The 140,189-nt window shown below is 49.1% G+C and overlaps 7 protein-coding genes, 3 long non-coding RNA genes and 1 pseudogene across 11 annotated transcripts in view; 5 read left to right on the top strand and 6 right to left on the bottom strand.

The window, feature by feature from the left end:
- Positions 1-693, bottom strand: part of ADRA2B (adrenoceptor alpha 2B) — a 3,662-nt gene extending 2,969 nt beyond the window's left edge. The window contains exon 1 of the mRNA XM_014553200.2: positions 1-693. This exon is cut by the window's left edge and continues 2,969 nt beyond it. Coding sequence (XP_014408686.1) covers positions 1-241 — 241 coding nt within the window. The 5' untranslated portion in view covers positions 242-693.
- A 2,248-nt stretch (positions 694-2,941) lies between these two features.
- Positions 2,942-6,035, top strand: LOC116660349. Its single transcript, XR_004315786.1, has 2 exons — positions 2,942-3,061; positions 5,056-6,035. It is a non-coding gene; the product is annotated as an uncharacterized LOC116660349 (long non-coding RNA).
- A 980-nt stretch (positions 6,036-7,015) lies between these two features.
- ASTL (astacin like metalloendopeptidase) lies at positions 7,016-20,088 on the bottom strand. The gene is given in 10 exon segments (XM_032469552.1): positions 7,016-7,284; positions 7,287-7,508; positions 12,014-12,168; positions 12,261-12,342; positions 14,911-15,092; positions 15,817-15,934; positions 16,384-16,474; positions 17,689-17,750; positions 19,404-19,529; positions 19,796-20,088. Coding segments are annotated over 10 exon segments (1,500 nt in total). The 5' UTR covers positions 19,989-20,088.
- A 2,852-nt stretch (positions 20,089-22,940) lies between these two features.
- DUSP2 (dual specificity phosphatase 2) lies at positions 22,941-25,362 on the bottom strand. The gene is made up of 4 exons (XM_032469531.1): positions 24,838-25,362; positions 24,603-24,724; positions 23,949-24,168; positions 22,941-23,831 (listed from the first exon to the last, which is right to left on the bottom strand). The coding sequence occupies exons 1-4, from the start codon at positions 25,223-25,225 to the stop codon at positions 23,617-23,619; spliced, it is 945 nt and encodes a 314-aa protein (XP_032325422.1). The 5' UTR covers positions 25,226-25,362; the 3' UTR covers positions 22,941-23,616.
- Positions 25,363-49,816: 24,454 nt separating this feature from the next.
- LOC102507051 lies at positions 49,817-50,516 on the top strand (annotated as a pseudogene).
- A 1,538-nt stretch (positions 50,517-52,054) lies between these two features.
- Positions 52,055-71,672, bottom strand: STARD7 (StAR related lipid transfer domain containing 7). The gene is made up of 8 exons (XM_006177628.3): positions 71,347-71,672; positions 62,313-62,521; positions 61,927-61,976; positions 60,547-60,657; positions 60,384-60,466; positions 59,845-59,944; positions 54,641-54,725; positions 52,055-53,830 (listed from the first exon to the last, which is right to left on the bottom strand). Exons 1-8 carry the CDS (start codon positions 71,670-71,672, stop codon positions 53,646-53,648), a joined length of 1,149 nt encoding a protein of 382 aa, XP_006177690.2. The 3' UTR covers positions 52,055-53,645.
- Positions 71,673-72,358: 686 nt separating this feature from the next.
- On the top strand, positions 72,359-78,510 carry LOC116660347. Its single transcript, XR_004315784.1, has 3 exons — positions 72,359-72,899; positions 73,213-73,302; positions 77,056-78,510. It is a non-coding gene; the product is annotated as an uncharacterized LOC116660347 (long non-coding RNA).
- A 4,744-nt stretch (positions 78,511-83,254) lies between these two features.
- Positions 83,255-95,140, bottom strand: TMEM127 (transmembrane protein 127). Of its 2 annotated transcripts, none has more exons than XM_032469532.1 (4): positions 94,984-95,140; positions 94,245-94,619; positions 86,418-86,582; positions 83,255-85,702 (listed from the first exon to the last, which is right to left on the bottom strand). In XM_032469532.1, the coding sequence occupies exons 2-4, from the start codon at positions 94,486-94,488 to the stop codon at positions 85,395-85,397; spliced, it is 717 nt and encodes a 238-aa protein (XP_032325423.1). In that variant the 5' UTR covers positions 94,489-94,619; positions 94,984-95,140; the 3' UTR covers positions 83,255-85,394. The 2 variants fall into 2 exon arrangements, with proteins under 2 accessions (XP_032325423.1, XP_014408664.2); XM_014553178.2 differs by having other exon boundaries at positions 94,245-94,562.
- A 131-nt stretch (positions 95,141-95,271) lies between these two features.
- On the top strand, positions 95,272-101,040 carry CIAO1 (cytosolic iron-sulfur assembly component 1). Its single transcript, XM_006177626.3, has 7 exons — positions 95,272-95,558; positions 96,029-96,177; positions 96,337-96,448; positions 96,553-96,641; positions 96,881-97,082; positions 97,740-97,827; positions 98,665-101,040. The coding sequence occupies exons 1-7, from the start codon at positions 95,420-95,422 to the stop codon at positions 98,903-98,905; spliced, it is 1,020 nt and encodes a 339-aa protein (XP_006177688.1). The 5' UTR covers positions 95,272-95,419; the 3' UTR covers positions 98,906-101,040.
- Positions 101,041-101,438: 398 nt separating this feature from the next.
- SNRNP200 (small nuclear ribonucleoprotein U5 subunit 200) lies at positions 101,439-127,238 on the bottom strand. The gene is made up of 45 exons (XM_006177625.3): positions 127,063-127,238; positions 126,415-126,578; positions 124,719-124,890; positions 123,845-124,037; positions 123,284-123,339; positions 121,851-121,949; positions 121,293-121,445; positions 121,089-121,188; positions 120,779-120,915; positions 120,133-120,216; positions 119,864-120,037; positions 119,257-119,394; positions 118,870-119,025; positions 118,122-118,292; positions 116,811-117,004; positions 116,408-116,531; positions 115,250-115,399; positions 114,898-115,008; positions 114,215-114,346; positions 113,857-114,045; positions 113,300-113,497; positions 112,752-112,904; positions 112,557-112,637; positions 112,192-112,275; positions 111,436-111,542; positions 111,049-111,167; positions 110,597-110,751; positions 110,295-110,484; positions 109,972-110,145; positions 108,854-109,014; positions 108,337-108,564; positions 107,797-107,988; positions 107,539-107,717; positions 107,194-107,345; positions 106,229-106,337; positions 105,575-105,683; positions 104,905-105,094; positions 104,645-104,809; positions 104,293-104,414; positions 103,876-104,019; positions 103,599-103,775; positions 103,164-103,324; positions 102,988-103,069; positions 101,946-102,038; positions 101,439-101,848 (listed from the first exon to the last, which is right to left on the bottom strand). Exons 1-45 carry the CDS (start codon positions 127,105-127,107, stop codon positions 101,705-101,707), a joined length of 6,411 nt encoding a protein of 2,136 aa, XP_006177687.1. The 5' UTR covers positions 127,108-127,238; the 3' UTR covers positions 101,439-101,704.
- On the top strand, positions 115,715-135,926 carry LOC116660348. Its single transcript, XR_004315785.1, has 4 exons — positions 115,715-116,280; positions 125,255-125,261; positions 126,652-126,654; positions 135,916-135,926. It is a non-coding gene; the product is annotated as an uncharacterized LOC116660348 (long non-coding RNA).
- The last annotated feature ends 4,263 nt before the right edge of the window (positions 135,927-140,189 follow it).

Here is a 140,189-nt window from a genome sequence, read left to right as displayed (position 1 = left end):
GGAAGTACCAGTAGCCCAGCAGCTCGTTGGCCAGCGAGAAAGGGATGATGAGCGTGGCCACCAGGATGTCGGCGGCGGCCAGCGACACTAGGAACAGGTTCTGCGGGGCGCGCAGCGAGCGACTTGTCAGCACAGCCAAGATAACCAGCGCGTTGCCGAAGATGGTGAAGAGGATGAGGAAGGTGATGACCGCCGCGATTGCCGCAGTGGCCTGCACGGAGTAGGGCTCCTGGTGGTCCATGGCGGGGCCGGACTCGGCCAGAGGGGGCGCTGCTCTCCCTGCGCGTGCACAGCCGGTGACAGCGCTGTCCCACCCAAGTCGGCTAGACGAGGGGATCGCCTCCCTGGCTGCGCTGAAGGTGCTGGAGCCCCATGGTCAGGCCGAAAGGGGCCAGGAGGTCGAGGGACGCCCGAGGCTGGCCACTGCCCTTCTACATCCTCTTGCACCGGCGCCCAGCGTCACTGCCGTCTGTCCCGGAGAAGTTTTCCAAGTTGTCCCGCTGCCGTCCCCACCCCGCCGGGAACCGGGGGAAAGTTGCGCCCTGCCGCCGCGAGGCTGCTGAACGCGGGCCCCGGACAGCCGGGCAGGGGGCGCGACGCCGGTTCTCCGAGAAGGCGCGGAGGCCGAGGGCGCCCGCTCCGCTCCGCTGGCTCTAGCCCGGAGCCGCGCCTGCAGGCAGCCCGCCGCGGCAGGGGAGTGGGGAGCAGAGCGAGCTCGGCTGGAGGAGGGAGGAGACTGGAGGCGGGAGCAGGAGGAGGGCAGGGAGGCGGGGCGGGCGGTCCGACCCAGGGTGGGTGGAAGGTGTGCCTCTCTTGGGGAACGGGCGGACCGCAGCCTCCCCGCGCCCCCAGCCTCCGCCTTGGCGCCCTCCGCCCTTTTCCTCCCGGCCTCCGCACTGGGCAGGTCAGAGGGGCCCGGCTTCTGGTGTCTTCCGGACCCGGGGTAGGAGGCTGGCAGAAGTGGCAGGGTCGGTGCACGCGGGGAGCTGGGACGCGGCGCTGGCGGGTCCGCGGGCACCGAAGCGGGACGTCTCTCCTGCGGACTGCGGGCCTGGGGCTGAGCCCTTGGGGCTGAGCCCTCGGGTCTGAGACAGTGGGCGCGAGCAGATCTCTCCTGCCGCCCAAAAGCCCCAAAGACAGCGTGAGTGGGTGTGTTGGGGCGCCAGAGCATAATAAACCACACCCCCTACCCAGCGCCCGAGAGGAAAGAAGCCAAGTGGAGGGCGTGGGGTGAGCGGGAGATAGCTCCGAACCCCTTCCCCAAATGCTTTCCCGCCCCGACTGGACTCCGTCGGGCCTGCGGAGTCCTAGGAGGCGCGCGTGTCCAGGTGGCGAGCGCCCCCTGCCGCCGCCGCCTGCGTGCCGAGCTCGTCCGCAGCCCTCCGGAGACCCGCATCCTCGCCGCGTCCTGGTGGCGCTGAGAAGGTTCCCAAGCCCGCGGGCGCAAGCGAGTGCTCAGAGCCTGGATTGACGACTTCAGCTTTCCTGTTTCTCCTGCAGCTGCCTCAGTTTCCTCCATTAAGGGCAAAGAGGTAAGAAAACAACTGGCTTGGACTCAAATCTCAGCAATAACTGGGACTCAGGCAAGTGGGGGTGGACCCCTTGCAGACTCCAAATTCACGACAAATAGGAAGAGGATGTCCCCTGATGCAGAGCAAGGAGACCTAGTAGGGGTCAAGGGCGGGGTCTTTTTGACACAGCTCAGATTAAATGTAGGTCTGAGGAACAGCTTGGAAGGGAGGAGCTTCCTTGTCTGTGTAGTGACCCCCTTCCCTGCTCCAACCCTGCTGACTCCCCACCACCACCACCACCACCACACACGGTGCACACTCCTCTTGGAGTGGCTAAGGAAAGAATAGTTGGGGTAAGAAAACATTTCCAGTTAAGCACACACTCCACCCTGACTCCATTCTGGCCTCAAAGAGCCGCGGAGACCGGGTGCTCTGCAGCACATTCACTTTACCCATGCTCCCTGATAGCTGCTGCCTCAAGTACCGGCCTGGGCAGCCTCCAGGGGTCTTTTTTCATCATTTCCAGAGCCCCTAATGCTATAACCCAAACCTAGACCCAGGCCTCACATTTCTATCCCACAGCTCTGCATGTCATCTTCTGTATAATAAGCATCAATCCACTTCTGAAAGTAGGGCTCCTCCAAATGACCTGGCCCTGAGCCAGTGTGCCTGCTCCATCTTCACAGGAGCCGGGAATGTGATCTCAAGGTGCCCACAATGTCTCACCCCTACCCAGGCTCAGACAGGTTGTACCCCAGACCTCCCCCAGCCACGTGGCAGGACTGACAGGGTTCCTCCTCCATTCTAGGCTGGCCCTGCCTCTTGCCAGCCTACCCAGCTCTTCTGTTAAGTGTGAGTACCCACAGGCTGGTGGGGTGGGTAGTACTTAGGCTAGGTTTGGAGAGGCAGCCAGCCTCCCTGGCCCCCTCCAGAGACAGGTTTCATGGCTGCATCCCTCCACTCACTAGGCTGGGCTGGGCAGGGCCTGGGCCCACAGTTGCCAGGGGTGGAGAGATCTCAGTAACCCCTTCCCTGAGGAAGGACAAAGAGGTGGCCATTGGAGCCAGGGAAGCAGCCACTTATGTAAGTTCCTGCCTGCGCCTCCCTGTCCCAGGAGCTAAAGAATCTTAGCACCCTGGTGGCCCAAATGGGCTTTGTTTTGGGTTTTTTTCTTTAACTGAGGTACTGGGGATTGAACCCAGGACCTCATGCATGCTAATCATGTGCTCTACCACTGAGCTGTACCCCCACTTCACCCCACAATGGGCTTTGAGAAGGACTACTTTTCACCCTCTCCAGCCATACTCAGGCTGGGGGCCAGTGGGCATCTCCCCAGACCCTGCAACCAGCAGTAGCGCTTTGTCTCCTGGCCCGCTTTCCCTGACAGGCCAGCGCTCCAGGACTCCGTGGGCACTGAGGCCAGGGCTGCTTATACCCACCCAGCCACATCTTCCCCAGCCTGCAAGTCCGCACTGATTCTCACCTGAGCCTTCCCTCAAGGGGCAGCTCTGGATCTACCCATCACTGGGCCCTGCTGGGCAGCAGCCTAGGTGAGGACAGCCAGAGAGTACAGGCACCAAGAGGCTCAGCCACTTCCCAGGCTCTGTGTCGCCTGCTGTCCCGCCTCCCAGCCCCACCCTGCAGCTGGCTCTCTGGGCTGTAGAGGCTGTTACATAACTCAATTCCTGCTCACTCCTGCTCTCTGCCATCTCCATCCCCCGCCACCTACCTTCCCAAGCTGCCTGCTCCACTGAGCCCTGCATGAATCAGAGCCTCAGGCCATAGCAGGGCTTCCTTCGTCCCTTCCCAAACTAGATCAGACCTTCCATCGTCATCCCACTGCACCAGGGCGGGCAGAGTTCAGTCCCAGACCTACAGCCAGCCAGTAGCAGCAGCCGCCGCCAGGAGCACTCCCAGCCACAAGTGGTGGCAGGGGGAGGCAGTGACAGGCACTAGCCCGCCATCCAGGCCACTCCAGGCTACGTGTTGGTCCCCTGGACTTGACCTGGGCTCCAACGTCTCCAGTCCTTTCCAGGGGCTGTTTGCTCTGCCAGAAACACGCTCCTCACCCTTCCGTGCTTGGTGGCCCGCACTCTCTCAAGGTCCGCTTACTGTTCACCACCGTTTAGGCAGAAAACGGTACCCTGCACTTCCTCAGTGACACTTTCATGCTCAGAGCACTGTCCCGAGACGGTGTCCGATGAGTTTGTTGCACCACCCACTCCATCAGCACAGACATCCCTTCTCTGTCCCCAGTACCTGGCCAAGAGTGTTGAAAGGTGAGGGGTAATGGGGGCAGGCATCAGCGGATGACATACATGTGAGCTTTACTTAGACAAGTGGTGCCGAAAAGGAGGTGACCCCTAGGGAGGTCCTTGGGGAAAAGGTGACCTAGTACCGTATTTTCCGAAGAAAGGGGAGACAATTGTCCCATCCCCGGCTGTGAGAGCACAGCACTGCAAGAGATGGGACATCTTCAGTGAAGGCCATGGAGACACTTCTCCTGGCCCAAAAGGGGAGGCTGGCCCCAGTTCCTCCTGGGCCAGGGCCCCAGGAGCTCGAGGCGCTGCCCTCCCTACCCTGATGGCCCATGGGGACGATCCCCAACCGGCTTCACCCCCAAGCTTTCCCCAGAAGCCCCGGCCTTTCAAATCCCAGGGACCCTTACCCCAGACCACCCTGCATGACCCAACCTCCCCACCTTCCCGGACCCTTCAGTTGTGCCCCTGTGTTGTGAGTCAGTCATCCTCTCTCCCCACATCACGACTCACCTGACAAAACCCCAACCCTGGTCAAACCTAAATCATCCACCTGCCTTTGACCAAGCGGTTGCTTTTTCCGGAGCACAACACTCACTGCATCGACTGGCCTCGCTTTAAATTCATGACCACAAGTCTCCAGACTTTCTTTGTGGGCTCACTTCCCCATGCTTCACAGTCAGCCTGCTTCTCCCGCTCCTCTCCCTGCCCGCCCCCTCCGGCCCACCCCGTCTCCTCGAGCTGTGACTCTGCCTCATACTTAAGAGAAAATGGAAGCCATCCAGTACTCATCCCCAACAAGCACCTGCGTCTGAGCTGCATCTCCGCTCACAGGGCAAGCCATCTGCGTGTGCCCTGGACCCCATACCCTCTCATGTCCCTCAGGACGCTGCTCCTTCAGTTACCCCATCTCCGGGTGTCACTCCTCCCACCCTAAGGGCCAGCCCCTCCTTAGGAAGCCTTCCATGCCCCCTGCAGCTGCCAGCCACCCTCTGGCTTGTTTGCCTGGTCACTGTCTCTAATCCCTCACATTCTCCCCTTTACCCTCAGTAGGGTGTCTGCATCCCACCCTCCACTGAATCTACGCCTGGTGGGTCACTCATGACTCCACTACCAAGTGTCCTCCTCTGACTCAATTTCTCAGCAGCATTTTATATGACAGACCGCTCCCTTCCTGTTGGACACTCCGCAGGGTCCCTCCTCACAGGCCACTCCTTCTCAGTTTTTCCTTCTCCCAAACTCTAAATCAGTGATCCTCACTGAGAGTGATTTTTGCTCCTTCCCAGGGATGTTTGGCAATGTTTGGGGACATTTTTGACTGTCACCATGGGAGGAAGATGCTACTGACATCTACCGGGTAGAGGCCAAAGGTGCTACCCAACACCTTACAAGGCCCGGGACAGCCACCCTCAGTGAAGACGCATCAGACACAAAACGCTAATAAGGCTGAGATGGAGAAACCGTGCACAGAATGGTGCAACCCTGGTTCAGTCCTGGGGTCCCTTTTCTTCTTCACCTGAACGCTTCTTGGGTAATTAAGTCTAGCCCCTGGCACCCACCTGGCTCTACAAAGTACATCTCCTGCCCTGAACTTCAGGCTCGTGCAGCCCACACGCTCCCTGACTCAACCATTTGATGTCTAATAGCCTCAGACTTAAACACACCCATTTTCCCTGAACTGTGCATGCCTCTCCCCTCAGTTCTCAATGTTAAGTGGTGCCCTCACTCCCCACATCCTGTTGCAAGTGTGGTTGCCTCAACCTCCAAAAACAGTCCCAAAGCACCCGGCTATGCCCCTTTCCACGACACCCACTCTCACTTGTACAATTGTAGTGGCTTCCAACTCTTCTTCCTGATTCCAATTCATTTTCCAGGGAGCATCTGTAATGACTTTTTATGTTTTAAACCCAGTCTTCTCACATCCCTTCTTAGAAACTTCCAGCACCTGCTCCCTGTTGCTCTTGGAATAAAACCATCACTCTCTGGCTGACCAGGTCCTGTCTGTATCCCCACTCATTTCATCTCCCCACTCACACTGGCCTGACACACCTTGCTCCTTTCTGCCTCAGGGCCTTTGCACTGGCTGCTCTTTCTCCAGATGTTCCCAGGGTTGCACCCTCCTGCCATTCAGGTCTCAGTCGAAATGCCAACAACCTGTAGAGATGCTCCCTCTCCCCCATCACTTACCAATCCCAGATGCTTTCTTTGTTTACTGTCCATCCCAATCCCCATCCTTGAATAAAAATAAACCCCATGAAAATAGAAACCCTGCCTTGCTCCTCTTGTTATTCCCAGTGCCTATAACAGACCCTGCCTGGCACCAAATTCAATACATGTGTAAGCATTAGACGCCTGCAGCAAGTATCCAACTTTATTTCTGCCTTCTCCCAAAACATCTGAGGCACCTGGCCCCACAGGGACAGGGCACATGCTTCTGCTCACATCCCCATCGCAAGCCAGCCACAAGAACAGTACCGCTGGAGGGTTCCTGGCCCGCTCACTGGCATTCCTGGAATTCCTTTGTTCTTGGAACAGCCCTCGCCAGGGAGGCCAGGAGCTGAAGGAGTGGAGCTCGGCTGAAGAAGACAAGCAGGGTGACCGCCATGTCCCTTTGCACCTTCCAGGGCCCCCTCTGACCAAGACCCTGGGGCGGGGGACACCGAGGGGGCAGCGGGTAGAGACAAGGTCCCTGGAAACTGATGCAGGGTGGACAGCAGCTTTGGTTCCTGACTTCAGGGCCCTTTCATTCTTGCCAAGTTTCTTGCCCACATTCCTGGAGGGCCCCCATCTCTTCATCTCCTTGTGCAACACAGAAGGAAGTTGGATTCTGAAAGTCTGGCGAGCTGGGCTGGAGGCTACGGCTGCAGAACCACGTTCCCAGCACAGACATGAAGAATGGAGGCTGCTCCCAGGGTCCCCGCCAGGGGTCGCTCCCACCCCCAGGCAGTACTGTTAGTCCAGTGCTGGAGGGGCTGGGCCTCAGCTGCAGGAGGCCTTGTTCCCTGTCCCTGGAGAAGTCTTTTCTCCCGTTCCCAGAGCCCCCCACCCCCCAACCCCGGGGCTGAGGCAGCAGTTGAGAGCAGGCAGAGTTAGACATGCCCCTAGAGGCCTGCCTTCCTCTGACAGACCTAGGGGGCCCGGCTGTCCCCAGGGACAGGAAGGGGCAGGGAGAGAGGCTGGTCTGGGTCTCAGGCAGGGCAGCCAGAGTGGGGCTGCAGACGGAGTGCTGCCCAGAGGGACCAAGGCTTACACGGGCTGGCTCTTCTGGGCAGAGGATGCCATCCCTGCCTGGGGACAGAAGCCACAGTCTTGACCTCCAGGTGTCCTTACAAAGTGACTTGCAGGTGCACGGGCTCCTGGTAGAGCTGGGCTTCCCAGAACAGCCTGGATGGGTACAAGCTGGTCTTCTTCTAGAGATGGGGCTGGGGGGACAGCTGGCACTTGGGCCTGCCAGGACTGCTCCAGAAGGGTGCTAGGAACACCCACTCCAGGCCTTGACCTTAGGGAGGCAGCTGGGGGTTGGGTAGCTTTGCAGAAGCCTCCACCCCAAAATTCCTCAGAGCAGGGGACTTCCACACACGTGGGCTCTCTTCCGGCCCTGTGGCAACATGCTGGCCTTCAGCCCCAAAGTCTCTGGGGTCAGGGCTCCTGGATTCTACCAAAAGTGCCTTCAGAAGCTGCTGCAGGTATGGTCTGGAGGCAGGAGTGGGGCTCCTCCCATTGCTGTGGGCCTGGAACCCTAGAGCAGGAAAGACAGGTTATGTCCCAGAATCACAGAAGGACAGTGTGTGGCAGCTGTAAGAGCCAGAGCCATCGTCAGCTTTATGCAGTGACATAGAACTTGCTCTCCTGATCCGAGAACCCGTCATGCCCCTGCCATGCTACTTACTGCACACTACCTTCAAGACCCCAGTTCCCAACTCTCCCTTAGAGACAACGACCACAGGGCCATCCCAGTCCCTTCCCACTCGGCCCCAGAGGTCACCGTCAGACAGTCAGGCCACTCGGATCTTCTATGACCTTCCACCCACACCCCTGGCCTCTCTGGTGGTCAACCTCCTGATCTCGAATGGCAGCCCTTGCCATCCAACCCCCCCGGGGCTGCTCTGTGCACAGCAACACGTCACCTCTCCCCTGTATCCGGAGCCTCTTCCAGAGCTTGCCCTACACCTGCTGCTACATTCAAACCCAGGGCATCAGCAGGACACACACTTGAGTGCTGTCAGGCCCATGCAATCAGTGGGATGGGGCCGGCTGTCTCTCCCCTGCCACTCCTGGACCGTGGCTGGCTGCCACCAACTACTTTGTAAGACTTTGTTTCAGGCCCAAGGTATCTGGCCGGCCAGCCCCACCCCTCAGTTCTGCTCTGATCCCCACCACTCCTGCCCACGCATCAGAGGCTTCCTGATGAATCCAATCTTCCATCTGCTGACACTGACCGATCTGAGCTGACACACTTCAACCAGTCACTCTTCTCCACAGACCACTCTCTGCCCAGACCCCCAGAAAACACCTCCTATGAAATCTCAGTCCCAGCAGCCCACCCTCTGATGGCTGCCTCCTTTACTGCCGGCTCACAGCGTCACCATCCTTCAGCACCACTGAGCCCACAAGCCCCATCTTCTTGCTCCACAGCCTCCTCACTTCCAAACCATTCTCCTTACCTGGCTTGGGCTCCACAGCCCTTGTTGCAGTCACTGTATTGGAGACATTCTCAGGCACCTCCCCCTCTGTCCTAACTGCCTACAAAACCCCAGTCCTGGAGGACCAGGTCACTAACCTACACCACGCCTCCACCCAGCTGCCCAGCACCACCCAGAGCCCTGCCGTGTATCTCTAAGAGGTTTCCTCTCCTGCTCTCCACTCAGCAGCTTCATACCTTTTCCTTCATGCCCATTCCTTTTCCCCAGCCTCTTGGTCAGAGAACTCACCTTATTATGTCAGAGCTGTGGACTGAAGTCCCCTCATCTGCATATCTCAAGATCCACATGCAAATTTGGATGTGTTCCTGTCTTCTTCCTTCCCATTGGGTCCAAGGAAACTCCTCAGCTCCTCCCCAAATGTTCTAGATATTCTTCCTCTGCCCCCTGAATCCATTTCTGCTTCTCCATTGGGTCATTATTTCAATATCCAAACATGCTTGTGGGTCCACCATCTTGGTAAACTTTCCATTGACCTATGACCCCTCCTAGCTTCCTCAATTCTATTCCTCATGCTAGTCAAACCTCTCCAGTGGTTACCCACAAAGCTCTTGCCACATCTCCTATTCTGTAATTTTTAAAAGGGTATGGAATACTTGATGTTATATATGGGAAAGAATAGTCTAAGAAACGGTGCGAGAGCTGGATAGTCACATGCCAGAAACACAGGATTACATCTACATGACCTTGAGTTAGGCAAAGCCTTCTTAGATGTGACACCAAAAGCAGTGATAAAACAGGTAAGTTGGACATCACATCAAAACTGAAAATGTTTGCATTCAGAGGACATCAAGAAAGTTAACCCTATAAAATGTGAGAGACTGTTTCTAAATTATGTATCTGATAAGGGACACGTATCTAGAATGTTTAAAGAATTCCTGCAACTCACCAGTAGAAAGACAGTCCAGTTGAAAAATGGGCAAAGGATTTGAACAGACATTTTTCCAAAGAAGATATACAGATGGCCAATAAACAAAGAGATGTTCAAAGTCATTAGGGGAATACAAGTCAAAACTACAATGAGATCCACTTCACACCTACTTAGGTTGGTTATAATCCAAAGAATAGGTTGGCAAGGGTGTAGAGAGATTGGAACCTTCATACGTTGCTGGTGGGAATGAAAAATAATGCAGCCAATTTGGAAAACAATTTTGCAATTAAATATAGAGTTACCAAAGGACCCAGAAATTCCACTCCTAAGTATATACCTAAAGGAAGAAGAAAATATGCATCTAAATAAAATCTTACACATTAATGTCTATAGTACCGTTATTCAAAATAGCCAACAAGTAGAAATAACCCAAATATCTTTCAACTGATAAATGGATAAACAAAAATGATATATTGTTGGACAACAAAAATGAAGGGTGGCTGACCCTTGAACAACACGGGTTTGAACTGCATGGGTCCACTTATACGTGGATTCTTTTCAATAAAGTTGTTCATAGTACTCCATGGTTGGTTGAATCCATGGATGTGGAGGGCTGACTATTAAGTTATAGGCGAAGTTGACTGCACAGAGGGTCAGCACCTCTAACGTTCATGTTGCTCAGGGGCCAGCTGCACTGATCCCTGCTACAACATAGATGAACCTTGAAAACATTATGCCATGTGAGAAAAGCCAGTCACAAAAGATCACATATTGTATGATCCATTCATATGAGATGTCCAGAGTAGGCAAATCTAGAGAGACAGAGTGTAGATTAGTGATTGCAACTCTAATGTATGTTAGAGTCAGGGGTACACAGATGCAGCAAGACCCGGGAGTAGGATTCTGGGTCATGGGACAAACACACTTCAACTTTCCAAGACGTCAAATTGTTTTCCAAAGTGCTTACAGCAATTTATACTCCTATCAGCAAAGTATGAGTGTTATCATTTTTCATATTCTTACTAGTATTTGGTATTATCTGGCTTTTAAATTTTTACCAATTTAGGGTATATAAAATGGTCTTTATTTGCATTTCCTGGTCTTTATTTGCATATCCTTGATTACTAATAAGGTTCAATGTCTTTCTCATTTGGTTTCTTCTGTGAATTGCTTGTTAAGTCTTTTGCCCATTTTTCTCCTTTGTGGTTTGTCTTTTTCTTATGAAGGTGTAAAAGTTCTTTATATAACTTTGAAAACAATTACGTTACAAAAATTCTCTTCTGATCTGTATCTTGTATTTTCACTCTTATTTAATAAATAGTATTTATGATTAATGTAGTTGGATTTATTAATCTTTCCAGTTTTATGGTTTATGTTGTCTTATTTAAGAAATCCTACCTATTCCAAGGTCATGATGATGTTTTACTATATTTTCTTCTAGAAGTTTTAAAGTTTCTATTTATGTGTAAGTCTTACATACATCTGGAATTTCTGTGCATAAGTTAGGAATTTTTTAAATGGGTAACTAGTTGTTTTAGAGTCATTTAATGTCTAGTCTATTCTTTCCCAGACATCAGTGTCCCCTTGTCAAGTTTCTGCTTCTGAGTAGGATATCTGATTCCTGGATTCTGTTCTGTTTCAGTGGGTAACTATCTACCCTTGTAGCAACACTGTATGTTTATACAGAGACATTTAGTATACTGTACATTTTATGTACATATTAATATATGCATTTACACCCTATACATGTATATAGAGACATTTTATAATCTGTGTAACTTCATATCTGCTAGGGCAGTCCCTCCACTTTTTTCTTCAGGAGTGTCTTGGCTATTTAGTATTATGCATTTCATGTTTTTAACGTTAATGTTAGTCACCTTGTCAAGATCTTCAAATGCGTTGGGGTTTTCAGTGGGAATTTACTGAGTCTGTAGATCAGTAGAGAATTATTTTTGCATTGTGTTCCTTTTAATCGGATACACCTCTATACATTTAAGTATTCTTAAATGATTTTAATAGTTAATTTTTTATAGAGCTTCTGTTCTTTTTATAGAGGTTTTTATACAACCTCTGTCAGATTTATTCCTTAGGACTACGATCTTCGCTATAATAATGGTATCTTTAAGAATTCTGTTTTCTAACCTTTAATATACAGAAATACAACTGATTTTTATATATTGATTGTATTTACCTTTAAAAATTCTTATTAGTTCTAGTAATCTGTTTATAGAGTTTTTTTTACTTTCAGTGTAGAATCATCATCTATGGATAGTGACAGTTTTTGTTTCCTTCCCATTCCTCAGGCTTGGCTTTTTTTCTTGTCAGACCACAATGTCTAGGACTTTCACTGCAATGTTGACTAGATGGGACAGCAGTGGAAAAAGCTTGTCTTGGACTTGATTTTAAAGTTTTGACATTAAAAATGATTTTTGCTCTGGGTTTTTGGTAGATAGAGGTCACTTTCTTAACCGATTTCTATTTGCTAACAGTTTTTATAATTGTGAGTGGTAACTTTTTTTCAAATGCTTTTCCTGCGTCTCTTGTGGCGAGCCCCTGATCCCGCCCTGCTCACCTCTGCAGCCTCATCTCTCACCTACTCCACCCTCGCTAACACCACCTCAACACAGGAAACTTCTTCTGGTTCCTCAAATCCCTCTGGCCCTTGTCACTCACCTTTCCCACGGGGGTCTTGGCCACTCGAGCTGCAGTCATAAAACCGGACGACCCGTGTGATGTCAGAGGTGCTCAGGTTCCATCGCTGGCCAATGTGGGCGCTGGGGGCCCAGAGCGGCGTGATGGTGGGCAGCCCGCGCCGGCTGAAGGCGAGCCTGGAACCCAGCAGGCAGGGCCTGAGTCCAGACAACAGCAGGGGCTGGCAGGGCTGTGCCGAGGGAAGAGAGCAAGGAAGGGGGGTCCTCACCTCCCATAGTGCATCACGGACGAGTAGTCATAGGGCACCAGCATGTTGCTGCTCAGAGATTTGATGAAATTGATTTCAAAACCTGAAAAAAAAAAAAAATCCTTGGTGATGGGAGAAGAGGGCGTAGGGAGGAAGCAAAAGTGATAGGGGATTTCTGGGAACTTATAACCTACCTGAGCTGAGGGGGTCCAAGACTACAGCCAAATGTGCATCTCCCCACCCCCAGTACTGATCCCTGACCCCCATCTCCTTGGTGCCCTGGGAAGGTTCCAGACCTGCACCAGCTGACAAGCAAGCACAGAGACTCGGTGGCTGGCCCGCCATCACTTCCTACAACTTCTCTCCACCTCTCTCTCCTCTCCAGCTCACCTTATGTGAGGCTATCTTTGTAGGAACTACAGCTTCCAAAGTCACATGCTGCTCAGAGCATCCTGGATGCCCCCTACCCGCAAGATGATGCGCCTACTCCCCAGCCCAGCTGTAGAAAACCTGCGAGCCCATCGTCTGTGGTGAGGACATCCCACTCCCAGCAGCAAACCCACCTGCTCTTCCTGCCTCGGGCCAGCAGCACCCGCCCCCCAGGTGTGGAGTCCAGCCCTTCCCCACCGGCCAGAGCACCTGCTGCTCCTTGTCACTTGGGTCCTCCAGGACTGGGAGGGACAAGATTCCCTCCCACGATTTCTCCCCTGCCCTTCACAGTGAGCCTCTGAAAGGACAGCTGAGTCCTCGGTCTCTGCTCCCTCAAACCCCAGGCCCAGCCAGCCACCTGCACACCCACCCATGGTCCCCAGCAGCCTCCTCATCACTGCAATGGCATCCCTACCCCTTTATAGCCCATCACCTGCTTAAAATACCTGCCCAGTCAGAGTGCTTCTTTCTTCCTATTAAAGACCTTCAGGTTAAACATAATTTTGACTAGGAAACATATTCATTTGGTTCAAAAATGAAATGTTAAAGATACATCATCTCCCATTCCATCCCCCTTCTGAGTTCCCACCCCCACAGTTAATTACTTTATTTTGAATATTTTAGCAGTTTGTTCTAAACATATTAACTAAATACAAATGTTTCCATTTTTCCTCATTCTTAAGCAATTTTTTCCATTAGGGTAGCTGGTTTTAACCTGTTTTATTGTTAAAAAAAAAAAACAACAAAACAGCTTTTCCATTTATTTGGTGCTATTTGTTTTCCAACTCAAGTTTCTGCTTTTACCTTCACTAATTCCCTCCTGCTTTCATTTATTTTTTCTTAACTTAGATTGAAATGCTTAATTGGGTTCCTATTTTTATTGACATAAGTATCTATGTCTGCACATTTCCCCCAGCATTGCTTTAGCTGTGAACCGCTGGGTTCTAATGTGTTGTCATGCTTTAAGAATCCTTGTAATTTCTTTAACTCCACAGCTAAAAGAAAAGTTGGTTGTTTTTTAAAATTTCCAAGTGGGAAAGTTTTTTGTTTTGATTTGTTATTAGTTTCTGCTTTTTACGTCATTATCAAAACATTTGTATTAACTCTGCTTTTTGAAATTTAAAGTTTATGGCTGTCATAAGTTTTTATAGGTATTCCGTGAGCACCTTAAAGGATTATGGTCTATTTTCAGGACATGGTGTCACTATGCCCCCTCTTCTCTTCCCTAGACTAACCTCTAATTTCAGTCTCCATCCTGCATCCCACGGAAAGGTGCTACCCATCTGCCCCCACGGCATCCCACTCTTGGGGTGGTGGCGTCTGTGCATGCCGGTCTCTCTGGGGCACTCTCCCCAACCATTTCACCTGGCAAACCCCCACAGCAGCAGCAGCAGCGGAGGTGCTCACACCAGAAGCCCTCCACCTACAGGAAGCTTTCCGACTCCTCCCACTCTATTCCCTTGTCCCTGAACCAAACTCCTTACGGACCTCCTTCTGCTTCCTTCCTTCATGAAGCCATTGTCACTGCTCCTCTCACCTCCACATCAGGCTGTCCCTGCCCCCTACCCCACCAAGGGCAGGGTGCCACCATTACAGGAGTCAGATCCCCAGCACACAGCTGGTGCTCCCTGGCACCCAGTGCAGTGGCCCACTCCCCAGACCAGCCTCAGCTTTCCCACTGCCACCTCTTAGGACATGGTCTCCTGTTCTTTCTGTCCCGTGTGCCCATCAGCACCCATCTCACAGTCACTGCATCGCTACAGCACTGCCCTCAGCTCCTGTGTCTGGCACTTGGCACACGCAGCCCACTACCTCCAGGGCTTCTGTCTCGGCTCAGCACCCCCAGCTGAGCACAGCCCCTTCCCCGACCCCACACAGCAGTGTCTGGCACGTGAGGGACTTCTGGATGGGTACACAACGAGCAAGAGTCCTAAGACCATCAACTCCATCCTCAGAAAACTGCAGTGTCAGGGAAAGGAAGGGAAGGGAGACACAAAGCAAATTGATGCCCTAGCTCAGGGTGACTGTGGGTGGGCAGCGAAGGCTCAGGGCCCAGAGCAGTAGCTTCTGGACCACTGTCCAGGTCTCAGAGGGAAGCAGGAACCCCACCTTTCCCATGGGAGACAGGCAGCTAGTGGGGAAGATGGACAACCTCTTGCAGTAGCCAGGCAAATCCTCAGGCCTGGCACGTGCCTGCGCCCTCTCCCCTCCAGGACACCCACCCCGGCCTGACCTGGCTCACCTGGGAGGATCTCGTTCCAATTCACGCGGATGTAGCGGTCCCGGTCAGCCCGCGAATGCTCATGCCAGAAGCCCAGCACGTGCATGAGCTCATGCAGGACGATGCCCCGGCCCCTCTGGAGACAGCTGGGTGCCAGGGATACCACCTGCATCCCTCCACTGCGTCCTATGCTAGAGAAGCACCTGCAGGGCCGTGAGAGCGCTGGGTGGGCACCAGCCCAGAGGGTCAGCAGACCTGGGCCCCTTGCCCCTCCTCCCAAGACCAGGGACAATGAGCACCACAGGGAGGCCCCATCCCAACTCCAGTCCTGGGCTTGCTGTTCCCCAGTCTCTTCACTGCCTGGCCTTCTGTGAAGAGGGTGTACTGGAGCCCCACTTCCAGCCTGTGCTGCAAGGAGTTGGTGGGAAGTAATACTAACGTGGATGGCGGAAGCAGCTTGTTACCTGAACATCCCCATGTGGGGAGCCCGGAGTCAACGCTCTCACGTTCTCTTAGGCCCTTCACAAGCTAAGAAATCAGCATTACCATCACCCCCATTTCAGAGACAAGGCAGGAGGGGCTCGGAAGTTAAGGGACTTGCCAGAGTCCCCTGGCTCCTGCACCGGGAACCGGGATTGGAGGCCAGGTCTGTCCCATAAAACCTGCACCCATTCCCCACGCCACATCTCCTGGGAGATGGAGATGAGGGTTCTGTAAAGGAGGGTCAGGTACCTCCTCTCCTCCACTCTCTGCCCTGAGTATTTATAGGTCCAGCTCAGATGGGCCAGGGGTCTCTGGGACCAAGGAGGACAGGCCCAGACATTTAGACAATGGCTTCGTTAATTCCAGGCTGAACTCAAGACGGCTGAGGCGCTCAGCCTGCATGTGCTCATGTACACACTCACACACACACCCAGCAGCACTTACCCAGACATGGGGACGATGGAAATGAAGTCCCTCTGGCCCTCGTAGGGGACAAACCTGATGCACGTGAAGCGTTCAAACTCAGCAAATGCCTCCAGGATGACTTGGCGGCTGGGCTTATCTGGAGGAGACATCCTGGCTCGAGCCCCAGCCAAGCCCCCAGCCCTCATGGACCCTTGGAAGTCTGTACTCGGGCAGGAAACCAAGCTTCAGATCGCTCTCCCAAAATGAAATGTCAGGTAAGGGCATCATAGTGTTGGGAGAAGAAAGCAGGACTCCAGACAAACCCTGGCTGTGTGACCTTGAGCAGCAGGTCACTGTCCTCCGGACCATTTGGTCTCAAAATGGATCAGACAGTCCCTACGTGTACCTTCTCCATCAGCTCCTCCAGGATCGCAACCTCCCAGCTCAGGAGGCCCTCAGGAGTAGAGAGGGCTTGTGGGTGATGGTGGTGGAGGGGTGAGGGGATGCACGGAAAGAGGGCAAAAAAGCCCAGGTTGCGTGTGGAGCGAGGGCTGGTGCAGGGAAGAAGGCCCTCAGCTCCTGGGTCGGGAGTGTGGGCTCACTCACCATACTTGCTGGAGAGCAGGAAGGGGATCTCCACGATGCCCGCACTCTTGGGCCACTTGTCGTTGGTGGCCGAGAACAGCCGGAAGGGACTCTGAGGAGAGAGGGCAGCTCAGGGACCCAGGCCAGCCAAGCTTCCAGCCCCTAAAGGTGCCCCACCTCAGGCCACAGGAGCCCTAAGGATGTGAGAAGCAGGCCCAGGTACAGAGGGTGGCTGGTCATTAGCAATAGGATGGCAGCGAGGGAAGTCAGCGGGCCCGCTCTGGGAGTTACCATGCACAGCACAACCCTTTCTCATAGGTGATACAGAACTTGCAACTTCTATCAAGCAGATACACAAGACAAAACATTCATCCCTGAAGAGGCTGGCTAGGATTCCCGGCACCCCAAGAGGCCCAATGCAGAAGGGAAGCCCCACCAGAAGCCCCACTCCACCTCTCCTGGAGCGTGGCAGCCGGCCAAGCTCCCCAGCATGTGCATGGGGGAGGAAGATGGGGATACGGTCCTCTCCTGGCCTTGGCAACTCCTTTATTCTTCTGCCAACAAAACCTTTTGAAGCATAGGCTTCACAGCACCCTAGCATGTCCTGCCCCACTGGCTACCAAAGGTCTTACTGGATTCTGCTTTTACCCTGACACTCACTGGCTAATGGGGACCAGGGGCCTTGCCCTGCCCCAGGGCTGGCCTTTGGCTCTCCAGCCCGGCCTCACGCTGCACCATCAGTGGGCAGCCTCCAAAGTGGTACAGCAGTCTTGTTCTCGCCAGGTCACTGTCCTGTTGACGAGCCCCCTGCCATCTCCAGCCTCCTAAAAGATGGCACTGCCAGTCACCCTGATTCCCATCTAGCCTTCTCCCTTTCTAACTCCACCTCTCACCCCGAGCCAGGATGGTTCCTGCATTACTCCTTGTTCTGTGTTCCCCGACCATCACTACCAACCCCGATGTTTACCACAAACACCTCCCTATGGCCCCACTGGCCACTCTGCCAACCTGTGCTCATCTCTTCCTTTGTCCCAGCACTTCCTCAGCACCTCCCCCAGGCAGGGTAACAAGCTGGAATTTGAAGTTTCAAACCCCCTCCTACAGGAAGACCTCCTAGGCTGACTGCTACCACCATCACCATTAGGCTGGCTCATTTCTAACAGGACATTCACTCTGACTCTTGCAAGAAGAGGTATCTATCAAGTTGTGAGTAACAAAGATGGATGGACCCCTCCCACGTCACACTCATGACACCAAAGGGTGGGCTCAAAGGCCTCTGACACTACCTGTGAGGTTATTTACACCCGTGTGCACACTCACACTCACCGGCCGGAGGATGTCCCCCTCGAGGAGAAAGCTGTTCTCTGGAGCTTCCTCTGGGATGAGCCCTGGGAAGGGAGGGCAGGGGGGAAGTGCGCGGGCCCACGTCTCCCAGAACATGCTCTAGGACAGGCCCAGCAGAGGCCTCGGCTGCCAGGCCAATGAACCCCAGGGTCTGTCCTTCCTCGGACTCTGGAGCTAGAGCTCCCCTGGGCACTGAGGCTGTGTGAGTCCCACTCCACAAGTGTGCATGACACTTCTCAGCCTGCTCAGACAGGGCACTTCCCCCACAACCCATATAGTCCAGTCCCGCTCCTGCCTCCTGTGTTTGAGGCCCTCTGCTCTCAGGAAGCTGCCTCCATCCTCCACTCCAGCCTAAGCCACACTTCTCAGAACATGCGCTGGGCTCTCCTGTCCCACCTCCCCCCCTACCCACCTGTGTCATTCTCTGGACTCTTACAGTGGCAAATGACACAAACTCTAGCCCGCACCGCCAGGGGAGGGCAAGCCCTGACTCTTGCGGGCCCCCATCTCCCTCCCCTCTGACCCCTTCTCCCCTCTCCCCCTCCCCCCAGCTTCTTCTCCTTCCACCCTCGTTTTCTGCCACAGCTGGCAACCCTCTCCTCAGCCCCACGAGGGATTTTAGAAGAGTGCCTGGCATCTCGAGGAGCACTTATGCTGGGTTCCCTAGAAGTGGACCCTGAGCCTGGGGTGGGGGGTGGCCACGTGCAGGTGATTCCTGGCGGGAGCCGGGAGAGCTAGGGGGCTCTGGGGAGGCTCTGGGCTCAGCTGGGGTGCAGCCTCAGCCTGGCCCCATGGGAGCTCAGGACCCCACATGGCACTGCAGGCTTGTCCCTCCCTGAGGCAAGGGGCCAGACCCACGTCCGGTATGAGTCACTCTGGCTGGGCCGCCCTGGGCAGAGGACGGAGTAGCTTCCCAGCTGCGAGGTACCAGCAGCCAACATTGCCAGCAGCTGAGGGTGGTGTGTGCCTCCCGGTCAAGGGCAGCACGACCATTCACACACTAGGCTCGCGGGTAGTTGGCTACCGGCAGCCCGAGGTGACATTGCTCTCCACGGCAGCTGAAGAGCAATGCCAGGGAAGCCTCAGATGGGTCTGAGATGGCCAGAACCAGACCCAGTGACCAAAAGGTGACTCACTGCCCTGCTCACAGAGGAAGAGGGGGTGGAACCCATGTGGCTACCGCACCAGGCAGATTCCCATTCACCCAGCACTTCAGCTCCCACATCTGAACGCCAATGTCTGTTTCTACCAGCTTTGTCCCGGGATGTCTACAAGTTCTCCCTCTTCAGCCGAAATCCCCAGACCGGGAGGCCTGAGACTCACGCTTCCTTGCCTCTGGACCCCCAGCGCCTCAACCTGCAGGTCATCCTGCACCAGGTGACGGGCAGGCTTCCAAACCACCACTAATGACTCCGCTCAACACCAGATGTGGGGAGCCCCACGCTTTTACCGGCCATTTTTTAAAAGCCACTGCTCTTCCCACTTCTTATAAAAAAAAAAACCACCCAGTAGAGAAGATACAGAAAGAAAAAAGACTTAAGAAGTTGCCCATAGAAGTACTCCTCCCTAGACCCACTGAGTGAGCTGGCATGATTCCTCCCAGCTTTTCCTACTTGTCTGAACGTCCAGCACGGTCTTCACACATTACATGGACAGCATCATACCCCTCACCCCACGAGAAGACACAGTGCCCTCACCTTGGTTAATCGCAGGGATGTCCTTGTCCCAGGATGACTGGGTTTCCTCAGGGGTGAGGCCTTCTGACAATCTGGTCTCACAGGCTCCTGGGCAGCCAGAGGCTGAGGGTGCTCCTAGGATCAAACCTGGCCCAGACACGGGTGCAAACACACGATGGCCAAAGTGCCCCCAATGGTGAGTCAGGAGGACAGGACACGGGGTGGGGTGGGTGTCAGGTGTCAGATCGAAAGACCCAGCCCCCTTACAAAGGTTGGCTTCCAGGAAGGAGTCCTGGGAGTCTGGCTGGCCTCCCCTTCAGCGCTCCCTTAGCAGGACCAAGACTGGGTTCCAAAAGGCAGCCTCCCAAAAAATGAGGACGGAGGAAGGCAGGAAGGTAAGGCAACCTGCTTACCTGGCAAAAAAAGCAGAGCCAGCACCCAAGGCCAGAGGCCCCCCCTGTCCATTCTGCTGGTATTGGGCTCTGCTGGCCCCGCAGCCAGGAGGGGCATGAACTCCCGCGAGACAAGGCCGCCGAATTGCAGGCTTAGGACCAACCCCCACACCTCCTTAAATAGCAGCTTCTCCAGCCCCCACCTGCATCCCATCCCCAACCAGCTCCACCTGCTCCCACCTGCCCCAACCAACTCCACGTGCAGCCCTGCCCGCCCTACCTGTGCCCCACCCCCAGCCCAGCCCAGCCCAGCCCGAGCCTTCTGGACCCTGGTCAGATCCTTCCTGGCCTGGCTGAAGTGGGTGAGAGGGCAGGGAGAAGCAGGGCACAAGGCACTGTGGCAAAGGGGTGGGGGTCCCAGTTGGGAATGTGCCGTTCTCAGATCTCCTCCTACCACCAGGGGGCAGAGAAACATCGCAGAAGGGTGACAGGTGCTGAGAGGAACTTCATCCCCCATCCCCCTTTCTTGCCCCTGCTGTGTGCCCAGATGAACTGCCTGAGACCCTGAGGCGCCCCCCGTCTAACTGTGGAAGGAGGAAAAAGTCACTACGTTTTTATAAGCCTTTCTCATACACATATGGGAACGTGGGCAATCACAAGGGCAGGAATCAGTGAAAACTCACAAACTGAACATGGGGTGTCACCAGCGTCCCCAGAGAAGCCTGCCAGGTGGAAAAGGGGAACTTCTGGATACCTAGACCCTCACACAGACGCTGCCCCTGTCACCCCCATATCAGCTGTGCAAAATCGGCATTCATCCCCATTTCACAGATTCAGAAACTTAATCGCCTTACCCATACTCCTCCTCTGTACCCCTTGGTCTCTCAAGAGGCCCCTCATCAGAGCTTGGTCACCAAGGGGCCCACCTGGGTTTGAATCCTGGAGGTGCAGGATTTGGGGATGCGCCCGCACCAATGCCCTGTATACAGGGCCAAGGTCACTCAGCATCCTGCAGTGCCGGGAACCCAGCGTTTCTTTAAAAAGATAGGAGTTAGAATCATAGGGAGAACATGACGAAGACAGATGCCCCAGCTACCCAGGTGGGGTGTTAACATCTGTAAGGATGGATGGAGCTGAGCTGCTTCAGATGAGTGCAATGTGGAATAATCACCATAATAATCACCCTGCTTGGGTAGAGAAACAGAGTCTAACTAAGGGAGGAGGGTATATCTCAAGTGGTAGAGCGAGTGCTTAACATACACAAGGTCCTGGGTTCAATCCCAAGCACCTCCTCTAAAAATAAATAAATAAACCTAATTACCTCCCCCCACCAAAAAAAAACAAGGAAAAGAAAGAAATGCAGTTTGTCTTGAGGACATTATGCCAAGTGAAATAGGCCAATCCCCGCAGAATAGTGTATGATTCCACTTACATGGGATCTCTGGGGTAGTCAGATTCAGAGACAGACGGTAGAGTGGTGGTCGCCAGGAGCTGCAGGAGAGGGAAATGGGGAGCTGTTGTTTAATGGGGACAGAGTGTCAGTTTCCCAAGATGGAAAAGTTCTGGAGACCGGCTGCACAACAATGTGATTGAACACGCTTAACATTACTGAGGTGCACACATAAAGGTAGCAAAGATGAGAAAAACTTTTAAAAATACAAAAAAGAAAAACCAAAAAACAAAATCTTAAAAAGAAAAAATAGTAAAGGTGGTATATTTTGTTACATTTTTTTAACCACAATTTTTAAAATTTTAATAAATTAAAAGGAAGGAAGAGAAAGAAATGCAGTTTGTTGGAAAGATGAACTTAAAAAATGCGGGTGGGGAGGGGTAGGGTGGGGTGGGGTGGGGTGGGGTGGGGTGAGGCTGAAATAGGAAGGGATGGGGCAGGGGTGGGGAGGGGCCGCAGCCACCAGGCCTGCTGTGTGTGAGAAGGAGCGAGGGGGCAGGAAGGCCCGCACAACTCAGGGCCTCAGATGCCCCCCACCCACCCCGAGCTGGGCGTCCAACAGAAGCCCTGATAGCAACCCCAGCTCTGTGCCTCACCCTCCCCCAGAGCAGAGGGAACAGGGCACAGCAGGGCAGACTTCACCCCTCATTCAGCCCCATGGAGCCAGTGCCCACCTGCGCCCAACTCCAGGCACAGGGCTGAGCAGACCACAGACCCTGCCCTCACGAGGGTCCAGGCTGGTTGAGGTGCACAGCTGCACACCTGAAAACCCTGGCTCCTGGGGCTGTCAGTAGTTAACGTTTCCTGGGCATCTACTATGCGCAGGTGCTGGGCTAAGCCTTGACTTGTTTTAAGTCTCGCTACCACCCTAAGAGGTGGGGGCTGATGATAAAACCTCATTTACAGACCAGGAAACTGAGATCGAGCAAGGTTAAGTCAAAGTGGCCCCCTGGCAAACTCCACTACCCGTACACTCAGGTGTACCCTGCCGGGCACTCAGAGTGCCCAAGTAAGAGACAGCATTCCGCAGGGATGACCCCTGGCACTGAGTTTGGAAGGACAAAATACAGTTAGCCAGATGACACTGCTCCTGGCCGGGAGCGTCAGAGTGAAGACTGAAGCAGGACCGGCTCTGGCAGGGCTGCCCTCAGTGGTCTCAGCGCCCTCTGCTACTGGCTGGGGCTGGGCCTGTGCCTCAGGTCTCCCCAGACAGCATCGTCCTGTGCCAGGCACACAGCTCCAGAGAGCCACACCCACCCACCCATGGGCACACGCACAGACACACGCAGGTATGTAGGAACACGTGTGTGTGCAGACCAAGAGCAGACACCAACACCCACAGGAACAGCCACAGACGGTCACGCACGCACACACGCACATCCACATGCTCCAAAAAGGAAGCTGGACCTTCTGACCAGGGCAGTGCTGGGTCCAGCTCTGAATGGTAGACACAGTCTTCTCCCTCCGGGACCAAAGCCATTTACTGGAATAAGGCTGGAGCCAGTCTCCCAGAAACCACTGCTTTCAGCTCTGGATTCAGAAGGCTGCCTGGGAAGGGACACCCGCATGGGGACCAGGGCCAGGAGAGGAAGTCACCCCTGCACTTCCCTCCTTCCATCTCCCAGACCCGGCCACCCAAGGGAATGTGAGGTCTGATGAAAAAACAGCTTTTGAGCACATTCCTAGGCACTGACTTGAGATCAGACACTTGACAAATTCTTTTTAAACAAAACAATATTTTATTGACACATCCTCAATGTTCCGTATAAATATAAAGTGCTAAGTTTCCAACCCCCGCCCACAGGGCTGGGAGGAAGTGGGGGAGGGAGTGTTAAATGTCAGTTGAACACAAATAACTTTCCAGCGCCAACAAAGGCGTGAAACACTTGCGCACACACACAAACAAGAGGTCCGGACACAGCATCCACATCACTTCCCCAAGCCCCTAGCACAGGGCTCAGGCTCCAGGCCCCGGGGTGGACCACTCCCCAGACAGGGCTCCTGGTTGTCACAGCTTGTTCCTTGGAGCCCTCAGGCTGCCAAGGGCTCCAACATGGAGGTGGGGCCAACGAGAGTCCCTGAGTGTAGAGTCCAGTTAGCTTCTGCCAGAGGACAGGGTCGCAGGGCACAAATGTCCCCCATTCTCCTTCTGAAATGAGGACTGAGGGTAAGCCCTCAAACTCCTAAGCAGAAGAGCACCAGGTGAGAAAGTCCAGCATCTCTGCATTCCCAGCGCCCCCATCTGGGGGCTTTTCAAACTCCAAGGAAGGGATCGCTCTCCCTGAGATGAGGGGGACAGTGGGGGACTGGGACCCCAGCTGCCCCCAGTCCGCCACGCCCAGGAATCAGGCAGTGCCTCAGCCCTGGGGGGCCAGCATGGTGGGGCCCAGCTTCAGTGACACAGCACTTGCGTCTCAAACTGTAGCAGCTGCCCCATGAAACTGAAGTTGGGGGAGATGACTCCCCGGCGTTGCTTAACAAAGTCGAAGGCCTCGTCCAGCCGCACGCGGCGGCTCTGTATCAGGTACGCGAGGCAGATGGTGGCAGAGCGCGAGATGCCCGCCTGGCAGTGCACCAGCACCCGGCCTCCGCTGTTCTTCACCGAGTCTGCAAGGGCAGTAGGGGAGAGTGAGTCAGGCGGGAAGGTGGGCAGGGAGGAGACAGGTGCCTCAGCCTCGTCCCCTGGGGCCCCACCAGGTCCTGGGACTGAGGCCCGCCTCTTACCGATGAAGCCGATGGCCTCCTGGAACCAGGCACTGATCTCCACCATCTGGTTGTCCTCCACCGGGATGCTCTTGTAGCGCAACAGGCCCTCAAAGTGGTTGGGGCAGCTGGCCGAGACGTTGAGGACGGCTGTGATGCCGCAAGCCCGAAGGCCCTGCAGGTCGGATGAGTGGCTGCAGCTGCCCAGGAACAGATAGGGCAAGATCTCCACGGGGCCACCCTGGAGGCAGAGAGGAAGGGGCGGTGGTGAGGTCTCGTCCCAGGCCTGGAGGGCCTGAGCACCAAGGGGCAGGGGTGTGATGGACTGGCCCCGGAAAGAGGAGCCCTTAGCCAGTCCTGAGCAGGGATCAGACTCGGGAATATGGGGACACAAGGGGACACGCAGAGACACTCACACACACACGTCCTCCTCAAGCCCCAAAATATGTGGCTCACAGGACACAGACCCACAAAAGCACACATGAGCAACCCCTGACAGGCACACACAAAGGTGTGCTCTGCCATTTGGGGATGGACACACACACACACACACACACACACGAGTGTGGATATGGACATCCTGCATCCACAAACGGCAGGCTCTTTCCCCAGAGGTGCCTACCCTGCATGGTGGGGTCAGCGGGACAATGACAAGGAGCCCTGATCTCAACTCACCTGGTCATACAAGGGAGCCCTGGGGTCGGAGCAGCTGTTTTCGGCCCCAGTAGACGGCATCGCTGGGACGGGGGACTCAGAGCACAGATCGGGGCAGCAAGCCTGGAAGCGATCGAAGCCTCCTGCAGAGAGGGCCAGGGCACGGTTAACCGGGAGGGCCCGGCTGGGGTCGGGGACAGGGCGGCAGCGGGCGGGGGAACGCGGGCGGGGGGTCGCCAGCGGGGCCGGCGCTCACCTGGCAAGAAGCACACGGCGGTGGGCCCGGCGCGGGTCTCGTGCAGCAGCGCGGCGAGCAGCGCGTGGGCCGGGCCGTCGGGCGGGAGCTCGGCCACCGAGGCGCTGCCCTCGTCCAGCACCACAGCCCTCGCCAGCTCCCCGCGGGCCAGGCGCGCCCGCAGCGCGCGGTCGGGCAGCAGGCAGGCGAGGGCGGCGGCGGGGGGGCCGCGCGCGCGGCGCCGCAGCAGCGCGTTCCAGGGCACCGGCCGCGCAGCGCGCACGTGGCGGCGGCAGAAGGCCAGGAAGGGGCGGCAGTCGAGCAGCAGCGTGCGCTCGGCCTCCCGCGGCTCCCGCAGCAGCGCGCCCAGCGCCGTGCAGTCCAGCTCGCGCGCCGCCTCCAGCCCCATGTCGGCCAGCCTCGGGGCAGCCTCCTCTCCCGCTCTTCCTCTCCTTCCCCTTCTCCCCGCTCTTCTTCCTCTCCTTCCCCCTCTCCCCGCGCACGCCCCGGGACCTCGCGGCGGCCGCGCTGACCGAGCTGTCTGCTGGGCTCTCCCCAGCGCGGGGGCTTAAGTACCCGTGGGCCGGCCTCCCGGGTCACCATACAAGGGCAGAGCAGGAAGGCGCCGACGCCGGCGCCGGCGCCGCCCCCGCGGCCTCGCGCGTGGCGCAGGCTGGGCGGCCCGGGACTGGGGCCGGCTCGGGGGAGGGGTGCGCTGGGAGAGGAAGCTGGGGGCCAGCTTTGCAGGCAAGGTGTTTGCCCAAACGCCTCCCTCCCACTTTTGCCCCCCAGGGCCTCTTCCCAGTGCTCCCACCCTATGACCTGCTCCAGGCTGCTCGGTGCTTGGGAACTCAGCTTCTCAGAAGCACATTCCCATCTCCGGAGACCTCGGGGACACTGGTGCCCCTCGGCCTGCTGCCTCTTCCTATTCCCTTTCCTTCCCAGGACTTCCTCCCCCCTCGGAATCTTTTACAACAAGAGTTGACATGTGAGCTGCCACGGATGATTTCCACACTGGAGGATGGGGAGCCGTGCTTTTCTCTTTTACTTAGAGAGCCTGGGCAGGAGGGACTTTATTTCCCCACTCCCTCCCCCGTTTCATGGCTGAGACCAGCAATGGGGTTTTGCAGCAGCCCAGTGGCCAAGCTAGCCCAGAACATAGTCCTGAGCCCAAGACCCTGGACATTGGCACAGCGGGTTGGGGGAAGCAGGGGCCTGTGATGACTTCCAGTTAGTAGTAGGGCAAGTCTTCTTCCCCTGGAGCCCAGGGAAACCCCAGGGGCCCAGGGTGAAGCACTTCCCCAACTCACAGGCCTGCTCTGAAGGGGAACTCTGCTGACGTTGCTGGGCTCTCCCTGCGGCCTTGTGGGAATTTCAGGAGCCTCACCGAGGGGAAGAGGGAAAAGAACTGCTACAAGCTGCCTCCCGGGCCGCCACTTTGCCCCCTCGCCAAGCCCTCCCTGGCCTGGGGCAGGCCCCCTGGACAGCAGGGACCCAGGACTGGACTTGAGACACTGATGAGCAGCAGTAAGACTGGGGCGCTAGGGAGTCCACATCCCTTCTGCCCGCCCCCACCCCAGCCGCCAGCCCTGGGGCGGATGTGGTGAGCTCCAGGTGTGCGTGGGGGGTCTGGGCCCCTGGGCTGGAGCGAAAAAATATTGGCAGCTGAACTGCGAAGCAGAGACGTTCAGGTGTGTGGGGACAGTACCCTGGAGTGGGAGCTGCCCCCGCTCCCACCCTAGCTGCATGGAATTTCAGAGCCCAAACCCCTAGGCCCTCAACCCCCTGAGTGTACAACCCTGTGCCCTTTGTAAGACCCTTCCAGCCGTGCTGCAGACTCCTATGTCCAGACCGTCTTGGAGGACTACAGCTAGGACCTGTTGTGGACCCCCAAGCCCTCCACTTGGCTGGTAAACTCTGAATTCCTCCCAGTTGTGTGCTGATGTGTCTCTGTGTGTTGGAGCATCATCTGTTTTGCAATGCTGGAGGCAGCGCTTGTAGCTTGTGTGTGCTTCGGGGCATCCCTCTGGAGAGAGAAGCCTCAAGGACTCCAAAGATTCCTGGGGCCAGGTCACCTTCTCAGGCCTCAGTGTCCCCACTTTTAAGATGGGAGTTTATAATAAACCAGCTGCTCAGCCACACTTGTTCCAAGGCTCTGAGGCTGTGCCACTGCCTGGACACCTGCAGGGTTCCATCCCTCCTTCCTAGGCCAGTCTGGAGGCTGATGTGGCCAAGCCCACAACAGAGCCAAGGAGTCTGGGCCACAGATCCCAGCGGCTGATAACGGGCCCTTATCCTTGGCATCAGCCCGGCAAATGACTTAATGGCTGACTCCAGGGGCAAATTACAGAGCACGCAAAAGGATAGTCAAGTCCAGTCTTGCTGACCCGTGGGGCTGGCGTCACCTCCTCTGCTGGGAGCCACAGGCTTCCAGCTCCAAGGGGAGGAGCAGACAGGACTGGCCAGCTGGGATCCTGGCTCAGAAGTGAAAATCAACTCAGCAGTGTGGGGGCTCCAGTCTGTTCCCGTCCTAGGGAGAGCAGCCTGCACCTTGCCGGGAAGACCCCCATGGGAGAGGGAGTGTACTGATGAAGGTTTGTGCTAGTGGCGCTCTGGCCAGGACCAGTGATTTCTGCCCGAGCTGGCTCCATGTATGTCCCCCACTCAATGCCACTTGCTTTGGGGCTGTCCCCTTTTCAGCTCTGGAGCCCAGGCTCAAGGAGGCCTGACTTAACCATGAAGGACGGGCTCCCCTTGGCCTCGTTCCCCTATTCCCAAACTAGGGAAACCCCCACCCCCATAACTGGGCGAAAGCCTGGGCTCGGGGTAAGAGAAGAGGGGGAAGAGGACAGAACCCACGTCCCACCCCCACTTCTGCTCTGACTAAAGATCCCCTCACCCTTGGTGAGTCATGACCCGGGATGTCTCTCCCCCTCTCCACCTCCTCAAGGACCACTGGTCCCCGCAGGGCTCTGGACACGTGGGTGGAGAACAGTGTAAGGAGGGGTCTGGGTTACACTGGATGCCCCACAGGCTGCAAGTCCTAGAGGGCAGACCCCGTGCATCCTCACTAGATGTAAGGAGAGGGCGTCGGGTGGGGGGAGGGGAGGCGTGGCCATACTCGGAGGTGTTGCAAATTTTTGTTTTCCTGGACTGGCTGTTACAGAGCAGACAATGAAGTAAGATCGAGGCTCAGCTTTTTTTTTTTTTTTTTTGTAATTAAAATACCTAACTGGAACAAATGATGATTGTGTCATTCTTGTTTGTAACCATCTATTTTGACGGCTGTTTACATGTCACTGGCCTCCTGCCTTTGGGATTCCGGGTCTTTCCCTGCCCCGCCAGCCCAGCCACCCAGCCCATGCCCCCCCCTCCCCACCTCGGGTAAGCAGCTTCTCTTCCACAGGCACTCAAAGCTCTGTGCTGATGTGGCCTTGCGTTGTGCTGTTTTCCCTCCTCCTCCCAAACCCACACCCAAAGCAGATGCCCCGAGGGAGAGAGGAAGAAATGAATGGTGTGACTATGACCCTTAGGCCAGGGCAGGTATGAAGGTGAGAGTGACGAGTGACAACCACCCCCAGCCCGCCTGAGCAGTGAGTCAGGGTGACGTCAGGTTTCCTGTGCCAGGTCTCAGCCAAGGCGGCGCGGTGGCCACCCCCACAGGCTCCCGCCAGACGGGGACAGTGACTCCCCGCTCTGCCAAGATGGCCCTATCCAGCCAGCGGGGAAGGTGGAGTCGAGGAGGGCAGGGAGGAGAGAGTCCCTTCGGGTAGCCAGCCCTCCACAAGACAGACTCAGAAGTGGCCCACGCATGGCCGAAGGGGCTGGCGTCTGTCCCCATGTGTGTCCCGACACTTGGGCAGCCTTGCTGAGGACGGTCACCCAGACACAAGGGACACATCAAGAAGAAAGTCTCCATCTGGGGCTGATGTGGCTTTCATGGCTCTCGAATATTGCTTTTCCGCCTTTTAGCAAAGGCTCTGCACCTTCTCAGAGCATCCACAACCTGGCCACACGTTCCTTTCTGTATTTATTTATTTATTTACCAGGCCCCTCATTCAAAAAATATATGTTGAGTACCTACTGCGTGCCAGGTACTGTTCTGGGTGCTGGAGATACACAGTAAATCACCTCGGAGAGCTGACCTCATTGTTAGCATAATATTAATTTCTGTGATTATGTTTTATGTTTTGTTCATGGCAAGTGATACTAGTTATTCACCAAGAGTAACGATATGGTTTCCTTTTAAAATAAATTTTAGGTTTGTAAAATCTGAGCTGAATAGTACAGATGGTACCTAAAGATGTTTTTAAAAAAAAAAAAGTGTGAAGCAGGTAGCAGACACTGGAGTCTTTGCCCGGGAGAGGATCCCTGCCGCTCCTCCTAGCTTTGGCACGATGCCCTTCTGTGGGGTTCAGTTCTCCTCCTGCCATGGTCTCCCATCAAGAGAGGAGCATGAGGCATGGAGGTGATGAGAGAAGGCTGTGGGCCGAAGGAAGGGGGTCTAGGAGAGCCAAACTCATTGCCAAGGCCAGAGCCAGCTCCACTGCTTGGGGTCCCTTCCTGCTCTGTGGGCATGTCCATCAAGGGGACCTGGGTTTGGCTGCATCCCTGGATGTGCCTGGGCTTGGAGCCAGAGGAGACCCCCCTCAGTCTCTTCCCATGCCACACACCCACTCCCAGCACACTCTTGGCCCCCAACCCATGGCCACCACAGTGATTAAACAGGTCCCATTCCCACCTGTTGACCAGAGGTACCCTTGGCTTGGGCCCAGGTAGCCAAGGGGAGAGGAAGTTACTAAGGAAAGGCTCTGTCACTAATAGTAACAGTTGGGCAAGAGGTGACGGATTCTCAGAAATGTGACCGCACTGCGGTCACAGGGTCTGTGACAAGAGGACTCCCAGGGCTCCCCCGCAGGAAGAGCTGGGTACAGTGTGAGGGGTGGCAAGAGGACTTCGAGGCTCAGAGGAGCCAGAGACTACTCCTCCCCACTTTGTCACCCCTGGCACCTTTACCACCATCAAAGACCAGGCTGGGCCACTATCCTGAAGACCAGTAATACCAGGAATATGAAGGCAATGTCATCAGGTTGCCTTGGCTCAAACACAGCTGGGCTGCTTCCTCGCTGTGTGTCCTTGGACAAGTGATTTAACCTCTCTGTGCCCTCATTAAAAAATAGCGATTACTAGCGCTGTGCTAGGTGTCTTCGAGGCATTACTGCATCTCAGCTTCAGGGCTTGGGGTTGGCATCACTACCCTCACTTTGCAGATAGGGAAACTGAGGCCCAAAGTGGTTAGGATGCTGAACCAAGGCTGCACAGCCTGAAAATGGGAGCTCTGGGATTGGAACCAGGGCTTCAGCCACTAGACTGCCCTGCTTCTGGGCCCACTTGTGTCCTGTATCACCCCCTCGCCAGCACACAGCTCCTGCCAGGCCTCATCTCTCTCCATAATGACAACTACACAACTAACCCTGATTGATGCTTGCCCTGTGCCTGGCCCTATTCTAAGACCTTGCAGGAATTACTGCATTTAAACCACAAAGAGCCCTGAGGGGTGGGAAAGATTGGTACCCCAGATGCAAATGAGGGAACCAAGGCATCGAGAGGCTAACTAACTTACTCAGCTGTCATGGTTAGCAGGTGGTAGAAACAGAGTTTGAACTCTGGAAGCCGGCTCCCCACCCCACCTGCCCAGGCTCTCCCCATCCATCTCCCACCCTCACCCAAAGCCCTCCTATCTCTCTGCTGGGCTCTGGCCACACATGCCATGATCTTGGAGGACCCTGCTATTTTTAGGGTTATCGGTGCTGTCTCCTCGGCTCAGCTACAGACCCCTTGGGGACGCACAAGGCGCAGGGCATGGAGAAGCACAGGGCCCAGCTCACAGTGGGAGCCTGAGGATGCATCTCTGTAGATGTGGTGCCTTGTCTCTGTGCCCCCAGCTAGCTCTCAAGCAGAAAGTTGGTTACTGGGGAAGTTGAAAACCCACAACCTTGGACAGAAGTCAGTGTCAGGATGGGACCTGCCTGGTCCCTCCCCCCACCCTGCCCCCGCTCCATGGCGGAAGAGATGCCCTGGGGTCCTCCTAGCAGAGGATGGTTCCAGAGAGTAAACACACCAGCATGTGAATGGAAGAGCCCCTTGTAACGTGTGCAGGGATTTAGATGTCCCGAGTTCCAGGGCGGGCTCTGCCAGCACAGCTCAGAGGTCCTGGGCTCGCTGATGCCACGGGATTCCCTCCTGTCCCAGCACTCATGCACCCACCGGGGATTTGGAGAGCCAGGCTCCGATCTGGGTGTTGGGGCTGCACCACAAGCAGGACTGATAAACTTCCTGCCCTCGTGGGGCTGACCTTCCAGCGAGGAGATAGAAACTAGTAAAAATTTACAGTGAGATGTTGGGGAGGGGGACGAGGGGAGGAGAGAAATAGGTGAGGAAGATGAAGAGGTACAAACTTCCAGTTGCAAAATACGTGACTCATGGGTATGAAGTGTACAGCGTGGGAACATAGTCAATAATTATGTAATATCTTCGGATGGTGACAGAGTATCTAGACTTATTATGGTGATTGTTTTGAAATGCTTAGAAACATGGAGTCACTATGTTGTGTAAAAGGAACTAGCACGTGTTGTGGTTTAATTATATTTCCGAAACAAACAAACTCATAGAAAAATAGATCAGATTTATGGTTACCAGAATTGGGGGGCTGGAGGGACTGGATGAAGGCAGTCAAAACGTACAAACTTCCAGTTGTAAGACAAGTAAGTACAAGGGATGTAATGTACAACATGGTAACTGTAATTAATGCTACTGCATGTTGTATAAGAACATGGTTAATAGGAAGTCCTGAGTTCTTATCACAAAGAAAAAAATAGATTTTTTTTCTGTTTCTTTAATTTTGTATCTGTAGGAGATGATGGATGTTCACTAAGCTTAACACGGTCATCATTTCAGGGTGGATGTAAGTCAGATGATGATGCGGTCCACCCTAAACTTACACAGGGCTGTATGTCAGGTATATCGCTATAAAACTTGAAGGAAAAAATAAGATCATGTCATCCAAGGGTGGGTGCTGTGGATGACGCCCCAGAGGGGAATGAGACCGAGGGGGAAGCCTCCAGGAGGAGTGGCCTTGGAGCTGTAACTTGAGGGATGAGAACGGGCCAGCCAGGGAGGAGGCAGGGAAGCGCAATACCAGCCAACAATCGGAGGTGGCGCGGGGGTGAGGGGTGCTGGTGGGGGCAAGGACAAAGGCCCTGCAGGAACAAGCTGGCAGGCCCCCAGAATTACTGGGCGGGCGACTGGAGAGTCAGAGTTCCAGCAGTCTTACAGCCAGTTCCTATTGGGTCTGGTCGGCCTGAGTAGATCTGATTTGATTAAAAGGACAATGAGATTTGTTGGAGGATTTTAATTAAGGGGAGCCACCCACCTGATTGACACCAGAACAGCCCCTCCGGCTGTAGGTGGAGAATGGCTCATGGCTGCAGGGAGATCAAGGGATGGTGACTGGACCTGGGGTTGCAGTGAACGCAGTGGGGCAGATCCAGGATCAGGTGTGGGGAGAACAGATAGGAATTGTGGATGGAGCAGGGGAGGAGGGCTCCTGGGTTTGGGCTAAGCAGGGCGGGTGGGCAGGCTGACTAAGAGAATGAGGAAGCCTGAGCCTTCTTCCCCTCCTTCCTGATCCCCGGGCTCGCCTGGGCACGTGCGCCATGGGACAGGGGACTCCGGGACCAGGGAGGGATGCCAGCTGCTGCGTGTGGTCCCCCCACTCCAGGGCTCACTTTTACAACCAGGAGAAGGACACCTGTGCAGGCACAGGACAGAGAAGAGAGGTTCTGGGGGGCTGAGGAGCGGCCTGGGGGCCAAGGCTGAGGTTGTACAGCACAGATGGCTGGGGGTGGATGCCAGAGAGGAAGTGCCTTCCGAGGATTAGGGAGGATTAGGGCCTCAAATCGGATTATGCTACCCTTGAAGATGACAGCTTCTGAAAAAGCTGAAGCCATCATTGCTCAGAGAGTCGCCCTGGACCCCCACACCCACAAGCGCACATACACGTGCACACAGACACTCACACACCTGCCCTCACTGGCACACACAGTGTCACACGTCATCAAACATGATCAAACCCAAGCCCCTTCCCATCACCTATGGACCCTTGCTCATGCCACTGGGATGTGGCCTCCCCAGCTCCAGGACAACCCACAGAAACCCCTCCATGAGCAGTCCCGCCCCAGTGGCCCCAGGGGCCAGTCCACAGACCTGCAGGCCCAGCCCTGGCTCCGGGACCCACTGCACTGTCTCACGGACACCCACCTGCCTGTGCAGCCCACAAACCTTCACACCTGACCACCTGTCCTGAGACCTGTCCCTGCCCAGCAGCGCCCCACTCCCGTTTAACTTGGATACAAGTCCCCAAATCCATTTCTCACTCAGACAGCTCAGATGTGACAGTCCCCTTCCCTGCATGGCCGCTGTACCCTGTCTGCACTGCCGCAGAAAAAAGTTGGCTTTCTGCCTGGTAGGGGGTCCAAATAGGGCCATTCCTCAGGGCTGGCCTCAGCCCGCTGGAGGCTCACACACGCACGTACACCTTGCAACGTCGTCTCCTGCATTAGTGCTGTTCTTTGGAGGGGATGTCACCTTGAGGTTAAATAAGATTGCCCATAGTAGTCTTTGATTTTGAAAATACCGTGGTAATGGCTTTCCTGAGTGACAGGCACTGTGCTGGCTGCCCCAGGAACACTTCACTATGAGCTGGGCTTTCCTGTCATCCCCACTGACACAATCCCTTGGAGCCCATCCACTGCCCCAAGTCAGGAACCCCTGCTCCAGGGGCCAGGACAGGCGGCCCCCTCAGCAGGCCCTTCTCGAGCATCCCAATCGGGAAGTTTCTCCCTGCTGCCCCTGCTCCTTTCCAGGGTGTAGCTGCTGGCCCTGTCGCCAGCCTGACTCACACATAGCCCGGCCTAGGCAAGGATTGCCTGCCTCGGTTTCCCCAGGGGCAGGAGCAGGCCTTGGATTTAGTCTGAGACAGGACAGGCCCCTGGAGGCTAGGCCAGGCAGGGGCAGTAGCGGCTTAGGCTCAGCTTCCCGGAGCCCGCAGGGGCCAGGCTGGGCCAGGCGCCCGGTGGTCCTGCCATCGTGGGGCTGGCTGGCTGGGCTACAAGATCACCCAGCAGTGGGCCCGAGTGAGGGCAGGCAGCAGGCCAGCACGAGGCCATGGGGTCCAGAGCGCAGCCCTAAAGACAATAGTCATTAGGCCGGAAACCCAAGCAGCGGGAGCTTCCCCATTGCTGGTCTGGGAGCTGAGGGCGAGGGAGGGACACCAGGCACACAGGAGGGCTGGGAGGATGTGCTGCCCTTGCCGGTAAGAGGACCCACAGAAGGGCAGAAGGTGGTGCCAGGGAGGCGTCTGGTGCAGCAGCCAGAAAGTCCTGCCGCTGGGAGGCCACCTGCCCCCCCCCCGCCCCCTTCCCAGCCCCACTCCTCCTCTCCCTTCTTTCCCCTTCTCTCCCCTCCTCCCCCAGCCCCTCTCTCCTCCCTCCACTCCTTCAGGCTGCCTTCCACCCTCAGCCTTTTCTAATATCCACCTCAGGCAGAGGCGGCCCAGGGAGGTGGAGGGGCAGTGAGGTGGGGCAGGGACCCGGCCCCAGTCTCAGTGGGTGACCCTGGGCAAGGCCCCTCTCTGCAGGGCTGCAGCCTCCTCATGCGGACAGGAAGGTTGGGGCCCCTGACGGCCGCATCTGCTTGAGTGTGGAGCCCACCTCTCCCTGCTCAGAGACTACGAGCAGTGACGGCCCAGATCGCACTCATGGGCCTGGCCTTGAGGGCCCCGCTGATTTCTCCTCAGGCCAGGGTCTCTGGGAGCCCCCTCCATCCTGCCCTGCGGCACCACACCCATTCCAGACCCAGCACAGCTTGGGCACATGCCTTGTGGGCAGAGCAGGTTGGGCAGCCGCAGCCAAAAGAGGAGCTCAGCCACCATTCCCTGAGCATCAGGGCAAGGTACCCCCACCATCCTGCCCCCCTACCCTGCCCGCCAGCCAGGCCTACCCTCAGCCTGAGGTTTATGTCATCAAGGCAGAAGGGGTGCTAGGAAACCAGGACTATGAGGTCAGGACACAGAACTTCCCCAGCACCCCCATAGGAAAGGTGCCAAAGAGCCTGGAGACATCTTTTCCCTCTGGGTGCCAAAGCCCCTCACTGAGGGCGGGGGATGGCAGGCACAAACTGAAGAGTTCCTTCCAGCACAGGAGGCTCAGAACAAGAGTTTTGGTAGCTTCCGCATGTACCAGGATCAGCATCTCCCTGCACCCTTCGCCACCCATCAGACCCTTTTGCCTAGCCACAAGGCTCCAGTCCAGAATGTCCAGTTTGCTGATGGGCCCAGCTGGGAGCCACTCAGAATGTAGAGCCACATTCCCCAGGTCCTGGAGGCCAGACCAGCACTGGATAACCCTCTGCTGCCCCATCTGAGACCCTTAGAGCTTCCTTGGCTCTGTTCCAGCAGTCCCATGATGTTGCCTCATTTTTAAAAATTAAATGATTTACTTAAAATGATGTACATATACCACTGTACTCTTATGCCATTATCAAACATACACAAACACTAAAAGGGCTAGATAAAACTAAACACAAGTGTCAGTCTAACAGGTTCTTCCTACACTCTAGCAGACCTAGATCCCACTAAGGAACAGCATGTTTAATGATGGGGGGAGGGTGCTCTTGAGGTTTTCTAAGTAGTAAAGAGTTTGTTTATAAAAAAAACAAAATTTATTGGAGCACCCAAAGGTAATGGGAGATTGGTTAGAAGGACCCACAGCTATGTCACTGAGGCCTCTCGAAGAACTGGAATGGCCTGGGACGGTGTTGAAACTGGACATGAGATTGAACAAGGATCATCACTTCCTGGCTGAAAGCAAGAACCATTTGGCAATGTTTTCAAACTCACACTTCTGCAGACTTACCATGTGCTAGCTACATTTCATCACATTCTCATCAGTTTTACATCACTTTAAGAGACAGGAATTGCTCATTCTCCCCATTTTGCAGATGAAAAAAACTGAGACTCAGAGATTTTCCTTAGCATGCTCAAGGTTGAGCTAGAATGCCAGCCCTTTCTTTCCCCGTGTAGTCCCTATGCTCTGTGCATTGGTGCTGCCTCTCCGACAACAGTGAGCACCACAAAGGTGTATCCGGACCCCAAACCCACTACTCATGGCCTGCGGGAGAGGTTCCCAAGGATGGGCAGCAGGCCTGCTGGGCTGTCTTCCTTCATGGCTCCTGGCAGCCTCTGATCTTGACTGGAGTCAGCAGTCACCCCCCTTGCTCACCCAAAGGGAGCAGGACCCCCAGAAGGGGACCTCACATGTAGTTACAAATTAGAGGGGCCAGATTCCATCTTCCAGGGACTGGGGACCCCTTCCACCTCGTCTCAGACAGAAGCCCACCTCGCCTCCACCTCCAGGAAGCCTGCCTGGTAGCCCTCATGGAGCACTGACTCCCTCTCAGGAGCACAACAGCACCGCTGAGCCCTCCAGGGCTTGCTGTCCATTGGCTCATCTTCCATGATCGCCCACCTCCCCACTCAGAGCTCCAGGGGCCGGAGGCAACATTGCTGGCATCCTGGACATGGAGGGACTGGGTACTGAAGCATCCAGAGCAGTGGGGTGGCCGAGTGGGTCTGGGGGGCACTGGGTAAGGCAGTGACCAGCTGCCTGAAAGCCCTGAGGAGAGGCCAGGTGGGGTTCACCCCACATTTACCCTGCAGGGGAACAGGGCCACTCCTCCAGACTGGGTCCAGGTTGGGGGTGGGGGGAGTGACAGGTTCCAGTGAGGAAGAGGCCTCACAGCCCCTGTCAACCAATGAAACAGAAACTGCTTGCATACGAGCGACGGGGTGGCATCTTCCCCTTCCCAGCGAGCACTGCTGGGCGGCCCCTTGCGGGCAGCCAGCTGGTGGGCAGGCGCAGTGAGTCATGTCACCCCAGCCTCAGCTGCCTCCTGGGGAAGGGCCTCGCCTGGCTGTTGTGGGAATTGAATGAGCTGCCATCCGGGAAGGCATCATTTTGGAAATTATGAAGGGCTATCTCGGTGTAAAATGTAAATCTTTACGGAACAACAGGCTCATGAGTGTGGGGAAGTGGGTGGCCTCCCAGGACGCCCTCCCCTCTCCTTGTGTCCCCTTCAGAACTTTAAGTGCACTTCCTGGAAGTTGTGGTCACTTCTGCTTATGCCCCAGGGGCCAGAGGGTGGTCATCTGGCCACACCTACCCGCAGGGAAGGCTTTGATTATCCTGGGCATCCATGGGCCCAGCTAAAATCCCAATCTCCACTGTCCCAAGCAGGCTTGTCAAAAACCAATACCATTTAACACTCATCCAAGATAACAGAAAAGCAGAATTCTTACAACACTACAAATAGAAAAATAAGTCTTCTTCACCCCAACAAACATCATACTTAACAAAGAAACTCTGGGATCATCTTCCATGAAGGAGGAGGAAGACAAGTGAACCCACCCAGACGGCTGCTATGCCACGATCTAGGGGTCCTGGGGGTCCTTCAATAGGGTAGGAAAGAGATGTCAGAGAAGAGCATAAAAGATCATTCTTCAGGGAACTATATTCAATACCTTGTAATAACCTTTAATGAAAAAGAGTATGAAAATGAACATATGTGTGTATATATATGTATAACTGGGACATTGTGTTGTACACCAGAAATTGACACATTGTAACTGACTATACTTCAGTTAAAAAAAAAGATCATTATTTGTAGAAAATATGACTGCCTAAGAGAATCATCTGACAAGTGCTAGGATTAAAAACGGAAGTCAGCGATCACCAGATACACGGTCATCACACAACAATCGTTGCTTTTCTACACACCAGAAAAACCAAGGAGAAATTGTAATGGAAGTTTGCCATTCAAAATACTAACCCAAACTGTGAGGTACCAAGAACTAAGCCTCACAGGAATGCGTAAGACCTGTATGAAGACAGCTATAAAATTTGGCTGAAGGACAAGATAGAGTTAATTATACAGATAATTGTATCTTGCCCCTCAACAGGAACATTTGCATAAAGATGTCGGGTCCCACCTGACTTGATCTGTGAGTGATCACAACCCAATCAAAATGACAGGCAGTTTTAATGGTATCTGACAAGCCGGTTTTCATAGTCAACCGAAAGAGAAAATGTCCAAAAATAGCAAAGAAAAAGAGAAAATGTCCAAAAATAGCCAAGAAATTTTTGAAAATTAAGAACAAAGAGGTCTCTCTTGATACAAAAATAAACTGCAAAAGTCTAATGATTTTAAAAGAGTGTTTCTGGCATAGTAATAAGACAGATGGATCAATGGAACCAACTAGAAATTCAAAAGCCCAGTGTGATAAAGGTGGCATTTCAAACCAAAAGAGCCAAGATTGGACTTTACAATATGTAGCAAGACTAGAACTGGCTGTCCATTAAAAAATTTTTTTGATCCGTGTCTCATGTCATTCACAAATACATATTCCATGTGGAATATATCACTTAAAATAAGGTCAAAATATACAAGTTTTAGGGAATATGTTTGGGATAGAAAAGCCTTAAACAAAATAAAGAACACAAAAGCCACGTATGAAAGAACTGAAAGCTTTGACCTCATATAAATTAAAATTTTCTGTACAATCAAATTCATCATAAACAAAGGTAAAGAGCAAGTGACAGACATGGAGAAAGTATTAGAAAAGCAACAGATAAAAGGTTATTTTATTCATTCATTCATTCATGGAACAATTAATTAGGGGGTACCTACTATGTGCCAGGCGTGGTCCTAGGTGCTGGAAATATGAGCACGAACAAATGACAAACCCCTACCCTCTTGGTTCTTGTATTTTAACGGGGCAGGGAGGGACAGGCAGTCATGAAAAAAAAAAAAAAAACAGGGAAGGAGGAAAGGGAGTGTGGAGAAGGCAGGCAAGATGTGAGGCCCTCTGAATGTGAATAAGAAAAAGTCAAGGAGCAGCAACTTAGAATTCACAGACCGAGAAATGCAAATGTCCAGGAAGCACGCAAAACGCGGGCTCTCCCCACTGAAGGGATGCGGCGGCATTATTTGTCCATCAGGTTGGGAACCATCAGTGCTGGGAGGGGCCAGGAGATGGGCAACCTCATGCCCTTTTGGTGGGAGTATCAGCTGGTCTCTTTCTTTAGAGGGCAGTTGGGCAGGACCTATCCAAACGTGGAAAACCCTTTGACCCCAAGAATCTGTAAAAGACCAGTGAGGTAAACCTACCACACTGATACAGAACAAGCTCCAAGACAACGTGAGAAAAGTGAGTTGCCAAATAACGCCATGCAGTATGATGGCATCTCTATCAAGAAGAGAAAGCTCTACATTCTGTAGAAACACAGATGTGTATGAAGACGCTCTAAGAGGAAAAGTCTGGTTATAAACCGAGGAGAAGCGTTGAGCTGCCAGGAGGCTGACGGTGACTTGGAGGGGTGGGGGGCGACATTGCCATGGCTGGGCAGGACAGTGAGTGCTGGGAAGGGCCCCGAGGTTTGCTGGGGGGATGTAGGGCATGGGTGGCTCTGACAAGGAAAGAGAATGTCGTGTTAATGCTGGTGAGGGGCCCGGCCAAGGGGAATTTGCAGGCCCTGAGCAGGCCAATGGGGTGGGCTCCGGCCAGGTGGGCAAAAAGAGGCCCCCAGTGACACTGACCCACACACCTTCGGCCAGGTGGCCCCTCCGCGCCCTGTGCTGGCTGACTCTGGCTGGGATGACTTTATCCGGCCTTCAAGACTCCCCTTAGGTCTCACTTCCTCCAGGAAGACTTCCCATACCCTCAGACTGAACCCAGGTCCTCTCCCAGGGCCTCCCAGAGACCAGGCTCACCTCTGCCCTTCACTGGCCCCATCACCAGACCCTCCCAGTACTTGGGCCTTCCTGAATTCAGGGAGTGGGTCTTGGCAGTTTCACTTTCCCTGCTTCTGGCCCCAGCAGGTCCTCCATCAGTGTGGGCTGTTTGCCCTGTTTCTTCCTTCATTTTTGGTTTCACCCTTGGGTACCAGGCCTCCCCGAGGGGAGCTGGGAGCCCTTGTTCAGATTTTAATCCCCATCCTTCCAAAAGGCTACAGTCCTGTCCTTCTCTCACTAGCCCCCCACCCCCAACCCCAGCTGAAGAGTCAGATTCTGCCTGGCCAGGAACCAGGCAGGCGGGGGAGGCCTGGCCAGGAGCAGGATGTAACAACTCCCACGCAGCCCAGGGTCTTTTTCCGTGGCTCAGAACACAGCGTACCAGGTGGCCGCCTTTGCTGGGAGCCACCTTGCTTCTCACAGCCCCCTCTCTGCTCACATCCTGTTTCCACCCGCTGACACCCTGGGCCCCAAGCCCTGGGCCCCTACCCCCGCCTTCTGGGTTTTCACAGCACCTTTCCTGGGTCGTTCTAGGGGTACAGGCCTCTTGTTTTCAACTCCCGGGGGGCTTGAAAAATTTTACACTTGATTCTGCTCTCCTGGTGGGACAGTCAAATGTGGTCTAGCCGGGCAGGCTCAGCAGAGGCCAGCACCAGGGTGGAGGGGAGGGGCGAGAGGAAGGAGGGAGGGGAAGGGTCAGGTCAGGGCCAGGCCAGGCTCCAAGCCTGGTTCTCCCACCAACAGGGCCACACCTTCTGGACAACCCAACCTTCCCGTGTGGAAGGGCAGCTGTCGCTGGGCCAAACTCTGACTGCCGTTGTCCTAAGAGCCCCCTCTACCATCAGTCTACCCTGGTCTGTGCCAACTCCAAGGAGGGTGGAAGGGTGGAGGCCAGCTCCCCAACACATTCCGGCACTGGGTTACTGCCGCACACTCGGCTGCCTGGTCGTAGCTTCACTTATTCTAACGTAAGCATGTTCCCACGTCTCCAGCACCTGCCCACACCCGCAGGAACCAGAGACCCTTGCTCCTGCCCATGGCACTTCATGCCTCTCAGGTCCACTCCCGTCCCTGCCAAGTCCTGAATGCCCTTCCCTCCCGGACCTTCCAACTCTGACACCTGGAAAGCCCTAATGTCGTCTCAGTCTGGCCGTGGAGGCTAAAGGCTACTGGAGAAAACCACCAAATGGGTCAGACTCAGGAGTCCCTTGACCCCCGCGCCCCTCTCCCACTCCCTGGCTGCCTGGCTGCCGTGTGAGCTATGTTTAGTACACAGAGCTGGGAAGCCAGGGTGGAAATTTTAACGTTGGATCCCTACCTCACAGCACTATTTACACCTAACAGAGTAAATATCCTAATGTAAAAGGTAAAAACATAAAGCTAAGAGATGAGCATGTAGGAGGAGATCCTTTTTATTTTGAGGGAGTAAAGATTTTAAAAGCACAGATTATTTTTGAAAAAAATGATGGATTCCACCACAGAAAAATGAAAGATCTTTGTTCAATAAACACCATAGACAGAGTTAACAGACAAATGATAGATTGGGAGAAAATGTTTGCAATCTCTAAAACTGACAAGGGTTATTGTATACATATTACGCTTAATTTCATAAAATTAACTATTAAGGAATTCTAATTTAGCATATGCAAGGAATTTTTGCAATTCAAGAAGAAAAATAGAGGAATTAGAGAAAAATATCAATAGAGAAATGGATATAGCCATAATCAGCAACTTATATAAGGAAATGCGAGTGGTTAACAAGTATGTGAAGAAATACTTAAACTCCCTAGCCATTAGAAAAATCGAAAATAAAACTATAAGACATCCTTCTACACCATTCAGATTGGCAAAAAGATAAAGAAAATATGAAAACAAATATATGTATGTATATGCATGACTGGGACATCTTGCTGTACACCAGAAATTGACACATTGTAACTGATGGTCCTTCAATTAATTAATTGGTTAATAAAGATTAAATGTCAATGTCAGATAATACCAAATGTTGGCAAGGATGTAGGGAAAGCAATGTGGCAGGACTGAGTCAAAAATATATTCCATATTAGCAAAATCTCTGTGTATTTTTACTCTTTAAAAAAGAAAAGCACAAAAACCAAAAACTAGAAAACTGCTGCTATAAGAAGTGTAGGATAGGGTGGGATAGGGTGAGGAGGGGAAAAATGGCAGGGGAAGAAAAGGAATGATACTCCCATTCTGTCTCATATGAAATATGAAATAACACACAGTGTGGATTTATATATAACAATATAGAATGAAAAATAATTGGAAATATACTCAATGTTAGATATGACTCTTACCTCACACCATATATAAAAATTAACTTAAGCAGATCACAGTCCTAAAGGTAAAAACATAAAACTGTAAAATATCTAGAAGATAACATAGAAGAAAATTTTTGCATCCTTGAGTTTGGCAAAGGTGTCTTAGAACACAAATATAAAAGAAGACTGATAAACTGGATTTCATCAAAATTATAAATTTGTTCTGCTTAAAAGATACTATTACAAAAAAAGGCCAGCCACAGCCAGGGAAGAAATATTCCCAACACATATATCAGACAAAGGACTTGCATCTAAAATATGTAAATACAGAACTCAACAATAAAATGACAATTCAATTTAAAATGAACAAAAGTTTTGAATAGATATTCCTACAAATGGCCAATAACCCCATGAAAAGATGCCCAGCATTATTAGTCACTGGGGAGACGCAAATCAAAACCACAATGAGATACCACATCACACCCATCGGGATGGCTAGAATGACAAAACAGTAACAAGTGTTGTTAAGGATGTGCAGAAATCAGAACCTTCTTAAGTTGCTAGTGGGAATGTAAAATGGTGCAGCTGCTTTGGAAAATAATTTGTTGGCTTCTCAAAAAGTTAAACACAGAGTTATCATATGACCCATCAATTCTACTTCAAGGTATAATAAACTCAGGAGAACTGTAAACATATGTCCATACAAAAACTTTGTAATCACATTATTTAATAGCCAAAAAGTGGAACAAACTCAAATGTCTAGCAACTGATGAATAAATAAGCAAAATGTGGTATACGCATGCAGTGGAATATCATTCAGTCGTAAAAAGGAATGAAGTACTGATTCTTATTACAGTGTGAATGAACCTTGAAAACATGACACTAAATGAAAGAAGCCGGTCACAAAAGACCACATATTGTATGATTCTATTTATATCGAAGGTTCCATAGGGACAGAAAGTAGATTAGTGGCTGCTTGGGAACAGGAGGAGGAGGAGGATGGGAGAGAGACTGCTAATGAGTCTGGGGATTTTTTTGGTGGGGTTGTGAAAACATTTAGAATTAAATAGTGGTGACGGTTTGCACAACTTTGTGCATATCCTAAAAACCACTGAACTGTACTCTTTAAAAGGGTGAATTTTATGATATACGTATGATAACTCAATTATTAAAAAGAAGAGAAAAAATAAAACTCTTACATTGTAAAAACTCTTACAGTGTAATGAGAAGACAAACAACCCAATAAAATATGAGCAAGAGATTTCAAAGGACACTTCACAGAAGAGGATTCATGAATGGCAATAAGCACATAAAGATGCTAACTATCATTAGTCATTAGGAAATGCAAATTAAAAGTATAACGAGAAAACTGGCTGTAACAAGTTTTGGCAAGAAGATGGGGCCACTGGAACTCTCACACACTGCTGGTGGGAATATAAAATGTCACAACCACTTTGGAAGACAGTTTGGTGGTTGCTTAAGAATATTTAAACATACAACTGCCATATGATTCAGCCATTCCTCCCCCAGGTATTTATCTGAAAACAAAAACCTTGAAAACATATTCGCACAAAGACTTGTACATAAATGTTTATAGAAGCTCTATTTGTATTAGTCAAAAACTGGGAACTGTCCAAATGTCCCTCAATAGGTGAATGAATAGACAAACTGTGGTAGGTCCATTCAGTGGACTAATTCTTAGCAATATAAAGAAATGAACCATTGATAAATGCAACATGGACAGATCTCAGAATCATTATACCAGATGATTCCATCTATGTAAAATCCCAGAAAACATAAAACTATTTTATGGAGACAGCAGATCAGTGGTTGCCTGGGGATGGGGCTGGGGGAGAATTACGAGGGACACAAGGAAACTTTTCTGGATGATGAAATATTCATTATCTTAGGGGGAGGGTATAGCTCAAGTGGTAGAGCGCATGCTTAGCATGCACAAGGTCCTAGGTTCAATCCCTAGTACCTCCATTAAAAAAAAATTAAATAAGTAAACCTAATTACCTCCCCACCATCAAAAAAAAAATTAAAACTAAAACAAACAAAAAGAAATATTATCTTAATTATGATGATGACATCAAAGGTGTATACACGTCAAATTGATTAGATTGTTCCTTTTAAAAAATTTTTTTTCAGAGAAGAGATAAATTTATTTATTTATTTATTTATTTATTTATTTATTTATTTATTTATTTATTGATGTGGTACTAGGGACTGAACCCAAGATGGTTCATTTTAAATACATGCAGTTAATTGTACCTTGATTACATTTCAGTAAAGTTGGGAAGAGGGAAACTATGAAAAGAAGCAAACAAAAACAGATGCAAGTAAAGATGTCAGGTGGAAAACACACGTTTGCTTTTGCTCCCTCCTGAAACCTCACTTTGACCACAGCAAAGGAAGCAAAATTTAAGGCAAACCCACACAATCAAAGACAAAGGGGAGGAACAACAGGAAAAATGTTTTGGAAACTGAAAAGCAGATGCACAAAATGGTAATGGTCAGAGGGGAACAAAAACTTGAATTCCTGGCCAATAATGGGGACAAGAGTCAATCCAGCTTACAGAGCAGAATCCCCAAAGGCTCAGGATAAGTGGGGCAGCAAGATGGGTGAAGTGAGGGGCTACAATAAGAACAGTTAAAGGTCTGTGTCAAGCACAGCCAGCCCACAGTGCAGTGAAATCATAGCCAGCCACCGACACGCACATGCTCACAGTACCCAGGCCAGCTTTCTTAACATGGACCTGTAAAAACCGACGGCTTTTAGCCATCCAAGGAGAGCCTCCATCATATAGGAGAGGCTACTGGGGAAAAGCCACTTGGACAAAACAAATTACGCAGAAGAAGAAACATTAACAAGGATCTAACATCCTTAGAGGGAGAAGATACTACACCCATGAAATAAGGACAGTTACCACAAAAAGGGAATATTTAAAAAACAGATCTCTTGGGCTGTAAAAATAAGACAGCAGAAATTAAAAACAATTTCAGGGCTGGAAGATAAAGATGAGGGAAAATTCCAGAAAGTAGAGCAAGAAGACATATGGTTGAAAACAGAAGAAAAAAGATAAGAAAATGAGAGCACAAGTTTGGGAGACTGAACATCTGAATAACAGAAAGTCTAAAAGAGAGAAGAGGGAACAGGAAATAATTCAAGGAAGTTCTCCAGAACTGAAAGATGAATTTACCAACAAGGGCCCAAAGATAGCACAATAGTAAAAACAACCCGGACAGTATCAAATCTCACAAGCTTGGAGGCTGGAGGATGGGGGAGGCTACAAATCGCAGATAAAAAACAAGGGGTCAAAACATCTTCAGACTTTGCCAAAGTTCTCCAGGAAAACTGCTTCCAACTGGCATTTCAGTACTTGGCTAAACTGTCCAACATGTGAGGACCTGAAAAATTTTTACCATCCAGGGACCCTTTTTCTTTTGACAATCGAGGAGGAAATAAACAAAGACAGAGGAAGAATGGGATATAGAGAACACGGGATGGACATGGAGGGAATCCCAGGCGGGAGGAGAAGGCAGATTTAGGCACCAGGTGGGTACCAAGTGCAGCACCGTCTTCCCAGCCCGAGAGGAGAAACTGAACACCTGCTCTGTTGAACAGCCAGCAACCACAACAGGCACAGAGGGTGCGGGACTGAATTTGTGATAACACAGCAAATGAAGAAAACAAAACATCAAGTACTCACTGGGGAAATAAAAGGGTGTGCAAGACAGTAATCATAGTGTCTTGTCTGTGAATAACATTTCCATGCTCATGACAACAGAAATGCTAAATAACGCTGTAAATAAAATTCAATGTAACTACCTTGGGAGGATGAGGAGATGGGAAGGTTGGAGGCAAAGGAAGGAAGAGGGGAATTTTCATATACAGTCATCCCTCGGTATCCACGGGGGACTGGCTCTAGGAACCCCCTTCAGATACCAAAATCCTAGGATGCTCAGTCCCTTATAGAAATTGGTACAGTATTTGCACATAATCTCCGCACATCCTCCCGTATACTTTAAATCATCTCTAGATTACTTATAGTACCTAATGCAATGTAAATGCTATGTAAATGGTTGCTGTCTTTTGGGGAACTTTCTGGAATTTTTTAAAAAATATATTTTCAATCCAAGGTTGGTTGAATCCATGGCTGTGGAACCCGGGGGTATGGAGGACCAACTGTAATGCCTAAAATGAAAAAAGTTGGGGTGTGGTAATATAAGGCCATGATTTAGAGATCTGGAGGAAATACCAGTATAACCCCCAGTGATGGGTGAAACTGGCTGTCCCCGGGCAGGGAAATGGTAGCAAAGAGGGTTTCACAACGCACTTTGTAAGAATTATTGACTTTTTATACTATGTGCTTGAATGCTTAGATAAAACTACAAATAAATTATGTACAGATATAAGGAAGTAGAAAAAAGCCCCTGAGTCTCTGACTTATAAGGATTAAAGATAATTTTTCTTTTATATTCTTATGTATAAAATAAATGCATCCCCTTTTTAATCACATGATGATTGCTTTGGAAAATAGAAGAGTATGAAGGCAAAATCCAAGAGAGTGTCAAGAACGTTCTCGGTGATGACTCAGCATGACATGTCCCAGACAGTCTGTCGGTCTCGTGATGGAGTCCTGCCCCCGCCGCCCGCCCCGCCGCTGGTCCTCGCTGCAGAGCTGCGGTGCTCTGTCCACATCAGTGCCGTCCGCCCAGCTGCTTCACAATTCTTTTGAAAGTCATCAGGCACATAGGGGGCCTTCAGTAATTAAAGCCCCAGTAATTAATATCACCACATCCTGCCTTCATTCTAGGCACTGACTAGCAATCAGACAAGAATTATAACAGGGGATGTAGGAATTACAACCGGAGGATGGAACATCAAACGGCTGGGTCCTCCACCTGGCCTACCAGTCCTGGCTGCGTCTGGAGGAGCTGACCACCTCCCTAGACTGGGGACTGGATTGGCCATTAGGAGCAGGAAGGCTGGAGGGAGCAGGCAGCAGATGGAAGCTCTGCCTTGTCTCCAGGATCACCGGGTTGGGGGCCTGTTAAGTTCCCACTTGCCCTCTGCCTCGCCTTCCCCTCGACCTACTACACACACCCACACGGGCTGTGGTCGTCTGACCCACTTCCTCTCTCGTTTATTCATAGGTCTTGATGCCAGTGAAAGCTTGGAGGGAGGGGTGGTGGTGCCCAAGCAGACCACAGTGAGCGGTCGGTTTCGATGAGTCGTGAAGTCCACCGGCAGCGGGAGAAGCGGCTCCCGGCAGGTGGCGCAGCCCTGCCCCCTGCTGCCGCCGCAGTGAACTTCAGCACGGGTGCCCATGGCCGGGCACGGAAGTCCTGCTGGTCTCCACAAGGGGCCGTTTCTTTTGAAAAGTCGTTCTTGAGTTGAGCTCTCTGCAATCTCCTCTTACTGTGGATTGAACTGTGTCCTCTCAAAACTCGTATGTTGAAGTCCTAACTCCCCGACACCACAGCATGTGACCTCGCTTGGAAATAGTCATTTCAGATGTCATCAGTTAAGAGGAGGATATACCGGAATAGAACGGGCCTGTGATCAGTGTGACTGGTCTCACAGAAAGGGGAAATTTGGACACAGACACACGCACACAGGGAGAACGCCGCATGAATGCGGGGGCAGAGATGGGGTGATGCCTCTAGAAGACAGGGGATGCCAAAGCTTGCGCCAGCCACCAGGAGCTGGGAGAGGCACGGAACAGTTTCTCCCTCGCAGCCTCAGCAGGAGCCAACCCTGCTGACACCTTGATCTCAGACTTCCAGCCTCCGGAACTGTTGCTGTTCAGGCCACGCAGTGCGTGGTACTTTCTTATGGCAGCTCTAGCAAGCTGGAATACCTACTGGCTATTTTGCCCTTTGAACTGAGTCTCTGAACAGTCCATGAAGTGATGCATTTAAAATTGTAGAAATGTTTTGGCCAAAAATTGGCAAAGCCTGCCCGGGCCCCCATCTTCATTGGCTCCCTCTTCCTCAGCAAAATTACCTCTCAACTTGTACTGGCATGTGGCTGCTCAAAGTAGAGACTACTTCTCAGCCCTGGGTCTTTTGCCTAAATTCTGGCCCCCGGGCTACAAGCAGACATGGTGTGCCCCCCCTGGGAAGTGTCCTCAAGGGGAGGGGCACTCTCTTTTTCCCTGGCTCCTTCCCACCGGCAGAGCTCGACGTGATGGCCGGACAGGGTGCCGGCCCCACGGAGGCACTGAGCAGACATAACTTGCGATGCTCACCTGCCAGGGAACAGAGGCGAGTGCAGTCCTGGGCTCCACATTTTAGGAAGAACGCTGACAAACTGTAGTACATCCAGGATTGTAACAGTGCTTGGGGCTCACCCCCAGAGATTCTGATGTAACTGTGATTCCACCCCCTTGTGATGAGGGCGGGACAAGACTGCAGGAGCCTGGGGCTGGGAGGACTGTGGGCTACCGGGCCAGCCCTGGGGCGGCTACATTCACAAGGAAACATCAAGGTTAGTCTTGTTTAGGCCAAATTGTGAGTTGAGTTTCTGTCTCTCAAGGCTGAACATAATCCTAACTCACATCCACAGCAGAGTTTTAAGGTATGATAAAATGCATTAACCATAAAAACACCCAAACAGGACTACTTTCAAACATCCACCCTACATTTTTAAGGTGTGGTTAGGCTCTTTAAAAATAGATGATAAAGTGAGGTCATTTATAAGTTCTATGTCTGAAAAAAATTTTTAAGTGCATTTGTGGACCATAATTGACCAGAATGAGGTTATTAAAACTACTGTGACAGTGTGTGGCCTGGGAGTTCCTTTGAAATGATGCTCTATCAAGTACCACTGAGGTTGGTAAAAAAAAAAAAAAAAAGCACATTTTCATTAAAATCACTTCCATCCACAGGCTTTAGTTTAATTTTTTAGACACTTTCAAGCTTAATTAGAAATAAGAGCTCTCATATTTTATGAAGTATATTTTCGTTTTGGAAAGTATTTCCAAACTCCTTTCCTACCCTGCTGGGTTCAGAGACTTGTTACTTTGTAATTAAACATTTTTAGAAAATACAACCTCAAGATGTCCCTAAGAAAACTGCCCTATCTTTTTATATTAACTCGTATGTCGTGGTAGTGGTGCACATCCTGATGTTTTCAGGGAAGAAATTATATTTGTGCTCCCAAAACCCAGACAAAGAGCACCATCAAACAATTCGCAATTAAATGATGGAGCTGGGGGTAGGGGAGGCGTAAACCTCATGAAATTAACAAAGACGAATAAAAAGAAAGCCTAGGATCCAGGTTCCAAAGTTAAGTCAACAGCCCTGGCAAGGAATCTAGCATGACAGCATTTATGAGAAACTAACCTAAGTTTGAAGCCATGCTGCCAGAGGTGTCTGTAGAAATCAAAGCTAGAGGGCTGCATCCTTGCTCCGTCACTTCCTGTGTGACCTTGAGCAAGAAAATTACTTAATCTCTGATGCCACTTCCTGCCTATAAAACAGGGAGAGCCACATACCCACTGGGCTGTTGTAGAATTAGATGAGACCCTGCACAAAGCACGAAGCACCGTGTCTGGCACAGCAGGTGCTCAGTGACAGTGCTATTATTAGCTGATGCCAAGCCCAACAGAAGCGAACAGCATGACAAGATTGGTAACAAGTTAATGGCAGCTTATATTAGTAGTTCGCAGCTCAAGGGAGCTTGCTGCCTATTTTCTATCCTTTCGCTTGCATTAACATGCCCCCACCCCCAGCGATTCTGATGTAACTGGCCAGGGGTGGGGCCCAGGTGTGGGAGTTTTCAAAACTTCCAGGTGTTGCTGTTTGGGAACCGCCGCACTGAACTATCTCAGGCACCCATGAAGCCACATTACAAAGGGCAGCTGCTAACTTAGCTACTGACAAAAGACAGAATTGGATACTGAACGCGGGGGTGGATTGCTGTTAAGTCATCTGGGGGCAACTGGGGAAATTTTAATATGGACTCAATTATTAGATAGTATGACCATTGTTTGTCAGTGTGCTCATGTCACACAGTACATCCTTATTATAAAAAGCATGCTCATCCTTTACCAAGGACCCGCTAACATGGGCCGCATTCACACCACAACTGTAAAGGCAGCTCAGGTCATCGTTGAGAAATACTACACACGCCTGGGCAGCTACTTCCACACCAACAAGCGCATGTGTGGGATCGCCATTATTCCCAGCAAGAAACTGCGACAAGATAGCAGGTTGCGTCACACATCTGATGAAGTGGGTTCAGAGAGGCCCAGTGAGGCATCTCCATCAAGCTGCTGGAGGAGGAGAGAAAGGAGAGACAGTTACATGCCCAAGGTCTCAACCCTGGATCAGGAGATCACTGAAGTAGGTCCTGACACTAAGGAAATACTGAAGCTCTTGGACTTCTGCCAGTCTGTCCAAACTGCAGGTCACTCAGCTGACAGGATGAATTTCAAAACACCACGGGGAGCTGTTTGAATCTTTCTGCTGTGCTGTAATATTTTCAATAAACCTCGGACAGAAAAACAAAGCATGCTCAAGTGTTTAGGTGTGAAACGCTTTGCAACTTACTTTCAAATGGTCATGAAAAAGTGCATTAGTCTACTTGGGCCATCAGCACAAAACACCTTAGATTGAGTGATTTAAACAACAGAAATTTATTTCTCATAGTTCTGGAGGCCGAAAGTCCAAGATCAAGGTGCTGGCTTCTTCTGTTCCTGATGACAGTTCTCTCTCTGGCTTACCTACAGCTGCCCTGTGTCCTCACATGTGGGAGGGAGGGCAACCAAGCCTCTGGTCTCTTCTTGTAAGGGCCCCAATCCCATCATGGGAGCCCCATCCACATGCTCTCATCTAAACCTACTGCCTCCCAAAGGCCACATCTCCAACACCGTCACACTGGGGGTTAGAGGTCCAGCATACCAACTTTAGGACACAGTCTAGTCCGGAACGAAGTGTGTACAGAGAGGAAGATAAAGCAAGTGAACAACCAGCAAAGGTAGGGGAAGGCACACAAGGTCTTAGTATCATTACTCTTTCCACTTCTCACATGTATGAACATTTTCAAAATAAAAAGCTGGAAGATTTTTGAAGCTGCAGATGACATGAACCACAGGAAAAGCTGTCCCATGAGCACCATCCTCAAGAACGCGAGGTGCTGTCCAATGGGAGCACTTTCTAGTGTCGTTCCAAGGACAGGGTGTGACCCAGCGGTAGACACTGAGGCCCATTTGGTCTCCAGGTAAAGAACTTCCTGAAACCAGAGCTGTCTGACCACGGAAGTGTTGCTCACAACAAGAACTCAGCTGCTTCTCAGCGGAACTGCTCATGCAGAGCCTGGATTCGGCAGGGGTGCTGAGCAGGGGTCCCCGCATTAGCACGGAGGCCAGAATCTCCAGCTTCCTAAACCTACGGTCACAGACACGTGTGCGGCATAGCACACGACCTCTCACAGGCAGTCTGCCAGGAGAGAGGTCTTTCCAGTGACTATTTGGGAGCAACAGGGAGATGACCGTCGTAGTTTGGCTGTGCATTTGTGTTCACGTAGTGTTTCCCCTCTGGCAAAATCACAAATTCATGTGATGCTCCGGGTGTCTCTGATGTATCAATCACCTTGGAACAAATCTGCATTCCAGCAGGATGGCCTGTGTGACCCCACTTCCCACCAGGTCTCGCGTTGTGAGCTCTCCACCCTCCCTCCCCGGCCAGGGTCCTGATGTGTGCCCACAGTCCACACCCAGGCTTGAGTCCCCTCCTCTCCTCACTCCCTCCCTAGTAATACTATCAGCAAAATTGTTTCCTCCATCGATCCTTCTTTTAAAGCAAAGGGTATGGGTCAGTAGTAGATCAAGACAAGGAAGTGGTAACAGGTCGTTTGTTTTCAGTTGCCAAACAGGTCACCTGGAAAGGGCTGACAGTCTAGACGAGGGGCGAGCTGTGTGTCAGTTACCGCCGAGGAAGACCAAGCTCCGCCGCTCCCACGTGCCAACTTCATGATCAGGGAGAAGTCAGTCCAGCAGGCAAGATTTCCCCACCAACATCTGTCTGAAGACACACTCTTTGGTACCAATCTTTATGTATTTATTCACACATTTGATAAAAATGTCACAGTCAGGGGTTAAATCATTACAATGACACGAGTAACTGTACAGACCAACCCCAAGTGCAGAGTAAAATTGCCACACCCAGCTCCGTAACACCCATGTGCTCCCACCACACCTGACCACGTTCCAAAAACCACGGGCGCTAAATTCACACCGAACCCAGGGGCTCTGCCCTGGCTGCGTCACGTCCTGGGGATGAGAAGAGAAAAGAAGCTGGGACTGCCTGACGCATCTCTGCTCTGCCAACGACGCAGAGAAGGCAAGACATGAAACACCGGGGCAGGCATTTCCTTGGCACAAAACTTAGGCAACAAAAAGGTCAAGGGGCTTAAAGTTAGTCTCAGGTTTAGCTCCTCTTTTCAACAACACAAAAGGGTAGCGGGGGTTGGGGGGAGAACCTAGTCACTCAGCTAGGCCAGACCGATCCCACCTGATTGTGACTGTATCCAAACTGCGCCGTCTGCTTTTATTTCAGCTCAGAAGAGGAAAACCTCTTCAGAGGAACGAGAGAGGGTCACATAAACCACATCCTCCTTATATTAGCATTTGGGACAAGATTCCATCTATTCGTTCACACAGCTTGTCTACAGCTTTGAGAGGGAGCCGCCCAACCCCCATCTCTCTGCCTGTAGCCTCCCAACATGGACAAGTCCTTGGCATCCAATCAAACCTGAAGTGTGAAAAATATGCCTGAATCAAAAAGGTGTTCTCTGTACAGCTGGACTATGGGAAAATCTATTCAACTCCCCAATTCCCACTTTTTGACACAAAGGTTAAAAAAAAATGCTAAAGTGTAATGGTTTGAGCATTTCCACTGACCCTGTCAAAAACACTGACAATACAGAGTGATGTCTAAAAGGATCAGCTTCCCAGTGTTCTTGGTAAATGGGCTACAGAAGGAGGCAACGACGTAAGTTAATATAGACCGTGAATACAGACGAACTGGCCAACTCCACGGAAACTGCTTCGGGTAGGGTGAGTCAGTGAGATAAGAATGGGAGGTGAAGAGACATTTCTTGGTACAAACTTTGCCCCTAAAGGTAGGAGCAAGGTGAGGACAAGGCACTTACACTGCCAAGCAACAGTTCACACCCCTCAACACCAAGACTGTGACCAAGAGCGCTCCCCATGACCCTCACTGGAGACTCAACCACCCAGTCGGTCCAGCTGGACGTTCAGAACCAAAGGAAACCCAAAGTACTGCAGAACCGAGGCTGAGAATGGAATGTGGGTGGAGGAAACCACTCAGAGGAAGCAACAGATGTCGTCCCCTCTGGCCTGAGATGAGACGTTGGTTCCAGATTAGCTCAGTGAAATACTGAATCTCAAAATGCTCGGCCTGAGAATATGACAATGCCCCCACGGATGCTGCCTCCTCTGTTTTGATAAAGAGCAGAAGGGCTCTGAAGAGACTGGACACCACTGATGAATTATCTTGCACTGGTGGTTACAGCAGACACCTCTAACACATGTCCTGTTCCGCAGCGGAGCGATAAGAAACCGAGGCAGGGCTGGAAGCAGCCTGTCCCTCTTCTCCCAAAGTCCTTCACGCATACTCGATCCGGGCAGGGCCGCAGCTGCCCTCGCTCTTCCGCTCGGAAGATGGGGCGGTGGCCTTGGCTTCACTACCCACTTCCAGAGGCTTAGACGAGATGTAGTCCTTAACTTTGATCTCCATGTTCTTGGCTTTCAGCGTGGCCATGTGCAGCTTCTCCAGGAAATCTGGCATGCCTGTTGGGAGAGGGAAATCTAGACAGACAGGACATACAACCCAGCAGTAGTCTTAAAACCAGATGGGCCTCTTCCTTTCATGGTAGGGAGCCAATGCCTCCTTAACAGAGATCGCAGCCTGACTGACAGACAACCAAAGCGTACAGGGAGTGAAAACAACCCATAACCCCTGAGACCCTGTGAAAAGGGGTGCTGATCAGGTCACACAAATCCCCAAAGGCTCTCTTTCAGGTGATTAAAAAAATATCATGTATCAGTGGCACAGCCTAAGTATCTGCCAACCTTGTTTAGGGAAATGTTGAACAGAAACACCCAATCTCTCCCTCATCATTCTCCCCTGAGGTATAAGAAGGGGCCTGTGGAGAACCAGAAGGAAGGAAACTACATGAGGATGCTTTTAAGGCAAGAGAGTAAAAGGGAAGGGCGCAGGCACAGCAGTGACATGCAGCCTCTGTCAGGCAAGGGTGGTGGCCCCTCTCTCCAGGTGACTGTCCTGTAATCACACTTTCTATGCTAGATTTTATGGCTTCCAACACTAAGCAGCAAATTTTAAAATACATTAATGTGCACAGTCCACATTTAAGGCATTAAGCTGATGTTCTTCTTATAACTCTCCTCTGGACCTAAGTTCCTTTTTGGGACTCACTCCAAATTGCAGTTGGAAGCTTTAATAACTTCAAAACAATATTCAAGAATGAACTTGAAAGGGCTTTAGTGAGACGAGCATGAATCTCCTTGTTGCCATTATGAAGCTAGAGTAAAAAAACGCTCAGCCCAGGTTCCAGGCCCTCTTTACAAGTGCCCACTCACCACTGGAAACCATCCAACTAACGCAGTAGCGAGGAAATACAGTCTGGGGATTGTCACTGTATGTCAACAAGTAGTCAAAGCCATTCTGGAAAAGAAAAACCACAAAGATGAATTACCCCCCACATAACACACAACAACCAAGATCAGATTCTGGGGTGGAAAGTGGCATTTTTTTCACCCTGTGCAAAAAATTCTGAGTTATTAACACCGAAGACCTGAGAGGTTATGATCTTGTGAGGCTGCCCCCAGGCTGGCGTCTGGGAACCTGGCTCCCGACGGCTCCCAGTCCACAGTTAAATGCTAAAGGGTGGCTCCCTGGGTCTCATCTGTGCAAACAGTGCGCTTGATGCTGAGCATCTGCTTTCCTCCTGGGGCTGGGATTCTAGGATGAGCTAGGCAGAGGGTGCCAATGTGAGCAGCCCCCAGTAAGAATCTCGGGTGCTGAATCTCTAATTGGCTTCCTCGGGCAAGAAAAAAAAAAAATCACACAGACGTTGCTGGGTCTTTGTTGCTGGGGGAGGACGTGCTCTGTGAGCCCTCATGGAGGGAGCACATGAGGAGGAAGCCTGCAGTGGATTCCTCCAGATTCTGCCTGGGTCCTTCTCCTTTTGATCCAGCTGTGCATCCTTCCTGCGTCACTGTGATAAATCTCAGCCATGAGAGTGACTGCAAGCTGGGTCCTTCTAGGGAATCTTCGAACGTGAACGTGGGGGCAGTCCTGAGGACCCTACGCTTACCTGCAGTGTTTAAACATCTTAATCTTTACCAAAATGATACGAACTCTACTACCACTTCTACTAATAGCAAACACATACAGCACTTAACCACATGCCAGGAACTGCTTCAGCTGCTCACAACCCTATTAGGTAGGTACTGTTATCCCCCATTTTATACATGAGGAAACTGAGCACAAAGAGGCTAAGTGACTTTGCCCAGGGCAGCCCACATACTCAACAAGAGCCAGGATGAACCCAGAATTCTGACCACAAGGCCCAGGCACCCACTCTCTGGCTCAGTCCGCACATTGCCTGGTACAGTGAGGATAAGGATTAAAGAGATTCTAGGTATCCTGAGCCTAGGAGAGGTGTGAGCCAAAGTGGGTAAGAGACAACCACTTCCAAGTCTGCACTGCTTAAAGCAGCCTGGCCACAACTGTAGGTGGCAGCACTATGACTTTAACCTCTCATGTCTTCACACCAAAATCCATCTTCTTTATTTCCTGGGTGAAATGTTTTAACCTTTTATTCATTTACTCAACATGTATCTGAATGTCTGCTCTGTGTCTGGCACTGTGCTAGGTACCACAGAGGAAATAAAAATGCGCCAGTCCTTGCCCTCAGGAGCTTCCAACTAACAGGTTAAACAGGTGCCGTAACAGAGACACAGACTGAATACCACGGAGGTAAAGAGGAAGGAGAGGTGAAGCCCGCGTGATGGTAACAGTAACAGCTCCCACCACAGAGGCTGGCTACCAGACTGAATGAGTTAGTACACGCAGACTAAATTATTCTTCCCATAAAACACAAGTCAAAAGACCAGGGTTCTCATCCACTACTGCTTATATCGAAAACAATGGTTACCTACTGGAAGGAAGGAACTGGGTAGAAGGAACAGGGATGTAAGCTAAATTACTCTATTTCTTTTATATATTTGACTTTGGAAACACACATTTTTCATTATTACTTTTTAAATTTTTATTTATTTTTTATTTTTAAAGTGGTGATTTCTTTACACACACACACACACAATAGAGGTACTGGGGATTAAGCCCAGGACCTCGTACATGCTAAGCAGGCACTCTACCATTGAGCTACACCCTCCCACCTTTTTGCATTATTTAATAGAAGAAACTTAAATGTAATAAGCAGTATCTAAAAAAACTAGCAAACAAGGAACCTAATTATGACCTGAGTTGGTAGGAAAAACCACAAAGAGAGGACCTAATTCGAGTGACTTTAAAACTCAGTATTTTGCACACAGTGTATACATATCCTAAGGACAAAATAGACGTACACTCTGCGGTCCTGAATTTGAATTAAAAGTACTAGTGTGCACTTAGGATGCACCTTTCAAACAAACAAACCTGATTACTTAGTTCTATCTTCTGAAAAGGCCTAAAAACAATGAGCAAGCCCCGAGCTATGAGAACTCCTAGAGGCCAAACTGTGGTAGTTAAATGCCATGTCCTTAAAGGGCATCAGGGCCCCTAGAAGAAATGCTAATTTCCAGGTTAACAGCTAAAACTATTCAAGATGAACCTGGAATACCTTATAATAACAGAAAACAGGAGAGTTCCTGAGGTCAAGTCAAAAGGATTCCAGCTAGTAACAAGAGGTTCCTAACAGCCAAAAGTGTGACAATTTGAGCACCGACAATAGTAACTGTAATGGATTAAGACCAACCTAATATGTTTAAATTTGTGAGTTTATAAAGGCATTTCTTTAAAAAACAAAAACAAAAACAAAAAACTGAAACTTTACCTTTGAAGAATCACTACAGAGAAATAATACATTATTTAAAAAACTAGTAAATGGGGGTAGGGTATAGAGCTCAAGTGGTGGAATGCATGCTTAGCACGCATGAGGTCCTGGGTTCAATCCTCAGTACTTCTAAGAATAAATAAATAAACCTAATTACTACCCCCACCCCCCACCAAAAAACTCAGTAAATGAAGGAAACAAATCAAGCATTCCTCTAATTTCCCTTTCCCTGTGAACTACAGGAAACGAAACAATTTATGAGGAAATTTTCACCTAAAGTATTTCACCTAATAAATGGAAATAAGTGAAGAAAGAATGAAGAAATTACAAAATTAGCATTTTGTAACCTCAAATGAAATAGATCTGAGCAATAATCGTCATTTCCAAATTCACAAAAAAAAAGGAGGAAATCAGACATTGTTTGTCTTCTAATAACAACCTCGAAACAAACAACCTGAATCTGTTCAAGCCTCTAGATCGAAGTACCCGCATCCAGGAAACACATGGGACAGAGACATGTTAAATGACACTATGGACACTATAGGGATATAACCAGCAAGATCCAAATAAAGAACTTGGCTCTTCAATAAATATAACCGCAAAAAAAAAAAAAAAAAAAAAAAAAAGGAGGGAACTCAAGAGATAGATACAAAGCTATAGGCAGTATGAACATGTTTCAATGTCTGGATCTTATTTGGATCCTGATGCAAATAAACCAACTACAAAAAAATTCATGGAAGATCAAGAAAATTTGAACACTATATATATCTGATTTTAGAGAATTACGATATTGAGATTAAGTTTTCAATAATCTCTTTTCTTTTTGAGATAAATACTGAAATATCTATGGAAGAATTCATGTAAGGGTTCTTCTAGAGCAAAGCAAGGATCTGCTTCCAAATAATCAAGGAGTGGGAAAGGGAACGGGGGAGGGAACCGACAAAGCAAGTCTGGCCATGGCTCGGTCACTGTCAGGAAGAACACAGACGGTTCACTATACTATCCTACTTCTTCACCTTCTGTATACATTTCAAATTTTCCCAATAAAAAGTAAAACAAACCAAACACCATACCTTGGCCCAAGGATCTACTCCCCATCTGGCAAATCCCAACTCAGCTGCCTGGTTTTCAAGTCCCTCTGCACATGGTGACTGTAACTTTTCACCCCTCCCTAACCTCTACCTTCCTTCTTGAACAGTAAGTCTCTGAACATCCCAGGCTGATTTCTACCTTTGTCTCTGGTGGAATCACGTCCTCTGCCTCCAGTGCCCTTCCTGCTCTCCTCCATCCACAGTCTGCCTTTTCACAAGAACCAACTTTTCAAAAGAACTAACCTTTTGCATAAGAACTTGCCACAATATACTAAAAGAATTATACAGATTAATTCATATTGTTCCCCCACCCCAACTGAAATTATTTGTTGGATGCAACACACTCTGCCAGGTGCAAAACTCTGCCTGAGCTGTCTCACGGTCATGGTATCTAAAGCAGTAATGCTGGAACTCGTCACTTTTTTTTTTTTCCCCAAATAGGAACTACATGGCCAAGGCTTCAAATTTCAAAAGCAACATAAAGTGAGTGAGGTGCAATCCCGACTCCCACACCATCCCCACCCTGACCCAGGCTCCCCAGTCTAAAGGTAGCTAGCCACCAACAGCAGACTTCTTGTCCAGCTTCTAAAGCAAGGACTTTACAACATTTTTAACTATATTTACAACACACTGTGAATAATCCTTTTTATACTGCAATCTAGTTCTCTCTCTCATACACACACACCCATACATACTTCTGTATCCAAACGTTTCATGAAATATACTTACACTCAGTTTCTATTAATTCCTTTTCTTTTTAAGTACTAAATTAACTTTGTCTTCCACTATTGGGTAGCAGTCCGTGGTTTGAAAAATACTGCTCTAAAAATGATGCAGAAGTAACACACAGATCTCCCAGTAAAACAAGAGTGAAACACCACACCGACTGAGGCGAACCACCATTCCCGTCACACCAGAAGTCCCACTTCAGGTGGAGAAATGAAACAACTTGCCAAGAACAAAACCATGCTAAAAGAACAGTCATACAGCTCTAAAACAAAGCCATTATAAAGTGAAACAGAACTAAAGCCAGCAACCGCAATAATGAATATGTACACTCAACAGAGATTTGGCTAAAAAAATAAAAAATAAAACACTGCACTAAGTTGAAGAAAATATTTCTCTCAAAGAAAGGTCACAAAATTTTAAAGAAGGCAGAGAGCATGAATCTAGCTCTCTCATTTTACAGACAAGGAAACAGAGTCCAGAAAGGTGGCAGGTGTTCTGCCCACTGTGGTGAAATTCTGATGGGAAAGGTGCTCACCCAAGAACGCTGCCACCGACCGGCTGACGAGTCAGGGGCCATCATCTCCGAGCTGTCCCGCAGTAACGGGAGCCAATGGCCACCACTGCTTTGTCTAGGGGGGTCTCCAGGTACAATGTTCTACAGCAGGGGTCCTCAAGGGTGGTCCCCAGACCAGCAGCATCAGCCTCACCTGGGAACTTCTTAAAAAGCGCAAATTCTCAGCCACAGCCCAGCACTGCTGTAACAAGCTCCAGGGGATTCTGATGTGTGCCACGTTCAAGAACCACTGGGCACAGCAAGCCAAGCTCCCCGGGTTCAGATAAAAGGCACTCCGTGAGAAAATCCCAAAGCCACTCCACATCACCTCCTGGATGGTGCAGAACTCACCTCATCAAATGACTTGTGGGGACGGATAACCATCTGGGACTCATATGATCTGACCCTGACAAATTCTGGAGACTCTGGCACACTAGGGTGCTCCACGGCACTAGGAAGAGAAAAGTTAAGGAAACTCTTAGTAATCTACTGTCTACAAGGAAAATAATACAGGAGCTAAAGTTAAGAGGAAAATCTAAAAGGCTGCCTCTAATCTTAAAATAAAACAGAAGTCACTAAGATGAATGAATATAAAATAAGTTCTAAAAATCAAGTGAGTTAACTTGGTGATTCCTGGCTCGCTAGGCTTTGTGTTGAAGAAGAGAGCATTTCTTTTTTTAATTGTCAACATTAAGGAACTAAATTCGTTAGTTTACTGAAAAGCTTACATCCCCTCAGTCCTCACAGCCCACTCACGTTCTAGCTGGGATGCACGGGGCCCTGGCTTCACCTCTAAGGCACTGAGGACAAGCACACTCCCACCACAGACACCCATGAACGAAGGACACAGCTAAGGGGACTGAGCAGGAGCCACAGGTCACCATACATACCGTGACACCAACACCATCACGTTGTTCTCCTGATCCACGCTGTACCGCCGAACATAAACATAATCCCGTGAGTACATTGGATACTAAAGGAAAGGAGGGGCAGGATTAGTGCGCTGCCTCACATGGACATGATAAAAGTAAAACCAGAAGAGAAAATACTCACAGGAAAATGGGTTACCCAGTGAAGAACCTCAGATCCACTAACCACATCCCTCTCAATCACTTCCAGCTTGATCACCAGGGCATCCCACTTTTTTCTATACTCTGTATCCAGCTGCGGGAAAGAAAAGACCATGAGAGCCCAAGAGATCCAAAACAGAGCTGTGGGAGATGTCTCCAGATGTCTGGACCTCTGACCCAAGGACCTTCTTCTGAAAACAGTGATCTGACCCAAAAGGCAGTGCCAGAGTGTCAAAAGACATGGCTGTGTTCACTACATAAGAGTCTTTTAAAATCCCTTCTTGTAGGCCACTACCATTACCTAGAAAGTCAATCTTAACAAGAAAAAGCCAAATCAAAGAAAGTGTAAGAAAAAAATATCACAATAGATACGTCTGGGGAAAATACAGCAGACAGTGATATAAACAGGTAAGGGTAAAATAATTCTAGTAAGTTATCAACAGACAGAAAGTCCAAAAACACGAGCAGACACCTCACACAAATTCAAGTAGTGTATTTTTAAAAATTTCTAGCATCACTAGTAACTAAGGAATTTCAAAATACAACACAGATCATAAACATCCAAACCAACAAAAATTAAATACAGACTGACAAAATTCAGTGCTTATGGGAAAGCATGCTCTTGTATATTCACAGTGGGTGTTATAATCATCAAAGTAGTGACTGCAAGTCCAGTAAAACAAGAAAGATCCAGGAAGGGAAAAAAATTTTTTTATAGAACCCTGGGTAATCCCACCTCCCCTTTTCATACATTTCCCTCCAAGGAGGAAAGCAGTCTTTGAACAGACACCTTTCATCTTTACTAAATAAACACCGTCACTGTGGACTAGTTTCAGACTACTAAATCCTGACTGGATCCGCACGGAAGGGGAAAATCCCATAAAAGACATCATTGGGCCAACAGATAAATCTGGAACACAAACAAAGCTTCTGTAAATACTGCATCAGTGGTACATTTACTGGCTAATAATGGTACCATGGCTAGTTAAGCGAATACGTCTAGTTTTTAAAATATACGTTATCAAAGGATTTTGGAATAAAGGGTATATAACCTACCCTCAAATTGTTTAGAAAAAAAACCATAAAGCCTTATAAGATAAATTAAAGCACTCAAATCCATCCCTCTATTTGATCTTCCCAACAGCCCTGTAAGGGATCAAATCAGCCTTATCCCCACTGGACAAACAAAGAAATCCTAAGTCTAACGTTTACCCAGATGCTATTGGACATGAGATGAGGGTTCAGAGACAGATGGACGTACTGAAGCCAGTGTCCTCTGAGTCAGAGAAATGACTCATGCAGACAATGGCAAGTAGATTTCTAGGCTCAGCAGCTCCAAGACTGGGGAGAAAAATTTACTCACCTGAACATTGAAGAACTGCCGGGGTGTCACATCCGTGTAGGTTCCAAAAACTAGAACGACAGGAAAGAATACGGATGTTTGCCACGGTCTCATCACTCACCTCACTGTCACTTAACTGCATCTCAATTACAGAGCACTGACAGATCTTAGAGGCAGATTCGGGAATGAGAAGTCACATTGGGGCAGCAAAGTTAGACAATCTATAGCAAAGTATAGCAAAGACATGGAAACGCTCGTCATCTGGGAGAGGAAAAACAACAAACAGCAAACCAGGGCAAATTTCCTGAGGAACAACCAGAATAGAAGAGTTTGGAGAGCAGGAGGAACACAGCGCTGTGCACCCGCCGACCGCGGAGCACACCCCCAGGCAGCCGGGCTGGGCTCACCTCTGTACTGGTAAAGGTGGGTGCCTGCAATGGGCCGCCGCCACAGCTTGAAGTGTTTCTTGTCCATCACCATTTCCCACGGTTGCTCTTTGCCTCCTGAATCCTCATGCCCTTGGGTTTGGGATTTTGGTTCGGGAGGGGGGCGTTCAACTCCAGAGCTCTGAAACAAACCTGACATTTCCTCCAACCGTTTCATCTCATCAATGGATCTGGAAAGGAAAAAAACAGGCACAGTGCATAGTCAGTCCTGTGAAATGAAACGTCCACACAAACAAGAGTACAGAACAGTGTGGGTTTAAAGCAGTATAAAGTGTAGTGAATAAAAATATGAGTCTGAATCCTAGTCCAACATTCATCAACTAGAGTGTTACATTACTTAACCAATCCTTACTTCTTAATCTGTAAAACGCGGATAATAATGGTACCTACTTCAAAGGTTGACTGTAAATATTAAATAAATTTACATGTAAAGTGCTTAGTACCTGGCATATAATTAGCCTTCAAATGTTAAATAATCATTATGATTTATAATTATGAAGGTCATTTGATGTTTTGCCCATTTTTATTGCGTTGTCTTCCTATCACATTATAAGAGTATTTATGTATTTTTCCTCCTCTCTTTTAAAGAGGTAACTCATATATGATAAGAATCATCCTTTTACTGTATACCATTCAGTGCTTTTTAGTATAGTCTCAAGGTTGTACAACCATTTCCACTAATTCCAGAACACTTTTGTCATCCCCAAGAGAAACCCATCCCCAACAGTAGTCACTCCTCACAGCCCCTGAGAGCCACTCACCTACCTTCTGACGCTATGGACTTGCCTATTCTGGACATTTCATATAAATGGAATCTTACAATAGATGATCTCTTCGATCTGGCTTTTTTCACTTAGCATATTTACAAGGTTCATTCACACTGTACTTTATGCTTTTTACGGCTAAATAATATTCCACTCTATGGATGTATCACATTTTGTTTATCCATTCACCAGGTGATGGACATTTCGGTAGTTCCCACTTTTTGGCTATTATGAATAATACTGCTGTGAATACTGGCGTACAAGTTTTGTATACACATAAGCTTTTGTTTTCTTGGGTAGATTCCTGGGAGTGTTATTTGCTGGGTCATGGTAATTCAATGTTTAACTTTTTGAGGAAGTGCCAGATTATTTTCCAAAGCAGCTGTTCCATTTTATATTCATACCAACCATGTATGAGGGTTCCAACTGCTTCACATCTTTGCCAACACTTGTTCTTGTCCATCTCTTTGATTCTAACAATCCTCCTGGGTGTGAAGTGCTATCTCATTGTGGTCTTCTATTCGTATTCTCCGAATAACGACTAATGATGTTGAGCGTATTTTCATGTGCTTACCGAACATTTGTTTATCTTCTCTGGAGAAAGATCTATTGAAATCTTAGATTATTCACTTTCTTGATAGTAACCTTTAACGCACAAAAGTTTTCAATTTTGATAAAGTCCAGTTAATCTTTTTTCTTTGATTGCTTAGTTTTTGGTGTTTTTTTATCTAAGAAACCACTGCCTAATCCAAGGTCATTAAGAACTTATGCCTATATTTCCTTCTAAGGGTTTTAGCTTACATTCAGATCTTTGATCCAATTAAATTTCTGTGTATGGTGTGAGGCAGGGGGTGTAAATTCACTATTTTGCATGTGCATCTTCAGTTGTCCCAGCACCATCTGTGGAAGACTATTCTTTCTCCACTGAATTGTCTTGGCACCTTTATTGAGAAATCAAATTGACCATAATGGTAAGAGTTTATTTCTAAACTCTAAAATTGTATATACCTACAATTCATATATCTATCCTTATGCCAGTACCATATCATCTTAATCACTGTAGCTTTGTAGTACGTTTTAAAGTCAGGAAGGGTGAGTCCTCCAATTCTGTCCTTTTTCAAGACTGTTTTGACTATTCTGGGTCTTTCATTTCCATCTAAGCACTGGTATTAGCTTGTCAATTTTCACAAAATAACCTGCTATGATTTTGATAGGAACTGTGTTGAATTTACAGATCACTTTGGGTGGTACTGCCGTCTTAACAATATCAAGACTTTCAATCCATGAACACAGTATATCCTTCCATTTATTTACGTCTTTTAACATTTCTTTCAATGATCTTTTGTGGTTTTCAGGGTGTCTTGTACTTATTTTGTTAAATTTATTCCTTAGTATTTTATTCTTTTTGATGCTATGGCAAATGAAATTGTTTTCCTAACTTTATTTTCAGACTGTTCATTGCTAGTTTACAGAAACACAACCTTGTAAACTGATCTTATATCCTGCAAGCTTGCTGAACTTATTTATTAGCTCTAATAAATTCCTATGGATTCCTTACAATTATCTATATACAAGATCATGTTAGCTGTAAATAGAGTTAGTTTTACCTTCTTCTCCAATCTGGATGCCTTTCATTTCTTTGTCCTGCCTAATTTCCCTGGCAAGATTATGCAGTACAATGTTGAAGGGTGAGCAGACATCTGTCTTGCTCCTGATCTTAGGCAAAAGCTTTATCTTTCACCATTAACTATGCTGTTAGCTGTGTTTTTTGTAGATACCCTTTACCATGTTGAGGAAGTTTCCTTCTATTCCTAGTTCGTGAATTTTTTGTTGTTGTTATGAAAGGAGGTTGGATTTTGTCAAATGCTTTTCCTGCATCTATTAAGATGATCATGATCATGTGGTTTTTGTACATCATTCTAATAATGCAATATATTAAATTGATTTTTATATGATGAACTAGCCTTGCTTTCCTGGGATAAATCCCACTTGTTCATGGAATATAATCCTTTTTATATGTTGCTGGACTCAGTTTGTTAGTATTTTGTCCAGGGCTGCATAAAGCTTTAAAATATTCAAAACAATACCATATGGGGTGGGTTACAGCTCAGTAGAAGAGCACATGCTTAGTATGTACGAGGTCCTGGATTCAATCCCCAGTACCTCCATTAAAAAAAAAAAAGTTAAATGATGTGTCATTATATATCATTTAGGGATGTATACATATGTATAAAGACAGATGGGAATGGAATACAACAAACAGGGATAATCTGGAGGACAGAGGATACTTCAGTTGGGAAAGGGTCCAGAAAAGGCTTTAACTGTATTTACAATATTTTATATCTTAAATGTAAGTGCATTTGTAACATTCATGTTATTCTTTAAACCTTCTTATATACGTGAAACATTTTATTTATATTTTTTAAAAACATGGCTTGCATTTTCCCCAAAACCTTTAAGTAGCAAATAGGAAAGCAAGATTGCTGGCTGTGTCACATACAAATGCTTCTGTGATACAAGACTGAAGACACCACCTACTGACACATCCTGTCTATTACTCCTCTTCAACCTTCCAGAAAAACACACAGTTCAAGGTTAACTCCTAGGCAGAGTTAACCATATACACTTTTACATTTATTCCTCTATAGAAACATATCACATTATCTTATAATTAATCTATCTTTATATCTGTCCCACTTACTAAGCTGTGAATTCCCTAAAGGCTCAGAATCAGTCTTTTTCATATTTTCATTTCCAGCTCCAATCAAGTGCCTGGTAGACATGACATGCTCAACAAATGTTCACTGAATAAATTGAGTGAATAAATAAATATGGAAGTAGCCCTCAATAATTCAAGTTCTTACTTAAAGATCACATTTATACACTGCTTTAAAAGCCAAAATTTCAATGTTACACTGGTAAACCAAGATTAAAGTTTAGAGCAATCCAAAGCGATGGTGAGGGTAGAGATCTGGGTTCTTTTCAAGTCCTGGCTCTGCCAACTAGTGGTGTGATCCTATGCAAGTCATTTTACTTGCAAAGCCCTCCCTTTTCCCACCTATAAAGTGGGGATACTATTCCTTAAAGGTTTCTATTAGCTCTAAAGTTCCAATTCTCTGAATTTTGAACTTTGGACTTAGATGAAAATATTTATCTATGGGGACATTTGTTGTTTTAACTGCCTGAGATCTTTTTCTCTTTGGGGAGAATCCCGAAATAGGTGGGATACAGCCCCCCTGTTAACCCCTAGCAGTGACAGCACAGCTCCTAATTTAAGTGAGGTTAATCAGAGACTTCTGGTAGAGGATTTGAATCTTGAGGAAATGACACAAGGCACAGGTTTTACATTTTCTCTGTGATCTTGAGGGAGTTGAGAATCCAACCAATCTAGGAAACACAACCAACAATACTGCCCAAAGAGTATTCCTGTAGCAGGTCCTGGCTGTTCTCTTGGCCAACCTGTTCCCTGGCCTTCCTGTCAATGATCTGAGTGACCTAACACCTTTCTGATTAATCTCTTTTTGGCTTAAGTTAACCAATCTCAGTTTGCTTGCAACCAAGTACCCTAGCCAGTACAATTTATACTGATGTTCTGATGAAAAAGGTTTAACCATTCTTTTTAAAGTTTCAATTTGAATCAAAAGTTGCAAAATAGGATTGACTGCTATCACTGTAAAAACTGTCCAACTGTAGAAAAAGGGAAGGAACTTTAAAGTAGGCAATAAGACCTTGCAGAGGAGAAAGCAAAAGTAAAACCATAGCTAGACCTGCTCAGAGAATAATCCAGGCATCCTGTGGAACCAGCTATGGCACTTCTCAGGAACCAGTAAAGCAGTCTTTGGTAAAAACCAAGCATGACTCTTGAATGTCCTTCTTATCACATAATAAAGAGAGGCAGGAACATCTCATTAAAAATACATTAGAGGCTCATAAAATTATATAGTAACATGGTTTTAAGGAAATTAAACTATATGTCTATAGGCGATATTTTTAACAGCCTTCTAAGACTCAGCAGAGCCTCTGACCCACTGCTTCATCAACCTCTCCTACCTGATTAAAGGTCACCAGGTGGCCTTGATTAGACATGAGACTAAGTCCCTAGAGGGGGATAGCGATGTCTTGTGAAGGTATGACATTCATTCTTTGAAGAGCACAATGTGAATGCTGGAGTGAGATTACATCATGAAAACATCAATGATTGTCATGTTCCAGGTTCAAGAATCTCAGAAGGGTCTCAACTCCTAAACTCTGACATGACAGACATAATTATTAGCACACAGGCACACGGTCACCATCATATATGTGAAGGAAAAACCTCTCATCATAAACCTCAAGTTAGCCTGCAGTACCCAATCTTATTTGGATGGGATAGGTGTCTGAACCTTGTTATCTAATAGACTTAAACAAGCAATAAGAAGAGAGGAAAGAAGGACAAAAGAGATTATTCCCCAAATAGTAACAGAACCAGCAGATTAGTAAGAGGATCAAGGGAAGACAGTCAATGCTTTCCTTTCTCCAAAACTGAAGTCATTTCAATATTTGAGAAAGACTGGATGGACTAAGACCTATGGAAATTGAAGGCATAACATCAATAAAACAGAAAAATAAGTATAATCATATTTGGCTCATTTAGGGGCCCCTCCCTGCCCTAGGTGTACAGCTTGATATAAGGCTCCAAAACAATTCAGATGAAGCCGTCCCTGTAATCAGTAACTTCAGCAAGACAACTGCCTCATTTCAATGATCCTCTCCTCAAGTTCCCAGTTACGGTCAAAGTTAGAGAACTTCATCAAGTACAATCGTTATGGGACATACCCAGCAGTAAAAGACATCAACCAGCTCACTGCAATTCTGGGCCAAACTGGTTAACTATAAAATAATCAAGGCAATCTCAAAAAATTTAAGTCAGCTTTTACACACTTCTGATTATCTGCAAAGGTATAATAGTAAAAACCCTCAAATGACAGGGGCAAAAAAAAAAGTTCCTTTAAGCCAAAAGGACATTTTGTTGATCATTTATCTAATCAATAGAACACTGAAAAGTTAAAAGTATTCTGAATGCTCTGAAAGACCGAAATGGACAATTTTCTTTACGAAACTTCACAGGCACTTATTTACTCAAACTTCTAGAGTAATGAATTGTAACTTTTAAAAAAAGAGGGGAGAGATTAATGGAACATTTTCCCCTAGCCTTTCATATTTCTTAACTTCCTTCCTCTTTTTCTTCCTGTAAAAAACTTTTTTAATGTTCCAAAGCAATCAAAAATTACTGCTGTATTTTTCCAAAAGGTTTTCCCTTGGCTCACAGATTGCCAGCTAGCACCAAAAACAGTGATTAAAAGTTATTTTGTTTGATCGTTTAACTGAAGCCAATTGGGTAAGAATACTAGACTAAGCATTAAAAGTCCTAATTTCTACACATGGCCTATCAGTGAGTCAAAGCCACTTTGTTCCAGTTACTTCTTTTCTCAAATTTTCTTGCTGTTCCTCGATTAATGAGTTCCTATCTGTTAAGATGTTCTTAAGCACAGGAGAATGGAAAGCAAGGTTTTTCTTTGTCATTCTGAAAAGAAATTTAACTAACATAAGAAAAAACACATGCCACTTTAAAGCACACATTCAAAGAGAGGTCCTGCATGCTCCATCACTGTTTGATTAAGACAACAGTATCAGAATTAGTTTGTACCAGGGCACGTTGGTACAGAAACAGCACAGAAGGGCCAAGGGCTGGGATTTAGGGGCCATGGGACAATTATGCTTTTTCCATTAATGAAAGAAATGCACTTGTCCCGAGGCACGCTCAACTGTGCTCCATTATGGAAGAAATCATACCCAAAATCGTCTCATTAGAACAAACAAAATCTAAGATGTTCTAAGCTAGCTGTGACAACCTGAGCAGTGCTTCCTTTAAAGCAAATAATATTTAAACACCAAGCCAAAAAAAGTTAACCTGTGCTCCAAATACTTCATGCAAGAAAATACAAACAGTGATAAGCTATGAAAACAAAAACCTGTGAAATCACTGTACAATCAAGACGCAGTTGAACAGCATGTCTGCCTCCCTACAGAGACATTAAAAAAAAAAATCAAAATGGGTGAGTTGCTCAAATTTTAAGTATATGACTGAATTCAAGCATGAATTAGATGGGTATGGAGTGTTAAACGAGGAGCTTCACTGGAACAACTCTGGAGAGGGTCAAAAAGGGCACCTTAAGTAAACTCACTGGCCTCTGTCTAAGCTTCTGAAATTCCCAAGCGGGTTATCGCAGAACAGTATCTCTTTAGCAGCTGGATTAGAACCAAGAATGTTGCAACCATCTGATCTCTTTCTGCCACAGTGGGCAGTCACTACTGACTCAAATGTTTACCACATCTATTTCCTATCTTATTTTCCCCTCCAGCTCCTGCAAATCAGAGGGCTTAGGACATCGTCCATAAAAATAAAAACATCGAAATAAGCCAAAGAATGACATTTACCACCTAGGTCCTAACGCTATTCAACTCCCACCCCAAAACATCTTCCCTCTCTTTAGTACCCAACAGCTCTTTCCTGGTCTTTCTTCTCTTCCCCAAATAGATCCAACTAGGAATTTTCCCTTCAACTTTCACCACTGTGGAACACGGGTATTTCATCATAAAAGACAGAATGAAAATTCAAACACTTAATTGGTAATTTCTCAATTTAAAAGTTTCTGTCCCATAAATTATTTTATTTCTCACACCCAAGAACACAATTAGAACCACTGGACAAATAGCAAAAGAACAGTGACAGAAACTAGGCAAGCTACCCATCACGTTTCACTATCTTAATTTTTTTGTGAATAAGGTTGTTTGTAGTGATGATTTTAAACTGCATTTAAAAGCCATCTTTCCTGCTAGGAAAAATATTACCAGCTCTTAAGATACACCTGCATTTACCCACAATTCACAGTGTTGCACAAATAGCTGCCTGGCATCCAGGTGCCACACCTCCAAACAGGTCACGGTACTTTACTGAAATATTTCCACTTTTAACCTAACCAAAAATGTGGAGTAACAGAAGAAATGGCTAAAATAAGTACACTTGTGTGGGATTTATCTGGGGTAGGGGACAATCCTACGTTCTTGAAATCACAGTCTCAGAGTTGAGGGGGCAGTGTGTGTGGTGGGATAGATAGAACAGTTCAAGAACATCTGTTAAAAAGAAAATACAGTGACAATGTAAAACAAGACCCAAAGCAAGGTTTCCCCATGATATTACGTGAAAACTGTAAGGGCTCGGCTAGGTTTAGAACCATGGATTGAAAACTTTAATCAGTGGTACTGCACTTTTCACGAAGAAGTTCTGATGGTGACAGCGTGATTTCTAAGCCTAATGAAACTGTACTTCCAAAGTTCTAGCGGCAGTAGCATAAAACTCACCTAATTCTTCCAGGTTAAAATGTCTGCACTTCTGGTTTGTATGGGGGGGGGTGGGGCAAAATCATTTCCAGCCTCATAATTCTGCCAACGAATCACAATGACAAAAGCGCTCCCCTGGCATTTCTCATGAAGTCCCATTCGGGATGAAATAATTTTGTAAACTGCATTATCTGTACCCTCAGGTCAAGTTTAAAACCTGTTTGGAATTTGCACCTTTCTGGATGTGTTAAAGATTACGTGAATATACAAACTACTATGCAGAGAATAGATAAACAACAAGGCCCTACTGTATAGCACAGGGAACTATATTCAATGGCTTGTAAGTAACCTGTAATGAAGGATATGAAAAATAATGCACAAGTTAAAAAAAAAGGTTACGTGAACAATGGCCTACATGCCTTCAATATCTGTTTTTCTTTTTTTGGAGGGGGGAGGGAGAATTAAGTTTACTTATTTTTAGAGGAGGTATGGGGGTTTGAACCCCAGACCTTGTGTATGCTAAGCATGCACTCTACCACTTGAGCTATACCCTCCCCCCGAATACCTATTTTTCACAATGTTATTTCAGTGTCATGCTTCCCAAAGTCTTCGTCCTCCACTAACCTACACCTGCAGTTATTTCTAACTCGACAAATCAAGTTAACACATAGAGGCAATAAAGAAACGTGGTTTGCTACAATAGGATCAAGCTACTTGCATCGTCACTTCCAGTACCACTCGGTACACGAGAGGCACTGACCGCCAAGGCAGGCCCCAGGGCTCCATGTCCCCACCTCCACACCCGGCCTCCCCACCTCAGGGAACAGGCACGACCTCGCCACCGGGCCTACCTCTGCAACTCCTCCTCCTGGATCCTCTCCTCGTCCCACGCAAACACGCCGGCGAGCGCCGCCATCAAGGCAGAGGCATGGCCCGGGCGTCCGCGCAGCCGGCGCCAGAGGCGGCCGAGGAGGATGCGGCGCGAGCTCTCCGAGTAGAGGCGGCCGTAGAGCTGCGCGATCTGCTGCGCGCGCCGCACGCGCAGGCCCGTCACGAAGCGGCACTGATTGGCCAGCAGGGCGAGCAGGCCCCCGCCCCGCAGCCCCGCGCGCCCGGCCGCCGCCGCCGCGCCCACCAGCCAGGCGGCCAGGCCGGCCGGCGGCCTTCGCGGGAACATGTCGCCCGCGCGCTCCGCCGGGGCCCGTTGCCCCCTGCGCCTGCCGCGCGCCCGGAGGCTAGCGAGGCCTCGCTCACGCGGCGAAGAGAACGAGTCCGGGAGGCCGCAGGCGACCTTCCGCCGAGTCCCTCTAATTGGCGGGCCCCGAACTAGTCTCACGGTCTAACAGGTCCTTCATCTCTCTCTGCAGCAACCGCTGAGGACGAGTCTCCTCTGGGGGAGGGACTCGGTCATGGCAGGGGCCGCGGGGGCAGGCCCACAACCGCTGCAAGAGGCGCTCGCTGGTGCGGGCTGCGCCCCGGGCGAACCGACGGCGGGTCAGCCCTGTCGGTCGCCTGTCCTCCTTGACGTCTTCAAACCGGCGCCAGGAGTCGTGGTGCAGAGCTGGCGGGAAGCGGTGAGGTGGCGGCGAGGTCCGAGCGCCCCGCGTTCGCCACACACGCTGCCAGCCTGCAACCTACCCCGGTCCCGCCGCCCGGCCCTGACTGGGCGCGGCCATGACTCCCGGTGCTGATTGGCGGCGTCAAGTGCTAGTCACCGCCCCTCCCCGCCCCTTAGCGCGGCGCGCCGGGACCCCTTGCTAGCAAGCTAGGTGGCGCGGCGGCGAGAGTTAGTCAAGGGCGCCTCGAAGACTGACCGTCAGACCCCGCCGCCGCCGCCATCTTCCGGCCACCCGACCCCGCCCCGCGAGGGGGCGCGGCCAGGTACCTGTTAGACTCCTGCGCGGTGCTCGCACAATTGTTCCGAGAGCCCGGCGGCCGTCGCCTCGTTCAATAATTTGAGCCTAGGGTGGGATGGGGTCTCGGTATTGCCTCTGCGGGGCGCTGCGTGTGTGCAGTTTGGGGGGCCAGGGGTAGAACGGTGTAGACGCCTTTGGGGAATGGAGACCCTGCTGAGGCCTGGTGGCAGCTGCCATCAAAAGCTCCCTCGGCCTCCCCGGGTGGCTCTCCCCGAAGCTCCCGGGACGCCGAGACCGCCTCCGAGGGTCGGAGCCTGAACACTTGCCTTCTGTCTGCGAACCCGCGACGCAAGAGTGGGCAGGTGTGACATCCTTAGAGCCCAGGACACTTTCCAGAGAGCTGCGTGGGCAGGTGACCCGTCGCAGTCTGGAAATGCGGTAGCCCTTTGGTAAAAGGGCAGCAGAATGGAATTGCTTGGAGCAGATGCCCCTGTCGAGAAGTAGCTGTCCCTCTCTCTTCTTTGACCCAAAGGTGGCAGCGTGAGAAGGTAAACAGTTTTGCACCATCCATGAACCTGCGTAAATGATCTTGAAAGGGCATTAAATTACTATTCTGTACCCAACCTCATTAAAACGAAAATGCGGGATGTCCAATAGGGAAACGTTACACGAAATTGTTCCCTTACATTTTTAAGCACCCGATTGACAAACAAAATACTGTAAAAGGAAGTCGATGTGAAAGGGACTGTGCGTGCCAAGGCAGTGCATTTAGAAATTTTACTTTTAATGCACCTCTTTGAGCAATTTTAGATGTTCTTAATAAAAGATGTTTCTCCCCCCCCCCCCCCCAAAAAAAAACAGACTCTACTGGGAGCTGAAATTTCGATCTGTCCAGACGGTCTGATTTTACTCTGAGGATTGGTACTGACGTTTATTTTCCCTTGAAAGTGGGTAAGGAGAATTGGGTATATAACAGAAAATAGTGTTTGATGCTTTGTTGAGCCAGGGTTTTCACAATGATGGTGGGATGGCTGGAAGGGAGTATGAGGGGAGAGGTTGAATTTTCCTACTGTCCTTCCTTTGATTAAAAGGAGCTTAGCATTTCTTCTTGTTTCTTTTTTGTTTCACTTTCTGTTTGTTTTGTTTTATTCTGCTTAACAAAATGAATTCTCAGGAACGCCAGCTGAGCCCCTCTAATCTGGCTGTTTTTCCCATCTTTTTTGCCTCTTTCCCCTTGGTACATAAAACAATTAAGTTCATCTTCAAAATAGCTTTGGAAAAACAGAGACTTAACTTTTCCTCTTTCCAGATACCACCTCCTTCTCCTTCCTTTTACAGCTATGGTTTTGATTTTGAAAGGATGGCATAAACCTGCTTGCTGTATCCATTTCTGTACCTATCAATTCTTTAGAATTTTAAAAATCCATTTCTTCTACACCATTCTCTCTACCACTTTGTAGTTCAGACCTTAATAGTACTCTCTGGCCTAACCTCTCTTCAGTCCATTATCAAACTTTGTTTTGCTTTTGTATCCCCAGAACAATGTTGAAAAAGTTTATTCCCTCTGTATACATTTAAGTTGATTCAAAATTCTTCATCATGAACGCATGTTATATAAGTTGTGTTCTGCCTGTTAGACCCACAACAAAGTTGAATAGGCCCAGCCATGATCCATAGTAAGACAGAAGGGGTACATCCAGAATTGGGATGTGCCAGGGGCACAGTAAGCCACACGAACAGATGGCCTACATATCTTTGTCACCTGCTGTTTGTGCACGGATGCCTCTCCCTCAGCTCACACCCAAGGCTGCATAGAAGGTGGAGTCCCCTTATGACCAGCTGATAAAGGAGGGAAAAAAACAGTTTGATTTGCTTATAAGTCAGAGTGGTATGTGGGTGCAAGCTGAAAATGAACTGTGGCTACACTATCACCTCACCCTAGGGTAATCTTGAAAGACAGTGGCAAGGGAAATTCTCCTAATGAATAAACCCTCTCAGTGGTGCACCTGGGCATTCGCTTTGTAGCCAAGGTTGGACTGTATATGGGCTCATGGCACTAGCAGATGGCTTGGCTGGTTGAGAGAGAAAGAAGGGCCCAGGAGTAGAAAGAAGATCAAGGACAAAATTTCTAAATCTTGTCTATGGGCAAAAGGTATGCAGATGCCCACCAGAGAGCATCTACGATGAAAGAGGCACTAAACAACCAAGCAGAGACAGTGACTCGCCAGCTGGTGTCAGCCAGATGCTATCAGCCACCTCGGCACTGGCAGTGAATGGAGCAGCCACCGTGGCAGGGATGAGAACACTACGTGGACCCAAGAGCACAGGCTCCCGATCACAAGGGCTGATGTAGCTACTGCCGCTGCTGAACGCCCAGTCTGCCAGCCGTGAATTAAATGCTGAGCCCCCCAAATGGCAGAATTCCTCATAGAGATCAGCCAGCCACTTGATGACAAGTTGCCTACATTGGATGCCTTCCATCCTGGAAATGGCAACAATTTATTTTGATTGGAATTGCTGCGTGCTGGGTATGGTTTGCCTTTTTTGTCTATAGGGCCTCAGCCAGCACCACTTTCTTGAGTGCTTACTGAATGTCTGACACAGGGTCTCATATAATGTCGAAGCTGACCAAAGGACCCCTTGCATAGCAAAGGAGGCATGACAGTGGCACATGACCATGGGAGCCACTGGCCCTGCCACATTCTGTACCATCCAGAAGACACCAGCTTGAGCAGAGAGGAGACGCCTGTGAAGGCACAGCTGAGGTGCCAGCACAGATATGCTACCAACTAAGGACACAGTTTACATACACTCTTATCAACAATCAATATGGTGCTGTGTCCCAATAGGAAGGACAGATAGGTGCAGGAACCAAGGCGTGCAGGAAGGAGTGGCTCCACTTACCATTAACTCCATTGGGGTATTTCTGTCACCACAACTCTGAGCTTTGAGGGTTTTGAGGTCCTGATTCTCAAAGAGAACATATTTCCAGCAGGGGGTTATAGCAAAAGTCCCGCTGAACTCTAATTCACACTTGCCACCAGGCACTTTGAGCTTCTTATGCCCAGGGACTAGCAGGACAAGAAGCAGGAGTCACCATCCTGGCAGCCGTAATTGACCCTGATCATCAGGAGGAACCAGGACTCTAGTTACACAATGGGAGCAAAAAGGATGATGTTTGGCAAGCAGACGATCCAACTGGGTGTCTCTTTTTTACACTCTTGCTCAGTTTTGATGGTAAACAGACAAGTGCAGCAGCCATGACCTAAAAAGGGCTTGGCGACCAGGGGCTCAGCAGGGGTGCTTCCTGAGGGTGAGAAGAATCAAGAGTAAGGAGGGAGATGATGAGCATCAGTTGGGGCCTCAAGATCAGCTGCAGTGATGGGGGCTGGGGTTTGTCCCATTAACCATCAGTTTCCCCAGGAAAAAGTAGAGCTGCTCCCAGAACTTATACGAGGAAGTGGATCTGGGTGGCATAAAGAGTAATACACACCACAACAGGCCACCCAGGCGGACCTTCACGACTGCAGGGCCTCTGCCCTAGCTGCTGGGAGTATTGCTGGCTAACAGCCCTCAGTAATCCGCCCTCTTCAGGAACTGCCCCCAGGTGAAGAGAGCTTCCTCACCCAAACTTGCACCCTCCCCTCTGGGGACAGCAGGCATCCAGGGACTGGTTGAAGCTGGGGTGTAAAGGCCTGGTCCCTTCTCCCCCAACTCAGGACAACTCAAAAGGTCATCCTAGCTTCAGAACTCTCTGTAGAGGGAGGAGGGAAATAGCTCAGTGGCAGAGTGCATGCTTAGCATGCCTAAGGTCCTGGGTTCAATCCCCAGTGCCTCCGCAAAAAAAAAAAAAAAAAAAAAAAAAAAAAAACCAAACAAACCAAAACACAACTCTCTGTGGGGTCACCTGAGGCCTCTGTCGAGACTACTTGGCACCCCACCTTCTCCCTCTGACCAAGGCCGCTTCCTTCCCTTCCTCTGTAGGTGTTGAACCTGAGAGCATCCCCAATACCACATGCTAATCTCCATCCCAAAGTCTGCTGCCCAGGGGACCCAACCTGCATCAGGCTCTGTCATGGAGAGTATGCCCATGCAGGGAGCTGGTATTGGGAGTTAGGTCATGGCTGTCTCTCTGCCTCCGAAGTGTAAGGGACACTGCACTGCACTTCCCAGCCGTCCTTCTCTGGTGTCCCTTAGCTGATGCCCTTGCCCTGTTCTGCCCTTCCTTATGGCCAGCAGGTCCCAGGTCCTGGACTGGACAGCATCTCTCCCAGTTTGGGGATCTGGCAGAGAGTTAGGAAGCACCTATTTATCGGCTTAGCGGTGGCATGTGTAGAAATCATTCCTCTGGCATCCACCTGAGAACAGGCGTTCCCCAGAGGGTTAAATGGACTCCCTCTGAGTGAATTAGGGTTAATTTTGACGCCTATGCCTTAGTCCCTTTCCCCAAGTACTTGGAAAGTAATTTGCTTGAGTTTGATGCAACCCCTGGGCTCCAACTGTCAGGCCAAAAGATAACAGTAATTGCCTTCTCTTCACTTCAGAAGGGTATGTCACCCAAAGCTCTATTCATCTATTATTAATGGAAAGTGTTTACAGTGTCTTCCACTTACTCATCAGTATGTGGAATCTCTTCATAGCAGGCAATTTGTCCCTAATTCATAACCTAAAAACAATTCACAAGAGCATGTTTTTTCCATCAAGGATGGGGCTGTACGTGGAACTGCAAGGCCAAAGACAGGTCACCTCTTCCCAGAACCAGATGGAAATCCCTGGTGAGAATGCTGTTCAGGCAGACTCCACCAGCCTTGCCTCTGGAGCAAGGCTTCCTTGCCTGACTTACACAAGTGAGAACTGCCCCCATTTTCTCTACTGGACAGTGGACGGCCTGGAGCCCTGAGGGTGAAGTGGGACCCGTGACTCCTCATGCTGCCTGCCTTCCCTGCGTTCAGTGCCTTTCTGGCTCAGTGCAGGTTACTTCAGCCTGGCCTCGTTCACAACAGTCCTGGAAGCGGACCGCTCAGTGCAGTGTGGGAGGGGCAGAGGAACCAGCTCAGCTACAGCTGGGAGAAGATCTTCAGGTACAGAGATGCCTGACCACGTACAAGCAAGTCAGGACTCAAGTTCCAGGCTCTAGAAGTAGTAGAGCAGCCCGGGCCAGGAGGCCAGCGGGGCAGTCATCAGGACTGTGGGGCAACTGGTGATGAGAAACTGCATCTAAGACTGTTGGCCTGAAGCCTCTTCCTTCAGTCCCTCCTGCTTAGGACCTAGGTAGACCCATCTTAAATGCCACCTTCCATAAGGCCATTTCCACCTTTGCAAACCTTACCTATTTTCTTCCCTGTGCAAGGAGCCCCACTAGGGGTGATACTCCTGTCCCCTCTCTCCCCTTTTATTTGCTTTGCCTCAGGGAACATACAAGATGACTGTTCTGGTCATGCATAGGCCAGCTCCACCCATCCTTCCTCTTGGGAGTGAGCTGCCTGCAGGGTACAGAATCCCACGGCTCTTGCTGAGGTGGGCTCAACCCGTCAGAGGTCAAGGGTCCGGGGAGGCTCTCTCTGGTCTAGCACAACTGGATGGGTTAGTCGGCCTCATTATGGGATTTACGTCAGCAGTCTACTTAGCTAACAGACCTAAACTGTCCTCCAGCCCAGCCTCTCTGCCAATAATGAAGGGGATGTTTTGGCCTCTGTCGGCCCCTCCTTTATTTCTCAGACCCTCAAAAAGACCTTAGAACAGCTTTCCTGACCCCTTCAGTCTTGCCCATCTTGTAATTCCCACTGCATTTTTTTGGAGTGTCTCTAGAACGACCTTTCATTATTTGGGTAACTACCTTATTTCCTTCCCTCACCAGCTGAGATCTAAGAGAGACACTCCGGAGATCAGCTGGGTAGACAAATACAAATGAAAACAATAACTTCAGGAGACAGACTTGGAAACAATGACGAGGTCATGTCACGAGTGTGCTAATGGGGCTCCAGATAAGACTCTGTCAGGAGCAGCAACGGGGGCAGCGTGACTCTGCGGGGGAAGGGAAGGCTCAGAACACGGGGCGGCCCCACAGGCCCGGCGTCCTCTCCAATTCTGGGCGACACTGTGTCTCAGCTGCTCAGCCTCTATTCCCCCTTCCTTTAGTAAAAATACTTTTATTTCCTTTTCATGGGACCACCTCTCCTTCCTTTCACCCGTGTGACTCTATTCCCAGCATCAGGGGTTGACAAGTGACCCCAGACCAAGCCAGTCAGGGCACTCAAACTTCCTGGCCGCTGGGACTTATTTGGGAACAAGGCCAGTCCCAAGTTGGTCAAATTAGAGTGAACCCTGGGATACTTGTAAACTGCAAGGAAGTAGAGCTTGCTTTGTTTTTGGTTGAACTTATGCTCTGAGGAAAGCCTGGAGCTAAGTAACCCTTGTGTCACCATTAGGGAAAAGCCTGGCTGGGAAATGGAGCCAGCTTCTGGGAGTGAGAGTGACAAGGTCCAGAGAGCACCTCTGGAGCCCCTGAATTCACTGCATTGCTTGCCTTTGCTGGTACCCAGCCAGTAAATTCCTTTCTTGCATGACCAATTTGAGTGTTCAGTCACTTTGCAACTAAAAGCGTACTCACTAAATATACCCTTACGTAAGATCAGAAAAGAGGTTTCAACATGAAGAGGAAAAATAGCGAATGTTGGTGAGAATGTGGAGAAATTGGAAACCTCATGCATTGCTGATAGGAACATAAAATGAGGCAGCTACTTTGGAAAACAGTCTGGCAGTTCCTCAGACTATTAAACACAGCCACCATGACCCAGCAATTCCACTCTTAGACATTACCCAGGAGGACCGAAAACATACGTTCACACAAAGACTTGTACAGAAATGTTTGTCGAAGCATTAGTGACAATAGCCAAAGAGCAGGAACAACCCAAATGTCTGTCACCTGATGAATGGATAAACAAAATGTGGTGTACAACTATGGTAGAGTATGAGCCATAAAAATCAATGAAGGGCTGACACATGCTACAACATGGTTGAGCCCTGAAAACATTTGCTAAGTGCCAGAAGCCAGACAGGAAAGGCCACATGGTCCATTTACATGAAATGTCCAGAACAGCTAAATCTGTTGAGACAGAAAGTAGATTAGTGGTTGTAAGGGGCTGGGCCGGGGACAGGAATGGGGCCAATGGGTACAGGTTTCCTTTGGGGATGATAAAAATGTCCTGGAATTAGTGGTGATGGTTACACAGCCTTGTGAACATAAAAAGCACTGAATTATTAAGATAAACAACAAGTTCGTGCTGTATAGCACAGGGAACTATATTTAACATCTTGTAGTAACTTATGGTGAAAAAGAATATGAAAATATGAGAATGAATATTTGTATGTTCATGTATGCCTGAAGTGCTGTGCACCAGCAACTGACACAACACTGTAAACTGACTATACTTCAATAAGAAAAACTATATATATACAAAAGAAGCCACCGAATTATACTTCCCAAGGGTGCATTTCATGGTACGTGAATTCTATCTTAATAAAAATAAATGTGACCAGAATGTTAATAATTGGTAAATCTAGCTAAAAGGTATATGGGAATTCATTGTCCCATTCTTGCAACTTTTCAGCAAGTATAAAGTTTTTCAAAATGAAGTTGTTTTGTAAAGGCTTAAAATAAATTGAGTCATTCCTTCTTGATCCCACTTAATGGAGGGTGGCACCAACCTCACAGGAAGTTGTAGATTAGGGATGGCAGGAACTTTATAGTCATCCAGTTCAGCCCTCATTTACAGATGAGGAAACTGAGTCCCAAGAGAAGTGCCTTTTACAAATTTTTTTTTTTTTTTTGGCGGGGAGTAATTAGGTTTACTTATTTATTTATTTAGAAGAGGTACTGGGGATTGAACCCAGGACCTTGTGGATGCTAAGAAACACTCTACCACTTGAGCTACACCCTCCCATGAGAAGTGCCTTTAAAGGTCACACATCTTGGTAACTGTCTCCTGACAAATTTCAGATTGTTACTCCATCCTTTTCTCTAGAACTGTTTACTTTTCTTCCAACCTTCATCCACTTAGAATGCTTACCTGGACCCTCTCCAATTTCTTAACATCTTTCTGAAGTACGTAGGTTGAAGGTTGGGGAAAGGAAACCCACCACAGGGACATATGTTAGATATTGAACATGTGTTAAAGAAGGTATCTGCTCCAAGATCAGAAGATATTTCAGGAGTTCTGAGGAATTAATGCAAAAATGTATCCAAATGGTAGCACGTGGCATCAGCCCCCTGCCTTCTGCTCGTCTGCTGCTGCCCGCTCCCTCCCCATCCCATTGGGCTGACTTCAGGAGGGTGATGTAGGGGTGGGACTGGGATTAGGTGGGCGGTTCCCCAAAACCACCAGGATGCATGCAAGCTGTGTCTTCAGGAGTGCCAAGCACTACTCAGGCAAAGTACTGAGCTCAGAGTACAAAACAACAAAGTTGGGAAAGTCAGAAGCTGGGTGGGCCCTGGAATGGAGCTGGGAGAAAGGGGCAAGTGTAAGAGAGAAGGCGAAGTGACAATCCCCGAGGACAGGGCCTGTGGAATCAAGGCCCAGTTTGCTTGTTTCAAAGCAGGCAAGTCCGATTTCAGGCCCAGCCCTGTTCAAAGATAGGACACACAGTACTTCTGCAAGACAGCAGAGCTGGTCAGTGGCCTCATGTCCCATCAGCACTGGAAGGAAGGCTGAGGGGACATTACGGGCATCTCATCTCCATGTTGGAGGCTCAGGCCAGCAAGAAGCTCAGTGTAGGCCTCACCCTTGTGCTCATACATCCCAACCAACACTGGCGGCACCAGCTCTGAATCCAGCCCTCCTCATCCTGGGCTGTAGGGTAAAGCTCCAAGTCCTTGGCTACAGTTTAGGGAAAGGGGTGTGATCTCAGTTGGGCAAAAGAGACTTATCCGGTCCTTAAATAAGAAGTTAGTGTGATCCTGGGGCTGGGGGCCATCTTCACCACCTTTGAGAAGAGACTGCATGAGCCCACAAGCAGAGCAGAGAGACAGAGAGAAATCATGTCTTCACGTCATTGTTTGAGTCCCTGGATCCAGCCAAGTCACCTTTTCAGTTATGGGAACCAATAAATTCCTTTTAGTTAAGATGGTTCTATGTTAAAGAGTTCCACACCGTAACAACCGTAAGTGTTCTGACAGTAACTTTGGCATTCCAGACCCTCACAGGCTGGGGCCACCCACCTAATCACCCTCCTCCTGTGGGTATCGTCACTGCTCGGAACACCAGCTCCATGTTCCCTAAAGCCCGTCCCTTCCCACTGACTACCTTGTTCTCTCAGAAAAGCCTGCCCATTCTTCCAGGACCATATTGTCTCCACCTCCATGAAGCCTTCCTGTCTCAAGGCTTCAGGTTTCCTCCTTCCTGACAGCTGGATCGGAAGGTCCTTTGTGGGGACAGAACCTTGTGACCCATTAATTTAGTGGCTGAGAGTGTGGACAGCTGTGGGCGAGATGTCAGCTGAAAAGATTCTCTAGTTAGCTTAAGAAAATTGCTCTCCCTCAAGACACAACAGCCCCTTCCTCTGTTCCCCGAGGTTCCCTCCTTGCTCCCCTTCGTACCCTGCCCCTTCTCATGTGTGAGGCCTGCGCCGCTGGCTCCGCCTTCCATCAGGTGATGTGTCAGCAGGAACTGGGAACTGGGGCTCTGGGGCTCCCTGCTCTGACACACGGCTGAGACCCGGCCCTGGGGGCCAGCCAGGCCTGCTCCTCAGGTCCCAGGCCTCCACACCCCTCCCACCCGCCCCCACTGCCCATGCCCTCAGACTCTCCCACTTGACACCAGGCAGAACCTTCTCAGTGATACCAGTCACATAAGCCCTCCTTTCTCTCCTCAAAATTCCACGGCTTTCCACGGCTTTTAGTTCCTTAAACGGGCCCTCGCTTTTCTAACCTCTTCTGTCACCACATCCTGGCCACCAGCGGGGCTTCCGTTCTTGCCGTCCCCTCAGCAGGACTCCCCCCAACCTCACTTCCAAACACCCGCTCACATGAAGCTGCCCCATCCAGGAAGCCTCTCGTAGCCACCGAGGTCAGAAACAGCCCCCCCGCCCAGCACAGCGCCTTTCCCAGCCGTCCAGCAGACCACTTACTTCACTCTGCCTTCCCGTGGACAAGTCCATCTCCCCAACTAAGAATATACAGTCCTTGGAGACAGGGTCCCCGAAGGTCATCACGTTTCTCTCACGGTGCCAAAACGGAGCTTTGTACACAAGGTGCCTTTCATAAATGTCTGAAATGAAACGAAATGAGAGAGAACACATTCCCGACTCCCGAGACAAACATGCACTCTTCCCAGGAATGGAAAAAACACCCGCTTGGGCGGCTCCTCCAAGGGAGCCCTAAGCTGTGACACACACGGGGGCGAGAGGTGTGGGCTGAAGGTGTGAATGGATGGGACGTGGGCAGCGGCAGCACTGACACTGGAGCGCTCTCCCACAGGTTACCCCTCTCACACCTCTCCCTGGAAGTCAGGGATCATTCCCCACGGCTTCAAAAGGAAGTGCAGCTGCTTCTGCAAGTCCCAGCCCTGAAGACGTCTCTCTTCCCACGCAGTGGCTGGCGTTCAGAAGCAGCGCTCTCTTCTGCAGCTCAGGGGATATAGAGGAAAGGGCTTGGGTGGGTCACAGTCAAGGACATGGGAGGGGTATCTCTGGCTCCCAGCCTCAGGACCTCGGTGTGGAAGCTGTCAGGACTAGGCCCTAGGATCGTAGAGGTGCAAATGCCTTGCGTGGAGCAGACACATCCAGGCCCCTTCTAACTTTTTTCTAAATTACATTCATACCTCCTCAGTTTCTCCTTCTCTAAGAGGAAGGGAAGAAACCAAACCAGGAAAACTGCGACAAGAAAAATGACAGGGAGCCACTGGCATTTACATTCTTATCTGTGGTTTCTGTTTTTTTGTTTTGATTTGCTTTTTAATTCTTTTTTCTAGAAAAAAAAACACAACCAGGGGAATTTATATGACAAACTATCAGTGTCAGGAGGACAGGGGAAAAGAGAAAGAAAGGCCAGAGGCATGGGTAGCTAATAAAAAGTGGGTTCCAAATCATGTGGAATGGTCCACAGGGTCATGTCTGGGTCCTCACGAGATGACCAGTCACCTTGGCATGCGTGTTCGGTGCCCGGTCTCCTTGTCTGCCTGCTCAGGTACCCAGGGTCAGAGAGAGCTGGCCACACCCTGGAAATCTGCCAAAGACAATCTCGGACTTTACAGCAAGACAAGACTTAATTTAGCCTCTTGGCTTTGTGCTCAGGTATCACACAGCAGTCTTTCTTGCCTAAGAGAAGAGTCTAGAAGAGTCTGAGAGTCACCATGGGATACACTCTGGCATCACAGTGAACCCCACACAGCAGCTCACTCAGACACAGTCTTCACCATCCACATGGGCGTCTGTCCAGACATCCCTGGGTGGTCTGGCCAAAGAAGGACAAGAAACATGATGGTCTCTTTCTAGCCACAGTTCAACAATGATGTCCGTTCTCCAGTCTCACTCTGTCTACAGCCTGTGGAGGAGACTGGGATCCATCTGCTTCTCAGCTCAGCACTGGACACTGATTCCAAAGAAGCATGGCCATTTGAATCCACACTGACGGTCTCTCAAGCTTCTCTCATTTTATTCCCCAGATCTCAGGGCAGAAGATTCAGCTGATCCAGAGCCACGTGTGGCACAAAGAACATCCAGAGTGATGGCCGGGCAAGAAAGAGCCGGTAGCACACTGTAAGACCAGAGTACATTCGAGAAGGGGAGAGGGGTGTGCAGCAAGCTGCTGCCCCCAGTCACAGTCCTGAGGACACACTGAGCCTGCCGGACACAGCCGGGTCCGCTAGTCTGACAGGGTGGTTCAGACACCTCACGTGGCAGGGCCCCCCACCCCCGGTTGTGGTTCCTATGTGGAGAGCGGTGGGCTTCCTGCCCAGCTGGGGCCCCTGTTCCTGCTCGGAGGCCAGGTTACATCTCAGCGCCACAGTCCTGAGGAGCACCACGCTGGCCAGCCAGCCAGGCCACAGTCCTCAGCCCGCTGGGCCAAGGTGGCTCTGGGTTCCACAGGAAGGCCTCAGGGAGCCAAGGTCGCTGGGAAGGAGTGAAGGAGGGAGCCAGGGGAGAGGGAGGGCTGCATTCTGCTGGGAGAGATTCAAGGGGAACTACCACGGGCTGAGGAACTGCGGCCCCATCATGGCAGGGCCAAGAGGAATGGGATAAATATCTGAAGAATGACGACAGTCTGGTTGCTAGTTTAAAAAGAGAGCATTGGTACTGTTGCTCGGTTTTGTTTTTCCCTTTTAAAACCACTCACATTTTAAAAGGTGAAGGGGCTCGGGGGATTCGGCCCCCTTCACTCTAATCCTGTCCGGGTACCAGGAGGCCGCAGGCCCACATCGGGTGCTGCTCTCCCGCGGGGCTCCGGCCACCAGGCAGGGACGGGGCAGGGAGAGCACGTGCTCTGCTTTCCAGCAGCAACGCCTCCTCCCTGCAAAACCAGAACACACGTGGTGGGCAGTCCAAAGACTAAAGTGCAGAGACTCCACAGAGTGGGCGGCCCAGCGCGGGGCACTCAGAAACGGGGCGGGGCTGGGGCTCAGCCCAGAGCTACAGCGGTGGAACGAACGCTGACAGGTAGGGAGAGAGCCTGCAGGGCCTGGTCCCCTCTCTCGGGGACCCTGTGGACACTGCTTCTATCGGGGACTGTCCACTGTCAGCAGCTCCCCAAGGGAAAAATCCCAGTCCCAGAGATAGGGCCCACGAAGGAAGAACACATGTATGACCGCCCCTGGTTGGTGATGACTGGGGATGGGAGAGGAAGGTGGCAGGAGGGGAAACGGTGCATTATATAAAATCAGTGAACCCCCGGTTTCAAGAGCAGGGATCCAGGAACAACCCTACAGGCAGAGTCTCTCCCGAGGAAGGTTTGTGAAGATGGTCAGGATCCTACCAGAATGGAGCGCCTCTAGGTGTGAGAGGCGCGGCAGAGTGGGGAGGGCTGCTGAGGAGGGAGCCCACGGCGGGCATTAGGGTGTGTAGGCCGGGGGCGGCTGGAACTGGTTGATGACCTCATACTCCGCTGGGTAGGGCTCATTCTCCTCCATCTCCGAGAGCAGCTCCAGCGCCTGCTCCTCTTCCTCCGTGGGGTAGTGGCGCAGGAGGTTGGCCGCTGTGGCCAGGATTGAGGCCCCACCAGCGCCTGCCACCAGGTAGAAGCTAACAGCAAAGGTGACATAAACCTGGGAACCGTGGTACTTCTTATGTTGCTGCTGCTGGGCCAGGATGAGTTCAGAAGCCCAGTAGGAAAAGCCGATGACGGTGGCGCACTGCAGGACTGGGGGACAGAGGGACAGCAGATAAAGGGGGTTAGTAGGCACCCCACAGCCAGGATCCTGGAAGAACCAACTGCAGCCTCTCTATCCAAACCCCATCCTCAGAGAACATGCCAGGGCCCAGACCCTGCAAGGGGGAGCTCTCTTGGCCGGGGCTTGGGACAGAGGCCTGACCCCACCTGGGCCAGTCAGATTCTCCCTATCTTAAGAATTTGGAATTGGGATATTAGGGCTGCTAAGAGTGTTTGGGTGCCTGAAAGGAATAGACAAGGACATGTAGTTTGGAGCTGGCGTCACTACCACCACGAGTCAAATCAACACACCAGCCCCATCACAAGGGAGGAGAGAAGCCCGGTCTGCAGGGAAGCAGGAAGTGGGAGGAGAGTCAGAAAGACACAGCAAGACACGCTGGTTCCTCCTTTGGGCCTTCCAGCCCCAGGAGCCCGGCTGAGCTTTGAATCCCATTCTTAGAGAGCTATGAGAGTTCTTGTAGAAGCTAATAATCCCTGCCTACAGCTGGGCCGAGGGGGTTAGTGGTCCTGGCAGCAGGGATTATTATACATGCAAATGACAGAAACAAGCTGTCACACCCCAGTGCTCTGTGGAAGACTAGAGCTGAAATGAGCAATGAGAATGGTGTCTGCCCATACACAATCCAGACAGGACGCCCCTACCCCGTGGCAGTTCCTTCCCCATTGTGAATAGGCCCCGGCTTACCTGTGAGGATGTGGGCGAAGGCATAGCGACGGGTGATCTTCAGGGCTGGATGCTTGGGCCCAAAGACATCCAGAAGGAATGCAGAGAGGCTACACAGGATGCCCAAGAAGCAGAAGGCGGCAATGACCCGCAGGAGCAGGACTGTCTGAGGATTCATGCAGAAATCTGTAGGGGGGAGAACCAAATTCTCAGGGCCCAAGGCAACACCCTGGTGCAGGAAGTACCCCCTGGGAGGAGTCTGTCTCCCTCTGCCACAGCCCTGGAGAACTGGGGAGGACAGGATGGAGGCATGATCTCAGCTCCTGCTCCCAGCTGGCCTGCGGAGGAAGTGGAAAAGCCTCCTTATTAGCAGACGGGAACTCGGGGTCACTGCTCCCATGCACCTCAAGCCCTTCCTCCCTTTCCAACAAATCAAGTCTTAGTGCAAGACTCCACTTCATTGTACAGTTGACTCTTGAACAGCATGAGTTTGAACTGCAAGGGTCCACTTATATGTGGATTTTTTTCAATAGTAAATACTACAGTGCTACACGATCGGGGTTGGTTAAATCCACGATGTGGACCCACAGATACAGAGGACTGATTATAAATTATACAAATTATATGTGGATTTTCAACTGCTGAGAGGGTCAGGGTCCCTTATGTTGTTCAAGGGTTAACTGTACTTGCCCCCTCTCCTACCCATTTTTAAAGACCCTGACAATTAATCAGCATGTTAACCCATTCTGCTATAGCATGCTTCGGGCTGGCAGGAAAGGCCCACTGACTTCTGACCTGAGACAGCCAAAGAGGCTAAGGCCAGAGGCCCATTCGGGTCTATCCTCTATCCAGTCACTCATCCATTCCCTTTTGTTTCAAAAAGAAGTTGAAGCAGCTTAGAGAAACGTGTAACTACAGGAGAGTACTAAATAAACCAGGAAAGGTGGCAGCCTGGACCTTCACGTTTATTTTCTCCCTCCCTCCACCCTACTAAAACAAAAGAAAAAGAATTTTTAAGACATAAACCCACACAGAGGGGAAGGGCAAAACAAATTCTGGAAACTGGGAGGTAAAGGGACTGAGAACTACTTAGGACTGACCTGACATACTAGACAAGCTGAAGTGTAAGCTGTAAGTGGGAAAAGCTAAGAAGTAACTAGACTTACACCACAAAAGCCTGAAAGGTTCAGACCCTGACAGCACCCAATACCTCCAAAAATGAGGGCAAAGCCACTGGGGGATGCTCGCTCTACTGGAAAAAAAAAAAAAAAAAAAGGAAATTAACCAAGAAAAAGGAAGATGCTGAAACGGGAGACCCGACATTCAAAGAGTAAAGAGTCCCCAAGGTCATGGTGAAGGGAGATTCCAGGATGATGACTGCACACCAGACACTAAGAGCAACCTATATTTCCTTCCAGGACTTTAACATCCTCTGGTTTTTTTTTTTCCCCCCTTAATTCTATCTAGACCACATTGTCTGTTCCCTTTGATATCCATGCAAACTGCCACAGCTCCCAGAAACACACTGACAGAATAAAAGGCTGATCCAAAAAGAAACCATTTTAAGCTTTGATAAAAAGTAGGAAAAGGGCCTTAACTTCCTCTATTCAGCCACTGGCAAGCTCTTCTTTTATTTAGGCCAGAGGTCACTAAGTGATTTGGGAAAATTTGAAAAGGCCTGGCAAGACTCACACTGTAAGCTCTTCTCCTGAGTTTTGATCTCAGGCTGAGAGGCTGTAGGATGGTATCATCACTCTCTCCTGCACAGGAGAATCCCCGGGGTGCTGGTTGAAAGCATGTTCCCCAGCCCCAGAGAGTCTGAGCTCTTGGTCTGGAGCAGGGCCTGGGATTTTAATAGCAGCACAGGTAATTCCCACGCGGGTGGCCTTACACTCCAAGAAACACTGATCCTGGATGTAGAGGAAGGTGGACTAATGAAGAAAAGTCCAAAAACCTGGGGAGGGGCTCTGAACTCAACAAAGCAGACTCCAACCCACAGACATCAGCACCCTGGGGTCTTGGACAGAGAGCCCGGCCTCCCACACCAAAACACCAGACCAGATACCCAGAGGCCCTCGGCCTTTATGACAGCATGCATTCCCCACCTCAGGCTCTGAAGTCGCCAGGCAGACGTTGGCTTAGCCCACACATGATTCATACTCTTCGATCTGGCTTCAGGTCATCCGCCAAGCTGCCCTCAGAGCTATCTGTCACTCTCTTGTCAGCTGACCATCTGTTTTGGGCCCAGTCATCCAGCCTGGGTGATGGCTGCTGCCAGGAGGCTTGCCTGTGCGTTAGCTCTGCCAGCAACCAGGTCCAGCCTTCATTTAATTCTGCCCTGCAGGCCTGAAGAAGTCTAGAAACCCACATGGCCCTGGAGATGGCTGTTTCCTGGCTGCATTTTAAATACTGCTAAAAACTCTCTGAGATAGTTCTTCTGGGGGTCCACATGGCACGTGGATGGGTTGGGGCAGGATGAAAGAGCTCTTCTAGTATCTCCAAGAATAACCTGCAAGCGGCAGGGTGTAAGGGCTTACATCACACTCTGCTCCGCAGCGGCCTGTGTTCACATGCCACCAGCATTACTCAGTGTGGCCAGGCCCTGAGTAATGCTTTAATTGTGGTACTTAAAAATCAACTAAGTTTTAATTTAACAGCCAGTTTTAACTGAAAAATGTAATACACAAGGCTTCAAAGATACTTTCTTTGGCTGCACAGTGAGTACAGGATGCTCATTTTATCATCATCCTTTAAAATGTACGTCTAAGGGGAGGGTATAGCTCAGAGGTAGAGCGCATGCCTAGCAAGCATGAGATCCTGGGTTCAATCCCCAGTATCTCCATCAAAAAAAAAAAAAAAGTAAATAAATAAAAACCCAATTACCTCCCCCCAAAATTTAAATAAATTAATTAATTAAATGTACATCTATTAAATACACTCCTATGTGTCTTATGTTTCATAATACACTTATCTTAGTAATAAGGAAGACTTGCACAGATATCCAATTGCCCCCCCTCAAGAGACACACACTGTTGGCTGTTTTTTATGCACCCCTCTAGGAATAGGCTATGCACATAGATGGGTCAAACGTTATCTTGGTTAAGCCTCATTCCACTCTGGGGTATTCAGCACACGGTTCAGATGAGGAATTAGAGGCTCCAGGAAGTTAAGTGACTTCCTCCAGGTCTCACAGCACAGAGCTCAACTTCAAATCTGGGTCAGGCTCTCTTGCATCGTGATGTTCAGAACCACCAAGCACCAGAGTTAGCCGTCTTATTTTTCCCAGATGGAGCTAATCAATCAAATCCTAAAGAGCTGTATTTGAATGAAATGTCAACAGTTACTAGGAATGGTGTCGGAGCCATCCTCAGGGCCAGCAGCTGCTGAGCGCACTAAGGGAACAGCTGGAAGGCTGAAATCTTTTCAAGGCAAAAAGGTTTGGGTCATTAAGCAATGAAAAGAGCTCATACTGGGAATTATTGGGCAAAACTTTCTGGGTGTGGTCTAAGCTTCTGCAGCCATCAGAGCCTCACTCTTAAAAGCAGAAGGCACTGGATTCAGCACCAAATGGACCTACCACAGACCATGCATCACCTTGAACAAGTCACTGAACTGCCCTTGGCCTCTGAGCTCTCACCTGTCAAATGGAAGCAATTAACGCCTGCCCCACCTGCACAGGCACGGGGGTGGGGGGCTGGGGGGGAAGAGTCAACTCACAAAGTGCTGTGGGTGAGCAGCCTCACTCCCTCCATGCTGGGTGGTTTAAACGGGGCCACAGCGGTGTCTTCCCTGGCGTGCTTTACTCCTTAAACTGAGACTTCCTCGTCCACACTGTCAGCCAGCGTGGGCTAGAGGAGGAGCCCACCAATGCCAGACCCAGGATCTGCGTCACCAGGGTGATGATGTGGTACAGACAAGGGCCTTTGGACCCAAAATTCAAACAGGTTTTCTTTCAACGTGACCACCTTCTGCTTTTCTCTATCCCAAAGCTCTAAGCAAACCTTCAAATGGAACCTTCCCTTGGAGTGATGCTAATAGATACCCAGGAGCCTGCCCCACGTCCCCGGAAGTCTTTCACCAGGGGGGTCTCAGAGCACACAGGGGAGGCAGGCAGCATTATGCCAGACACGCTTAGAACCCAGCTCCGACTCTCCTGGGGTCAAGGTCTCAACATCTTTTCTAACTGCCAGACACTGGTCTGGAAGGGAGGACAAGTACTATCTGCTCCAGGGGGAGGACTGCCGAAGAGAAATAAAATCCTCAAATGTTACACGTGTGCTATTTTGTGGAAGAAAATAGCACGTGGGGCAGGGTCCTAATTTTAAATTCAAACCAGTGGTGCAGTCCACTACACTATGGGGAGACAGAACATATCCTATCCTCCAGTTGTGCTGTGGCCTGTTTATTTTGGTAACTATTGCTTTACTGTCCCCTCCAGTCACCAGGAAAGAAGGCAGCTGCTGTGTAATAGGATCCCAAGGAACTGACTTTGCCCAAGGTCACTGGTGAGTCACTGGGCTGGATTTGTTTTGAAGGCCCTGGCTCTTCCTGTCTACCTGCCCATTTCTCTCACCCTCTCCTGACCCAAACAGGCTGCAGACAGGAAGATTAAAGCGGCTTCTGGCCAGTTCCCTTCTTCTGTCCTATCTCCTATTTCCCTCCTCACTGGAGTCCCTGAGTCAGAAGCACTTCCCCCGGGCCCCAGCCCTCCTCAGCACTCACCCGCCCACCTGCACAGCCTCTCCCCACTGTGACTGTTGAGCTTCCCGACAGGCTCCCGACACAAGATTCCAAGAGGGCCCTCCAGTGCCTGGCTAGGTCATCACCACAGGTACCAATGGTTCTGAAAGGACCTAAGAGGCCAGTGAGTCGGTCACCACCCCTTAAGCACTCCAGCCCTCCCGGGAAGGCCCTTGATCTTCCCATGGCTTGCTGTCAACCAAGATTCACCTGACTTCAAATCCCAAACTTCCTCATTCTCCAAAGATGCTGCTCAAAGCTGTTGTCCCTGCTGCCCTTTGCTGGTCGCCCGTGACAGGCAGAGAGGGACTGGGGCTCAGAAGGAATGATCATCTGGGCTCCCCTGCTGGGGTCCACTAGAGGTCTGGGCACATATCTGAACCCATGTGCAGGCTGAAGAGCTGTGTGAGAAGCAGGCACCCCTGGGGAGGGGAAGAATTCAGGACGGGATCTTCTGAGCCGCCTGCATTTGTTAAAGCTGACAGGGCTCTGCGGGTGACAGTGGAAGGATGCATGGCTTTGCCTCAGGATCACCAGCTTGGGGTGGTGAGGAATAAAAAGCACAGCTTTGGCTGAACTTGTGATAAGAATTCAACTAGAAGGGGGAAGTAAGACGCCTTGGACCACTCTGGCAGAAGGAAAAAGAAACCCGGAGAGCACTAAGGGACAGCGGTGAGAGTGGAGTCCATGCCATGCACATCAGCTGTGTGCCCCTGAGCAAGTGACCTCACCTCCCTGAGCCTGAGAGGCGGGGGCGGGGGGAGATATGACAGTATCTACCAAATAAAGATGCTGTTGAGGAGAAACTACAGCCAGCCGTGAAGCGTGCTTAGCACAGTGCCTGGCAGTCAGGCAGGGGGCTGAGAAGCGGGAAGGAACCATCTCAAAGCCTGCTGGCCCTGCCCACTCCCCGTCACCTGCAGACACCTGGCATGGTCTGTTCTCCCTCTGGAAGCATCTACAGGCATCAGAGCTGTGCCCCACAGCTCTGCTCCCTCCTGAGATGGGGAAAATCCCAAGCTTCCATGCTAGGATATCTGTTAGGCCCTGAGGATAAGTGTAATCACACAGAATAGCATATGTCTGAAGGCCCACGGGGCACCAAAAAACCTCCATAGAAGAAGAGAACCAATCAGGGACCTTCTGATTCCTTGCCTTCGCCTATGATAGATCATGAGGTACCACTGTCAACTCCCTTATTAATGGACACCAAGTGTTCCCAGCTTACAACGACCAAGGAGGTGGCCACAGGAAAGCAGGCTGAAACTATTCGTGGGTTAAGATCCCTAAACACATGAGCAGGTATAGTGTAAACATGCTTTATTAAAGACAAAATCTGGCTTGAATAATTCCTCAGAAAAGGTAAATATATATGTGAACCAAGGAGAAATACACCAAGAATTTGTTTTAATTTTTTACATGCCTTTGACAAGGATGCATACCAAAGTGGGATGAATAATTGTGAGAGCATTCCTTATGATGGCTGAAGTAAAACAAGGGTTAAGAAACATAAACAAGACAGCATCACTTTATACTGGAGTCAACAGTGAAGTACACTCAGCTTTGCCACTCCCAGCTGTGGGGCCCTGGAGAGATCACTTCCCTTCTCTGAGACAGGTTCCTGGACTTTTGTAATAAGGACATGGGATCACATTGCCCCTCCCTCCATAGCATGAATTTTCTGAGCCTCCCCAGGAATGATCTGAAAGGGAGAAGCATTGTGAACTCTCTCTCAGTTTGTAAATGACACCAAGCTCTTGAAACATTGACCACCAGGGGATCAATGGCCAAGGTCTGGATGAAGAAGTGGAAAGGTGGCAGCTGTGCTTCAAAGAAGGCAAATGCAGGGGAACGCGCAAAAAGAGAAAACCATCCAGACTCAAGTCAAGCTTGATGGGCTTTCTGCCATCAGCTACACGCCACAAGGAAAGCTGTGTATCACAAGGCCTCCATCCTGTGTAAACTTCAGTCTTACTGAGCCAACGCAGCAAAAGCTGTCATCACAGTGAAATCTGGAAACAAACCAGAAGCCCCCATCCCGTTCTCTACAAATTCATCCTAAAGCCTCAAAAACACAAGAGAAATGTGAGACAGTAAGAGAACTCTCAGAGAATGGCAACAACATTAGGCCACAAGGATAGGGCTTTCTGGCCGCAACCTGCAGAAGTGGTATACGATCCAAGGCACAAAGGAGAACTTGATCTTTCACCAAGTCCCAGTGCCTGTACCCTTTAAACGTCTGGAATGAATTATAGTCAGGGAGTGGCACAGGGAGAAAATGTTAAGACCTTCAAGAATGGTTCAAAGGCCTTGGGGGTGATGAACTCTGCTGTTACTAAGGGCTGTTTGGAATCCACTGACCAAATTTCCCTGTAAAAGCCAGGCAGTGCAATCCTGACCCCACATCACAAAGCCTATACCTTCATTACTGGAAATAGGGCTGGGCAGTGAGCTACCGGCCTCCCTGTGTCCAGCAAAGACAACGCTCCTGTTCCCCTTTCCTCTGCCTACCTGGCTAGGAAGCTCGATAATGAACACAGCAACCTTACCTCGTTCGGGCACAATTATAATGGTTCCAAGAGCCAAATTCCAATTTTTCTACCGAGGATGGCAATGGAACCGACTTCTGATTACTGGAAACACCAGACTCCCTTTTTATCTAACAACAATCCAATTAGTGAAGAACTCAAAAGTATCTTTCAAAATGTAGTCATATTAAAAGCCCCTTTTTCTCTATCAATCAGGCTGCCCCAAAGAAAACTTCCTCTATCCCACAGGCTCCTTAGAAGGAGACAGCTCATTGCGGTGCCCAGCACCCTTATCTTCTCTCCGATATTAAAGCGCCCTTCCTCCAGCGGAATCCTAAAATAGTCCAGATTAGTATGGCATGAGGAGTGGGTGCTTGGCTGAATAACATCAGAATTTATGAGGGGCCGGACCCCAAACTGAGCCACCTGGTGGGCATGAATAGCATGCAGGAATGGGGCTGTTTCCTTCAACCAAGTGCCTGCCCCAGGCTATCTCAGCTCCAGCCCGCACCACATTCTGCTCCCTGCAGAGAAGGCCCTGTCGCCCAGAAAGAAAAGGGCCGGCGCGTAGCGCCCTCACCTTTCAGCAGGTCCGGGTGCACGTAGCCCAGCACGTCGGAGACCCCCAGCTCCTGGCGGGAACAGGTGCCACCGTGGATGTGCAGCCAGGCAGGCTCGGCGAGGGCAGTGCACAGCGCGGTGATGGACAGGGCACCTGGCAGGGCCGAGGCCAGGCTACGCTCCGGCTGCTTGGGCAGAGCGCTGCCTCCCGGGCTCCTCCGCCGGCGCCCTCCCGGCAGCCCTGCGCCTCCGGGGGCGTACATGCCCGGGGCCGCCCGCCGTCGCTCCGCGGTCGCTGCTGGTCGCCGCCGACCTCCGCGGGGCGCACAGAGGCTGCCTGTCCCGGGGAGGAGAGCAGCGCATTGGGTTCGCGGCAGGTGAGGCTGATGCGGGGCTGTCAGGGTCGACACCGGAGGATGGGGTGGGACTGAGGGCAGAGTGGAGACAGTAGGGCTGCAGGGGTTCGGGGGGCGGGGACGGGGTCCCCGGAGTGGGGCTGCGGAGGTGCGGGATAAGGACTTGGAGAGGGCTGGAGGTCCACTGGATCTTGGCAGAGCGGAGTGGGAAGGGAGGCTGTGGCCGAGGTATTCGTTACTGGTGGAAGAGAGACCCGGTCTCGGGGTCTTGGCCAGAAGGTGCCGAGGGGCGGAGGACCAGGCTGGGCCGCAGGGATCGGGGACCAAGGATCTGGGAACCGCGCTCTGGGGTGTGATCTGTGCCCAGAAAGGACCCACCCCTCACCGACTCCTGATCCTCACCAGTCAGCAGGCCTCAGTGCCGGGATGGCGTCGCTCCGTCCCGTCACGGTCTCCTTAACTGCCCGAGGACGAGCTATCCCAGGCCCCAAACCCGCAACGCCCGGACCGACCCGGGCCCGATCCACTTCCGGCTTCCTCCACCTCTGCCCCCGCCTCCTCCGGCTCCCCACCCCGTCCCCGCGCGCGACACAGCCCGGGCGCGCCGCCGGCGCCCTGCGCAGGGCTTCATGGGATTCGTAGTTCGAGGCTGTTCCGCGATGCTTTCCCCTGGAAGGGGAAGGAAGCTGACTACAACTCCCAGAAGGTAGCGCGGCCTCAGCAGCGGGCGCTTTAGTTCCAAGGAGGACCACGGCCCCTTGGGCAGAAAGGGTTTTGTCGGGTGAGAGCTGCAGTTGGTGGTGCTGGCGCTGCTCGCCTCCTCCTGTGTCTGGCCGCCATGAAGGACTCGCTGGTCCTGCTTGACCGTATCCTGGCGCACCCGGACTCCCGCTGCTGGTTCCTGGCCTGGAACCCCTCCGGAACCCTGCTGGCCTCGTGCGGTGGCGACCGTAGCGTCCGCATCTGGGGCACTGAGGGTAAGGCCCCGCCTGGCCCAGCTGCGCGGCCCCTGCCCTCGAGGGGTCTGTGTGCTTTAGCCGCTGAGAACGCTTTTCGGGCAAAGGAGTTGGCAAATCCTAGAAGCAAAAATGTCAGTAGATAGACTGAACTGTTGAGGGAACTGTGATAGTAGCTGAGGCAGGAAAATGAGAAGAGAAGGTGGTAGGAAAGTGGCCTGCAGACTAATTTGCAACAGATGATGAAGTTTAAATTTTATCCCAAGGGCATTTGGGAGCCATTGACAAGTTTTAAATGGGGAGAGTGACTCAGATTTGTTTAGAAGTGGGGTCAGTTACAGCTTTCTGAAAGCATGTTGTTAAGTGCACCCAGTGAGCTTTGCCCCCAGCTGGGCTCTGATATTCCACTTCCGTTACCCAGTGGCATTGATGGCGCTTCAGCACCTTCTTGTGCACCCAGCTCCAGAGCCTGGCCTGTCCTCTGCTTTTAGGTGACAGCTGGATCTGCAAATCTGTCCTTTGTGAAGGCCACCAACGCACTGTGCGGAAGGTGGCCTGGTCTCCCTGCGGGAATTACCTGGCCTCTGCCAGCTTTGATGCTACCACGTGCATTTGGAAGAAGAAGGAGGATGACTTTGAGGTAACCGGGCTGGATAGGATCAGGATTGCTGCCTGTTTGCTCGCTGGGGCTGGTTTAGGAACCTGAGCCAACCTGAGCCAGTTGGGCTGTACCTATCTATGAGAAGGACCACAGGGGTCTTAGCTGCTGTTGATTCCTTTCGCTCGTCCCTTTTCACAGTGTGTGACCACTCTGGAGGGCCATGAAAATGAGGTGAAGTCAGTGGCTTGGGCCCCATCTGGCAACCTCCTTGCCACCTGCAGCCGAGATAAGAGTGTGTGGGTCTGGGAAGGTGAGTCCAGGTCCCTTTGGGTGCAGTTGGGAACATGCCACCAGATCTCCCCCTGTGTGCCTGACAGGGTCGGCTCATGGGCTCCCTTCTTTTCTCATCCACAGTTGATGAAGAAGATGAGTATGAATGTGTCAGTGTCCTCAACTCCCACACGCAGGATGTCAAGCATGTGGTTTGGCACCCAAGCCAGGAGGTAAGAGTCAGGAATCTTGGTGGGAAGGACTTCTGATGTGGAAGGTTGTGCCCAGCCTTTTTCTGCTCTTCAGCCTCAATCCGGCTTTTCCAAGAATCTCTATCTGTGACCCAAAAACATCAATCCTTTTTATAAAAGCAGATCCCCAGGACTGCCTGTCCTGGGAGGAAGTATTGGAGCCACAGGTACTTCCTGGGCTGAGCAGACAAGTGCTGTGTTTTCCCTGGCCTTCCCCACAGCTGTTAGCCTCCGCCAGCTATGATGATACAGTGAAGCTCTACCGAGAGGAAGAGGATGACTGGGTATGCTGTGCCACCCTTGAAGGCCACGAATCCACCGTGTGGAGCTTGGCCTTTGACCCCAGTGGCCAACGCCTGGCGTCTTGCAGTGATGACCGTACCGTACGCATCTGGCACCAGTATCTGCCAGGCAATGAGCAAGGTGAGGGGCCAGGCCTGGAGCTAAAGAAGACTCGTCTGTCACAAGGTTTACAGTCTGCTAAGGGGCTGAGACACACAGACAAGTCACAGTAAACGGGGGTAGAATGGGAGATTGCCACAGCAGGGCTCCAGGTAGAGTGGGGGAGAGTCAGGGGAAGCTCTGTGGAAGAGGGGCCGTTTCATCCAGACTTGAAGGAGTGTGTAGGATTTTCACACAGGAAGAGAATTCTGGTCATGAACAGAGCAGCATGAGCAAAGGCATTGAAGGTGAAAACCTAGACTAACCCAGGAACACACGGATTGGTATAGGTCGAGAATAGGGTTCGAAGGGCTTGGAGAGAAATAAGGTGAGTTGGCCTGGCTGGTGGGTGGCCTTAAAAGGGAGGCTAACTAGTTGGACATAGTCTGCAGCAAAAGGTTTTTTAAGGAACAGGATGTTTCCTTCTCAGAATCCTGCTGTAAAAGCACCAGTTTGGCTGCAGTGTGTAAGGCAGATCAGTGAGGATGGGGACAGAGGAATGAAGATGAGGCCTGCTGACTGAAGGTGGGGGTAGGGGAGGGCGAATTAGGATCTCCTCTGCAGTAGGGCAGTCACTCACTCCCCTGGGGTGGCCAGGACACAGACATGCCTTAGGCTCAAGACAAGTCTGTCACGCAGGGGTGGCGTGCAGCGGCTCTGACCCCAGCTGGAAATGTGTCTGCACTTTGTCAGGCTTCCACTCCAGGACCATTTACGACATCGCTTGGTAAGACCTCCCCCCCTCCCTGCCCCCTCACTGTCCCACCCATTCCCCCAACCATTGGAGAGATTTTAGAGAAGTCAAGACCCTGTGGGGATAGAGAGCAGCCACCCTCATATCTTCAGATCAGGCCAGACTGTCTCCATGCTGCCTTAGGGCTGGCAGGCCCTGTGTTCACAGGAGCAGGGATCAGACTTAGACCCAGGCCTGTCCCTGCATTAAGATTCCAAGCTGTGAGGGCAGCTCCTGCCTTTGAGGGTAACACAGCATTATACTATCCTGAAATATTTATTGTTGAAACTGTGGATTCACGGCTGGGGTTTATATGGTTTGGTAACACTGCTTCTACTCTTACAGGGTCTAGAAGAGGCACACCATTCACATAGGAGAGTCAGTCAGAGGGCAGTTCTGATCCTGAAAATCTATCCCTGGGAAATAATTTTAAATAGTGAAAAAAAAGTTAATATGCATCTAAGTTTTATTTATATTAGCAAACATCTGGGAATAACAGAAATGGACTAAAGTAAAGAATGGTAAAATTCAGTGGCCTGTTACATTACTTACAAAAAACGATCAAGAATACTTAATGACAGAGAAACTGCTTCTGCCAAGTGCGAAAAGTGTAATTCAGAATCGTACAGTATTTTAGGTTAATTATATTGGAGGAAAACATACGTGGCAGCCCTGGAAGCTTGGGAGTGATCTTTGTGGCTGTATATTAGTTAGGGAGGCTCTTCAGTAAGAGGTTTGGGAAGGCTGTAGACTCAGGCTCTTCTACCTAATTTGCCAGGTTGGGGAGGGAGGAGCCACCTGCCTAGGCGCTGATGCACATGTTCCTCCCAGGTGTCAGCTGACAGGGGCCCTGGCTACTGCTTGTGGGGACGATGCCATCCGAGTGTTTGAGGAGGACCCCGGCTCAGATCCGCAGCAGCCCACCTTCTCCCTGATGGCCCACTTGCCTCAGGCCCATTCTCAGGATGTCAACTGTGTGGCCTGGAACCCTAAGGAGCGGGGGCTCCTGGCCTCCTGCAGTGATGATGGAGAGTTGGCCTTCTGGAAGTATCAGCGGCCTGAAGGCCTCTGAGCCACCTTGACTTTGGACAGAATCATGGTTCCCTGGAAAATGTCGTAAGACTTTCCCAGCCCCTGAGAGGACCTGGAGAAGCATCCTTGACCTTCTTTTGACTTGGCCCTCCTCCATTCGGACTTGGGTAGAAGTGCAGAGCCACAGAACCATTCACGCTTTCCCCTCCTTTGACACGCGGTCCTTGGAAAGGGCTAGAGTACTTATGCCGGATTTTGCTTGCTTTAGGGCACAGTGTTAAATTTGGGGGGAGTGAATATCCTACTTTATAATCACCATATCTATATGTAGGAGAGATGTATTTCAGCTCTTTCTAAGACTGTAAGCCTTATAGAAATAATCTGAGTCCCAAGTCCTATTTTATATTATAAGGACATTCACCGTCTAAAAGAATTCCATGGTGAGTCCTTTTCTGAAATAGGTCCTGCCTTCCCAATTTCTGGGTAAATCCTTGCATTTAAGACATTCAGTCAATATTGAAAGAAACTTTTTAATGTAGGTTAATTTAGAGTAAGAGACACCTCTGCCTTCCCTTAGAAACCGTCATGTACTTTCTATGTATGCTGTGTGTTGTGATGACAGCCGGGAACTACTGAGAAATGAACAGGGAGGATGTGAACCCTAAAAGGGAGAGTCGTTGGCCACAGGTCATACGTTCTCAGTGGAGATGAGAACTGGTTCTTGGGTGGTGGGCAAAAAAACCTTAGAGACAATAATTTATGGCCTCCAAAGAACCACAGTACATAAGTACACAGTCTGTCTGTTGTATTAGATTTTCATGGTGGGGGTGAGCAGGAGAGAGATGCCAAATAAGGTCCCTTAGAGGAATGATGATGAAAAAAGGTAGCGAAACACTGGCACAGGCAGACAGTGCTTCGGTCCTACTCAGGTTGTCTTTTGACAGGCACTTCCACATGGGTTTTGACTCAAGGACTGTCCTCAAGGCCACAGCCTTCACGTACATTTTTTACACCACAGAAATCATGACCTTAGATTTTGAAAAGACAGCTGGGGCAGTACCTGGAGCAGTGGTTCTCAAAATGTGGTCTTCCGGTCCCTGGAAATCCCTAGAGCTTTCCAGGAGAGCTCAAGAGGTCAGCTGTTGGTGCCTTGGCAGGAATCAAGGCAATGGAGCCAAATTCTGTAGTTGTGTCTCCATGACTTGCTCTCAGTAAAAATATTGCCAACTTCATTTAGAAATGTCCTCGATAGAACCAATAAAAATGACTTGTGTGAAACCTTGACCCTGGAGAATACGGCCAGTGTTCTGTGACGAGGAGGAACGTGCATACAGCGCTGCAGTCTGGCTGCCGTGAGGGAAGGCAGTGGTGCGGCTGCCGTCTCAGTCGGCTGTGGTCTTTGGGGCACAGCTGGTTTTACTTGCAAGAACTAGCACGTTACTGTATTTAGACTTGGCTGTTGGGGAGAGATTTTGTGGAACAAAATGAGCCTTTCACCTCGAGGGAAATGGATAGTGTTGCCAATGATAAAATGAAAGCTTTCGAGCAAAAATTAGTTTTGAAAACTTGTATTGCCACTGTGAGCTTGCGATCTTCCCAACGCTTAGACCTTCCTGAGGGGATTGGTGGTGATATGAACAAATGCAATTTGTATGATGAAATGTATTGACATTTGGAAGATTTGCCTCATTCAGTGAACCACCGTTTTCCAAATGACTAGTACATAATGTTACAACATCATTGATGGGTAAAAGACTCCTTAAAAGTGTAAGACAGACCAGTGGGTTTTAATGTAAGAGTATAGGAATCCCATTGATAAGGTTTCAGATTCGACATTACCTGTAAGAGACTACCATGGTGGCGTCATGCAGAATAGCCTGTTACCCCAGCAGCCTATTTAAAAACTCCTTTTTCCAGCTTCATATCTGTGTGAAGTCAGCTTTACTTCAACTCAAATAACAGACAACAGATTGTAGAAGCAGCTATGAGAATCCAGCTGTCTTCCATTAAGGCAGACTATCAAGAGAGATTTGGAAAAATGTAAAATGTCACTCTTCTCCCTGGATATGTTTTGGAAGTTGTTTTTTCATAAAAAGTTAACATAATTAAGTTACTGTTATTTAAAAATGCATTTAATGTAGTAAATACCCAATAGATACAACCCAGGTAATAAAAGCTGTTTGGCGTTCATTTTTTATGTAGTGTAAAGGGGTCTGGAGACCAAAATTGAAAACTGCCAACCTAGGGAAGTTACTCCTCCAAATCATCTTCCAATATTATGCATTTACTTCTAAAAGACAACAGAAGGCAAGAACTGGGCCACACCCAGCTCGTGCTGCCCCGTAACACGGAGGGGACACTAGATCTTGAGAAACCTCTAACCTATTGATCTCTCAACCAAAACTCGGTGTCAGTTCCTGCAGGAGCACTGATCGTGGGCAGCGTACAGTGGAGGGGACCGAGGGCATAAGCCTGACTGACGGGAAGCTGCCACCTGTTCCCCCAGCACTGGCTAAAAAAACAAATCCTTAGGTTGGAGAAAGGAAACTTAATTTGGAATCACTGCAAAGACATGGTTTCTCAAGTCATTTTATTAGAATGTGACTCAAAAGGAACTACAAAGAACATGCCTACAAATGCTGTACACGTTTATGCTCGACAAGCTACAGGACACCCGCAGACACTAGATCGACAGAATGGATGGCACGGGAGCCAGAAGGAAAAACGGTGGGGGTGGGCCAGCACCAACAGGCCAGACCAGGTCTCCCCTACTGAGGTCCCATACAACGTACATGTTCCTAATTCAGGTTTAACCCTCCCCTCTGTATGAGCAAATGTCTCAGTCTGAGTCACTGTCTGTCTCAGCTTCCTTCACATCCACGCTGAATTTGTATTCCTGGTCACATCCCATGTAAGCATCGCTCATGAAGTACAGAGTGTAGTTGTGTGCACCAGTGGCTGGGGCCACAAAGTCAAGCTTCACCTGGAGAGAGAGGCAGATCTCAGGACGTGCTCGGACACGGGGAGAGTTCTCGCCCTGCCCCGTCTCAGAGCATGCTGGGGCCAGAGGGCACACTCACCTTGGCCTTCTGCTGCAGGGTCAGCCTCTTGATGGAGATGAGGCTGTTGGACTTGGCATCTCCAATCACCACCCACCAGCCCTCTTCACGTTTCTGTAGTGACCAAAAGCCAACAATTTCAGCATGTAAAACTTGGTGGCCATGACACCAGGAGAAAAGTTACAGAAGTAAGAAAACAAAAACCAGAAACAGGAAACTTTCTAAAATTTCTTCCCAAAATACAATTTGATGTAACTAAGGTTTTAATCTGAGGTATCACAAGTGAGCTCAATGTTTACATTAAGCAGGTGAACTCACTTATTGGTTCTGGCTCATTTCCTTGTCCCAGAGTACTTTCTCCCATTTAGTGCTTGCCACTAAATCCAAGATTCCACTAAGAGACACTTAGTCTTTGGGGCCTGGCAGCTTGGAGTTCCTCAGAGACACTTTCAAGTAAAAGGCATATATGCCAGATGAGAAAAACACGTTAACACGGAGATGAGCCTTGCCTCTGTCAGGAATCCCTCGGCTGGCTGCTCCACTGTCAGAAAACCCAAGTATTCCAATTTAAAGTGCTCTTTCCTCAGAGCTCATTAAACAACTAGTTTGTAAAGTTAAATATTACAGTGTATCTGGTTTCTGCTTTCAGTTATTCTCCCATACAAGGGATCAGGTTTCCTCTTCAGTAGTAAAGAACCAAGCAACCGGAAGGAGAGCAAGTAGCAATGAGAAAGGAGAGCGAAGAAACACCAACTGGCAAAGGCCAAGTGTCCTGGAGCTATTTAGAGTTAAAGACAAATGCTTCTTCCTAGCCGTGGATGTCAGCAGTTCCACAAAACGGGCTTTCAATAGTGACCTAATGACCTGAATTGTCTTAACACAAGAAACCACCCAAAAACTCCCACAAAAAACACCCAGGACCCCAAGATTGATATTCAGCCTTGTCCCTTCGTTATTACTCTAAATTTCACTCCCGCAGTGCCTATGTACCACTGTAGCCCAGACTCTAGCCCACAGGTAGGGCCCAAGAAGACCCCTGGTAAAGCCAGCCACCAGCACGTACCTGTGGGAAGAGAGGTGCAATCACCGGGCCTGTGACCTCCTCCTCTCGCTCCAGCTGCACCAGCACCACAACTGGCCCGCCACTGTGGGGAGAGAAGCAGGGCGCCCGTCAGAGCACACTGTCGCCCTGTGCCCAGCAGGGGCCCCAGGCAGAGCACCTGGCCCTCTCCAGCTCACCTGCGGATGCTGTCCTTATCCACCACTTCGTAGGACAGCTCGATGTTGGGGTAGCGGTTGCAGAAGCGGGCCACGTCGGCGATCTGGCTGTCAGTCAGCTGAAGCAGCGCGTTGCGCTCTTCGTCCTCCATCTCCATGATGTCGAAAACACTCTCCACCCCCTGCAGTGGGCATTCGAGGTCAGGGAAGAAGAGAGAACGCACACTAACAGTATATGAAACTGGCATTTCCTACGCTATCAGATCTAAAGAAGACACGGCTTCAGAAAGAACACGGCCTGCAGTTGTCAGGCTCTCCAGCATCTAGGTGGGTAACAGCTTCCAAGAAACCAGAACCAGAAGTCTCCGCTCCCATGACCCCTCCCACAACCACCCCCAGGACAGGACCTCAGCTCCCAGGCTCAGGCCCCAGCACTCCAGGTGGGACCCGGCTCACCTTGTCCGTGCAACGTTTGATATGCTCTGAGGTGAAGTGTGGCAGCTGCTTCAGGTATGAGTCCTTGGACCACATGGCTTGGGTGACCATCTGGGCCAGTTCCATGGCTGCCAGAGCCGGGCTGAGCCACCCGTTGCTGGACAGGACGTCCACACAGGCCTGGATGAGCCGGATTGCCTGAACAGGGGCAGGAGAGCAGGAGCAGGCAGGGTTGGGACCGCCACTTCACAGGCTGCACTGGCCCCTCCACCCAGCTCGCACGGCACCCACTCCGTACCTTGCTGAGGATTTCCTCTGTGTCGGACTGCAGCTCAGCGCTCAGCTGCATGCGGGACAAGTGAGCCTGCAGAAGCAGGTTGGTCTTGACGTGAGGGTCGTTGAACTTAGGATTATTCAGCTTGTGAGGGACCTTCTGAGCCAACTGGAGAGTGGAAGAAAAAGAGCTGGTGACGAACAAGTGACCCTGCCTAAGACCAGCTCTCAGGCCCAAAGCACCACCTGTCCCAGGCTCACAGCCCTTCAAAACCCAGAGCGGTGGATGGGTGGTGGGGGTTGAGGTGTGTGTGGTGTGTGAGGAAGGTCGGGGTGGGGAGGGGTTGGTGTTTTCCCACGGTGGCAGGGGTATCATGTGCTCTGGGCACACAGGCCAAATTTCAACTCCAAGGAAGCTCTCCTGAAGCCGAGACGTCCTCACCTGCCGCAGGAGATTGTCTTCATGGTGCCGGATGGGAATGTTTTCATACTCGGCCGCGTTGGAGATGATCTCGATAAGCCCTCGCACTTTGGTCTTGGCATTGAGGGACATGCTGAAGAGCTCTGAGAGGAAAAGGGACGGAGATTTGGGAGGAGTCAAAGCAGGCAGAGAAGGAGCAGGGAGGAGGGAGTTACTCCTGGGCTATCCCAGTTCTCCCCTCAATACGTCCCTCTGACAAACACATGGGGCACCGGAAGCCCCAGGGTCTGTCATCCCAGTGGGCTGCAGACCCTGCGTTTTAAGACTCCCCTGGCTCAGGCCCCCACAGACAGCAGCCCCTGCCGGCCCTCACCAATGGTGGTGTAGTTGATGTAATAGTAGGCAGCGATCATGCCCAGGTTCAAGGGCGCCACGTCCATTTCGTCCTCAATGCTGATGCACTTGGACTGCTCCAGGTCACTCAGGGTCTGTTCCACGAGCTCTGACAAGTGGTCAGACAGGTGACGATGGGAGATGCCTGAGGGTGAGAGGTGAGTGGGGAGTCACAGGGAGATGGCAGGCAAGGGCCATGAAAACCACAAAAGGGTAAGGAGAGCCCCAGTGTCCACTGACCCTGCAGGTTGTAGTAATTGGGGTTCTGTGTCATGCGGCGGTACAGGAAGGTCCAGGTGAGGTAGTCCACGGCGTCCTGCTTGTTCTCAATGGTCTTGGTGACAATCTCAGCGTTGAAGTGGTCGTGCATACAGTGGTCTAGGTGAGACTCTACCGGCAATGGCTCATATAAGAACTTTTTGAAGAAATCCTACAGGAGAAGAAATAGCAATAAAAAAGTCAGTGACGATATGGTCATGAAGAAGGGCCAAGGGCAAATCCACAGGGCATGGCCCCTGTGTGACAGACAGACACAGCTAATACAAAAGGGAAGAAACCAGCTGCAGACAAGGAGAGCTGGGTCTGGACCAGGAGAGTTGGGGTGTATGCCTATTTCCACAGGTATCACTGGTTATTTTTACAGTGGGGACAGGGGGGCACCAAGTCACACAGTCCGAGCAGTGCGTAAGGAAAGATGGAACCAGCCCGAGGGCAAAGACCTCAACACACAGAGCCAACTGCAGCAGCAAAAATCAAAGGCTACAAAGTTCTACGCAGCTGAGAAGCTTATTACAAAAGCAGCGTGGAAAATGAGAAGCAGAGGTTGACAAGAAGAACGTAAAAGAGTAACTAGAGACATCTATCCAAGGAGGGAGTCTGCTCTGAGGCCCAGCGAGCGGCGGGGGCGGACCTTCTTGGAGCCCTGGCACATGATGACGCAGCGCCCCTCGTCATCCTGCAGGGGGCGGTTGGCATGCCCCACCATCTGCAGCACGTCGTAGATGGGGTAATCCACGTACCTGGGATGGGAGAGGAGAGAAGGCAAAGCTGCATCAACAGAGCCCACATTCAGGAGGATGATGCCCTAAACGTCGAATAAAATCCAAGTGTGGGGAGATGTGGGCAAACAACAGCCAAACTCCGTGTCTCCGAGTTCCTGTGCCAGGCACTAGTTTCACATGTTACCTACATGTCATTTTAGTTTTCAAGTGTAAGCGTTGTGACTTTGTTGCTCAGGGTCCTTGAACCAAAGCTACAAATCCATCTAATGGCAAGAGCAGAATTACTCCTTATTACATTAGCCAATACGTTAAGGCAAGCTACCAAACTTCAAAGCTTCGTATTTCAAGAGTGATCAAGTTACTCAACTCAAAAACCAAACCTAGACACAGGTTCAGACATTAAAAAATAAGTTCACACAAGTAAAACTCTGGCTGGGGTGGAATCGAGGCTGGCTGTTTATTTCCCTTAACCTTTTCTTCAGGACAGTGAACATGTGGATCTGCAGTGCTCTGTTCACTGTAGGAGGGAGGGGCCCACTAACGCGGAGCACGGCTGTACTCACGCGTGGATCTTGCCGTTGTAGTACTGGGTGTCCATGATGATCACCAGGTGCGCGGCCACGTTCATGCCCCAGCAGAGGCTCCGAGAAGCTACCACCACCTGGATGGCCCCTGAGCGGCAGAGGGAGGAGGAGACTGAGAGCAGGGCTCCCTGGGTGAGGCAGGACTTGCTGCCTCCTGGGTAGGTACTGACTCGTGCTCCGTTTCAGAACTCAGAGCAGAGCTTGCCAGGAGCAAGCAAGCTACGTGACTAGAGGCTAACACGGTGCTGCAGGAGGTGGCTTCAGGCCACTGCTGCCCTGCTGTGAGACTACCCTAGAAGAAACGAGGTAGTCCTAGGACAGAATGCCAAGCCCGGGAAAAGCTAGGCTGACACGCCTACCTGACAGCCAGGCCTTGTCAGCTGAAAGGTGCTGACACCACGTCAGCACAGGCTGGCTCAGTACACAGCAGCAAAATCGAGCTCTCTCTGAGTGTGCCCCAAACCACACAGATTCAGGGGTCAAGGAGTGACAGTAAGTGATCTGGCAGGAGCAGCTCCACTGAGCAGTGTCCGAATGATAATATTCTGCACAAAATGCCAGATGTCCACACGGGACAGTGGCACACAGCTACCCAAGGGCAACTAACAGTGTGCACTACATCTCTAACCACCCTGCTGAGTCTGGTCCATGGAGAACCAGGTCTAGTAGCCAAAGGTTCTCGTCGGAAAAACCAGGTTCTGCAATAGTACAACCTTATGGGCCTGCTGTTTTCTCACCTAGCAGTAGGGGTCATGTTTGCTCCACCTTCATCACAAGGATATTGACAGGATCAAATAAGATAAAACATAAGAAATGATCTTATAAACATTTTGAAAATGACTAGTGTGCTCTAGAGAAATATCACCCTCACCCAAAAGTTTGACACCCACCCCCTGGGACACCCTGGGAGCTAATCTCACTGTGCCTCAAGGCGTGTTCTTTACCTGAGCTGAAGAGCTGCTCCACCAGGCGCCGCTCCATGGGGCTCAGGCCCTCGTGCAGGTAGCCCACCCCATTTAACAGCGTCTCCTTGAGCGTGCTGTCACTCAGCTTCTCCAGGTAGGGGATCAGATCCTTCTCGGTGCAGTGCAGGAACCTGGGGGGCACGAGCACTCAGTCAGCCCGGAGCAGTTCCAACCCCAGTAGCGACCCTTCTGGCTGTGCCACACCCAGCCCCAAGCCAGGCGGGGGCGACCCCCACCCCCAGGAACAGCACTCCCTTCAAGGTGGACCAGACGCACTTGAGCAACTGTCCTCACACCCGCCCCCAGCAGCCAGGCCCAGCCCACCTCTGCCGCTGGATGTCCGCCGCACACGTGGTGAGGATGTCAATGGCGGTGAGGCGGGTCTGCTTGCGAGACGGAACAAAGACGATGACAGGTTTCTTGGGCGAGTGCTTGGTGATGGCATGGTACACGGGCTTGGCCATGGACAGCAGGCGAGTCTGCGTGTGGCTAATGTTGAAGCCCTGGAGACCAAGGAAGAAGTTACGAAACCTGGATACCCTGGATATGAGGCCACTCGGGAACAGGAAGAGCGGGTCCTACCTGGATGTGCAGCTCCAAGGGCACGGGGCGCACGTTCGGGTGGAAGTTGAAAGTGGAGGTGGCGCTGCACCCCAGCCAGTGGGCCACATCCTTAGCGTTTGAGAGTGAGGAGCTGAGCGCCACAATGCGGATGGGTCGCTCAATCTGGGATGAGATGTAGCGCATACGGGAGCAGATCACTTCTAAGACAGGCTGGGAAGAGGGAGGAGGGGGTCACTACTGGCCCAGGCCCTCCATCCTCGGCCCTGAGTCACCCTTCCTGTTCAGCCCACCCTCCTCGGGATGATCTCCTCATTCTGCCTTCTAATTAGGGGCTCTCCCACCATTGGGCCCACCTCCTCCACAGCAGCAATCTCCACTAAGCGATGCTATTCTCCAAGAGGACTACAAAAAAGGCTCACGTCATCCTTTTGGAAGGTGACGGGCAAATCCCCTTGGGAGAAGCCCCGGGTCTCTGGCCTCGGGCCCAAACATAAGGCCCAATCCCAAGGCTACGCTGCCGGTCCCCGCTTCTCTTCTGCGCTGCAGGTCAGGCCATACCCCATTCTCGCCCCCAATAAGGTGGACCTCGTCCACCACGAACAGGTTGATGTTCTGGACGTTCTTGCGCTGCTTCCACCGCCGGGACAGGATGTCCCACTTCTCAGGGGTGCTGATGATGATGTTGCCTTTGCCCAGAAGCTTCAGGTCGGTGCTGGTCTCCCCGGTCAGCAGCACCACCTTCTTGTTGAGCCTGTCCTGGAACTTCTCGTACCAGTCCATGTACACCTGGCGGGCGGACGGGCGGGGAGGCAGAATAATATCATCTCATTTATTATGAGAAACAGCTGAGAAGCCAAACACAGAGACCTGTTGCCCTATAGATCCCAAGTTACTTCATAATCGCACACCAACCTCTAAGTGATGGGAATGCTTTTCTTTAGTATGCAGACTGAGGAAAGGACCAACAGCAGGCAGAGTCTTACCCCAGCTGACTCTGCAAACTTCAGGACTCAAAAATACCTTGCTCTGACTCACAGGGGGAAGTAATTTCTGGGAAGAGTCACACGTGGCGCACCTGCTCTGCCAGGGCCTCCATGGGGGTGATGTAGACGCAGCGCCCCTCTGAGTTCTGCAGTAGCATCCGCAGGATGGCGAACTCCGCACAGATGGTCTTCCCACTGCCCGTGGGCGCGCCCACGAACACGTTGTCATCGCTGTTGTACACGGTGTTAAACACTGAGAACCGACAGAGACACAGGGTGAACGTCCACGGAGATGAGACCCAGAACAGAGGACACACGGGAAACGCAGCCAGTTAGTCCGGACTGCCATCCACCAAGGGCTGACAGCACAGGGCCTCCAACTGCAGTCAGCCTGCAACATCTCTCCCCATCATTCCTTCCCTCCCTCCCACACAAGAGAGGAAAAGACCAAGGTCACTAGTTTAGGTCCTGTGGAGATATGTGGGAGGACGACAGAAGCAAAGGAGGCCAAAGTCCTTCCCTGCTTCCCTGCCAGTCTCCCCAGGGATGAGGATGCTGAACAAAAGGGAACCAGCTCCCTTCCTCTGCCCTTCCAACCCTCTCCAGGGTTTCCTGGAAACAACTAATAGAGAAACAAAATAAAAGCCCAAGCTCTGGCATCCAGACTGGGTTCAAGTCAAGTTTTAGTATTTATTAGCTGGTTCAATGGGGTGCCTCTCCCTGCCTGTTTCCTCATCTGCAGAATAGGACACTGACAGTAGTAACTCCAACAGCAAATCCCTCCCAGGAGCAGTAGGAAGAATAAAAGAGAAAACACTTGGGGTACACCCAGCCCAAAACACATAGAACACAGGATGTGCTCTGTGAACACAGCTGTTCTTTAAAGCGACGGAGGAGAAGGAGGCCTCAGTCAACGCCACACACCCTGGTTCAACACTGGAGCCTCCTGAGCGTGAGAAATGACAGTGCCCCATGATGAGACCTGCTCTATCGACCCTCCTCAGTGAGATGTGCAAAGCAGCAAATTGAACAGTAACCACTGGCCTCTGGGAAGCAGAAACGTCCTGGCCGCCCCAACAGGTGGTGCTGATGAGCCCCCACCCCTGCCAAGCACCTGCCCACTTCCCCTCCTGCCAGAGAACTGAGCTGTCTCGAGGGGACCTTAGATGGCCTCCAAAGGAACTGACCACCTGGGAGTGGAAACACTTACCCTGGGTCTGGATGGGGTTGAAGAAAGGAAATTTGTCTTGGTAAAGGCTCTCAAAGGCACTGTTTCTCAGGGCAGACACGGGCAAGGGCTGCAGGTCCAGCAGTTCGGTGGGGGGCGGGTACTTCTCTGGAAGGATCAGGTGCCGGAAGGAGACAGGCAGCTGGGTCTCACAAGCTGCCAGAAAAGAAAACGAGAGGGCAATAAGCACACTGGGAACCCCAAGGCAGCACACACATCACTCCCCCAGCTAAGGCCGCCCAGTACAAGGGGCAAGACAGCCTTCTGGCTGCCCCGGGACAACCTGGCTGAGGGGACGCACTCACAGAGCCAGCGGTCAGACACCACTCGGATGAAGTACTGAGGGGGCAGTGGTTCAAAGACAGGCACGAAGAACGTAATGAGGTGCTCGTCCTGGGCATACTTGGCCTTGAGTAGGAAGTATTCATGGTGCAGTATCACCTCGCTGTCCACATCCTCCACCAGAATCCAGAACGCCTCTGAGGAACCATGGACCTGCCCACACGAGCACAAGTGAAAGGAACGTGAGCCGCTGGGACCTCAGACCTGCAATACCGCACTCCTCAAGGTCACCCTGAAGCCAGAGCCCTGCCACGCACAACCTGACCTTTTCATCCCACTGGAAATCCGGCGTGATGGTCAGCTCCACTTTCAGGGTGGAGCGCGTGATAGGTTGCAGGTGCACTGACAGCTCCAACTTGGGAAACAGGTGGACATATTTGTGGATGGTCTTCCCCATCTTGGGCATGCGGATAAGCTCCCCTGTGAGGGCACGAGAGAGCACAGGGGCTGCAGCTGGCCTGCCCAACACACCTGCCCTCTGGGCCCCAAGCACCACGGGAAACGGGCAGGTTCCACCCCAGTGGGGCAGGCTCTGCCCTTCACTCTCAGTGGAGCCCAGAGGATTCAAAGCCCCCAGACCAAGAGCTGGCCTCGTAATTAAGTGGGATGTGACAAGTGACCACAGGACATTAGGGCACGGGGCCAAGGAACCAGAAAGCAGGCAGGCTTAAGAGGAAGTCTGAGCTGTGAAGACAAGGATGAGCGCTTTCCACACACCTATCTCATTGTGATTCAAGTCATACAGGCGCTCAAAGGGGAAGTTTTTCTTCTCAATCTTCTTCACTACTTCTTCAGGCAGCTTCCGGAACTGGCGCAGAGGACACATGGACTGCCACCTACCCAGGAGGGAGACAGAACTGTCAGTCCTGGAGCAGGGCTGGTTAACAGACTGCCTTCTCCTGTGACCACACAGGACAGTCACAACTGTGACAGCAGTAAGGCCTGAGGGCCACATCTGCCACCACCCTCCAAGATGCTCCAGCTCCACCCCAAGGGGCCTGTCCCATGTCAGGGAGAGAAGATGCATTCTAGGGCTCCCCCACCAAACCCAGCCGCATGGGGACCCCAACTCCTGGCGCCGGCTTCCAGCTCAGCTGCTCTTACATGCGCTTGTCGATCATCTTGCAGAGGTTCAGGGTCTTGTCTGTAAGCTGGGCCCAGCCTCGGTTTAGGACGATCTCAAAGATGGCCCGCATCAACCGGCCAGCTGACTACAGAAAGATGAAGTGCCCCCTCTGTTACGTCCCCACTGTCCCAGACCTAATGAAGCTGCTCTACATGGGGTGTCATTACCTCAAGCTCTGATGCAACTGGCGACACTGACTCAAAAGCCGAGTCCCTCTGTAATTACTCCCAATTCCCCTACAGCAGTGCTCGCTGAATGCAGGACAGTTAGAAAGTGCAGCTCCAGCTCACTGCACAGCGTTTTAACCCATCACTCGCTGCATGATTTTAAAGCTTTCGGTTCATTTACCATTTAATGTTCTAGTAAGATTAAGGGCGCAAATGACTTGCCCTTGGAGGTAAACACAAAGAGTAGCTAATAAAGCCTTTGACCATTTCTGGATTCACTCACGAGCCCAGCAGCCACAGTGGGATGTAATTCCCTGGAGGGAGGCAGACGCTGAAGTCTTGTGGATCTTCCCAGGAGCCTCCCCAGCATCTCTCTCAAGGCCTTATGTTTCCTACGTGCTCACGATAGTAAAACAGAGTGGCTACATCACATGTGCACCAGTCAAAAAGCCAAATACCACAGAACTCAGCACTTCTCCCTCACTAGTGTCAGGCCCACTTTCTCAAAACACACAGAGCACACAATGGACAAGAACTTTTCAGGGGGTGACACAACCCTGTCCTCACCTGGGTAACATATACCATGTCAGCCATCAGTGCAAAGCCCTCCAATTTCAGCTGCGAGATGAAAGCCTGGAGAAGCACATTGATCTGGAAAAAAGCAAGGTCAGCCAGAGGCAGCCAATCACTGAACAGCCCAAGAAAGTAAACCCCATTTCTGCTCTAGGCTTCTGAGCCACGTAGGATCTTCTAGAGCTCTTGATTTACAGGCATTAAATAATTGTCACTCCATGTAAAAAGAACACATGAGAAAGATGCAGAAACTGGGAGAACTGAGGTTACCAGGCACAGGCCCAAATTCAAGGTTCATCTTTTAGAAGATTAGGAAAATCACCTGATCCTCACCCCAAGCACAGGGGAGTTGGGCTCACCTTGGCACTGGGTTCCTCGATGCTCTCCTTCACAGGGATGGGCACCCTCTCCAGCAACTTCTGCAGCTCCAGCTTCTCTTCCTGCCACAAGGCAAACAGGTCAAGGAGAAGCCAGGAGGCCAAGGAGAGAACCATCCAGCGACATGGAGCTGAGTACCAACCTCTGGTTCCAACACGCTGTATGTGTGGACTCACCTCTCTCACAGTGATATTCTTGAACTCTGAGGACAAGGAGAAGACTCTGAAAAGCTCAATCTCACTCAGAGTGGGCTTTAGCAGCTGGTTGTAGGTCTGGACCGTATCATTGGTGATGTAGTAGTGGCTGGCTATACGGCCGAGCTCTGTCACCTACGAAGAAGGAAGACTCAATCCAGTGGTAACCTCTCACTGTGGACAACGCGTGCCCACTGGATGAACTCACCCCAGCACAAGTGCCAGGCCCAAGCCCATGAAAGAAAGATGGCACAACAGTCTGACCCACAGAGAACTGATGCCCACACAGAAAAGATAGCTGAATTGGCTATCCCAGCTCAAGACACTAAAGGAGGCACTGTCAGGTTTTATACTGTTCTAGAAGTTCCTAGGTTCAAAGGGCACAATCCAATGCCATCCAGTTTTCCCACTGTTCTAAGCAACAGACAATGAGACAGGAAGTACTCAAATCAAGAAAACAAAGTGAAAAATTGAGTCCTGGGGCCACAACTTTTGCTGGGACCTTTGCCTCCATCCCTCAGCCGGCTCACCTGGAAGTTGCCCGTCTTCTTGTCATACTTGACCAGATTGTTCTTATCCAGCATCAAGGCAGCAGTATGAACCAGATCCAGTCGGCGCTGGTCCAGCAGCGGGTCTCCCTTGAGGTCATCGTGAGAGATGCCGTAGAGGGTTGGGGATCGGAGCATTCGGATGTAGAGGTAGGCATAGCCCAGCCAGTTCACTGCATCCTACAACAGACAGCTCGTGGGTCTTAGTGTGAACTGATGTCCAAGTGAAAAGCTGCCATGGCTCACTTAGAAATTAACTCCCAGCTATGAGGACATGTATTATACTGTCTTGAGAATATTTATAATATTTCATTACTAAAGAAACACAGTCTTTTCTAAGATTTTAGCAACAAGGGGGAACTATCAGCCACAGACCCAAGCAGCTCATGAGAGACTGCTTACACTGAAGATGTTGGGCCCAGGGCTGGAGGACCCCAGACGCCGGTGGCCCAGGGCATCACAACCGAGACCACCCCACTCCTGGTACCCTGGACTCTCTGGAGAAGGCAGGAGGCACCAAGGGCAGAGCCCTTCCCTACCTTTGCGTTCTGGACATTCCCCAGCACGATTTCCGCATTGAGCATGTCGGGCAGCTTCGACACCATCTGGCTCTCAATAGGAAGCTGCTGATTGAGGAGGGACAGGTAGTACTGGAGCTCCCCGTGAGAAGTGATGAGGATGCCTTCGCCCTTGGTGTCATACTGCGGTCTTCCAGCACGTCCCAGCATCTACGTCCGAGACAGCAAACCAAGAGGGCTGTGGCCACACAGCTTCTGGGTTTGATTCCAGGCTTCTGCTTTATAGAACTGCGCCTTCCATCTGCCATCCTTTGGGCATCCTGGCATTTTATACACAGCATACTTTTCCCCACTGAGAATAAACTCAAAAGCTCCGTACCTGCAGAATATCCAGTGCCCCCAGTTCTGTCCAGCGCCCCTTCTCTGGACTGTACACCTGGGTGCCTTTGATGATGACGGTGTGTGCGGGGAGATTCACACCCCAAGCCAGAGTTGCCGTGGAAACTAAAACCTACAGAAGCAAAGCAAGGTAGTAAGGAAAGTAGACGTAATTACCACCAAGTATTATTAACCTCCTCAACTTCTCCAGGCAACTGGCCTTAGAACTTTCAGCAGGACTGAGGCAGGTCCCGTACTTGTCAATGCAACACCAGAGCAAAAAAGAGCGGAGGCCTTGGGCTCCTTGTCTATTCAAGAATTAACATTTCAAGACTCTAGAGACACTGATGAGGTGGAAGTGCAGACCTGTGTGAATCAACTTAAGGCTACCAGGCAATTAAAACTACAGGCTCTCCTGAGCCAGGGAATGAACAAGTTCCTGGCCTTATGAGGCCTTGTCTGACATCTGGAGGCATCCACATGCCCATTTTGCTATGCTCCTCAGACACTCTCCTGAACTCACTCACCTTCCCTCGTGCAGCACGGGAAGTTATACTGACGTACCTGCCACAACCCTCTGACCTGGGTTACCTGAGCCAGAAACAACGAAGTACTGGGCACAAACGTGTGCAACCACCTTCGATGTGCCGGGTCTTCTGAAGTCTGCGTTTTGCCCTTCCTCACCTGAATGTGTTTATCAGCAAAAAGATCCTCTACAAGTGTCCGGTCAACTCTGGTCATGCCCGCGTGATGAATGGCAAAGCCGTAAGGCAGAAGATCCTTCAGCTCCAGGTTCTGTGGGACAGAAAAAGAGCAGGTGGTGAGGTAAGCCTTCCTGAGGGACCTCTCCCAGAGACTAAGAAAGTCTCCTCACATGAGACTCGGCCCCTTACATATTCCATGTAACCACGACCAGACATCAGACCTCAACCTGTGTGAAGCAGCACCACGATGCAATCCTAGAGGACTGCCTGGACAACTCAGATTGAGCCAGCTAGCAGGAAGGAATGAGAGAACCAGGCCTGCCTCTCCTCACCTTGCACTGCTCAGCTTCTGTCCGAAGGACTTCCGTGGAGGCTGAGCCCTCTCTCAGAAACAGCCCCAGCGTGTCCTTCTCCAGGCACATGTCCCGGATGGCCCTGGCCGTCTTCCCAGTCTCCTTCCGGGAGTGGACAAACACCAGAACCTGAGTAGAAACCACAGGGTTTGCCAGAGTCAAGAACCACAGCTCCAAGAGCCACTCCCATGGCCACAGGGAACCAGCGACAGGAAGCAGAAGCTGCACTATTATAAGGCCAGAAACTGAGGTCATGAAGAGGGGCAAGGGCAGGAAAGCATGCCGGCCCAGGAGCCCAACAGGGTCAGCAAGACCCTGAGCGAATGAACTTCCCAAGTACAGTGACAAGGGTCTTATAACCAGGAAACTAAACTGACTCTCGGCACCCTCTCTTTAACAGTAAGTTTAAACACAACAGGGATGCAAATTCAGGAATCTCAATTTCCGAGGCCTGATGAGATTCTAAGCCAAATGAAAGTGTCGGCAAGACAGCAGCTAAAACGTTATGTAAAGTAATGGGCAGTGGTCTTTATAAACAGACTTAGGAAGTAAGTCTCAGTGTGAAACTAGCATGATTTTGTAGGAAATAAAGTCCTCCAAGTACTTGGTGTCAAGAAAAAAGATTTGTCTCTTCATCTAAATTCTTATGTTTTTTATCAGACAAAAATACTTAGTGTTCAATGAAAAAATTATACACTTTCTAGTAAAATGCCCTTCCGCTAGTTTTTAATTTTTTATCTTTATTTCTACTATATATTTAGTGTAAGCCACCCAAATCTTTTATGGAAGAACCCTTGATAATGTAGACAGACTGATTACCTGCACCTGGGGGATTTCTTCAATTACAAACTCAATTTCTTTAATGGTTATAGGACTCTTCAGGGTATTCATTTCATCTAGGCTGTTTTGGTGGTTTTTGAGGGATTGGCCGATTTCTTTTAGGGTGTCAAACTTATGTGTAAAGTTACCCATAGTATTCTTTTATTATCCTTTCAAAGGCTAAAGATTCTGTACTAATATTCCACCTCGTTCCTGGTACCAGTGACTTGGGTTGGTCTCTCTTTGACAATCTTGCCTGATGGTCAGTCAAAACTTCAAAAAAACAGAGTTCAAGAATAACAAGAAACCACGACAGACCTGATTTTTTCCAGCATGTTCCATGATTTTCTCATAGACTATTTCATTCATGATCTGGAAACGCTTGATAGCTTTTTTCTCTGTGATGCCTACGTAAGTCTGTTCCAGAGGCACTGGGCGGAAGCTACAAGTTAAACAGACAAATGAGGCTTCTGACACAGAATACTGAGGAAATAAACAGTTTTTTTCACTGCCAGGGAACTAAACTCCTCTTTTTGTATTCACATCCCATCAAAATGCAAAGGCCCTTCTAAATCCCAATCCGACAGAGCTCCTTGAGAAAGGGGAAGGACAGCGGGAAGGTCACCCTGGTTAAACTTCTCCCAGGGACTAAGAGGCACCAGATAAACCTTAGTTATCCAGGCAGAGGAAAAAAGCCATGTCTCCTAGTCTTCTCTCATACCTGTTGTCAAAGTAGAAGAGGCCCTTGGCAGGATCGACACGCAGAAACGTGGCCACATCTTCATAGTTGGGGAGGGTGGCACTAAGACCGATGAGTCGGACATCCTCTTGGGTCATCTCAATGTTTCGGATGGCCCTGGCCACCAAAGCTTCTAAGACAGGCCCTCTGTCATCATGGAGAAGATGGATCTCATCCTAAGGAATGGAAGGGCAATAAACTACCTGTAGGACTAGAGAAATGTGGCCCCCTTTCCTGGTACTAAGTAGGTACCTGACATGTCAAATAAAGAAGACAAGAAAAGGGATCCGAAGCCAGAGAAACCCAAAGGATGAGACATGAAATACCCCAGGAAGTAACTGCTCTGACCACGAGCTGCTTTGCTGCAGGTCAGTGAAACAATGCTTTATGGTAAGAAAATCTGACTCTTCAGGCAAATGAATTTGTAACTTCAAAGATAAATTTCTTCACTAAAAATGAAGCTTCTGATCAGACCATATTTATATCAAAAAAGGTTTCACCTCTGGGCAATTATCTTTACCGAGAAGGAAAGATATGAAGCAATGAAGAATTCACATAGCCTAAGGCAGCGCCTTCTCAAAAGCAGCAGACCTTATTAAAATGCAGATTGCATTTCAGCAGGTCTGAGCAGGGCAAGGCACTCGGCATTTCTAATAAGACTTTGAGTAGCAGGCTCTACAGCAAGCACTGGCAGTATTTTAGGCTTGTGGGCCACTCACTGTTAAAAATACTCAACTCTTGTCACTGTAGCAAAAAAGCAGCTGCGAACAATACATGAACAAACATGTTCGGCTGTGTTCTAACACAAAAACCCGTAGCACAGACTGCCAACCCCTATTCTAGAATGCTGCAGATAAGCACACAGGGTCTCCTTTCTGCTTTCCCAGCCAGTCTAAAGAAACTACACTCAGACTCAGTCGTTCCTCCCAGCTGCTTCTCTGGGAACACAGCATTCTGACTCCTTACGCATTCCTTCTGAGAGTGGATTATTTATCTCTAAAACTCTTTGTTCCGGGAGAAAATAAGTAGTTTTTTGTTTGTCTGTTTACATTTATTTCAAAGTACTTAAGACATAAAGAAGATATAAAGACTAATGGCAAACACCATGCACCTACTGGGAAATGTTTGAATTAGGTGCAGATGCTCACTCGGCGGCAAGAGTAACAGACAGCAGCTGCCATTAAAAGGCTAGTGACCAGAGAAAAGGCACTGAAGAAACGTTTAGTGTTAAAACCCAACAAACCGTACTCAACCGGCCTGGTCTCCAAGCTCCCCCAAGTCCACCCTGCTCACCAGAATGATGAGCCGCACGAGCTGCGTGTAGGTGCGCTCCCCACCCTTGCGGGTAATGATGTCCCACTTCTCGGGGGTGCAGACGATGATCTGAGTGGCGCTGATCTCCTCCTTGCACAGCTGGTGGTCGCCAGTCAGTTCTGCAACAGTGATGCCATACGTGGCCAGGCGCTGGATGGAGGAAAGGCACATCAGGCAAGAATGCTTGGAGGGGGTCCTGACACCACACTTCTGCCCGAGAAGTCTGAGTGTGGGGCACTGGAAGTAGGTATCAACCCATCAGGGAAATATCAGGTGTATCAGATCGAGCACATGAACGTGTATTTCTAAGACAAATCCAGCTTTACACTCAGGCTAATGAAGCAGACAAAGCGCTCTGCACACAAGAGGGGGAATGGAAGCTTGCAGACAAGAGGACCTGGAATAACATCACTAGGTCTATTATCAACCATCCATGTGAGTGCTTCATAAATACTTCAATAATGTGAACGATACCAATGCAGAAAATGGCTACGGAGAGGACAAAAAGATGGTAAACCCTTATAAAAGCTCAAGACAAATCCAGGACTTTCTTGTTTCAGAATCACTCTGTACTTGGAACAAGTTCCATCTTTGAAGGAGAGAAAAAAAGACCACATGAGCCATTCCAGAAATGCCCTAACACAGGAGGCAGAGACGCACCATGCCTCTTCCCAATACTCTGACAGCTGCACCCAATATCTTCTGGACAAAAGTTCTACCCCCTTACCTTTCCAAAACTGCCCACCATCTCCTGTACCAAAGACCGCATGGGAGCGATGTAGATAATCTTGAAGTCATCCACGTTGATGGTGCCATCCATGTTAATGTGTTTCCCTATCTCTCGGAGCATACACATCAGGGCCACGTTGGTCTTCCCGGCACCCTAAGGAGGTCAAGGACAAGAAGGCCTGAGTACCTCGTTATGCTCACTGCGCCAACTTCCATGGGCTCATCACCGAAACAGACCATGTCCTGAGCATTTTATCCTACCGTTCAACATCTTTTCTGTCAAAGAATAAATAATTAGGGGGTATGGGTGGAGATGAACAATCTTGCCCCCTAAAATATACACCGCATTCATTACACAAGAAAAAAGCAGGCAGGCAGTGCTTACAGTAGGAGCACACAGCAGCAGATTCTCATCTGTCTCCAGAGCAGCACGGTAGAGCTTACTCTGGATCCGATTCAGAGTTTTGAAGCCCTCGAATCCTGCCTGGGCGTACTTGGGCAACTTCTCCACTGGAAGCAGTTGCTACAAAAGAGAAATGCCACGCACATCACATCAGAAGCATCCTTGTGCAAACAATGTTTCTGAGAGATTCCACTTCCTGGCAACCTCCCTGAGTAACTCTCCACTGAAGACTAGACCAGAGAGCTCAATATTTCCCCTGGGCTCAAAATCAAAAAGGGAAACTGCAGTAGGTTCCACTTCTGGAATGAACTATCTATGGCACAAAGCCGCTTTTTTTTTTCCTTGCAAAAAACTTTGTTTTCATTTGGTCCAAGGCTTGGGAAAGGGTTCCAGGGTGGTTAAAAGCTACTGAGTGGCTGCAGAGAGATACTTCAGGCAGAAGCCCTGAGACCAGAGGGGATCCCCAAAGGCCACTGGGTTCCAGAGGCTCCCAATCATGCTTAAACAAAGCCACATTTTGGTCAATGGGTTGAATTCAAACTGAAGGGAGGCAAACTGAGCAGAAAACTGAGCAAAGCAATTCACTCACTTCTTCTGAGCCAAATGGCTTGGGCTTCAGGGCAGGCACATGCACCTCTTCATAGCCCTTGCGCTGGCGACGGAAGGATCCGTCAGGAAGCTGACAGCGTTTATTGGCCATGAAGTGGCTCCCCTGGGTAAAAACTAGGTCCTCCAAGTCCAGAACCTGCCGCGGAGCCAGTGCCTGGGAGTATAAAAAACAAAAATACAAAGGAAGTGAGCAAGCCAAGCAAACGAGTTTCCCTCCTTCACAGCCTTGGAAATGGCCCTAATACCCACCTCGCCACCCTGGTCCAGATCCATGGTTTCCAGATCTGTGTCCATCCGGGACTGACGCACTCGCTCTCTCCGGGACCTCTCCTCCTATGACAGGGAAAAGATACAAAGAAGAGTAATGATTCATCAGCATTCTAGCTTCTTGTCCTTTTCAGTCCCTTAACTGAGCCTGACTCTTGGGTGCTGACTAGTTAAGTCCTGAAACAGAAGGACGGCCCTTGACGTTCAGACAGTTGACAGGGGACCACCAGAGTGATGAGATCAAACCGCTTTCAGGGTACAGAGCACAGTGCCGGGATTTCAGAAGTCAATGTTCAACAATTCAGCATCAAGGGCTGTCCCTGAGGGGCAGAACTGTGGGTTCTGTGTCCAGCAAACAAATGTGTTCTGTTCCTAGACTGTCAGTAATAAAGGAAAGGGCCCAGCTGCTGGTGAAGACAGCAACAGGTCAGCAGTCTCTCCACTACACCAGTGTGAAAGCACTGATTCTAATCCATACCAACGAACAACCTCAAGGAATTTAGAAAAATACTTTACTTCTTTGACTTCCTCCTTTAATAGAAATTTAGCGTTATGCTACAATCTTCTAACTAGTGTCTCTTCCAAAGCAAACACTCCAGCTCAGGAATCAGATAAACCCAGCCCTTACCCGGATCAGATCCTCCTTCTCTGTTTCGTGGAGCTGGTAGAGGAACTTGGATAGCTCTGGGTCAGCTTCCATCTTTCCCATGATCCTTTCCTTTTCAGCTTCACTCTGTGCACTGGCCAGCAAGGTACAGTACAAAACTGTCAACAGCAAAAGGAACAAAGGGAAAGGGAGTAGGAGGCAGTGAGATAAAAATCAACCTTCAACCTCGGGGAAATGACACAAGTGGCAAAGCTATGAAAGCAACATGATCTCCATCACACACACACACACGCACACACGCACACCGCAGAGGCGTCCCCCGTATACTCACTCATCATCCTATGCTGCCGCAACACCTTAATAAAATCAAAAGTGTTGAAACCAAGGAGCAGAACCAGCTGATTCTCACATTCCCGATCATCACTGGCCGTCTGTAGAGAGAAGGAAACACCATCATCAAGACACAGCCATCTGCTTCCTGTGCTGTCCCATCTGCCAGGATACACTGAACACAGAAATATGATCCTGGCCATACCTTCAGGATCTCCAACACTTCATCTGCCTTCTTCTGCGACACGATGGCATCATCATAGAAGCGACTGAGCTGCCGCTGTAGCCAAAACGCATCAATATCCCGAGGGTGCAAATCCTTCTTCTTGGAACTCATGAGTTCACCTGAGGCCACAAGCTACAAAGTAACCAGGCACTGACTCACAATGTCTGATGTCTCTGTCCGCCCCAAGTGCTTTCTTAGCACCCTACCACCAAGTTCTACTGGGAATCTACAGCCTACCTTCTTTTGAGGACTCCAGGAGGGTGGGGGGGACAGACAGGGAGGGAGAGGGGGACTACAGGGGACACTGCTATACTGAGTTGAGGAGCACACCAAACTAAGATTTCATCAGCATATGCCTTTGGCTTGGAGGGTGATTGACTGAAATCTTATGAAAATCAAGATACTAGTTTATTATGGCTCACCCTATAAAAACATAGCTCAATAAATAATACGTAATAGGAATGAGGTCTGGGAAAGAACTGCTACACCCAGAAATAACCTGCCCTGCAGCAATGCGCAAGAGCAAGCTGTACTCACGTTGGCCGAGAGGGTGCAGCGCACCACCGCCTCATCTCCTTCCATGTCATCATCAGATGCCTCTTCTCGAACCTCCCCGTACACATCTTCATCACCTTCCTGTGGACACAGCCCCAACCCCAACTCAAGATCTGGAGCTGATCCTCACATCACCATAGAACCTCTCCCTCGAATCACTTAAAGTAAGCTTCATGGTTAGAGCAAAGGCTTTGCGGCGAAACCAACAGCTCACTAGAACCAGGGTCAGCCTCACTCCCAAGGACACTTAGTGGAAATGACCTCCCTACTCTCAGTCCACCTGGCACGGGTTCATTAGACCTTTCTATTCTTTCTACTCCTCGCCTTACGCTGTCACTACGGCAATCAACTGGATCACAGTCTCGCTCACGTACACATAATCAGTAAATGAAAAAAAGAGCGATCAGGTAACAGGAGAGAAGAGCTAGACAGAAGCACACTTGGAAAAGTACACAGTGCTCCTGACATACAGAGACCACACTCTGCTTTATGGTCGCTACTCACATTCCTGCTCACACTGTACTGTGTACTGAGCAGTGTCGTGTTAAAAGCAGGTCCTTAATAATAAGCATTTCTTAAATGAGTGAATGCCTATTAGCAAAGCATTCTTTTAGTTTGTTGCTACTTAAAACCATAATATCCTATCAACTACTGCAGGGAGGGGCTTAGCAGTCATCTATCTCAATCACCTTATTTGACAGATGGAGAAACTGAAGCAAAATGACCTGCCCAAGATATAGGATCAAAATTTAGCCTTCTTGGCTCCCAGTTTGGTGCTCCTTCCTGCCACTCTCCTGTGCTACCCCTCCTTCCTGCCCTAGTTTATGACAGTCCAAGGCCAGCATTTTACCCTTCAGGAGCCAAATGCACCCACTGAGAACTCTAAGGCAACTGTGCACATTTTTCCAAGTGCTCCACTTGTTCCTGTTAGGTATATTTGAGAAACTCTGATTAGATGGTAAACCTCAGTGGTTGCTGCAACTGTTACTTCAACAACCTTATGTACAAAACATGCCCATGCTCTTGAGCAAATACGCATACTTTTAAAATAGGCAGACACAGTACTGGAAAGTGTGAAATAATCACAATAAGGTTAAAATGCAGTAAAACACAACAGCAAATACCCTCAATGAAGGTATACACCGTACTTATCTTTTTTCTTTTTGCTGATTCACTCAGTTTGTTTTCAATTATTATATTAATTTATAAGTTTAAATCTGCTTTATAAAATCTAAAGGAAAGTACAGCATCTTTTCAGCAAAATAGTATTTATACCCAAGTTTGATATCCCTTCAACACCATAAAATTTACCTGGCTTACGTGAGGTAGCTCCTTTACACGAGAAGTGGTCCCCTCACCTTAACCATTTAAAAAAAAATAACAAACCAGACTGGGTCTGCCTGCCCATCACTTACCTCTTCATCAGACTCAAACTGTACATTGACTCCGTATGTCTCATCAATGTTGTCATCTGAAGCAATGAGAGATTAGAAAATGAGGACAGGAGACAGTCAGTGAAATGAGGCACCGTGGAGCTCACTTCCTCCCTAACTGCCTGACCTGCCTCTCTCCTCAGGACAGACCTAAGGTCTAAGGACTCACAAATGATCAATATATGAGAACCTTCTGTGCAGCCACCACTGAGGCCTCCTCCAACCTGCCAAGCTTGGATACAGCCTTGCTCTGCTTGCTCAGCCACCTACACCAATACCTCAAGACCTCACCCAGCCCCATCCGTCCCCCGGCCCAGGCACCATCCAAGTTTTCTCCCATGTTCTATATAATAGAAGGGTCTTAAGAGTAAGAAATGGCTGCTGGAGTCTAGGGATTCTGGTGTCCATCAATCATAACTCTTCCAAAACCAGCAAATGGTATGGGAACTCAATGACACATTCAGAAGCTTTATGACTAAGGCTAGAAGATTACCTTTAGGGAGCAACTAGTTAATATGGTCAGGACACAGAGAGCTCACTCACCCATATTCTGGATTTCCTTGTCTCCACCGTAGTCTGTGATCTTTTTGCCCAAGTTCACTAGCACATGGTATCTGGTATCATCTGTCTGACCCAGCAGCAGGTCAATCTCCTTTCTCCTTTCTTTGTCCCGAAGCTTTTCATTCTTTAAAACAGCTAGAACTTCATCAGCTGCCCCACAAAGGATATCACGTGGCTGGTAGCAAAAAAAAAATTTAGAACAATGAGACTCAGACACAGAACATCACTGGCCAGCTTTATGTGACCATATTCTGACCATTTTCCCTAATGTTAATTAAAAAATGCCAAGGGTCACACAATTGAAGAAGACCCATCTGCTTCAAAAAAAGATTCGGCAGATGGTCTTAGGAAGCAGAAGGACTCGGTTTCCACAGCTGCCGCCTTGTCCCATGTGGGAGGCACTCTGCAGTGCCCCCACCCCCAGCCTGCCACCCTGTTGGTAATGCTGTCCTCACCCACCTCACCCGTCTCTCAGAGACTCACAGCGATCCCTAATCTAATCCCACGTATAATATAAAGAGCATGCGTGATTTCTGGATACAGACCACCCAGGGTCACATCATGGCTCTGCCAAACACAACCTCTGTGACTAGGGAAAATTACTTAAGTATTCTTCACCTCATTCCTCTCTTCTGTAAAGTGGAAAATGAATATTAACAGTGCCTGGCCACAGAGCTAATGTGAGGATTGAGAGAAGACACAAAGTGCTATCCCACATAAAATAAATGCTCAGTAAATATTAGCCACTTCTACATATTGGTGTGGCCCACACAGGAAAATCCACAGGCCAGGTTCCTTTTAGTGCCTCCTGCTTGTGACTTTCCAGAAACATAGCTTCAGCCTCTGGCTGCCTCACCTGGTCCCCAAGGGCAGCCTGGATGAAGCTGAGCAGAACTTCATAGGTCTCCCGAGTCTCTTTAGTTTTGGGCTTGTAGATGATGCCCACCATCTCATCGATGCCCTCCGAGAGCAGAGTGTAACCCTTCATCTTGTTGATATCATGGCGGTCCTCATCACGCTTTCTTCGCCTAAAGGACACACAGTGTGACGCTGAACAGGCAGAACCTTCCCTCTCAGAAGCAAGACTAAATCAAGCCCGCCCTCCTCTCCTTAGCTTCATGACAAACAGGTGTTATTTAAAACCATGAATCTGTACTTAGCAAATGATTCCCATTCGGCCTTAGTCACTTGTAGGAGTATTTCTTTATAGAAACACAGTAACAGAAAGGGAATCCTCTGTCATTCTCTCACTGGATGCACTAAATACAACAATAAGACATCCTCATTCATTTAAAAAAGACAAACTTCACATCCATGTTCACAGCAGCACTATTTATTAACAGCCAAGACACGGAAGCAACCTAAGTGACCACCACAACTGAATGGATAAAGGAGATCTGTATATGTATATATACATACAAAGGAATGTTACTCAACCATAAAGTAAAGTGAAATATTACCACTTGCAGCAATATGGATAAACCTACAGATTATCATACTAAAGTCAGTCAGTCAGAGAAAGATAAATATTATTATCACCTTACGTAGGATCTAAAAAAATAAAACAAACTTACTTACAAAACAGAAACAAACTCAGAGATATAGAAAACAAACTTATGGTTACCAAATGAAAAAGGGAGGGAGAAGGATAAATTAGTAGGAGTATGAGATTAATAGATACACACCACTATACATAAAATAGATAAACAATACAATTTACTGTATGGCACAGGAAACTATATTCAGCATCTTCTAATAACCTATAATGGAAAAGAATCTGAAGTTGTACACTTGAAGCTAACACAACATTGTAAGTCAATTATAGTTCAATTAAAAAAAAAAAGTAAGAAAAAAAGTTAAGATAATCCTTTTTAATTTGTATGACAATATCAGCCCTTTTTTGCCCTCAAACACATTTTCTTTTTCTGCCAGAGAAGTTGATGCTTCAAAGGAAGCTACTGCCATCAATTCCTGGAAAAGAAGCCAAAACTAGGTCTATGAATTTTCAAGACTTCATCAGTGGAGAGGAGGAAGACAGAGATGATCAGGGTCAAAAGGTAACAGTGAGATAAAGTTTGATGATTTTTTAAAGTTTTGAAATATATCCTCCCCAAAGTAAAAAAAACAACAAAAACCAAAACACCTGTCTTTTACACACATGGATGCTTGGATGATAGTTTATAACAAAAGTGGAAGTGGAGACAAAAAAACAGGAGACAAAAGAAGTAGGGGTGGGAAGTTAATAATAGAAGAAAGAGTTGAGTTATTATGAAAAGGGAATATCAAGAGTCTTGAAAACATCATGAAGAAAATTAAGATCTCTCTAAGAACAAGAAACACATATGTTAGAGAAAGGTCTAAAAATTGTTTTCCACTTCAGGTACACTGGTTAAGATCAAAGAACTTTTCAATTCTGTTTTTACCTTCACTGGGTTGTTTTAATGCCACTGATGTTTCATCTTGCACCAAGCATTTCAGCAAAAACACTGCTCAAATGCCAAGAGAAAGTGGACTCTGGATGGAAAAAAAATCATTTTCCTCTTGGTACTTACTTGGCTCTTCTTTCCTCTTGCATTTGTGGTTTGGTCCGTTGAGCCTTATCTCCCATCCGGGTGCCTTCCAGCTTCCCAACCAGGGATAGCACCTCTCCTGTGGGTTCATCTCGGCGGGTCCGGTCAATGAGAGAGCGGTCAGCTTGGAGGACAAGATTCGAGTTCTGAAAATATCACAATATTATCGAAACTCTGACATGAGTAGGATCAATTCTTACACACCAGCTGATAACAAAGGAAGTTAAGAATCGGAGCAACTAAGCGCTGATAACGATTAGTTGGAATAAAAAGACGTTTTCCTTGAGAGCATCATACAACTGCGCATGAGCAAAGGGCAATTAAATCACTGCCCACAACACCCACCTGAGAAAAGTGCTGGGCATGCCGGGGGGTGACATACGAAAGGGGGCGGGTATAGCGCTTAGGGTACAAGGGACAAACACTCCTAGCAGAGCTCCTAGCCCATCCCGTCAGCCCCAGACCCCAGTGGGGTTATTCATATTGCCGTGTACTCCCACCGTCGCCCAATTTGAGTTATACTCTGCTTTCGTGGTTCTCCAGCAGGCCTTCAGACTGAAACTCCCTTCCTCAGCCTCCACCTCCCCACCGGGCTCCCCGGCCCGGAACCCTCCGCTAGCCCACACTCACCGCCTTGTACTCGTACTGCAGGCTACGGGCGGTCACATCCGCCATGGCTGCGACTGCTCGGGGGTCTCAGAGCGCCGCTCCCCCGAAATACACGCTACCAACGGCTGTGACTCTCAACTCCCGCCGCGCCGGAACAACGCAGGAGAGACGCACTGGAGAGAGAAAGAGACGGGTTCCTTTCCGCTTCCGGGTCGCGCGCCGGAAGTGTGGGCGGGGCGTACTCTGGTGAATACGCTCCGCTTGCCTAAGATCTTGTGGGCTCGACGGACTGGACCGGTTGAATCCCCGGACTCTCTCAAAATGGTTCCGGATACACCGCCCGTACTCTCCCCCACCTCCAGCTCCAGCCTTCGGCCCCCAGGGTTCTTCACCATAGCGAAACGTAGGTCTGCTTAGGCCCCTATCCTGTTCCAAGCCCTTTTCTACCCGCTTCTTCCTCTGGTAACAGTCCTGTGAACTATGCAGGCAAGGAGGGGCTAAGGAGCCCCATTTCCGACTGAGGAAACTGAAGCATCTAACGAGGGTTTAAAGGGTGTGTGTGTGTGTGTGTGTGTATGCGTGCTTTCTTCCTTCGGGTTTTTCTTTATATTAAACAGTTGAAAGAAAGCAGTTTCCTACCCGTCCCACCTAAAACTCATGCCTCCAAAACCCTCGTTCTGGGCAACTGGGAAACTCCTTTTTGCTCCCAAATGCTTGCCACGATCTTACTGCAGAGGGTGAAGCTTGGGGTGGGGGATCTTGGTGAAGGCAAGTCAAGGAGAGAACTAAAGTGCCCTACGTAAGAAAAGGAGGTGTGAGGGTTGGAGGCTGGCATGTAGAAGGGGAACAGAAAGGTACCCAGGAAGTGAGAGACCCCAGAAAGATGACAATTAGCCAGAACCTAAAGAAGCCACAAGCAAAGAAAAATTTCCTATTACAGAGACTGGCTGATGCATTTTGTGTTAGTGGTGTTTAAAATTTTTGTAAGTTGCCGCCCATATGAGCTTTGCAAGATTCTCCGTTCATTTACTCAAATTCTGAGTGGGAGTCTGCCACACACTGTTTTGTTTGTGGTACTCTAGGGGATGCAAGAATGGAGGTGGTGTCCAGGGAAGGTTGAAATGGAATGTAAAGAGCTCGGTTATAAAAGACAAGACTCAGACCTGAGAGAAAATTCAATGAAAGCAAGGAATTGGTACAAGAGGTAAAGAGGGAAATGTGCACTTGTGAATTCCCAGACCCCTGGCACTGGGGAGATGCTGTTCTCTTCATAACATGTAGAATGAGGCTTGAGCCAATTTATTATAAGACTAAAAGAGAGATAAACATACAAATCAGTGGAATAGAATTGAGAATCCAGAAATAAACCCATATGGGCAATTGATTTTTGACAAGAATACAGACAATGTGATGAGGAAAGAAAAGTTTTTCTTTTACCAAACAGTGCTGGAACAACTGGATATTCACATGCAAAAGGATGAATTTGCACCCCCTACCTCATACCGTACACAAAAATTAACTCAAAATGTGTCTTAGACTTAAATGTAAGAGCTAAAACAGTTCAATTCTTATGGGAAGACCTAGGGGTTAATCTTCATGACCTTGGTTAGGCAATGGATTCTTACACACGACACCAAAAGCACAAACGACAAAGGAAAAAAGATAAATCAGACTTAATCAAAATTAAAAATGTTTGTGCTTCAAAGAATACTATCAGGAAGGTGAAAGGACTGATAAAGGACTAGTATCCAAAATGATTTAAAGAACCTTTACGAGTCAATGATAAGAAAACAAATAACCCAATTATACAATAGGCAAAGGATTTGAATAGACATTCCTCTAGAGAAAACTATACATGGTCCATAAGTACATGAGAAGATGCTCAATACCATCAGTAATAAGGGAAATGCAAGTCAAAACCACACTGAGACACTGTTTCACACACACTAGGATGACTACAATAAGGATGGACAATAACAAGTGTTGCAAGAGTATGGAGACATTGGAAATCTCATACATTGCTGGTGACGATGTAAAATGGTGCCACCACTTTGGAAAATAGTTTGGCAGTTCCTCAAAAAGTTGAACAGTTTTCATTTGACCCAACAATTCTACTCCTAGGGATCTGTCTACCCGGAGAATTGAAAATACGTATGTCTACACGAAATCTCATAGACAGATGTTTGTAAAAGCGCTATTCATCATATCCCCAAAGTGGAAGCAACCCAAATGTCCATCCACTGATGAATGGATACACAAACTGTGGCATATCCGTATAGTGGATTATCATTCTGCCACAAAAACCAATGAAGTACTGACACATGCTACAACATAGATTAATCTCAAAAACATATTAAATGTGTTACAGGATACTCTGAGGCATGTCAAATTTTTAAGAGTTCATTTGAACAAAAACCAATCCAAATCATGCAGCACCAAACCAGAAGGGGCTGGGAGCACTGCACTGACCAAAACTGGAAGAAAGACTTTAGTAGAAAAAAATGCAGAAGCAAAGGAAGGAAATTATTTGATTGCTATACCTTAAGCGTTTGCCTTACTTGGAAAAGCTCAGTTGGCTGTTTGTGATTCGTTTTCCTTGGGTTTTCATTTAACCTTGGGGCATTTCAGTCTTAGGTTTGATTTGCTGAAGTAGGCTGATAAGGTATTAGAACCACCTCAGTCTAATGGCTTCCTTGTTTAATTATTTTAAGAAAAGGAAGAAGCCAGTCATGAAAGACCATATGTTGTGTGATTCCATTTATATGAAATGTCAAAAAGTGGAAACAACCCAAAAGCCCATCAACTGATAAGTGAATACACACATCCATTAATAGGCAAATCAATCGAGGCAGAAAGTAGATTGTTTGCCAGTGCGGTGAGGGTAGAGAAGGTGAGAGAGTGATGGGGGGGTGTAGGAGAGGAGGGTTTGCGGGTAACTACTAGTGGAAACAAGTTTTCTTGTTGGGGTGATGAAAATATTCTAAAATTAGACTGTGGTAACTGGTGCACAACTCTGAATACAAATCAAAAACCACTGAACTGTAACTTTTATTTTTTATTTTATTATTTTTTTACATTCTCAGAATTTTATTTAATTATTTATTTTATTGAAGTATGGTCAGTTTACAATGTCAATTTCTGGTGTACAGCATCATGTTTCAGTCATATATACACATACATATATTCGTTTACATATTCTTTTTCATTATAGGTTACTACAGGGTATTGAGTTTAGTTCCTTGTCTATACAGAAAAAATCTGTTGTAAGTTTTAAATGGAAGAATTGTATGGTATATAAATTACGTCTCAATAAAGTTTTTTTTTCTAATTTAAAAACAGGATTCTCCCCAGGAAACTGAAGGACCTGGGAGCACCCTGACAGGCACAGACCCTTGGAGGGGACATTAATTACCTAGTTGGGTTCAGATTTAGTCTTGTTCCAGTCTATGTGTGCCCCATTGTGCTGCCTTTCTCCAAAGACGACCTTCAAGATTCACTGTTCCCTAACTCTGGACCTGGACACAAGCGGATGCAGGCTTCTGGGCCCTGCATTTCTGTATCTGAAGACCTATCACTTCATTTAGTTACCTCTCAAATATTTATATGTGCACCAAACTCCATGAGCACTCTTAGGGACACAGAGGAAAAGGAGATGCAATTAGAACCCTTGAGAAGTTAGTAGAAATTAAAGAAGTTAGGAGAAATAAAACATATAAATAGCTGCAATTAGAAAGCAGAACCCAGTCAGTGCCACAAGGGGGCGTTGGGAGATCAGAGAAGTCACTTCTGACCTAAGAGCCCAAATAGGGCTTTGCAGTTATGATGTAAAAAGGCTGGCTGGGACTTAAGCAGAGGCAGGGAGTGGAGAGATTTCAGGGGGACAAAGAAAAAGCAAAAGAACAAAGATGGGAAGACAGAAGCATGTTCCAGGAAGCACTGAGAGCTCCCTTCAGCTGAGTGCAGGGCAAATGTAAACAACTGGATACAACTGGATACAACTTAGAATCTTTTGGGGAAAAAATGATGCCATTGTAAAAGCTAACAATAGGAAGCCAGAGCAGATTTCTGGTTTGGGAGGTTTTGTTTTTTGCAACTTTATCACAGGTGTTTGATTAGAGGGATCAACATGTAGATTAAGCCCAAAAAACATACTAATTATCACATGGCAAGCATTTGCAAAGTACCACTTTAGCATACATTATCTCATTTAATCCCCGTAAAGCCCTATGTAATATAATGACTGCCCCCATTTTACCAAGAAAGAAATTGAGGCCCAGAGAAGATAACCGACTTGCCCAGCCTCACCTGCCTCAAAGCCAGGTATCTCCTTCCAGACTTTCCGTACAGGGGTTTTCTCATGGAGCTGGGCTTTGGGAAGTGATTCCCACAGTGCTTGGTAAGATGGACCGAGGGAGAGTTGAGAGCTGGGGCAGAGACAGAGAGTACAGCTGGAGGCCATTGCCGGAGGTGGAGGAGATTAGGTGCACCTGATGCATGGGCAGGGGTTACAGAACATTAGAAAGGGGGGTTAAACACAGAGGGACTCTGTCTAGGAACCTCTTGGGTTGCCTGAATTCTTGGGGCTGGGAAAGAGGAGTGCTGGGTCACCCAAAGGCCCCTTAGTACCTTGCATATTGGATGGTGAAATGTCTCTTGACCTAGGACTGAATATACACCATATAGGGTTAGAGAGAGGCTAAATCAAATGACTCCAAGAAACACAATGTCCTACATGGAGGAGGGATTCAATAAATGGTACCTCCCTCTCTATTTGCCTAGAACATCAGTTCACCCAGTAATGCACACTTTGAACTATTGTTTTCATTTACTCACTGCATTTAGCAAAATTTATTGTCTCCTATATGCCCATCACAGCACTAGGTTCCAGGGCTGCATTAGCAAACCAGACAGATTTTATATGTTTAACTGTATTTATTTATCTATATATAGAACTATATATGTAGCTTTAGTTATGAAGCTTGTAGCGACAAAATTGATTTTCTAGTTCATTCATCTGGTGTATGTTTCTAAAAAAACCTTTGTCACCTTCCAGGTCTTCACCTTAGGAAGCAATGCCCTTGTTTCAACCAAGAGGCAGTTTGATGTAGTGATTAAAAGCATGGAATCCCAGCTTCACCCCTTACTAGCTGTGCAACCTTAGGTGAGTTCTTAGTGACCCTGTGCCTCAGGTGCATCTCCTGTGCAACAGAGATGGTTTAACCTTCTCCATAAGGTTGCTGGGCACCTAGAACTATGCCAGGAAACAGTATAAAGGCCACAGAGCTGCAGTTCTCAAAAGCATTCATGAAACACTTGTGTTTAGAGGCAGTTTGTGACTCAAACACAGGAAGACTGCCTCATTCTTTGTCATATCCTTTTCTTATCCCAAATGGTCTTACTGAACCTGATGGCCCTTCCCCACAGCAGATTTGTTCTGAATGACTGTTGTCTCGTCCCCAAACTCCAGCCCTCACAGAGGATAAGTTCACCAGGACTAGGTGTATCCAGCAGTGTGGCTGTAGGTCAGGGGGCTGTACCGGAATGTTGTTAGACTGAGTATGTGGCCCCACCAGGTGACCGATATGCAGGGACTGAGAATTCATTTTGGTCTGGAGATTGCCATGTGCTCTTTTAAAAAGGAAATACTATAACTCTATTATAATCAGAGAAGTGTAGACTCCCTGCAAGGCAGTCACGTGTCAAGGCACAGCTCATGCTTGTTCCGTGATGGATCCATCCCAGCCAGGTGGCTGGTGGCTTGCAGTTTTGAGGGCTGGCTTCTGCCACAGAATAGAGGACAGATTCTTGTGACAAGTTGAATCTCCTGCTTATACTGAGCAGATCCCCTGTGAGACTTCCCGCTCCCCACCGTGCCATTCCATCTGATCTCATGGCAGAGTGGAGCCTTGAAAAAAAACCAACCTGCCCCGCCTCATACTGCATGCCTTCCTACCTTCCTCTCTGGGCTCTGATTTTGTTTCATCTTGGCAGCTCTAAGCCCCTGCCTGTTCATCTCCCCTAGCCCAGACTGCAGTTGGGTTGAAGGCCAAGTCCCAAGCTCTAGTCATTTTTTCCTGAGGCACCCTAGCCCTCCCAACTGTGTATCCAACCCATTTCTTAATAAGCCAGCAAGCACGGACACAACACCGGCCCTGCACTCATGACTGCGGTGTGAGGAGGATCACCAGGCATAAGCTCTCCTCGGAGGCAGACACAGGCAGCTGAGCGCAGGCACAGGGAAGGCCTGGGATGCTCGTTCCACCAGAGACCAACGTGCCAAGGTGCCCAGCCTCCTAGCGCCTCAGACAGCCCTTAGGGGCCTCCAATTGTTCCCCTCCTCCCCTAGAGGTAACCACTTTCCTGACTTTATGCTAGCCTTTTTTTTTTTTTTTTTTGCATTTCTTTATAGTCATTTGTTCATTCCATTCATTCATTCCCAAACACGTAGCTGTGGCACAACCAGACTAGGTCTAATTTTAGTCTTTGCTCATAAGTGTCTCTGAATTTCATTAGACAAACCAATAGATAACCCAACTAACCAAGTTGCAGATGTGTGTGGTAAGGGCCATATTTTGTAATGTGAACACAGGTGACAGATATCAACACCCAGGAGGGGTGGGTGAGCAATCTGTGAGCAAGGTGCTTTAAATATATGAGGTCATTTAATCTGCACACCAACCTTAAAAGGGAAGGACTTTCATCATCGTGTTAATCAGATGAGGCAGCTGAGGCTCTGGGAGGTTCAGAACTTTCCAGGCCCCAGTTAGCAGGCGGCGAGACAGGGCTCTGAGACCTGGGTTCTCGTGCTCTTTCCCCCCCAACCCCCACCAACTTGCATCCCCGCTGGAAAGATGTAACCTTTTTTTGCCCCTTCACTTATTATGCAGTATTTTCCGTATTACTGTAGATTTACACATTCTGTTTTCATATTCACAGTATATTTCTATGTTTTTATGTGTTTTATGTATGACCAAAACATGAGTGTATGATTTATGTAGTGATTTGATTAATTTTGGTAAACATATTGGAAATACATGGCTGTAGCACAAGACCCTTTTATAAAACCTTTGTGGTTTGTGTATCATTTAAAAAAATATCTTCACAGACCTATGGCTCAGCTTATCCCAATAATCATAATTATCTTTTCATGCATAATCTGCTGTTCACTCCAGCAGTGGGAGTCCTCTCTGTGTGGCATCTTTGCACTTTTTCTAACATCACCTGAGACAGTCTAAGAACCGCTCCCTCACTTTCTAAGGTCAGCAAGATGTTCTGGGCTCGCCTCACTTTCTGGGTGTTCTGACAGATGGACATCCTCCTAGGAATTCTGATTCTTCTTAGAGGAGAACAGTAGCACAGTGGGCCCAAATCTGGTCTTAAGAGTGGGGATTCAAATGTGTTTGTGTAAGAAGGCAAATGGCTCATTGCCTGCTGGGCAGGGAAAAACCAAATACTGATGCAACGGTCTTTCGCAGAAAAAAAAAAAAAACTTTACGGCAGAGAAGCCAAGCAAGGAGACAGGAGGCAAAGCTTGAATCAGTCTCTCCCATGGCTGTTGAGTGGAATGTTTGTTCTGGAAATGGGGAGTTATAGAGGGAGCTCCAAAATGATCGGTGGAAAGTAAGTTTAACTTTCAATGTAAGTTTCAAGAGTGCTCTGCGCAGGTGCCATTGTCCTTCATGCCTCTCCACGGCGGGTTGCACTGTGCAATCTGGGGCGGGGGAGGTTCATATGTAACACACAGTAGATTTTCGCCTGTGACAGCCGATGTTCACTATTAGTCATTCTGGTCCCTCAGTGCACCTGCACAGTTCTCAGTCGGAGGGGCTGTCAGCCAGTTGTTTCCATATCTGCGGTTTCTCTGGTGCGCTGCAAAACAAGCTTGGTGATCTTTGTTTCTATCTTGTTTCTACCTTATGGGCCTTGAGCTGTAGGGTATAGGGTATGGTTTCATTTGTATGTATGTAGCTGAGGCAGCATATCTCTGAGTGTGAATTCACAGACTGGCACTTGTTTGAGACAACCTTTGGCCGCGACATGTGCATCTTCTCCGTATGCCCCTGTAGACCCTCTCCCCCCTTTCTCCTCCCTGCTCTGTGCTCCAGGGAGCTGACCTAGAAGAACTGATTCAAAGGGCTCCCTTGTCCTCTGGCTACCAGTTGGTTTTGGCCAATGGGAGGAGACATCAGCAGGAAATGGTTCTTGAGAGAACTCAGCTCTTTTCCTAAAGGGTCCCAGGACTTCATCCTCCCAACTGAAGACCACCTTTTCTTACCAGACATTCTCTCCATGTAGTTACCCTCTCCAAGTTCTAGAAACAAATCACTCCCTCCTCTTAACCTTTACCAGAGGTGGCTGGCTCCAGGAACAGCAGCCATCCCTTGTAGTTTTTCCCCGAACCCTGAAACCTTTTGTCCCTTTATTAAATTTTCCTCAATTACCCAGCATGAGTATGCCATCACCCCTACTGAGGCATCCTAACTGATACCACAGAGTTAAAGGTGATTTTTTAACCTGAGTTTTAAAACTTTTCTGTATTTTCCAAACTTTTCCAAATGATCACGTTTTGCATCTTAGTTGTTAAAATGTTACCAAGAAACATGATACAAATCCTCTTTTTGAGGGTCAGCTTGGGCAACTAGTGTTAAAAGGGGCATATTTTTTGAAATACTGACACAAATCACGTCTAGAATCTGTAACACTCATTTCTGGGTGTAAGGCTAGCTGCTTCTTTTTTTTTAAGAAGAAAAAAGGGGAATTTTATTTGAGCCAAACTGAGAATTATAACCCTGAAGACAGACTCTCAGAAAGCTCTGAGACCTGTTCCTCCTGTTAGGAGTTGAAGGCACAGTCATATATATTTTTGAGACAAAGGATCACACGTCAAAATGGCATATGGATATTTTTACATAAAGTTCACCGAGGATACACAGTTTAGGTAAGCACCTGCAAAGCAAGCAGCAAGTCCTGTGACCCCCTAGAGTTTGAAAGAATGCTGTTCTTTTCTGAAGTTACATTGCCAGCATCAAATAAAGGGGGAAAAAAACCCTGATCTTTAAGTCAAGCAGGCATTCCCATCTCTGAGCAGATGGTTAATGCAGAATTCAGAGGCACCCAGCACATTAAAGAGGGAGGGAGGAGGCCCAAGGAGACAGAGAGAGTGAATTTTTTTGTCTACATTTTCTTGTCCTGTCTTAAAATATACATTTTATAAATGTTGAACATATTAAGTGAGTCATTGCCTACCAGTGTTCACATAATTACAAATACACTTCCTGTTTGTTATTCAGGTTAAAGTGCCTCACTTAATTCAGCTCTCAATCCCCACCAGCAGTTCCATTCCCTTGGACATTTCAGGGCACACAGTGAAGATTTCCAAGCTAGTCAAAGGGCAGACCTGAGTTGGAGCTCCCCAGCCTGAGAGAACTGACGGAAACAGTCAATTGTTCAACTTCAATGGCATCGTCTGGAGTAAATGCTTTGAGTTACAGGCATCCACCCCAACTTCTACAATCAAGCTTTCACTCTCTCATCAAGCTTCCAGTCCTCCCTTTCTACCCAGATGGCTCCTCGTGGTGATTCCGTCTCCTAGTCCACTGAGACTTTCATGACCCAAGGACTCTGGAACTGAACTTTGTCAACAAGTCTCAGGTCCTCTTTCAATGGCTATTTCTCACTTGCTTTCCTCTTCCTTGATGGCTCTGTGACTAAAGTCTTTGGGGTTCTGCCCTGGACTCTCTCTCACTTTCCATCAATACCTCTCCACCTGTGTTCTTTTTTTTTTTTCTTTTATTATTATTATTACTATTTTTAAAAATTTTATTTTGGGGAGAGGTAATTAGGTTTTCTTTTTTTTTTTTTAATGGAGGTATTGGGGATTGAACTCACGACCTTGTGCATGTTAGGCATGCGCTCTAACCACTAAGCTATACCCTCCCCCTCTCGCATGTGTTCTGCCCCTACAGGCTGCTATGCCTCAGAGTGCATGCATTTCTCGTCCCTGCCCTGAGATCCTCAGGAGTGGGGAGACTGAGAAGGAAATGCCCACCCCTGATGCCCAAGAATGGGAGCAGGCCCGGCTCCCTCAGCTAGGTCCTGCTGTTCTGCTGGACGTAAACAACTTCACTGAACAGCACCATCATCCATCAGGGCCACCCCGTGACTCTGATGGAAAAGACAAAAACAAGACCACTCTTGAACCAGGTCTGGACACAGACAAAACATGGACATTGTTCAAACCACACAAATGACCCAACATGCAGGACAGGACCCACCTGCCCTGGCTAATAGTGACGGCTGTGACTCTGCCCATCACAGCTTCGGCCTCAGTCTGGTCTTCCCTCCTTCTGCATGAGGTTTTAAGGGTAGCTTCTTTATTCTAGTCCTTGTATACCGTATACATTTTTATCATGAATGTGTATAATTTTTATGAAAAGATAAAACTTTAAAAATAAATTTTGGGGGAACTGTGCACATTTTGATGCTTAAAAACAAAGGTTAGTTAACTTTTTCTGTAAATGGACAGACAGTAAAATTCTAGTGTTGCCAGCCAAGGGATATTATGTAAGTGCTTATATAACAAGAGGAAAAATAAATTTCCACAAAATTTTTGACAAAATTCAAAATATAATAATAATCAAGTGCAATTTTTTTAGTAATATTTGCCTATTTAGAATGGAATTTTAAAAAAATGTCACTTAACTGGGGCTCAAAGTTAGTGTTTCCTATCATCCAAACTGATTGCAAATTTCATGTTAGTGCTGATCTGTAATGAGATATTACATATTCTTCTTTTGCTGTTGAGGTATAGTTGATGTGCACTATTATATAAGTTTCAGGTTTATAGCACAGTGATTCACAATGTTAAAAGTTATATTCCACTTATAATTATTATAAAATATTAGCTACATGCCTCGTGTTGTACAGTAACATATTACTTCTTTGAAAATATTTTTCAATACAGATAGTTACTGCCAAATATTGATATATTAATTCACAAGTGTACAATTTTAGTGGAGCATATTCATTCTTATATAATTAGATCCTTTTCTTGATATTTGCCTTTTAGTGTGTCATGACATTGCAGATTAATCACTTCTAATTGAAGATTACATGGAAGAGCCTCAGTGACAAAGTTAAATGGATTTTGAAATATGGAACTGTCCTTTCCACTTGCACTGATGGCTGACAAACTCTGCAGGATCTGTAGTTAGAGCTCAGAAAATAAATGTGCTGCAGATTTATGTGGGAAGGGACATCTTGTTTTATCTTTTCAAGACAGACCTGAACCTGGGACCCTTTGCTGCAGGGCTTGCTCTCCTCCAGCAACAGAATACAAAGAAACTATAAGGGACTAAAAATAACTGCCTACATGCACAGTTGGGGCGAATTATGTACAACAAGATACAAAAAGACCAAAAACCCAACTGCCATTTATGAGCTGTCAGGAGCAAAAGCAGGGCAATGAGCATGATCCTGCACTCAGCACCACCAAGAGGGTGGGCAGACCACCTAAGCCACCCCTCCAGCCCAACCCCTGGACCTGCCCCTATCCTCACCCCATTTAAGGGACCAGCTCCCCTCGTTCTGCAGCATGAGTCCCAGTAAAGCCTTCCTTGAATTTCTTGTCTTGCCTCTTATCAGTTTCTATTGATTAAGGAGACCAAGAAGACCAAGAGCCCTGGTCGGTAGCATTTTGACAGCAAGGGAAGTGTACTGAACAGCTTGATATTACTTGTGATTTAAAGTTTGTTGAAATGATTTCATCACAGAATAAATTGCATATATAAATGCCTTTTTTTTTGTTTGTTTTTTAATGGAGGTACTGGGGATTGAAGCCAGGACCTTGTGCATGCTGAGCATGTGTTCTACTACTGAGCTATACCCGCTCCCTAAATGCCATTTTGTCTTATAATTTTAGGTTGACGTCATTAAGAAATAGTATCAAGTCTGCAACAAAAACTAATGTCCAAAGTCATTCAGTGTTTGAGCACAGTAGGTGAGGACAGTCTTCATAGAGAAAAGTTTTAATCTCAGCCCCAAGCTCAAAAAGATTGCAAACTGCTGTATGGTAGGGCAAGTCAGGATATTCAGCTTCTATTTCTGATGAAAATTTGCAGAAGTGATGGTCTTTAAGCCCATAAGAATGAACAAAGTTCACCACTGACACTACTGGTTCATTAATACATAATGAATTCAAATATTTTACAGTAAGTATCTGCCAATGAATAATATGATGAATAACCATAGGCTTTGAACATCTTATATTTTCATAAGCTTTGTAAATTTGTCCAGCTAAGACTTCTGCTCCACATGTATTTTTATCATCATCAGATGTGATACATTAGCAGATTCCACTTCAGGTTGTATTGAATTAGTGTTTTCTCAACTTCTTTGAAATATTCTTCCCTGTACTTTTTCCATGCAGACTATTCAAAAAGTCTAATTGTTCAGGAACTACAAACTCTGTGTTGGCTTCTTGAATAACAGCAACAACTGAGCAGTATCAGTAACATCCGTAGACTTGTCAAGCCTAGGAAAACCACTCAAAATCATTTGCCTTGTTTTTTAATTTATTCTTAATGTTTCTCCCAATGTTCCCAAGTCTTGGAGCAACTGTTCTCACACAAAGGCAAAAATCTTCAACAAATTTTCGGTTTTGTGGGACAAGAGGTAGAATCGAGTAGATTATGTAGTTACTTCCTTTCTATGTACTAATTTTTTAATGATGAAAATTTATATTTATTTTAGGGAAAATCTACCATATTTGTTAAAATGAGTGACGATAGCTAGAGTTTACTCACACGTCATTTGTGTACAATCATCAATTAGTGTAAATAACAAGTTGTCGGAATGACTTGGTTTCCTATTAATCCCACTGACTAAGCCAGCTGTCACTTCACAACATGTTGAAGATGAGCCACCAGAAAACAGGCCAAGAAACTGTCCACCACTACAGGGCTTTTTGTCAATTTAAGTGTGATCTTTAAATGGATTAGTAGTTCTCTAGCATAGAGTCTCTAATTTGGTATAGCAACCAACTTCACTTCTTGCAGATCATAAATTAGTAAAAGTCTTCTAACCTGACAATCACTTTTAAAACAAACCCTTCATTGATCATGAATACACACCTTTAAACACATGGCTTT

This window comes from Camelus ferus, chromosome 28, assembly GCF_009834535.1.
Source record: "Camelus ferus isolate YT-003-E chromosome 28, BCGSAC_Cfer_1.0, whole genome shotgun sequence".
Classification (NCBI taxonomy): domain Eukaryota; kingdom Metazoa; phylum Chordata; class Mammalia; order Artiodactyla; family Camelidae; genus Camelus; species Camelus ferus.
The sequence above is the reverse complement of the archived record's forward strand: the minus strand, read 5'-3'. Positions and strand labels throughout refer to the sequence as shown.

Excerpts from the sequence above, each read along its gene's own strand:
- SNRNP200 (XM_006177625.3), bottom strand. The coding sequence starts at position 127,107 with ATGGCGGATGTGACCGCCCGTAGCCTGCAGTACGAGTACAAGGCG. Across the intron at positions 123,340-123,844 it reads CAAGGAAATCCAGAATATGG|ATGACAACATTGATGAGACA; the intron begins GTGAGTGAGCTC and ends TCATTGCTTCAG. Across the intron at positions 105,095-105,574 it reads TGTGCCAGGGCTCCAAGAAG|GATTTCTTCAAAAAGTTCTT; the intron begins GTCCGCCCCCGC and ends CTTCTCCTGTAG.
- TMEM127 (XM_032469532.1), bottom strand. The coding sequence starts at position 94,488 with ATGTACGCCCCCGGAGGCGCAGGGCTGCCGGGAGGGCGCCGGCGGAGG. Across the intron at positions 86,583-94,244 it reads GCACCCGGACCTGCTGAAAG|ATTTCTGCATGAATCCTCAG; the intron begins GTGAGGGCGCTA and ends TCCCCCCTACAG. Across the intron at positions 85,703-86,417 it reads CTTCGCCCACATCCTCACAG|TCCTGCAGTGCGCCACCGTC; the intron begins GTAAGCCGGGGC and ends TCTGTCCCCCAG.
- STARD7 (XM_006177628.3), bottom strand. The coding sequence starts at position 71,672 with ATGTTCCCGCGAAGGCCGCCGGCCGGCCTGGCCGCCTGGCTGGTGGGC. Across the intron at positions 54,726-59,844 it reads CCCACAAGTCATTTGATGAG|AATGGCTTTGACTACTTGTT; the intron begins GTGAGTTCTGCA and ends TTTCTTTTCCAG. Across the intron at positions 53,831-54,640 it reads TAGTTGGATGGTTTCCAGTG|GCATGCCAGATTTCCTGGAG; the intron begins GTGAGTGGGCAC and ends CTCTCCCAACAG.
- DUSP2 (XM_032469531.1), bottom strand. The coding sequence starts at position 25,225 with ATGGGGCTGGAGGCGGCGCGCGAGCTGGACTGCACGGCGCTGGGCGCG. Across the intron at positions 24,169-24,602 it reads GGGCTCCCTTGTATGACCAG|GGTGGCCCCGTGGAGATCTT; the intron begins GTGAGTTGAGAT and ends CTCTGCCTCCAG. Across the intron at positions 23,832-23,948 it reads GGAGGCCATCGGCTTCATCG|ACTCGGTGAAGAACAGCGGA; the intron begins GTAAGAGGCGGG and ends CTGCCCTTGCAG.
- CIAO1 (XM_006177626.3), top strand. The coding sequence starts at position 95,420 with ATGAAGGACTCGCTGGTCCTGCTTGACCGTATCCTGGCGCACCCGGAC. Across the intron at positions 95,559-96,028 it reads CCGCATCTGGGGCACTGAGG|GTGACAGCTGGATCTGCAAA; the intron begins GTAAGGCCCCGC and ends CTCTGCTTTTAG. Across the intron at positions 96,642-96,880 it reads TTTGGCACCCAAGCCAGGAG|CTGTTAGCCTCCGCCAGCTA; the intron begins GTAAGAGTCAGG and ends CCTTCCCCACAG.